Source organism: Oryctolagus cuniculus, chromosome 6 (assembly GCF_964237555.1).
Source record: "Oryctolagus cuniculus chromosome 6, mOryCun1.1, whole genome shotgun sequence".
Taxonomy (NCBI): domain Eukaryota; kingdom Metazoa; phylum Chordata; class Mammalia; order Lagomorpha; family Leporidae; genus Oryctolagus; species Oryctolagus cuniculus.
In genome coordinates this window covers 50,412,231-50,556,409 of record NC_091437.1, presented here as the reverse complement: position 1 = coordinate 50,556,409, position 144,179 = coordinate 50,412,231, and the positions used below count along the sequence as shown (strand labels likewise).

The 144,179-nt window shown below is 39.1% G+C and overlaps 1 long non-coding RNA gene and 1 pseudogene across 1 annotated transcript; both read right to left on the bottom strand.

Moving 5' to 3' along the window:
* Positions 1–25,657: 25,657 nt before the first annotated feature.
* LOC100354168 (ribosome biogenesis protein BRX1 homolog pseudogene) lies at positions 25,658–26,716 on the bottom strand (annotated as a pseudogene).
* A 13,625-nt stretch (positions 26,717–40,341) lies between these two features.
* Positions 40,342–125,669, bottom strand: LOC103347954 (uncharacterized). The gene is made up of 3 exons (XR_007918530.2): positions 125,591–125,669; positions 96,665–96,773; positions 40,342–40,418 (listed from the first exon to the last, which is right to left on the bottom strand). It is a non-coding gene; the product is annotated as an uncharacterized lncRNA (long non-coding RNA).
* Between the last annotated feature and the right edge of the window lie 18,510 nt (positions 125,670–144,179).

Below are 144,179 nucleotides of genomic sequence, written 5' to 3'. Positions count from 1 at the left end.
AATCTGCACAGATAATCACAAGATTAAATAACTCCAATGCCACGCTAAAACATTCAAAGTCATTAATGTAACCAATGCCCAAGGGGCCACAGGGATTTATGTAGTATTGAAATTAAACTGACCTCACCCTATCTTCGACATAGATCTGTTCTTTCTAGTTAACCTGTGCTTTTCTCTTTTTCCCTCATCTATGATGGTGACAATTCACAACACCCAAACAAAACAAAAAACAAAAAAAACAACCAGCTAATGGAATTTCCACAACTGTGGGCATGCACAAAATCCCAATGTAAAGATTGTCCTGGTGTTGTCTTTTGTATTTAGTGTACCACATGGGATGAGCATTTGACACACAACTCCTCCACACACCACATTGCTGAGGCATTTTTCTTGGGCATACACCTTATGGAAAAATGACATATCCCCCAATTCTTCTATTCCCTGCTTTAGAAATTGAGTAGCATCTGTACAGAACAAAACTAAGAGTCTCCTACTCTCCAAAGAACGGAGCCAAGACACAGATTTTGCCTGTTCTGACTAGAACTCTCATACCCACCAGCTAAAATCTTTCATTGTGTCAATAGTTATCAGCTGGGGAGCTTTTGCAAGGCACTTCGTCAACGAGTACACTTCCCCCAACTCCTAGCTTTTTTCCAAAGCACAGGATAGCTCTATTCCATACCCGCAGTAAATAATCTTAAGCATTTCCGCTTTGTTTTGCTTTGCTCCAAGTTTCCATGTAAATTTCAGAACGGTAAACACACAGAGATTCCTGCCCACTGGTATTTTATGATTTTAATTTGCTCAAAAGCTCTGAATTTCATTATATTTTCCCATTTGGTGCATGGGAGTTTTACAGTTAACAGATGTTCACTTAATAGAGTCTCCTAGTGAGCAAATCAGTTTTTTCCCTCTGGTATTCATGTAACTTTCTAGTCCTGCAGTAGCTGTTTCTGGTGCCTGCCAAGATATCTGGCAGTGGAAGCTCAAATCAAAAAGTGCAACAGCTCTTTGTAAATGTAGCTTCTCATTCCTTCAGTCCCAGTCGTTCCAATTTAACTCCTCCCTCATTAATGCCATTTCAGAAATCCCACTGGGGAAAACACCAACTTCAGAAACCAGACAGGTTTCACTGGCAAATGAAAAGATGCTCTGTACCCAATAAATATTGTCTTAGCTGCTGGCCACTGCAAATGCCAAAATTTTTAATACACCCAAAATACTAAAGGAAGAGAATTCTAAACTACTCTCCTAGGCCAATCTCCAATTAATGAGTTTTCTGGAGTGCTTTACTCAAGTATATATCTCAGGATATTAAAATAAGCCACAATACTGAAGCAAGGCCCATGCCCTAGGAATCCTGACATGTCTTCTTACAGTTTCTTACCTCACTAGGAAAGGTTCTGTGGATGTCTGCAGAGTCACTATCACAGGCCCTCTTTACGTTAAAACCACCATGTCACACTAATACTCCAACTTGATTCAGGACCCTAAGAATGTTTTCATTGAGAGGGCATTTGGACCCCAAATAACCCTGTAAGTAGCAGAAGAACAGGGCAAATTTCTTCATAAAGACATGCAAGATCCCAACATTTTGGAAGTCTTTATGGTTATTTTCTTGATAGGATTCCTAAGACCAGGGCTGTGAAAAATGAGGGATTAAAAAATAGTAAAAAGCAGGTGGGGGGGGAATCTTAGAAAAGTCATCAAATAGTACTCTTTCTCTCCTGATAGCAGACTCCTAACCATGTACAACAGACTTCATCTTCTGTAATTCCTGTCAAGAGCTGTATGGCCCTGTTTCTTATCTCAATGGCCTTTATCTGGAGTGCTCATGCCCTGATCAGCTGTCAAAATCTGTCTGTGACATCTATGGTTAATCATTTGTCAGGTTCAGCCAAATCTTCCCTCCTTCAAAAAGTTCCACCCAATCCCCAACATTTATCCTCAACCAAACATGCATCTTTTTGTAGGCGAGAAATATTTTTCAAATGCCTTATTTAACACATAGTTAACTTGAAGCCATTAGCACCTAAGATATACACCTAATTTGATAAATGAATAAACCCAGAGCCAGAAATCAAGCCCAAGTGTCCAGACTCCCACCTGAAGCACTTGTCATTTCAGTTACAACCTAATTTATTATGTTCTTTAAAGTTTTATGTTCTTCACTATCCCTTTATCCCTGAGCATTCTGAGGCTTCTTGAGCACCCTTACTATGCTAAGTGATTTAAAGACATTTATTAATCATAGGAATTGCTGAAAGTGGGTTCATTCCAGAAACAGAAACCACTCTGGGCATTTCAGAGAGAATTTAATGCAGGAAATGAGTTGAGAACGGAGTGGTAAGGATGCCCAGGACCAAGCAGAAACAGGAGACTGTTACCTTAGGGCTGGAGAGACAGGAGAAGTCATCCCCAGAGCCAGGGGTCAGCAGCAGTGATGAATGTAGAGACCTGCTCCAGCATGTACAGTGGGAGCTGTAGCAGTAGAGGAAATGCAGCCGGGGCCAAACAGGGTGCAAAAAGTCGGCAGAGAGAGGAACACCCTAGAATCTCCTTTCCTCCACCCCTCTGCTCTCCTGCCCATGCTTCCTATTGGCCAAACCCTAAACAAGATGGCTGAGGAGGAGGCTTGCTGGTGTCAGCTCTCACTATGATTCAGAGCCAAGGAAAGTTGAAGAAGCGCTCTGAGGCACACAGGCAAATATTCTGCACAGTGTATGCCATCAGTCCTGTTTGCCAGTTCAGGAAACTCAGGCTGAGAGTTGAGATATCTTCCCAAAGTTAGATATATAATTATTGTCTGATTCTTTTTCCCAACTTCAACACGACACAGCTAATTCCTCTGCCCATAATCTTTCACTGCCCTGCAGTCCAGTACAATCCCCATCACCTCTCACTTTTCTTAACCTTAACCATGAACACTAATTGTTAATGTGTAATTGGTGAACTGATTGAAAGCTAAACAAACGCCTGATTCTTTTCACATGTGAAGGCTTCCGTATGTGAATTTCCAGAGGCTGTTCATTTTACATTTTGCAAATGTCCTATTCCCCATTTGTTGCAAAGGGAGATCCACTGTGGACCTCCCAAATCACAGACTTCCTTGGAGCACTGTTTGAAGCCAGTCATAAAGGGCTAATGTCTTACATAATATGGGCTGCAGTTAGATTTAGGAGCAAAGCCTTTGAAATTAGACTAAGCAGGACAAAATCCTTTTTGCTTTGCTACTCACAAGCTGTGTGACCTCATGGGAAATGAATTCACCTTTCTGAACATCAGATTCCCATGAGCAAAATGAAGAAAAAGATAGAACCTATCATGTACAGTGGTGTAAGGAAAAATAAATTAAATAGGCTATAAAAAGAAAGATAAGGGCATTGTTGTGATTCAGCAGTTTAAACTGCTGCCTACAATGCCAGCATCCCATATTGGAGCACCAATTGGAGTCCTGGTTGTTCCACTTCCAATCCAGCTCCCTGCTAATGTGCCTAGGAAAGCAACAGAAGACGGCCCAAATGCTTGCACACCTGCCACCCATATGGGAGACCCAGGTGGAATTCCTGACTCCTAGCTTCTGCCTTGGCAAGCCCTGGCCTTTACAGCCAGTTAGGAAGTAAACTAGAAGGTTTTCTCTCTCTCTTGTGCTCTCTCGCTCACTCATTCACTTGCTCTCTCTCTAACCCATCACTGCATAAAATCATAATAAACAGATCATTTTGGTAGCAAACACAGTTCAAATGCTTAAACATATTAGAGAAGATGAGAATGACAATAATAAATATTCAGAAAAACATTCTCCAGGAAGGAATGCACTTTATATGAATAAATCAAAAAGTGAGGCCTCTCTCAAGCACTCATATAGTAATTCACAGTTTTGTAGCAATTAAGCAACAATGTGACAATAACAAGTCAGCAACCCCAAGCAGTAGCAAACTTCAGGGTCTTTACAAATACTCTGGGGACATTTAAATTTTTTATTCTTAATCGTCAACAAGTTAGTAGCCCAAGAATTATAAAGAATTCTATTTATCTGCATGGAGCTGATCAATATTCACTCAGCATGCTTCAGTTGCTAGCGTCTCTGAGGAATAAAATAGTCAGCAGCACAATTTTGTTGCGATGGTGGTGGTAATTTTTTTTTGCTAAATTATTCACCTTCTTGAAAAGCAATTTGATAAATGTTTATTTCTTCATAATACATTCCAACAACTGCTGATTTGTGGCCCTTGCTGTGGGCTGAATTTAAATTATGAGGAGGTAACTGCTCCAAGAAAACATCAAGACAGAGCCACAGACAAGCTCTGGGGTTGTTTTCTTCTTTTTCTCATGGATCACACTGGCACTGGCCTCCACCACACAAGGGCATTAACTGAATTTAAGAGATGTATTAACAGACTCATGCACAGGCACAACCTGCAGTGTGAATGCCAACACCACAGGGTTGGCAGGGGACTCAGTATACAACAGGAGGGGACAGCCCCACAGCCAAGCCAGCAGGAACAAGACTTGGAGTTGTGCTGATGAGCAGTCCAAGAAAGGGGCTAGAAGAGCGATGCGGGTGAAACGCATCCCAAGTGCTTTCTGCACCAGAAAGGTTTTCTGACCATGAGACCCTATCTAAAAACAAAAATAATGGGAAGTACACAAAGTTATTTTCTTCTTCCAGCCTCTTCTGAATAAAGGCCTCACCACCACCGATATGTAGAGATGGCTCCTCAGTTAGAGACGAAACAAATGCTTATTGCAAACACCTGGGTAGGAAGGTTGTCGCCTCACAGGATCCTCCCTCTCATTTTCCTATTATCTTCATTTCTGCCATGGAAGGGTTTTCCACAGTCTTTTCTCCAAACACTTAAGAGGATTTAAATTAAGAAGAAATGAAGTTCAGTGTGCCAGGAGCAGCAGGGCACAGCAGTATTTTCTTTCACACAGGAAAAGTACAGAAGTTAATGCCTCTGCTTCCCCTTGTCCTTCCCAAGGAAGCATGCGAGGGAAATTCCCTCTCAATAAAAGCCTCCCTGCACAATTAGACTTCAGTCCTGCCTGCAGAATGAGGCAAATTGTTCACATTTAGCTTGACTGAGACCATGCACTTGGAGACAATCATACGTTTCTTATTTCTGACATGGAAACTTCTAGAAAGGAGCTCATGCAAAATTTTTTAATGTGATTGATTCTGAGCAATATGACTTTTTTTTACAACAACCATATTTTATGTGTATAAATTTTAAATACTGCAGTCAAACTTACCTTTTAAATTTTATTTCAGGTACATAAATTTCACATATTTCATATATACAGATTTAGGAACCCAGTGATACTTTCTACCCTGCCTTCCCTCCTGCCCATGCTCCCACTTTTCTCCTTCCTCCCTCTCCTATTCCCACTTCTGATTTTCACAAAGATCTATTTTCAGCTTACTTTATACTTGTAAGATTAATCCTATACTAAGTAAGGGGTTCAACAAATAGTATGAAGGAAAAAACACTGTTCGTCAACAATAGAGACAAGGGCTGTAAACAGTCATTGAATCTCAAAATATCCATTTTACTCCAATACATTACATTTTAGGTACTCTGGTAGCTACCATAGATCTGGGAAATCATGGTATCTGTCTTTTTGGGACTCGCTTAATTCATTAAGTAATGGTATTCAGTTGCATCCATTTTGTTGCAAAAGATAGGATTTCATTTTTTTAATTGCTAAGTAGTACTCCAAAGTGTATATATACCATAATTTCTTTATCTAGTCATCAGTTAATGGATATCTGGGTTGATTACATATCTTAGCTATTGTGAACCAGGCTGCAATGAACATGGGGGTACAGATAACTCTTTCATATGCTGATTTCACTTCCCTTGAGTAAATTCCCAGGAGTGGGATTGCTGGGTTATATGATTTATTTTCAGCTTTCTGAATTTTCTCCATACTGTCTTCCACAGTGGCTGCACTAGTTACATTCCCACCAACAGTGGATTAGGAGACCTTTTTCACCACATCCTCTGGTCAAACTTACTCTTGATTCAGATAGGTTCCTGTGCTATTATATTCATGCTGTCTTTTGTTACAACAGCAGCCTCTGAGCATTTGATGGCTTTGCCCTTACATTAGAGATGAAAACTCAAATAACTTCAGAAGTCAAGAAAAATTAATGAGTGAAGTGAACCCCATTAGGGAATCTCAGAGGTGACAGTGGATGGGAACTTGAGAACATGAACCACCTCCACAGAACTGCTAATAAGTCTCAGAAAATTGTTTTCAGGGGAAAACCAAGTCTTAGTATTGCCAGTGCTAATTTTGCCAAAAGTTTGCCAAGTTCTCCTAATTTTGCCAATGAACTGCCAAATTCATCTTTGGTAAATACAAATTGAAAATCTGGATTTACATAAAAACAGTGAACTACAAATCAAATATAAAGAAATACAATGCGGGCTAAGACTTGGAGCTATAGTTTGTGATTTCTAACCAGTACTTATACCCTTCTAAAATTTATAATACTTTTTTAAAGGTTTATTTATTTGAAAGGTAGAGTCACAGAGGGAGAGACAGAGAAAAATCCTCCATCCACTGGCTCAATCCCCAAATGGCCTCAATGGCCGGAGCTGTGCTGGTCCAAAGCCATGAGCCAGAAGCTTCTTCTGGGTCTAACACATGGGTGCAGGGGCCCATGGACTTGGCCATCCTCTGCTATTTCCCAGGTACATTGGCAGGGAGCTGAATCAGAAGTGGAGCAACCAGATCTCTACTTGGTGTCTATATGGGATGCCAGCCCTGCCACAGCACAGCACCAGCCCCAATTTTTATTACTTGATACTAGACTGATGTATGAACTTCAGTCAAATACATAGTAACTTGACACAGCAGCAGATTGTTTCTTACTCAGTTAACACTCCGTTTTGGTTCCAAATCATTGGTATGGCTAGGGATGGAGTATATAGGGAAGAGGGAGAAGTTCTACTTCAAACAGTCATTTAGAAAAGCAGGGTAAGTGGTTCTACTATGTTCAGTATGTGACTTCCAAGGCAGTATGAGACTGCATCTCAGTCAAATATTAGCTCCTCTCTCTTGTTCCTTCAAACATGGAAACAAAGCGAGTGGAGAGGGAAGATAGAAACAAGAGATAAAAGCTACCTTTCTCCCAACATAACCTTTTCTGTTAAGGATCTGGGACTCATACCCTGGAAATCTAGAGAGAGGCATGTGTTCTGGATCAATGATGCCTTTCTCTTTTTCAAAAGTGAAATGATATATATATTATGATATTACAAATGTTTCAAGGCATACATGCACCATTCTCTACTCTCCGATTGAAAAAAAAAAACTTTCCAGTGATTATCAACAATGGGTAATATTCCAAGAACATATTAAAACATCAGATTTGGAAACATACTTCAAAATATATCCCAGCCTTCTCAATTTAAGGAGGCATGTTTCTTAATGGTCATTTAATTATTTGAGGCAGATGTACAACTAGAAAAATCTCAAATTGTTGTTTTCTCTTCCACTTTATATACTGTCCAAACTACAGTATAAATCATTTTTTCTACTTAAAATTTGAATGAATATTATTATAATATGGTCCTTTGTTTTCACAGGTTTCAAAAGTCAATAGCAGGCCAGCGCTGTGGCTCACTAGGCTAATCCTCCGCCTGTGGCGCTGGCACCCCGGGGTTCTAGTCCCAGTTGGGGCGCCAGATTGTCTCCCAGTTGCTCCTCTTCCAGTCCAGCTCTCTGTTGTGGCCCGGGAAGGCAGTGGAGGATGGCCCAGGTGCTTGGGCCCTGCACCCGCATGGGAGACCAGAAGGAAGCACCTGGCTCCTGGCTTTGGATCAGCGCAGCGCGCCCGCCATAGCGACCATTTAGGGGTGAACCAATGGAAGGAAGACCTTTTTCTCTGTCTCTTTCTCACACTGTCTAACTCTGCCTGTCCAAAAAAAAAAAAAAAAAAAAAGGTCAACAGCAAAGGGAATTTCTGGGAGAATGTAGTAGATACATCATTTTTTTAAATTAACATTTTGAGATTTGATTATTGTTTATTGTTTATAGCCCTTGTCTATATCCCTGAGGAACAGTGGCTTTTCTACTTTCCATTTTATTTAGTGAAGAGGTTAAAGTAAATTGAAAGTCTGTCATTGCAAAAATTAAATAAGAAGAACAAAGGAAGAAAGAGGGAGGGAGGGTAACATGGGAAGTATCATTATGTTCTTAAACTGAATATATTTCATGAAATTTGCTCACTTTAAATAAATTTTAAAAATAAATAAGTAAAATAAAATTTCCTTTGTAACAAGCAAAAAATACCTTTCTCTCTTCTGGAAACAGCACCCTGACTTCCCTTTAAGGAACAACTTGTACCCCATTCTGGTTTGACACCATACCCTCCCTCAGCCCCAGGAACAAGCAGGTGACCCAGACCTGGCCAATCAGAGCATTCCTACTGTGGCCACAGTTCCAAGAAGGCAAAGTTATTCAGTTCCAGCACTGTTTAATAAGATAACTTGGGAAGAAATAAAAGATTTATGCTGTTTTTGAAGACCTTTAATAAGAGTGGATAAGCCGGGGCTGGTGATATGGCACAGTGGGTTAACTTGCCCACACGCTACGCACATCCCATATTAGAGTGCTGGTTCAAGTCCTGGCTACTCTACTTGAAATCCATCTCTCTCATAATGTGTTTGGAAAGCGGTAGTTTCTGGTTCAATTACTTGAGTCCCTGTCAATCACACAGAAGACCCTGATGGAGTTCCTGGCTCTTGACTTTCATTGGGAGCAGCCCCTGCTGCTGTGATCATTTCAGGAGGGAACCATAATAGACTACTTTGTCCATCCCTCTTTCTCTCTGTGTGTCATACCATATTTCTAATTAATTAATTAATTAATCTATCTCTTAAAAACTGAAGGGATAAGCCAGGAGCTCTTAGGTCTATAGCATAGACAAAGCCTGCCAACTCATAAAAGTTGATACAGAGGCAGTGAAACATAAAGAAAAGATCCTAAAATGTGCAAGAGAGAAACGTCAGATTACTCTCAGAGGATCTCCAATCAGACTCACAGCTGACTTCTCATCAGAAACTCTAAAAGCTAGGAGGGAATGGCGAGATATAGCCCAGGTACTAAGAGAGAACAACTGCCAGCCCAGAATATTATATCCTGCAAAGCTATCATTTGTGAATGAAGGTGAAATAAAGACTTTTCATTGCAAACAGAAATTGAAAGAATTTGTTGCCACTCGTCCAGCCCTGCAAAAGATGCTTAAAGATGTGTTACACACAGAAACACAGAAACACGGTCATCAATATGAAAGAAGGTAAAGGAAGGAAACCAAGGAAGGAAACCTCACAGCAAAAGATCACAGGGAATTCAAAGCATATATTAGAACTTATCTTTGGCAAATGGCAGGGCAAAGTTACCACTTATCATTAGTCACTTTGAACGTGAATGGCCTGAACTGTCCAGTTAAAAGACACCGATTGGCTGATTGGGTTAAGGAACAAAACCCATCTATTTGCTGCTTACAAGAAACACATCTTTCCAACAAAGATCCATACAGACTGAAAGTGAAAGGCTGGAAAAAGATATACCATGCCAACAGAAATGAAAAAAGAGCAGGAGTAGCCATCTTAATATCGGACAACATAAACTTTACCACAAAAACTGTTAAGAGAGACAAAGAGGGACACTATATCATGATTAAGGGATCAATTCAACAGGAAGATATAACAATTATCAATGTATATGCACCTAACTACAGGGCACCAGTTTATCTAAAAGATTTATTAACGGACTTAAAGGGAGACTTAGACCCCAATACAGTAGTACTGGGGGACTTCAATACTCCACTCTCAGAAATAGACAGATCATCCGGTCAGAAGATCAACAAGGATACAGTAGATTTAAATGACACTATAGCCCAAATGGATCTAACAGATATATACAGAACTTTCAATCCTACAGCTAAAGATTTTACATTCTTCTCAGCAGTACATGGAAGCTTCTCTAGGATTGACCACATACTAGGCCATAAAGCGAGTCTCAGCAAATTCAAAAGAATTAGAATCATACCATGCAGCTTCTCAGACCATAAAGGAATGAAGTTGGAAATTACCAACTCAGGAATCCCTAGAGCATACGCAAACACATGGAGATTGAACAACATGCTCCTGAATCAACAATGGGTCATAGAAGAAATCAAAAGAGAAATCAAAAACTTTCTGGAAGTAAATGAGGATAACAGCACAACATACCAAAACTTATGGGACACAGCAAAAGCAGTGTTAAGAGGAAAGTTTATATCAATAGGTGCCTACATCAAGAAATTGGAAAGACACCAAATAGATGAGCTTTCAATTCACCTCAAGGATCTAGAAAACCTACAGCAAATCAGACCCAAATCTAGTAGGAGAAGAGAAATAATTAAAATCAGAGAAGAAATCAACAGGATTGAATCAAGAAAAACATTACAAAAAATCAGCCAAATGAAGAGCTGGTTTTTTGAAAAAATAAACAAAATTGACACCCCATTGGCCCAACTAACTAAAAAAAGAAGAGAAAAGACCCAAATCAATAAAATCAGAGATGAAAAAGGAAATGTAACAACAGACACCACAGAAATAAAAAGAATCATCAGAAATTACTACAAGGACTTGTATGCCAGCAAACAGGGAAACCTATCAGAAATGGATAGATTCCTGGACACATGCAACCTGCCTAAATTGAACCAGGAAGACATCGAAAACCTAAACAGACCCATAACTGAGACAGAAATTGAAACAGTAATAAAGGCCCTCCCAACAAAGAAAAGTCCAGGACCAGATGGATTCACTGCTGAATTCTACCAGACGTTTAAAGAAGAACTAACTCCAATTCTTCTCAAACTATTCAGAACAATCGAAGAAGAGGGAGTCCTCCCAAATTCTTTCTATGAAGCCAGCATCACCTTAATTCCTAAGCCGGAAAAAGATGCAGCACTGAAAGAGAATTACAGACCAATATCCCTGATGAACATAGATGCAAAAATCCTCAATAAAATTCTCGCCAATAGAATGCAACAACACATCAGAAAGATCATCCACCCAGACCAAGTGGGATTCATCCCTGGTATGCAGGGATGGTTTAATGTGCGCAAGACAATCAATGTGATACACCACATTAATAGACTGCAGAAGAAAAACCATATGATTATCTCAATAGATGCCGAGAAAGCATTTGATAAAATACAACACCCGTTCATGATGAAAACTCTAAGCAAACTGGGTTTGGAAGGAACATTCCTCAATACAATCAAAGCAATCTATGAAAAACCCACAGCCAACATCCTATTGAATGGGGAAAAGTTGGAAGCATTTCCACTGAGATCTGGAACCAGACAGGGATGCCCACTCTCACCACTGCTATTCAATATAGTTCTGGAGGTTCTAGCCAGAGCTATTAGGCAAGAAAAAGAAATTAAAGGGATACAAATTGGGAAGGAAGAGCTCAAACTATCCCTCTTTGCAGATGACATGATTCTTTATTTAGAGGACCCAAAGAACTCTACTAAGAGACTATTGGAACTCATAGAAGAGTTTGGCAAAGTAGCAGGGTATAAAATCAATGCACAAAAATCAACAGCCTTTGTATACACAGACAATGCCATGGCTGAGGAAGAACTTCTAAGATCAATCCCATTCACAATAGCTACAAAAACAATCAAATACCTTGGAATAAACTTAACCAAAGACGTTAAAGATCTCTACGATGAAAATTACAAAACCTTAAAGAAAGAAATAGAAGAGGATACCAAGAAATGGAAAAATCTTCCATGCTCATGGATTGGAAGAATCAATATCATCAAAATGTCCATTCTCCCAAAAGCAATTTACAGATTCAATGCAATACCAATCAAGATACCGAAGACCTTCTTCTCAGATCTGGAAAAAATGGTGCTGAAATTTATATGGAGGCACAAGAGACCTCGAATAGCTAAAGCAATCTTGTACAACAAAAACAAAGCCGGAGGCATCACAATACCAGATTTCAGGACATACTACAGGGCAGTTGTAATTAAAACAGCATGGTACTGGTACAGAAACAGATGGATAGACCAATGGAACAGAATTGAAACACCAGAAATCGACCCAAACATCTACAGCCAACTTATATTTGATCAAGGATCTAAAACTAATTCCTGGAGCAAGGACAGTCTATTCAATAAATGGTGCTGGGGAAATTGGATTTCCACGTGCAGAATCATGAAGCAAGACCCCTACCTTACACCTTACACAAAAATCCACTCCACATGGATTAAAGACCTAAATCTACGACCTGACACCATCAAGTTACTAGAGAACATTGGAGAAACCCTTCAAGATATTGGCACAGGCAAAGAATTTCTGGAAAAGACCCGGGAGGCACAGGCAGTCAAAGCCAAAATCAACTATTGGGATTGCATCAAATTGAGAAGTTTCTGTACTGCAAAAGAAACAGTGAGGAGAGTGAAAAGACAACCGACAGAATGGGAAAAAATATTTGCAAACTATGCAACAGACAAAGGGTTAATAACCAGAATCTACAAAGAGATCAAGAAACTCCACAAAAACAAAACCAACAACCCACTTAAGAGATGGGCCAAGGACCTCAATAGACATTTTTCAAAAGAGGAAATCCAAATGGCCAACAGGCACATGAAAAAATGTTCAAGGTCATTAGCAATCAGGGAAATGCAAATCAAAACCACAATGAGGTTTCACCTCACCCCGGTTAGAATGGCTCACATGCAGAAATCTACCAACAACAGATGCTGGCGAGGATGTGGGGAAAAAGGGACACTAACCCACTGTTGGTGGGAATGCAAACTGGTCAAGCCACTATGGAAGTCAGTCTGGAGATTCCTCAGAAACCTGAAGATAACCCTACCGTTCGACCCAGCCATCCCACTCCTTGGAATTTACCCAAAGGAATTTAAATTGGCAAACAAAAAAGAGGTCTGCACCCTAATGTTTATTGCAGCTCAATTCACAATAGCTAAGACCTGGAACCAACCTAAATGCCCATCAACGGTAGACTGGATAAAGAAATTATGGGATATGTACTCTTTAGAATACTATACCGCAGTAAGAAACAACGAAATCCAGTCATTTGCAACAAAATGGAGGAATCTGGAACACATCATGCTGAGTGAAATAAGCCAGTCCCAAAGGGACAAATACCATATGTTCTCCCTGATCGGTGACGACTGACTGAACACCAAGAGGGAAACCTGTTGGAGTGAGGTGGACACTATGGGAAATGGTGGCTTGATCAGCATAGCCCTGACTGTTAATGAACAACTAAATACATTATCCCTCTTAGTAGTTTTTTTTATCTGTTCTACTTAATATGACTGGTTTAGATCTGTAATTGATGCACAGTTATTCTTAAGTGTTGAAAATTAACTGAAATGTGATCCCTGTTGAACATGGTGGTGGGAATGGGAGAGGGAAGAGATGTATAATTTGGGACATGCTCAGGCTGACTTGCTCCAAGTGGTGGAGTTGGAAGCATACCAGGGGATTCCAATTCAATCCCATCGAGGTGGCATGTACCAATGCCATCTCACTGTTCCAGGTGATCAGTTTCAGTTCACAGTTGGTCATGGTGAAGGGACTGGGAGTCAAAGGGAGCACATAGACAAGTCTAGTACCTGCTAACGCTAACTGATGGAGTAAATAAAGGGGAGAGTGATCCAACATGGGAAGTGAGAATCTCAGCAGACTCATAGAATGGCAGATGTCCTAAACAGCACTCTGGCCTCAGAATCAGCCCTAAAGGCATTCGGAGCTGGCTGAAAAGCTCATGAGAGTATTTCAGGCATGGAAAGCCAAGACACTCTGGCAAAAGATCTCTGTGAGTGAGATCCCAGTGGAAAGAACAGGCCATCAAAGAAGGAGGTACCTTTCTCTGAAGGGAGGAGAGAACCTCCACTTTGACTATGAGCTTGTCTAAACAAGATAAGAATCGGAGAACTCAGAGGGCTTCCATAGCCTTGGAAACTCATGACTGGAGCATAGGGAGATTACTGATGCCATAGACAGGAGTGTCAATTGGTAAAGTCAACAACAGGAGTCACTGTGCACTTACTCCTCATGTAGGATCTCTATCCTTAATGTGCTGTACATTGAGATTTAATGCTATAACGAGTACTCAAACAATATATTTCACTTTGTGTTTCTATGGGGGTGCAAACTGTTGAAATCCTTACTTAATGCATACTAAACTGATCCTCTGTAAAAAAAAAAAAAAAAAAAAAAAAAAAAAAAGAAATTATCAATTCCCAACTTGACTCTCACTGGGATTAAACATGACAATAGGTCTGCTCTGATTTCATCATCATTTTAAAAAATCATCTATTATTTTTCACTTTATGTTTCTGTGTGGGAGCAAACTGTTGAAATCCATACTTAATGTATACTAAGCTGATCTTCTGTATATTAAGATAATCGAAAATGAATCTTGATGTGAATGGAAGGGGAGAGGGAGTGGGAAAGGGGAGGGTTGTGGGTGGGAGGGACGGTATGGGGGGAAAGCCATTGTAATCCATAAGTCGTACTTTGGAAATTTATATGCATTAAATAAAAGTTTAAAAAAAAAAAAAAGTTGATACAGAGGAAAAGATACCTGATCCATGAAAAGAAAGCCATCCATCCTCTTGGACCATGCAACCTGTGGATCTATCTATACGTAACAGCAATCCGTGTTTTGGTTTGTTTACTTGTCAATTTGACAAAAAGCAAAACAAAACAAAAAACCCTGCTAACAGAAAAATCATGTTAAAGAATTCAGTGTAAGGGCTGGCACTGTTGCACAGTGGGTTAAAGTCCTGTCAAGCAGTGCCAGCAATCCATATGGGCACCAGTTCGAGTCTCAGCTGCTCCATTTCCAATCCAGCTCCCTGCGAATGCGCCTGGGAAAGCAGCAGAGGATGGCCTGATCCTTGGGCCCCTGCACCCACATGGGAGACCCAGAAGAAGCTCTTGGCTCTGGGCTTTAGATCGGCTCAACTCCGGCCATTGCAGCCATTTGGGGAATGAACCAGCAGATGCAAGACCCCCCTCTCTCTCTAACTGTCTTTCAAATTAAGAAAATAAATCTTTAAAAAAGAAGAAGAAGAAGAAAATTAGTGTATTCAAGGTAAAAAGTCAAAATTGACACCTTATTTACTGTTCGTGAAAAAGTTCCAGGGCCTTTAGGAAGGAGATACAGGATATAAAAGATGAGTAAATAAGTAAGTCACAGTAGTAAGCACTCAATGAACATTACTTCTCATATTTGCTGTTCAAAACCTTTATATGTATTAACTCGTGGAAATTTCATAAACATGCAAGGTAGATATTATCATTATCCCCTTTCACAGACACAGAAATAAAGGTCTGATAAGTAATTTGCCCAAGGTCATAAAACTAGCAGACGGTAGTGCCAGGAAGCAAATCTAAGTTTTTAATACTTAAACATGTAGTTCTCAAGCCTGCTGTGGTAATATTTGGGAATTATTTCCTCACAGAGGATACTGATTCCAAAACATGGTAAGGGTTTCTGTAAGATGTTACACAAAATACTACTATGTTTTCCAAAATAATGCTCTTTCTCCTTGAGCATTTTTCCTAGGATGCAAATAAGAAAACAAAATCAGAGCCAATGTTAAGCCTATGTGTACTACTTAGTAAATGCAGCCTTGCTTCAAGGCTGATGCTCATCCACTCTCCCTCTACTGCTTTTGTGCAGTGCAACAGTTGCACAGGCATGCACAACAGCCTGGACTAAAGCCCACGTTAGTTTAATGAATTGCTCAAGATCAAACCTAGAAGGCCACAGAGCCAGAAACACAACCACCTCTAAATGTCCATGGTAATATGGTCTCTCCCTAAGTCTCTCTCCTAATTACATTTTTCTAACTTACCCTTGCTGCTACAAATATCTACACCATATTGTTACTTCAGCCAAGTACAAGGAGTAAAGACAGTAAACTACAAGGAATGGTGATACACACAAAACCTTACAGTCATGTTTTAATCTCACTTATTTCTTTGGCTTCGGGTGTGCCTTTGAGGTTACTGATTAAATTTCTAAGCATTAGCTTGTTCATCTATAAAGTGGGAATAAATATCTATTCCACAGGGTTGTTGGCATGGTGACTGACCCACAGAAAGTACCCAAGAAATGGTAGGTCTTCAAGTTCCACCTCTGCCTACCACCCAAGCTCCTTGCTCAGCTACATTTTGGGAGCAGCCAACAATGAAATTTCTACGACTGTTCATTCTGATTAATGAGGCATCTGCAAAGTACAGGGGAGCTGTGGCTGGGAGTTTTGATAATACCAAAGGCATCCCTCTCTTCCTTCATTTATATTTCAGAAAGCCCAGATCAGACACTCTATACCCAGTTTGCTCCCACAGGACAGAGTTGACCTAGAACTGTAAAACGAGAGTATCAGTGATAAGTGTACAGGAATATGATGACAATGATTAGTGAGAAAAGGGAAAAAGCACTTTTCAACTGATGTTAGAGGGCAACTGGAAGAGAAAAAAGAATAACAATGTTTTTTAAAATATTTGAATAAAGCACAGGTTGAGTATCCCTTTTCCAAAATGCTTACGATCAGAAGCATTTAGGATTTGGGACTTTTTGCAGATTTTTTAATACTTGCATATACACAATGAGACATCCTGAGGATGGTATCCAAGCATAAGCATGGAATTCATTTATGCTTTGCATACACCTATATACATAGCCTGAAGCTAATTATAAACCGTATTTTAAATGAATCTGCAGAGGCAGAACTTGCCACTTGTCATTGCTCAAAACATTCAAGATTTAGAACATTTTAGATTTCTGATTATTGGATAAGGGATGATTAATCTGTAATAAAGAAGTTGAAAATCTGGCTACATGTTATTAGATTGTTTTTAAGTTGGAAAGAAAATACCCTCCTGAAACTCAGTGCAGCAAATAGCATTTATTCTAACAACAATTTTCTAAAAAATGAAAGTAGAATACGATTGACTTCAAACAAAAAGGTATTTGCTTTTTTCTTTTTATCACTTATACAGTATTTCCCTTTTTTCTTTTAAGATTTATTTTTTAAAAATATTTATTTATTCATATGAAATGCACAGATAGAAAGAGAGAAGAGGGGGAGAGAAAGAGAGAGAATCTTCCATTGCTGGTTCACTCTCCAAATGGCCACCATGGCCAAGGCTGTGACAGGCTGAAGCCAGGAGCCAGGAGCTTCATCCAGGTCTCCCATGTGGGTCCAGGGGCCCAAGGAATTGGGCCTGCTTTTCCAGGCACAGAAACAGGGAGCTGGATTGGAAATGGAGCAGCCAGGACTGGAACCAGCACCCATTTGGGATGTCAGCACTGCATGCACAGGCTTAACTTTCTATGCCACAGTGCTGGCCCCCATTTATGCAGTACTTTCCTGTTGCCAGACAAATTCAATCCTGCTTCTTGTGAGGATTATGCGTAGAGGTAAAAGAAGACAAGATGGGAAGATTAATCAATACATGAGGAGGCCAGCGCTGTGACATAATGGATAAGGCAGCTGCCTGCAGTGCCAGCATCCCATATGGGCACCAGTTCTAGTCCCGGCTGCTCTACCTCAGATCCAGGTCTCTACTATGGTCTGGGAAAGCAGTAGAAGATGGCCCATGTCTTTGGGCCCTTGCACCCACATAGGAAGACTCTGAGGAAGCTCCTGGCTCCTGGCTTTGGATTGACACAGCTCCAGCCATTGCAGCCAATTGGGGAGTGAACCATCAGATGGAAGACCTCTCTCTCTCTCTCTCTCTCTCTGCATCTCCTTATCTCTCTGTGTAACTCTGACTTTAAAATAAATAAATAAACCTTAAAATATATATATATGACAGTTTTTTATTATTAAGCACCTGATAAATCCACAGACTGTGAAGATACAGGGTAGAGAATTCATGCAAACCTCTATTTCACTTCCCTTTGTTATAGATATCCAATCAACAACAAAATCCCACCTTCTCTCCCTCTGCCATCCTTCCTGCTCACTCTTTCCATCCCCACTGCCCCTCCCTTTGTAGCTGATCACCAACATCTCTACTCTCAACCACTTCACCTCTGTAGGCTTTAGCCTTGCATCTCTTCCTGTTGAACTTGATCATGCTTACTAAATATACATTTAATTTAGCCACTTCTGCTAAAACCACTTCAGTGATACACCACAGGATTAAAAAAACATAATCACATTAAATGATACAAGAATCCTTCATGGTCTGCCTACCTCTTCCTTTATTTCCTACCATTCCTCTTCATAGTCAAGGTCAGACTGTCAGCAAGGTCTCCAATCTCTGACTTTTGGCACATTCTCTCTTGGCCCAGAATGAACTCTTCTCACTCATTTCCTGATGTCCAAATTATTTTTGTTTATCCATTTTGTTTCAGCTTTAGATGACAACTCCTCCAGGGAGGAGCATTTAGGATTTGGGACTTTTTGCAGATTTTTTAATACTTGCATATACACAATGAGACATCCTGAGGATGGTATCCAAGCATAAGCATGGAGTTCATTTATGCTTTGCATACACCTATATACATAGCCTGAAGCTAACACTTCACAAGAAGGCAGAGAAGTAGACATCATCCACCTAGTGTAAGTTCCACCTGGAAGCTCCCCAGCAACTTGCATTTACCCTAATCACATGTCACATCGGACCCTATTTGCTTATCTGTTTCTCCACCAGACTGACACTTCACGGGAACTAGCAATACTCCAATCACAGAAAATCTCAGTTCTCTAGCAGAGATTCTGACAGATGTCAGGTATTCAGAAATGTGATTTAAATAAATGAGTAGATTGGAGATTGAAGAAAAGTTGTTAAGGAGGAGATGGATATCCTCATCAGTTTTAGAGAAATTGAAATAGATAAAATGGAATGTAGGTGGACATTCTAATAATTCTGATAATAGAGCTTAATAATATGCAAATATCCTTAATGATTAACACCAGAAGATATTGTTTATCATCAAGCATGCTCCAATTTCAAATGAGGCTTTATATAAATAAGGATACAAGAGTGGATAAGGTAAACTTCATTCTTTCTAAACTAAATCCTTCCATTTTGATGCATTCACTTATCCAATCAGAAAATTTTTTAAATTTTAGTTGAGAAAAAAACTTCAGTTGAAAAAAATTTTGCTCCCAAACTATTATTTGCTGTGTTGTTACTGTAATATGTATGCCTCTCTCAAGAACCAATATTCATTCTTCACTGTAGCGTGAGACTCCAATGTCTTAACCTGATCATTCACAAAATTCAATCTTGTTTTCTTTTTTATGTTTAAGATTTCTTTATTTATTTGAAAAGCAGAGTTAAAAAGAGAGAAAGAGATAGAGAGAGAGGTCTTCCACCCACTGGTTCACTCCCCAAAAGGCTGCAACTGCCAGAGCTGGCCTGATCCAAAGCCAGGAGCCAGGAGCTTCACCCAGGTCTCCCAGGTGGATTCGGGGACCCAAGCACTTGGGCCCACTTCCACCGGTTTCACAGGCAAAAAGCATGGAGCTGGATCTGAAGTGGATCAGCAGGAACTCCAACCAACACCCATATGGGATGCTATGGCCACAGGTGGAGGCTTAGTCTACTATGCTACAACGCCAGCCCCACTTGTTTTCTTATCTCATTTTGTTAATATTCTTAGCTGTGACTTTTCCATTGCCAGAAGATGTTACATATTCCCAGAAAAAGAAAACAAGTTTTATTTTTGTGTCTCTGGTTTTTCATAGTTTTAACTTTTCCGTTTTTCATAGTTTTAACTTTTCCAGAATATTTTCTCCTTTCTTAAACTGATAAACTCACTTGCTAATACTCACTTCAAATTTTTAGCCTATCTGTGAAGCCATCTCCATCCCCTCTCATGGTAATCTAATGCTCTCATCTCTATTTTCCTATACTATCTTTGATCAAATACTTTCAGAAGAGCATAGTTTCATGGAATATCAGTAGGTCATACAGGGATCAAGGGTTTCCATTTCTAATGCATTGTGAAATATTTGGCTGAAGATGTAGCACTTCTGAGGTCTTTTAATATGCTAATATACAAAGTGACGCTTAGAAAGGGATTATGATCCTTGCTTAGTATATACTAAGTTGATCTTCTGTATATGAAGGTAATTGAAAATGAAACTTGGCCGGCGCCGCAGCTCAATAGGCTAATCCTCCGGCCACGGCGCCGGCACATCAGGTTCTAGTCCTGGTCGGGGCACCAGATTCTGTCCTGGTTGCTCCTCTTCCTGTCCAGCTCTCTGCTGTGGCCCAGGAAAACAGTGGAGGATGGCCCAAGTGCTTGGGCCCTGCACCCACATGGGAGACCAGGAGAAGCACCTGGCTCCTGGCTTCGGATCAGCGTGGTGCGCCGGCCGCAGCAGCCATTGGGGGGTGAACCAACGGAAAAAGGAAGATCTTTCTCTCCGTCTCTCTCACTGTCCACTCTGCCTGTCAAAAAAAAATTTAAGTAAAACATTTTAAAAAGAATTCACATTTATTAAATTAAAAAAAAAGCAAACTGAAAAAAAAGGGATTATGAGTTGATGAATTTTTCAAATTTTTTAAATCCAAGAATCCCTTTCATCACAAAACAATTTGGAGGTCTAGCTTTCTGCAGAATATTTTAAGTAGTGTGGCTCACTACGCAGTTTTCTACATATCAGTCTACCTAGAGTTTGGGTACTCACTGAGAACAGAACTTATTTCTTTTCAGCCTTTGCAAACTCAGCAGTCAGAACAAAGTAGATTGTTAATAAATGTTTATAAAAATTAACTAACTGGGATGGATGTTGCAGTTAAGTCACCACTTAGAACCAATGCATCCCTTATCAGAAAGCCTGTCTCAAGTCCTGGCATCTCATTGCTTCCTTTCCAGTTTCTTGATTGTGTACCTGGAAGGCAGCAGATGACAGCCAAGTACTGTTGGATAAGCCACCCACATGGGAGACTCTGGTGGAGTCCCTGGCTTCTCACTCTAGCCTGGCCTACTCGCAAAGCTATTGCAGAAATTTGGAGAGTAAACAAGCAGATGGAAGATCTGTGTGTGTGTATGTGTGTGTACGTGCACACGTGCATATGCACATGTCTGTCATTTTGCCTTTCAAAATAACTAACTTTTTGAAAAAGGAAAAGGGTGTTGAAAAACAAGGTAGTAAAGATAGCCAGAGTTATTTATCTATCATGATAGAAGAAAATATACAAATCCCTTTACTTAGATAAGCCCATGTAATATGATTTAATTGCAAGTCCCAATTACACAACTCAACCCAGTATTCATAAACTAGAAATGTACTGGCAATGCAACTGACTACTACAGTAGGCTACAGATTTGATAGAAAGGCTGCAAAAATCGAGGACCTAAGGAAGAAGAATGGACTTCATATTTTTGAAACACAGAAACACTCTCTTCATTTATCTTTGATCACTGTAACACTGTTTTTGCTTTTATATGTCATCGCCTCTTACTAAAGCTCATTAGTCAAAACAGTGGAGAACACAGGACGTGTAGTCAAAACAAATATCCTTATCACAAAGTCTGAGCCTCTTTCTCCCTGTGTCTATATATCAATATCACAGAAGGACTCTACTTGGTCTTTAGATGGGTCATGAGCCCATGGTTGGGACTAATTTCTGTTGCCAGGCAGATAAACAATAGAACCAAGTCCTGACTGCATTTCTGGCCATTCTTATGCTTATGAAACTAGGTGCATTACCCAAGAAAGGGAGATGGCATAGCTTTATAAGCCACCCAAACAGTACTACTACCTCCACTGAAGTAGATTAAACATGGTTCTTAAGTAAAAGATTGTCCAGACATTTCATTTTTGGTGACACAGGAAAATAATGTTGTTGTTGTTATTGTGAGAGCAGTGTCTTGTTTCTGTTTTGGCTTCAATCATCTCTTTCCCACTGTGAAGGAAGAGCCCTCCAAAAAGCAAAGCAAAGCAATACAGGGAATATATATTTAGCTTATTGAAGTGGGAAGATGCTGAGTTTGTCCTTAAAATGCAAACATATGAACCTTGTAAAACCTCTGGGAACTAGGTACCAAGAAAAACCCCTGTCTTATAGGTTAGCCATGTCAAATTAGGTTTATTTCATATGGCTTTTCTGAGAAGAGGAAATATAATATAATCCCAGACTATTCGTAAAATCCAGGTAAAAATAAAGTGAAATATATGCAAAACTGTTGTAATCTACATCAACTTAATATTATTTAATACTCACCTTTTCCACTATATGGGGGGAACATGGAAGAACCATTTATATTCTGTTTCCTGTACTACTTACCTAGAGTTTTCCAGTAATCAATGGAGCAGAGTTTAATTTTTTGAGATAGAAAGAAAAATGAAGAATTAAAATTTTAATTAGAAAAATTGCCTCAATCAGAATTGCACTTCAAGATACTCGAATGGATGGGCTAAATAAGCTCAGGCATCCATTAGTTTCCAAATTGAATTAAAGTATATTGAGTGCTAATTCAAATATCTAAAGGCAACCAGCTGGAATAGAATGGGGATCATCTGGGTCTAAAAGGGTACTGCAGATAACACAAAGCAAGAAAAGATTATGGCATTTGTGCTGACCTGAAAGTATACAAAAGAAATCTTAAAATGTAATTTATTACAGCCCATTATACTAATATTGCTGTTTACTCTAAGCCTGCATAATGGGGGGTCCTTTTGATTCTGCACATCACAATAGCACAGTTCTCACCCTTCTTTCTGTTCCTTCCTACAGGAAGCCCTTTTCATCTGCCATTTACTGTGTGCAGGAGAGATGACCTGTAGTAATTGCTGAAGACATTTTCACCGGTATTTTTTTAGCAAATGTAATTTCCTTTTGATGCAGCCATGTCCTCTCCCCACCCTGCTGCGAAAGCGCACTCCAATAATCATGTGACTAACATTCAGATAGAGATCAAGTAATGCAGCCAGCTGTATCACAACTTTTGACTTTCAACTTTATACTTACTTGGATGCACATATTACCATTTGAGGAAATGAAAAACATTTTTTTCTGTAATGAAAATAGCTTCTGGCCTGCGTTGAGGCTAGTAGAATTATCCTAAATTTAAAAAAAATTCATATAATTTGGCCCTAACAAAAGTCCTTAGGAAAAAAATAATCAAATGCTTTTCTCTAACACATGTTTTCAAAGCACCTCATGATTAAAGTACTAATATTTTGAAGAAACAGTTCTTGTGTTTAAGACTGTCCCCTAAATATCCTGAATCCTTAAAATCATTTCTTGGGAGGAAGTAAAGATGAAGGGATGAAAGCATATATAACAAATCAGCTCAAAGCGTAGTGGCATAAAATATCCATTTGTTATGCTCTGTAGCTCAGAAATTCAGACAGGACGCAGCAGCTCTGCCTTGTCTCTGCTTCCTGTTGGCTGGACCCTCTGCTGGAAGACTTGAAAGCTGAAGTCATCAAGCATCTGAAGGCTCATTCATTCAGATGTCTGGCAGTCAATGCTGGCTTCAGCAGGAAAACTTAGCCAAGACAAGTGTCAGTTGGAATCTATACACATGATCTCTATCTGTTGGGCCTGGGCCTCCTCACACCATGACAGCTTGGGACCCATACAGACCAGGTGAAGCATACCATGTCTTAGTATCATTGACCTAAAACATGCAGGGAACTGATAGAGTAACATGTCATTGGTGGCCAGCCAGGAAAGAGAATGCATTATTTGAACCACCATCTTGGTCCACATGGTATCTTCTTGGGAAGTAAGAGAAAAGGCTGCCAAAGGAGAAAAACTAAACTTGTTAAGTTGCTAAACTTTGAATTTACTGAATATTTATCAAAAGAAGCCATTTCATACCTGAAGAATTTTAATTAACTTTAAACATGAAGTTTAAATATTTTCTTTTGTCCACTGAAACAGAAATCCAAAACAAGATGAAACCAGTCATAAAAATCATAAAAAAGCCACTTTATTTTTATGTCTGAGTTGAAATACATAAATCATTGGTCCTACTAAACTAGGAATCTAACTCTCAATGTTTAAAAAAAAAAAAAAACATGGTTTTCCTTAGATATAATCTACTTGAGGTGATGAACTGTTTTTTTTTTCCATTCATTTAACCCTTTTTATTGAATGTCTACCATGAATAACACATTCTGTAGAAAATAAAATACAGAAATAAATGGAACAGCTCCTACCATCAAGGGGCTCAGCATTCTTAGCACAGAAAGAAAACAAATAATTATTTTAACAAGGGAATCCCATGGGTTCATTCAAAAAGTAGGGAATCCATATATGGTTTAAAGACCTCAGGAGAGAATGTAGGTATCATCAAAGTTCTAAATCAGGGGTGGAGAATATTCAGCCCAAACCACATTAAAGGCCACAAAATCATTTGTTCTGGCCCTGCCAAGGCAACCACAGGCAAGACTAGAAATTCAATGTATCTACAGCAGGCTAATTTTTAAGCAGATAATTTTTAAGGCCAGTGAATTATGTCATAAATATCCAAATGGCCCTTGACAGAGAAAAAGGTTCCTCACATATGTTTTAAACAAACTAGGAAAAATATGCCAAATTCCCAGACATTTCATTACCATCTGCTTATCCCAGTGGTTAGCGCAGACCAGCAGTTAAGTTATGGGTAGTGGAGGGGCCAGCATTTTGGTATAAATGGGTTAAGACATCACTTGCAATATAAGCATCCCATATCGGGGTACCTGAACAAATCCCAGTTGCTCCACTTTCAATCCAGTTTCCTGCTAGAGAGCCTAGGAAGGCAGCAGAGGAACGGACAAGTACTTAGGCCCCTGCCATTCATGTGGGAGACCAGGATGGTCTCAGCTTCAGCCTGGACCAGACCTATCTGTTGCAGCCATGTGAAGAGTGAACCAACAGATCAAAGATCTCTGATTGTGTGTATGTGTTTGTGTACATGTATGCATGTGTGTCTCCCTCTGTATTGTACTGCCCTTCAAATAAACAAATTAAACTGCCTTTAAAAATCAGAGTACATTAATTTATCCCATGGGCTAATTAGCTCTATATACAAACTGTGTCCCAAATCTAAAAAATTCATTCCTACTTCCAGTCACTGTCTTGGAAATGTGCAATTAGGGATAGGACTGATACCCAAGTATGAATTACCTTAATGCTTACTGGCTTCTGACTGTGGCTCCATTATACAATGCTACCCCAAGGCTGGGGAGATGAGAGCAATGTCAATTGTGAACCATTCTGGGTCCCTGGACTTACCATATGTCACCAAATCTGAGACATCTCAAAATATAAGACGTCCTGTTATTTTCTTTACCTCTAGGAAGGACAAATGATGTCAAATAACTTATGGCACTAAGCTAACACATTCTCAATTGCATATCATAGCCCAAATTTAGAGAAGTAAAAGTATTTAAAAACTTTCATCTCACCACCAAGGAGATAGGATATCGTAGGAGAAACCCTAACAGATCTCCAGGTAAAAATGGTAGTAAGAGACATTCTGGTGGCAACCTTGGGATAAAAATTCTTTTTATTTTAATTAGCTCTAGTGCAATTTTACTTAGAAAAAAAATTGTTAAGATTTTAAATGTTTCTTAAGTATCATACTACATAGACTGCAGACAGACCTAGAAAATAAAAGTATTACACACTGAGTACAGAATAAATACACAACAACTGAAAATCTAGTTATCCACTGATTCATTCTTCATTCCTTCTGTTCACCTTCCGCTCCATTTTTCTTTGCCTCTTGTAAATCTTTACCTTGTTTGCTTTGAAATCAACTTTAGGTTCTGGTTTTACCCGTTATATTTCTATCGATTTCAGCTCCACTAGAGTAACAAAAATATCTGCAGTGGGATCATGGGGGAAGAGTAGTGTTTTGCTCTTTCTTTTTCATGTTCTACACATCCTTTACTTGCTGTTTCTCTGTGTGTTATGCAGCTGTGATGGATCATACACTACACCGATGCATGGCTGTTTGACTAGTAGTGAGGATTTTCATATAAAGTTGGTCCTCCAAAACTTCCCTGGAAAAATCTTTATGAGATTTTAGCCAAAATGAGGTCCTATTTCTAAAAGAGTAGCACATTCCACGATCTGAAAATTCTCTAACCACATCCTATCATCCAAAATGGAGAAAGTAAACACATGGTTCATAATGGTTGGCTTCGAGATGATACCATAGTGTACTAAAATCGAAATCAAGAGTTAACAAAGCATAATGTGGTAATTTACCAAAAGCAAAATCAAAGGACAAAAGTTTCAAACAGTTTCCAGTCATCTTTAGTTCAGCTAGGGTATGAACATTTTGAACAACAAATTTAGCAGATGACACATGAGGTGAATTTGGAGGCCATAAATACAGAGATCCTGTTTTTTCTTAGCTTCAAAATAGATGCCTGTATTGCAGTTTTTCATTTCACAGACCCCATTAATCACAAATAATTTATCTTTATGGTTTTATTCTCTACTTTAGCAGGAGGCATCAGCATTCTCAAGCCCTGAATTAAATGTCTTGTCCTGAAATTATCTTCAGGAAGATGGTAAGAATCAGTTCCTTGTTTTCCCACTTGCCCTTGCAAACAGGACCAGGAATATGGTTTCTCTTCTTCATCCACCTCTTCTGTCATGAAGCACCATTTTGCAAGTGGTCCAGCATCTTTTTCCTTTTTTTTTTTTTTTTTTTTCAGCTTCTTCGCCTGAAACATCAAGGCTCCATACCACTTCCTTCTGGTTGGCTAGGATAAAAATTCCTTTTTTTTAAAAGATTTATTTATTTATTTATTTGAAAGTCAGAGTTACACAGTGAGAGAAGAAGAGGCAGGGAGAGAGAGGTCTTCCATCCGCTGGTTCACTCCCCAACTGGCCACAACAGCCAGAGCTGCACCGATCCAAAGCCAGGAGCCAGGAACTTCTTCCAGGTCTTTCCACACGGGTGCAGGGGCCCAAGGACCTGGGCCATCTTCTACTGCTTTCCCAGGCCATAGCAGAGAGCTGGATCAGAAGTGGAGCAGCAAGGACTTGAACCAGAGCCCATATGGGATGCCAGCACTGCAAGAGGTGCCTTTTACCTGCTACAACAGTGCTGGCCCTTAAGATAAAAATTCTTAAATGGGAATTGTTTTCAACAGATTTAAATTGCAACCTCCTTTCATGGCCCACAGAGCCTGGTAGAGTCTGGATTGTGGCTACCACTCTGGATTCTTCTGAGCCATCATGCTTTCCATTTGTTCCATCTCCACCTACTTGGCCTTCCAGGTTGTGGAGTGAACAGAATAGATTCTTTCCTGGCTTGGTCTCATACTTTCTCTTTCCTCTATCTGAAACCATCTTTACACAGTCACAGAGCGACCCTTTACTGCATTTCTCTGCTTTGGAGTCAACTTCACTATTCTGGAGTACTCTTTATATCTACCACATCCTTTCTAGAATAATTACAGTTATTCTTTTTCTTGTTTACTTTCTATTTCTTTCACTAAAGTAAGTACTTCATTAGGATGGGGAACTAGTCTTTTCTCAATTTGAGCAAAAAGTTCATGGAAAATGAAATTAAAAGATGTTTATTTGGTGCAAAAAAAAGTTGAAATTCCTACATATGAGGAGTCTTCAAAAAGTTCATGGAAAATATATATATTGTTTTTAGACTTATTTATCCATTTGAAAATCAGAGTTAAGAGAGAAAGAGAGGAAGAGATAGAAAGAGAGAAAGAGAGTTCTTCCAGCCACTGGTTCACCCCCTGAAGTAGATACAATGGTCAGGGCTCAGCTAGGCCAAAGGCAAAAGCCAGGAGCTTCAGGGGTCTCCCACATGGCTGGTAGGGGCCCAAACACTTCAGCCGTCTTCTGCTGCTTTTCCCAGGTCATTAGCAGGGAGCTGAATTGGATGTGAAGCAGCTGGGACATGAACAAGTGTACATATGAAATGTCAGTATTAGAGGAAGCAGTTTTACCCACTATGCCACAATGCCAGCTTCAGAAAACACGTATTTTTAAAAATCTATGCAGAATTTCTAATTTTTGCATAATGATAAAACAGTTAATAAACAGATGTTAATTCTATTTTCCTGTAGAATTTTGAAGTAGCCAATATTAAAAGAACTCCTAAGAAATAAGAGACATGAAATAAATATATTTGAATAAATGATAGTCATTCAAAAGCAGGAAAAGAATGAAGGTGTTTAACCAACCCTGAATTTCTGATTCTTGTGAATGAGGAGACAATTATAAATATGGAACTGGATCATGCCAAACACGTTACCCTCCAAAAAATGCCTAATAAAACTTCCCTCGATTTTTTCAAGGTTAGGGACAAAAACACCGACTGGAAAAGCTAACCAACAGTTGCAGTATAGGGAATACCCATTGAGAGGCCTAAGTTTAAAGTACTATTTGTAGGGTCACTGTTGTGGCCCTTAGAATTACAGTACCTATCGTGATGCAGCAACCCATATCAGAGTGCCAATTCAGGTCCCAGCTATTCTGCTTCCGATCCAGCTACGCTTTTTTTTTTTTTTTTTTTTTTTTTTGGACAGGCAGAGAGTGGATAGTGAGAGAGAGAGATAGAGAGAAAGGTCTTCCTTTGCTGTTGGTTCACCCTCCAGTGGCCGCCACGGCCAGTGCGCTGCAGCTGGCCCACCACGCTGATCCGAAGGCAGGTGCCAGGTGCATCTCCTGGTCTCCCATGGGGTGCAGGGCCCAAGCACTTAGGCCATCCTCCACTGCACTCCCAGGCCATAGCAGAGAGCTGGCCTGGAAGAAGGGCAACTGGGACAGAATCCGGGGCCCCGACTGGGACTAGAACCCGGTGTGTCAGCGCCGCTAGGTGGAGGATTAGCCTATTGAGCCGTGGCACCGGCCCCCAGCTACGTATTAACATGCATGGGAAAGCAGTGGAGGATGGCCCAGGTGAGTGTACCTGCTTCTCATGTGGGAGACCCAGATGGAGTTCCAGGCTCCTGGTTTTGGCCTGGTTCAGACCTAGCTGTTGTAGTCATTTGGGGAGCAAAGTAGCAGATGAAGTTCTTTCTCTGTCTCTCTCTCTCTCTCTCTCTCTGCCACTCTGATTTCCAAATAAACAAACCTTTTTTTAAAAGTTCTCTTTGTAGGGCCGGCACTGTGGCATAGTAGGCTAAGCCTTTTTCTGTGGCACCAGAATCCTATATGGGCATCAATTCATGTCCCAGCTGCTCCTCTTCCAATCCAGCTCTCTGCTTATGGTCTGGGAAATCAGTGGAAGATGGCCCAAGTGCTTGGGCTCCTGCACCCACCTGGGAAACCCAGAAGAAGTTCCTGGATCCTGGCTTGACATCTGTCCAGCTCCAGCTGTTGTGAACACTTGGGGAGTAAATCTGCAGATGGAAGGCCTTCTTCTCTGACTTTCCTTCTCTCTGTAGAGCTTCCTCTAAACTAAATAAATAAAAAAAATTTTTTTGACAGGCAGAGTGGACAGTGAGAGAGAAAGACAGAGAAAGGTCTTCCTTTGCCGTTAGTTCACCCTCCAATGGCCGCCGCGGCCGGTGCGCTGCGGCCAGCGCACCTCGCTGATCCGATGGCAGGAGCCAGGTGCTTCTCCTGGTCTCCCATGGGGTGCAGGGCCCAAGTGCTTGGGCCATCCTCCACTGCACTCCCTGGCCACAGCAGAGAGCTGGCCTGGAAGAGGGGCAACCGGGACAGAATCCGGCGCCCCAACCGGGACTAGAACCCTGGGTGCTGGCACCTCAGGCAGAGGATTAGCCTAGTGAGCCGCGGCGCCGACCAAATAAATAAAAATCTTAAAAAAAAAAAGAAGAAGAAACAAGTTCTATTTGTGAACTGAGCATTCCTTATCCTCACTTCAAGGGACTCAATCTCATTTACTATAGGAATAATAAGGTCACCACAGATAAAGACAGGAGCGGCAACAACAAAGTGATAATCTGCAATTTCAGAGGAATGACAAGAATCATTTGAGGTTTAAAGAAAGAATATGAATAAGGCAATAAGAAGTCACTGTGAGGTGTCAGGATCATCCACCAAGATAAGAGAATCATTCCCCAAGTGCTTACAGGTGCCAAATACTGCAGGTATTACAGAATGACTTCAATGGGCAACTCCAATAAATTCGCAATTCTATTAACTTTCCTTAGGTCTTCATATGGTTCAAGTTAATTAAGAATGTTTTAAACTGTACACAAAAGGAAAGGAAAAGCCTATTTATCTGGAGTGTTTGCATAAAAAAATGAAAAAAGGTTATAATATTACCATCTTCATGCTCCTTTCATCTATTTTTCCATCATCAATTTCAAAAATTAGGCATGCCGTGCTTTGGGACAGATGTAATTTATAGTCAGCCTGATGTTATGATTTTTCTAGAAATATCTTTTTCATGCCTGGAGGAACTAAAAGACTTGAGTAGAATCTTCAAGTTTTGTCTTGATGTTGTGATATAATAACATTTCCAAAAGATCCCTTGTCTGCCTAGAGCTCAGCAAGTTCAAACGATCCCCCAACTTCTATCCACTTGAGAAGAATCAGTGTCTCATGAGTGCGTCTCCTCCAAGGATAACAGAAAAGGAGTAGGGGAAATTCTTCATCCTAAAATACAGAAGAAACTAGAGGCAAGAATTATTGCCCAAAGCATTTCATCTAATTTGTAGAGATTTAAGAAACAAGCATAATACACGAGAAATTTACTCAGGTAACTTCCAGTTAACTAGCACAAACTTGTTTTTTAATTCACTGTCATATCTTCAATGTTACCATCAAAATCTGGATCCAATGAGACAAGGAAGCCTAGGATAACCTCCTCTATTCATCACAGCGCTAGATGTCCTAACACTGGCAATTAGGCTAGAGAAAGAAACAAAAGGCATACAAATTGGATAGAAAGAAATTAAATTGCTCCTGTTTGCAGACAAGGCAATCTTATAATTAGAAAACCTTAAAGACTCCATCAAAAACTTGTCAGAGCTAAGAAACAAATTCAGAAATGTTTCAGGATATAAAAATGAACAAAGAAAAATCAGCATCACTTCAACACAGTAACAATAAACTACTTAAAAAAAGAAAACAATACTATTTATGTTTCCAAAAGATAAAATACTTAGGAATGAACTGAACCAAGGAGATGAAGACCTGTATGCTAAAATCTATAAAACACTGATGGAGTAAATGGAAGAAGATGCAAATAAATGTAAAGATATTCCTTGTTTACATATTGGAAGAATAAATATTGTTAAAATGTTCATAACTACCTAAAGTGATCAACAGACTCAATGCAATCCACATCAAAATTCCAAGGACATTTTCTGTAGAAATGAAAGAAGCGGGCTGTGATGGAACGGCCTTGGAAAATAGGGGAGTAAACCGGTTCACAAAGAAAGCAGTCAGCTACTAACCAGAGATACACAGAACATCCTGCCTTGTAGATAAGCCCCTTCCCTACGCTTGCTCAAGGTTAACAAAGAAAACTGCAAGGCACGCACGGCACGTAGCAACCTATTCGTCTCTCCTAGAGACCCCCTCCCCTAATGTATCCCTTTGACCTAGTACTTTTCCACCGACATTACCACTTTTAGACTGCCATATAAGGCCCGCTACTGAAAATTATCCAATGAACTTACGCCAGCCTATAGTATGTTAATTTTGTGGTTTTGCCCTTTAAAAGCTGTGAAAAATAATTGTTCGGGGCTCCTCTCGCTTGCTTGCTGCTTGCAGCAGTAGAGGGCCCATTTGCGCAAATGAAATAAAATTACCTCCTGTTCTTTTGCATCGTCTGGTCTGGAGTCTGTGTTTCTGGGGTCGTCACAAGAGGACACCGCTTTTGGGGTCCTACAGAAATACAAAAAATATCCTGAATCTCATAGGGAATCACAAAACACACTGAATTGTCAAAGTAAAACGAATAAAGCTGCAGGTATCACGCTACATGACTTCAAAACAGACTACAAAGATACAAACTCACAGCAGCAAGGTACTGGCCTAAAAAGAGACCCACCAACCAACGGAATAGAATACTTATACCATAAATAAATCCATGCATTTACAGTCAACTGATTTTGGATAAGGTGTGGAGAATACACAGTGAGGGAAGAAGAGTCTCCTTAATTAATGCTGTTAAGACAATTAATATCCATATGCATAAGAATGAAACTAGACCCTTATCTCACAGTTTAAACAAAAATTAAGTCTACATGGATAAGAGACATAAATGTAATAATTGAAACTATAAAACTGCTAAGGTAAAAGCTTCATAACGCTTGTCTGAGCAATGACTTTTTGAAAATAAACCCAAAGACACAGGCAAAAAAAAGAAAAAGCAAAAATAATCACATGAAATTATGCTAAATAAAAAAGCATTTACACAGCCAAGAAAACAATCAAGAGAGTGAAGAGACAACCTGCAGAATGGGAAAAAATATTTTCAAACATACATGTGATAAGCAGCTAATTCCTAACTACATAAACTTAAAGAACTGGAAAGTAAGGAAACAAACAGCTCAGCTTAAAAATGGGCAAAGTTTCTGAACAGACATTTCTCAAAAGAAGAAATACAAGTAGCCAAAATTCATAAGAAAAATACACAAAATCACTCACCATCAGGGAAATGCAAGCCAAAAAGACAATGAGATATCTTTCATATCTAATAGAATGGCTACTATTAAAAAAAGATAAAAGGAAAGTATTGGCAACGATGTGGGGGGAGGAAGAAATCCTTGTACACTGTTGGTGAGAATATAAATTAGTAATGCCATTATAGAACACAGATTAGAAGTTCCTCAAAAAATCAAAATAGAATGAATATATAACCCAGAAATTCCACTACTGCATATGTACCCAAAAGCAGTGAAATTAGTATATCAAAGAGATGCCTGGGGCCTGCACCGTGGTGAAATAGGTTAACCCTCTGCCTGTGGTACCAGCATCCCATATGGCGCTGTTTCTAGTCCCAGCTGCTCCACTTCCAATCTAGCTCTCTGCTATGGCCTGGGAAAGCAGTACAAGATGGCCCAAGGTCTTGAGCCCCTGCACTCAAGTGGGAGACTGGAGAGAAGCGCCTAGCTGCTGGCTAAGGATTGGCGCAGCTCCAGCCGTTGCAGCCATTTGGGAAGGGAACCAACGAAAGGAAGACCTCTCTCTCTGTCTCTCCCTCTCACTGTCTGTAACTCTATCTCTCAAATAAAATAAATAAAATCTTAAAAAGAGAGAGAGAGAGATGCCTGTGCTCTCATGTTCACTGAAGCATTTCTGTAGTAGCCAAGATGTGGTATCAACCTAAGTATTCATCAACACAGAAATGCATAAAGAAAATGTGGTATATATACTCAATGAAATACTATTCAGTCTTTAAAAAGAAGGAAATCCTTATTACTTGCAATAACATGGGCAAACCCAGAGGACATTATTTTAAGTGATATAAGCCAGGTCCAGAGGACATTATTTTAAGTGAAATAAGCCAGGTACAAAGAGACAAATACTGCATGATCTCTTATGTGTGGAGTTTTAAAAATCTGAATCTATAGAAGTAGAGAGTAGAGTGCTGGTTCTGAGAGACTAGGACAGAGGGGGAGATTAAGAAGACACTAGTCAAATGGTGCAAAATTTCACATAGGAGAAATAAGCTCAAGATTTCTATTGTATAAGATGGTGTGTACAGTCAACAATATATTATGTATGTGAAAACTGCTGAGAGTCAATTTTAAGTGATACCACACAAATAAAGTATGTGTGGCAATATATACATCTGATAAGCTCAATTTAGCTATTCTACAATGTAAATATGCAAGTATTTCAAAACAATATGTTGTACAGAATAATTATATACAATTATTTTCCATACAAAGTATGAATGATTTTTTTTCTGTATCACGCCATTCTGCACAACTAAGAAAACCATCAATGGAGTGCAAAGGAAATGAAGAAAATATTTGCAAACCATGCATCTGCTAAGGGGCTAATTTCCAAAATATGTAATGAATTTCTATAAGTCAATTACTAATAAATGCATACATACACACATAAAGAGTCTGATATTTTAAATGGGCAAAGGGCTTGAATAAACATTTCTCCAAAGGAGACATAATAATGGCCAACATGTACATAAAAAGCTGCTTAACATCACTAATCATCAGGGAAACCAAACGAAGACTACAATAGCCAACTCAAACCCATTAAGATACTATTATCAAGAGAAAGCAGGATGACAGGTATTGGGAGGTTTGTGGGGAAACAGGAGCCTTGTATCCTGTTGTGGGGGAAGCTAAATGGTGCAGGTGCTATAAATCTATGTGGATGTCACTCAAGAAATTAAATCCAGAACAATCACATGACTTGGCAATCCCACTCTGCAGTGCACATCCAGGGAGGCCAAAATCAGGACATAGAGATCTCTGCCATCCCACCATCAGTGCAGCCTTGTTCCAAATAGCCAAGCCATAGGAACAATCCAAAGGACCAGCCTTTGGATTGGATGGATAAAGAAATTCTGGCATATTCACATACATAATAGAATATTGTTCAGTACTAAAAAGGAAGGAGCTTCTACCATTTGTAAACACATGGGTGAACCCAGAAGACATTGTAGGAAGTGAAATAAATCACAGGACAATTACTGCATGAATCCTCTGATGTGACCCATCTAAAAAAGTCACACAAAACAGGGAACCAAAGGATACTGGCGGCTGGGACTGAGGTAGGCAGACAAGGAACACATTGTTTTTCAATGGGAGTACGGTACAGTTATGCAAGGCCAGCAGGTTCCAGGAGCTGCTGGGAAAATGGTGCATACAGGGAACAAAACACTGCATGGGTAAAGCCCTGTTAGATGTGGAGCTAAAATCGGTATTCTTTTTTTTTTTTAACTTTTATTTAATGAATATAAATTTCCAAAGTACAGCTTATGGATTACAATGGCTTCCCCCCCATAACATCCCTCCCACCCGCAACCCTCCCCTTTCCCACTCCCTCTCCCCTTCCATTCACATCAAGATTCATTTTCGATTCTCTTTATATACAGAAGATCAGTTTAGCATACATTAAGTAAAGATTTCAACAGTTTGCTCCCACACAGAAACATAAAGTGAAAAATACTGTTTGAGTACTACTTATAGCATTAAATCTCAATGTACAGCACACTAAGGACAAAGATCCTACCTGAGGAGTAAGTGCACAGTGACTCCTGTTGTTGACTTAACAAATTGACACTCTTGTTTATGGCCTCAGGAATCACCCTAGGCTCTTGTCATGAGCTGCCAAGGCTATGGAAGCCCCCTGAGTTCACCGACTCTGATCATATTTAGACAAGGCCATGGTCAAAGTGGAAGTTCTCTCCTCCCTTCAGAGAAAGGTACCTCCTTCTTTGATGACCCGTTCTTTCCACTGGGATCTCACTCGCAGAGAAGATCGGTATTCTTACCACAAAGACACTCCTGGATGTGATGGGCCACTTAAAGAAAAGAGCAGAAACTCAGTCTTTTTTTTTTTTAAATGTATTTAATGAGCATAAATTTCCAAAGTACAGCTTATGGACCACAATAGCCTCCTCCCCCCGCCCCCGTGTCTTCCCTCCCATCCACAACGCTCCCCTCTCCCACTCCCTCTCCCCTTCACATCACAATTAATTTTCAATTATCTTTATATACAGAAGATCAATTTAGCATATGTTAAGTAAAGATTACCACATTTTGCTCCCACACAGAAACATAAAGTGTAAAATACTATTTGAGTACTAGTTATAGCATTAATTAAACACCTAAGAGTAATTGTGTATTAATTACAGCGCTCAACCAATAGTTTTAAGTAGAATATAAAATGCATCTTTTGCATTGTTGTGGTCCCCCCCCCCCACCTCCCTCCCTCCCGTGGCCCTCCCCTCACCCACTTCCTCTCCCCTCTCCCCGCTTCATCACGAGAAACTCAGTCTTAACTACTACTCATGAATCACTCGGTCAGTTCCTCCATGAGTTCCGTCTGCAGGGGCACTGGGTCGAGCTAACCACCACTGGGCTCAGACCAGGAGGGGAAATTGCGCCAAGCCGGGCTCCTCGTGCAGACTCGGCCATCAGTTGTAGGGTTTACCAACCCTGGCTTCCACCTTGTCTAGAACATGGACGTTGCCTAACAGCCTGAGCCTTGCAAACCCGGAAGGAGATTCCAAGATTACGATCCAGGTAGTAGGGAACCTGTCTGTGCTAAACATGGCAACACAAACCCAGGCCCTGGAGCCAAAGAGAGGGAAGCTCCTGAAGCAATCAAAGTTTCGCTGTGAGGCATTTAGGAAACAGGAGACCCTGGTTCATACCTGGCTGCTGTGCGGAGAGGAAAGCCGTACGACCACTGGCCTCACCTGAGAGGCAGGAGTGTGGCTCCCGGCACGCTGGCGGTGCAGGAGGAAACCAAATTCTGCACACTCTCTGGCTCAGGACAGGGACTTCGAGGAAGCTCTAAAACGTGAGCTTGGGGACCTCCTGGAAAAACCCAGGCCACTGAAGGTCCCGGGAGCCTGGGCAGCAAGAGTCTGCGCCACGCAAGGTACTGAAGGGCTCGCCAGCACAGGGGGGGCCCGAGGCACCGCGACCCTGACACGTGAGAAAACGAGGAGGAACCACAAACAGAGGCTGAGAAGGAGGAGCCAGCGAGGTAGCAGCGGGAACTCAGGGTTCTGGCAGCCAAACGCCAGGCCTGTTTCCAGCGGGAGAAAACCGAGGCCTCTTGAGCATGGCGCCAGCGAGAACCAAGGTGGCCCAGGGAGGAAGCCCGTGACGCCCACCTGCACACACGCAATGCAGGCACACACGCAATGCAGGCGCTCACGCATGACGTCATGACTAATTGTCTTACATCAGGAGAAAAAATAAACTATAGAAGAAATTTGTCATAGTACTGGGCGTGGGAGCTCACATAGTCTGGCCTTAGGGTGAAGCAGTGTTTACGGGGAGTTAGAAAGTGCTTGTGGTCATGCTGACTTAACATCAGAGCTCTGTTTCTTCCAGAAGGGGAAAGGAAACCGTCGCTTTGCAGGTAGGTCTTATACTCTACTGATTACAATCACTCAACTACAAAGAGAATTTCAAGAATTAGTAGCCATAGTAATCATCATTCTTCCCTTTTTGATGATGAGGGCATGTTCCCAAGGCCACACTGGTAGTAAATAGCAATGCCTTCACTCAATGCATTTGTGTGGGACTAACCCTGAGCCAGCATTTTAAGGAGGATTAAGGGCTCGTGACATCAGATAACTTATGGAATATTGAGAATTCTACAGGAGAGACAGAAGGGACTCAGAAGGAGGGATTTCAGTGATTCAACTCAATTTTAATAAATAAAAAAATCCCAATTAAAACTAGACTCTAGAGTGTTTGCTTAAGAGTCTCCAGATGCATTTAGAGAAGAAATACTAATGAATTTCAGCAACTACCTCCAAACTAATTTTGTAATTATTAGAGTGATATTACAATAAAAATTGACATTACCAACAGAAAAAAACTAAGAGATTTATACATTAAAAATAAATGTTAGCTTCATTTTTTCAAAATAGAGAGAGAGGCTATTATTATAGGAACCTTTCCCTCTCCACACTATATATCTCTATGTTTAAATTTTTGACCTTGAGTATGCATTGTTTTTACATTTGTTGGAAAACAGGATAGTTTTTAATCATTGCAAAAAAAATCCAAAAGATCAGCAAAATTATTCAGAATGCAAAAGTCATTTTAAAAACAAAATGATTTTTAAAATTTAAAAGATAGAAGTAAAGACATTTATACCAAGGAAAAAGAATGAGTGTTTTAATTGCCACTACTCTTTCATTTAAAAAAAAAAAAGTAAGGTGCAATATGAAGGACATTTCTTACTACTTGGAGGAAGAGGATTCAAAAAGAACAAAGCAGTTCATTGACAGGTGTATCTGTAGACATGTTATTAGAAGAGGAAAAAAGAATTCAGAATCATAGCATTTGTTTTATCTGTTGTACTTCCTTCTTCATGGAGGCACAGTGAATTTGCAAGCCAGCTACTAAAGAAAAGTGGCCAGGTAAAATAGAGAGAGGGAGCAGGAGCCAGCTAGTCCCCCTAGGAACTCAGTCAATTAAATGCAGCCTGGAAGGGATCTAATCTAATATCAAAGATGCTGTCAGGGGATCAGTTCCCTAGAGTTTAGGGTTAATGATGTAGAGGATGGCAGTCTGGCCAAGAGCAGAGAAAAAGAAACCTCACCAAGATCAGGTGTAACTAGGAAAGATGAAAATAAAATAGAATAAGCATTTCCCCGAATAATGGAGAACCTTGGGCAAAACCTTCTGCAGACATGTCACATTGCACTTTCCTAACAGCAGTGAAGGCATTGTGGTCCTCTAACATGTGGCAAGTTTTACTGTAAATCAAAGTTTTGTGCCTAAAATCATCAGCAGCATTGAAGACTAGCATCCCCAGATATCATTCAAAAGTCTTGGGGTTTTAATCCAGTAGACCCAAAAGTGAGTTCATCTCCCAACCAGGGTACAACTGGACACATCACATCAAACATACGTGCAGAAGAGCACATCAGGGTCACTGTTAAAATTGTACTTGGAAACCTGGATGTGGGTTAATTATCAGACTGTTGTCCCTTCGGGTAAAATCAGTGACCAGTACAAATGGAAAGAAGGCAATGCTTTTGCTGGCTGCACACAGCAAATCCCCCCTAGGAAAAGACTGTGAATTTGTGGAAAAGAATCTCCTACTACTTCACAAATGAAGTGAGAGATAAAGTGAGAAAGAAACAAATACTATCATCCATCAAATAAAAGGGCAGACTACCAGCTCACATTTAATATATTACCCTCAAAAATTACTAAAGTTCATAAACAACTTTCCTTTTTATTTTCATAAGTCTCATTTCCAGTGTTACAGTAAATGATATATACTGAAAAATTCAGAAGGACAGTCTTCTCTTCTTCCTTCCCTCTTTCCTACTCACAGCCCAAAAATTATCCTGATAATTAGCACTTCCTTGAGCTGTGTAAACTGACAGGGGTGGAAAAAATCTCACGGTACCCTTTAAGACTGTGACAGAAGCTATGTTTCTTCATTTTACTTAATTCTTTTATTTAACTTTTATTAAACTCTTTGATGATTCAGCTTTTTCATAATCAATAAAATGGTAAATCACATAATAGAAAGGAAATACAAGAGTCAGAAAAAGGCATTTGTCAGTCTTTGCTAGAATTATTCTCGTTGATGGAAACCAACAAACAATTCAGTGCTAGAGCAGTAACAGTCCTTTTAGAGGGAGAATTAAAAATATAGTGTATTCCTCAAAGCTATCAATGAAGGCTTGCATTACTAAAAATTGCATTACTGAAAATACTAGTGAGATGGGGTTTAACCTCTTTTCCCTTTTGAAAAAGTGTTAACTCTTCTAGGACATCATTCGGAGAACCCGGTAGTTTACTCAATGGTACGTTAGTGGCATCTAAAAATTAATGGATCTTTCAGAAATTGCTACTTACTGTCTGATACTGAGGCCCAAGAATAGACATTTTGAATGGGAAAAAAGTTCTTAAAGGTAGGCAAACACAAATGCTCACATTGGCAAATTAAAATGAGTATGGGTATTGCTGTAGTCTATTACCCAATTCTGAGAGTACTAATGACGTTAGTGGATGACAGTTTGCCTCATTTTGCTTCACATGACAACATATTTAATCTTCACAATAACACTATGAGATATGTATTGCTAATATTCCCAATTTACAGAAAGAAATTGAGATTTAGAGATTAAAAGCTGGTTCAACAATTCCCCATAGTTGAACATTTATGGGCACAAGGGGAAAAACTATATAATGAGAATACGAAACATTTGTGTTTCTGGACTACTGCCCAGAGGCCAAAGAGTCACTATGCCTCTCAAAATGGAAGATTGCAATTCAAAGATGCATATTAGCACAGGATCTCAGGAACACAATGAATTCCAAAAAAAGAATTCAGAACAAACCACAAATAGCAGTGCAGAATTTAACACCAGAGGAAAACCACAGACAATATTAATAACTTCACGTGGACATTATTAAACTATATTTATGAGACTCAGGGTCACAGACTCACTGGATCATGACCCAAGAAGTTTCTGTGGTGGTAATAAAACTGGATCTGATTAATATAAAACTAAACTGTCATATTCATGACCTTTTATTTGACAATCCATCATTTGAAAGTAATACAACTATAACAAAGATTTGTTGATTTTCTTGGTGTTTGGTTTCAAACTTATCTACAAATCAATATTCATAGGATCTCTTTGCAATTTCAAATCATTACCAAGCCCCCAAATCTTCAGCACTGACAAAATACAAAAATGAGTAGAATGGTTATTAGCACTTATTTATTGGATTTTTCACTTTCACTTACAAAGGGTCTTTAAACCAGCCATGGATGTTCTTGACATTGTTGCAGCATCTAAACAAGACAGATGAAGTTACTTTTCAGTGACTAAAAGTAACACAATAAAATACATACATGTGTACATATATTCACACGTGCACACTTGCATTTGGAAATACAAGTAAAAGAAAATGGCAAAGCTCTCTGTAACAATAATTTCATGTGTTTACACAAGCAGTACACAAAATCCTAGAGGTTATCCACTTGAAATGCCATCAACATTAAACAATGGGACCGTCATCTTTTTCATATTGTGATCACTTACATTAATAGACTGCCTTGTGAGGACAGCCTGCAAAACTCTACTTTGGAAATTAGTGAAAAGATATTACCAAAACATATCGAATCAATAGCGTATACTGAGTAACAGATTCTTTTAAATTCCAAAATACTGAAGAAAAACACTTTTGAAATATAAATGGATGAAATATACAAGTAAAGGCATTACTTCACAAAGGATACAATAATCTCAGGAAAGTTATTATCTCCTCCCTTTCCAGAAAATTAAACAAGAATTTTATCAAAAAAAAATCAGTCAATAAATCTATAAGGAAAATTGGAATATGCCTGTTATTTAAGGTTATATCAGTCAGTAAAGTAAGTCCAGCTTTTCTCTCTTTTTTTCCTTCCTTCCTTCCTTCCTTCCCTTCCCTTCCCTTCCCTTCCCTTCCCTTCCCTGCCCTGCCCTGCCCTGTCCTGCCCTGCCCTACCCTACCCTACCCTACCCTTAACTTACTTGCCTTCCTTTTTTTTCTTTATTTTTCTTTCTTTCTTTCTTTCTTTCTTTCTTTCTTTCTTTCTTTCTTTCTTTCTTTCTTTCCTTCCTTCCTTCCTTCTTTCCTTCCTTCCTTCCTTCCTTCTTTCTTCTTCTTTTTTCTTTTTTGAGAGGGCAACAGAGAGAAAGTTCTCATCTGCTGGTTCACCCCCCAGATGCCCATGATGTTGAGCAATGGGCCAATGATGAAGCTGGGAATTCAAGTCAGGTCTCCCATGTATATCTCAGGAACCCAACTAGTTGAGTCATCATTGCTGCCTTTCAGGGTCTGCATTAGCAGGAAGCTGAAGTTAGGAGTCAGATCCAGGAATAAAACCTAGGTATTCCAATGTGAGATGTAGGCATCTTATCTGCCAGGCTAAATGCAAGCTGCCTCTTAGGCTTTATTAGAAATTGCATTCTAGCCTGGGAGGATTGTGTCTGACACACTGCAGCAATATCTATCCATACCTCTCCCATTCACTAGTTGTGACTGGCCCAGTAGCTTTGAGCCACATTTTCCTCATTGGTAAATAAGAATAGACCATATGTCATGAGACAGTTGTGAGTTTAAGTGAGAATGTCTAATATGGTCATCCATTATTATTTTCAGGGAATTGGTTCCAGGACCTCTCTCAAATACCAAGAGCCATGAATTCTCAAGTTCCTTGTAAAAAAAAAAATAGACTAATCATTCCATATAACCCATGTACATCCTCCCATTTACTTTAAATTATCTCAATATTACTTTTAATACCTAATGCAATATAAATTCTATGTAAATAATTGTTACACTATATTGTTTAGGAAATAGTGACAAGAAAAAAGTGTGTATATGTTCAATACAGACACAATCATCATAGGTCTAACTACCTAGTAAAGGAATGAGACCCAAGGGAAACATTGCTCAAATAACAGGTGGTATATGAAATATATCCATATCTATACTCTTCTTTAGAAGTTTCTTAATTCTGGGGCCCATGCCATGGCGCACTATGTTAATCCTCTGCCTGCAGCACTGGCATCCCATATGGACACTGATTCTAGTCCTGGCTGCTCTTCTTCCAGTCCAGCTCACTGCTGTGGCCTGGGATATGGCCTGGGATAGCAGTGCAAGATGGCCCAAGGACTTGGGCCTACACCCGCATGGGAGACCAGGGAGAAGCAGCTGGCCCCTGGCTTCAGATCAGCGTAGCTCCAGCTGTTGTGGCCAACTGGGGAGTAAACCAATGGAAGGAAGACCTTTCTTTCTCTCTCTCTCTCACTGTCTGTAACTCTACCTGTCAAATAAATAAATAAAGTCTTTAAAAAAAAGAAGTTTCTTAATTCTTTAATTTTACTAATTCTTATTCTTTTCCTGGCTAATTTTCTTAGTTTGTAAAATATTTAATAAAATCATGTAACTACAGTAAAATTTAAAAGAATGTCAAACAGTTTTAGAAACAAAGAGAATGAATTTTTTGCTTAATTTGTACAAAACTCAAATGGTGGAAATAGATATACATGAGCATAACAAAGAAAAGCCCACTCATTGAATGGTTTCAATATGCCAAAAGTAACAAATGAAAAGTTTGAAAGAGGAATGGAAAACATAATTAATCTGGTTAATCAATTAATGGAATTCATCTCTAAGAGAGAGTCTGCTATAATAAGCAACATAGTTTTTTCTACACAAATCTACCATTGATAACACTACTCTAAAAGAAAACATGACTCACTTAGCTCTATAAAAATATGTTAATTGGATAAATGAAAAAATGGATGGATGAATGAATGGACAGATGGATACAGAATAATAAGAAAAGAAGACAGACAGACAGTTGGAGATTTAACTCAGACCACTATAAAATGCATGTCCTCTAGATCAGAAAACATGAGAAAGAGAACAGTGTGGATTATTCTGAAACTGCTTTGTATGTAAAACTGAGTAATCAGTTGAGTTGATTGATGGCAGGTAGTAGGAGTAGGAGTACTCTGTTGGAGTAGGAAGTTACAAATACCAACAAGAAACTAGAAAAACCATGTGATCGTGCGATAATGAAATGGAATTGAAGACATCTCTATTGACCATGTTTAGCTTGATATAGACATAATAGATATACAAAGAAATAAAGATTATATATACACATATATATACATGGGCATTACATACACATATATTTACTGTTCTGGTTGTTGAGAAGGCCTAGAAGCAATGACACCCCAGAAGCAATGATCAAAACTGAGGCAATATCATTTTTTCTTACATTCGTCCATAAAGGGAACCAGAGTTCCTTGGAGAAATTGACGTAGGGAGGGAGGGAGCTAGCAAAGAGGATCTGAGGTTGCCAGTCCCTACAATGCAGCCCTACCTGTACTGCCCAAACTGCCACCTCTTCCATGTACCATCAAAACCCCACCTCCTTCCATGCAGCAGAAAACAGCTTCTGTGGCTTCTCCCCTTAAAACCAGCATGAGTTAGAAATATCCATATGCTGGGGCCAGCACTGTGGCACAGTAGGTTAATCCTCCTCCTGAAGCGCTGGCATCCCAGATGGGTGCTGGTTCTAGTCCCGGCTGCTCCTTTTCCAATCCAGCTCTCTGCTATGGCCTGGGAAAGCAGTACAAGATGGCCCAAGTCTTTGGGCCCCTGCACCCATGTGGGAGACTAGGAAGAAGTGCCAAGCTGCTGGCTAAGGATTGACACAGCTCCGGCTGTTGCAGCCATTTGGAAAGGGAACCAACGAAAGGAAGACCTTTCTCTCTGTCTCTCCTTCTCACTGTCTGTAACTCTACCTATCAAATAAATAAAGTCTTTAAAAAAAAAAAAAAAGAAATATCCATATGCTGCCAGCTGTATACCTAAGATGGTCTTTAACTCATTATAATGTCATTTTAATAAAATGATCATGGCCAACTCCCATTCCCATCATGTACCTGATGCCATAACCTCCCAAAAGGCCAATGCAAGGAAACCCCACCTTCAACTCTGCCTCCTTTGAATATCTCATTAAACCTTCCCTAGACACCATCCCCTATGCCTCAAGATCCTATAAAGAGAACAGTTCAAATCTTGGTTTTTTTTTTTTAAGGTTTATTTATTTATTTGAAAGTCAGAGTTACACAGAGAGAGGAGAGGCAGAGAGAGGTCTTCTATCCGCTGGTTCACTCCCCAATTGGCCGCAACAGCCAGAGCTGCGCTAATCCGAAGCCAGGATCAGCCAAGAAGCTTCTTTGGGGTCTCCCACGTGGGTTCAGGGGCCCAAGGACTTGGGCCATCTTCTACTGCTTTCCCAGGCCACAGCAGAGAGCTGGACTGGAAGTGGAGCAGCCGGGTCTTGAACCGGTGCCCATCTGGGATGCCAGCACTGCAGGCGGAGGATTAACCTACTGCACCACAGTGCTGTCCCCAGTATATGCATATTTCTAACTTGTGCTGGTTTTAAGGGGAGAAGCCCACACTTTTTGCTGAGTATGTACTTACACTTTACATGTAAATAAATCTAGCTTTGGGGATAGGAGTTGTGGCACAATGGGTTAAACCCATCACTTTCAATGCTGTTATCCTATATCAGAGCACATGTTCAAGGCCCAGCTATTGTGCTTCCAATTCAGCTTCCTGCTAATGTGCCTGGGAAGGCAGTAGAGGATAGCTCAAGCACATGGGCCTCTGCTACCCATGTGGGAGATCAGGATGGAGTTCCTGGTGTCTAGGTTCACCCTGGCCTAACCCTGTAGCCCTGGCTTTTTCAGCTGCTTGGAAAGTAAACCAGCAGACAGAAGATTCTCTCTCTCTCTCTCTCTCTCTCTCTCTTACTCTCTCTGCTATTCAAATAAAGCACCAGAAGAAAATATTTAAACACATGCATCTTGCTTCTCTGCTGACCCTTACCTACATTTCATCCTTCAATTCCTTCTTTTATCAGAGATAACATCCTGGACCCAGCCAGACCACAACAAAATGCTTGGTTCCAGGACTGGGGAGAGAATATACAAAGTAAGCCAGGATGGAGTATATAATAGTGCTATGAGCAAAGGAGTGTGAAAAACAAATGAACATAAAACAATAGGTTGGTCAGAGGAAACCAGAAGCCAGTTGAAAGAACTCTCAGTGGTCAAAATTGGAACAGTTTAAGCAGCAAAATAAAGCTGACTAAAAAGAAGAGAAGAGACAAATTTTCCAAGCTGAAGAATTACAAATAATTGACTACTCTACTCTCAAGGAAATATAGTAAAACTCCCTAATTCTTAAATATACACGTCTCACTATAGCTTCATTCTATTGAGTATAGCATGGAAAGGAGAAAAAGACAACCTTACAATGGAAAATCCCAACAAACACTATTTTAGCCAGATGACCAAAGTTAATATCAACATCATATTAATAGGAAACACCCTTGATTTGATGTGTTGAGAATGTCATTTCACCTCTTGAATCTTCCTCCCAAAAAACTCAAGCCCTTGTCCAATTATGATAAAAAAATAAGACAAATCCCAATGGAGAGGCAATATACAAAATGCATGATCATTTTTTTCAAAACTGTCTGGATCATAAAAAAAATAAAGAAAATCTGAGATACTGTGGCAATTCAAGGAGACTAAGGAAATGACAACTGAATGTAAACTGGTACCCTGAATAAGATCCTGGAACAGAAAAAAAGACATTAAGAAAAAACTAAGAAAATGTAATAAAATATGGATTTGGTGAATAACAGTATATCAATACTGGTTCATTAATTATGAAAAAGAAACATATCAATATAACAAATTAATAGTAAGGGAAACTGGCTATGGGGTAAAACTATGTGTACTGCCTTGGCAACTTTCCTGTAGATCTAAAACTATTCTAAAGTTTCCAAGTTTGTGTTTTAAAAACCCAGACGAGATGCTGTGTGTGTGTGTGTTGGGGGAGGGGGGTTGGTATACACAAATCTATGATCTCTCCATAGTCTAAAGAAAAAAAAAAGATTATTCTTCTTATTTCCCCAGGTTCATCTCAAATAACTCTCCTTTCAAACCATGTTGAACCTCTCTCCAATCTTCAAGAATAACATTTCCTAAGAATTCAGAACATACTGTTCTGCCCAAAAAACTCTCCCCTTTTGTCACCTGACACTTTTCTTTCTGTCTCAAGTAATCCATAAAACCGATTTCAAATGCTTAGTCACACATACACACAAAAGCTACCCTGAAAGCCATCCAATCTTGCTTTGACCTTGCTACGAATCAGCAGAAAAATAGCCCTGATTCATAATGCAGACAGATGGTAGAAGATTTTCTCAGTAAGAGGCAAAGAAGCTCTAGTGTTAGGAAATGTTAACTTCCTGTTCCTTCCTCAGCTTCTCTTAGGAAGACAATCAGGTATTCCCCACTGCTGAGAGTACAAAGGCTGCCCTAAGCAGCTCCTTTGCCCCAGCTTTCAACCAGAGAAGGGAAGAAAACAGCCACAAAAGCAGCAGCAGGAGCTATTTGCCTTGGAAGTTTTGAGTCTGCAGATACCAGAAAATTGATCCTACCAAGTAAGGAAAACTGCTGGTGGCACACACCACAGGTCTTCCAACCTTGTTCTTATTTCAGTATCAGGAAGAAGACTCCAATATTTTGTTTTCCACAAACCCATAGAGGAAATGTAATTCAAGCCTGTTTAAATAGATAAAAACAGGAAAAAGAAAAAATTACGGTTGTACTCAACTGCTTAGGAAATAAGAACTGATTAAAAAAACTGGAGCAGGGAGTGGGGGTGAGCATAACTTTATATGGCTTTTCCTCCTTGTAGGACCTACAACATATGGAAGTGGCCAGCTACAGATTTCCTCAGTTCCCTTTTTTTCTTTGTAGCATTTATCAAACTATGAATTATTTGTTCAAAATCTACATCCCTGATCTAATACAACAGGGATGTTGTATTAGATGTATGTTTTGTTAACTGAATCCTCACCACCTACTATAGTACTTTTATATAGAAAATCAATAACCAAACTTCCTGGGTGATAAAATATTTGTCTTTCAGTTTTTTAACTTTTTTAACACGACTAAGTGTGTGTGTGTGTATGTATGTATGAGTGTGTGTATGTATATTTTACTCTAATTCCCTGTCCCAATAAATGGCTTACAATAAACAAATCTCCTTCAGGGACTCTGCTTCTTATCAACAGAGTAAAAGAGAATAGATTTAATTATAATTTCTTAGTCTACATTATACCCAATGACAGATTTTTAAACAGAAATTTATTTATAATTAATTTTTTAGGGCCTAGAAAATGTCAGTCACCATTGAAAGACCTGGCTAAATAGCTGTTTAAACATTCCTGTTAATCCAGCCACAGGGAGTATTAAATATTTAGGAGTGTGGTGCCAACTACTTTGTCAGAACAATTCCATTTAAATTTCACTCCCCTGTTACCAATTGTAGCTGATGATTTAATTAGGTGGATGGAGTTAGTTACAATGATCATTAATAAGCTGTGTTAATGTCATCAAAATTCCTATTCTCCAGAGTTGGGAGAACAGTGTGTGCACATGTGAGCGCACACGCACACACACACACACAATCCACCTAGTGAGGAAGATGGCCTATTTCTCACAAAATTCATTCTGTCTTTTTTTCCCTCCAGTAATTAGCCTTGTTTTATTTTGTATGTTCACACTAATTACAGCAACAGCTCTATTTTCCTTTGTATAAATGATTGCTTCACTTGATTACATTCACAGAGAGTTGGCATTGTATAGCTATTACAAAGCACCCAAAAGGAAAGGTTTCTGTTCTTTTTCCAAGGTACTTAAAAGAACTGTTCTTAGAATTAAAACAAGTGTCAAATAAATAAAGAGCATCAGAAAACTAATATGTAAATAAAACTAAGTTTTTAAAGAATGTATATGGCAATGGCCTTTTTAAACACTATTTTGAAGCCCAGTTGTGGACTCCAACAGAGACTGAATAATGTCTTAGAAAAATGGATTTCTCTCAAAGCTGAGAGCTTCAAGAGAATTTTCCTGATTCTTGCTCGGCAGGCAGGCAGGGATATTGGATCAGAGATGGAGTTCCATATCCAGTAATAACAGCACCCATTGAGACCTACTGAACATGGTTATTCCATGTAGTACCTACAAATGAAAGAGGATTTCAAGTTTCATCTGTTAAGATAAAAGTTATCTCAACAATGATGAATTCTATTTCCAACTTCCCAGTTAACTAATGGACAAACTCTATCCTATTTGCTCTTAGATACTAGGGAAAAATGGAAATAGGGTTAGTTTTATGAACAAGGAGAATGGCAGCTTTAAAAATTCCCTACCCCAAAGTAAATCCCTTTAAATCTGATAGGAAACTCCCACAAAGGATTCATTATTTATGAGAGTCTCTGCATTGAAATGGATTAAGATTAACTTGCTCTTCAGAGAAAGTAACATTAGACAACTAATTCAATAGGAAGGATTAGTTTATCTCTTGAACCAATTAGAAGCACTATCAGCTAGAAAAAGTAAGGCAGCCTGAAAAATGTATCACAAGGCTAGAGACGACTTTTTTTTTTTTTTTCATTTGAGAGGCAGAGAGAAGTACATGGAGAGACGATCTGTTGATTCACTCCCCAAATGCCTTCAATGGCTGAGGCTAGGCCAGGGTGAGAGCCAGAAGCTGGGAAGACAATCCAGATTTCCTGTATGGGTAGCAGGGACTCAGTAACATGAACTATAACATGCTGCTTTGTAGGTTAGCACTGGTGAGAGGCTGGAATCAGAATACAGAGCTGGAAATCAAATCTAGGCACTTCAATGTGGAATACAGGAATCTTAACTGGTATCCTTTTTTTAAAAAAAAAGATTGATTTAGTTACTTGAAAGTCAGAGTTAGATAGACAGGAAGAGAGACAGAGCTTCCATCCACTGGGGTTCACTCCTCCGCTGGTTGCAACACCCAGCACTGAGCCAGGCTGAAGCCAAGAACAAATAGCTTCATCCAGGTCTCCCATGTGGGTGGCAGGGATACACTCAGGCCATCTTCCACTGCTTTTCTGAGGTGCACTAGCAGGGAGCTGGATCAAAAGTGGAGTAGCAGGGACATGAACCAGTACCCATATGAAATGCCAGCATTGCAGACAGTGGCTTTACCAGTTAGCCATACCAGCCTCTTAAATGTTATCTTAACTTGCATCTTAACTGTAGGCCAGTTATTGCCAGTTCATGTTATTTTGAGAAAAAGAAGGTCAACATCAGGAAAACCCCAGGCAAAGACTGAAATAGCAAGAAACACTGGCAGAGCCTGCCAAGAAGCAATCCAATAGAGAGTCATTCATTCTTTGAAAATAATTTGACTGACTACCCAATGTATACAAGGATCTATACTCATAATAAATAGGAGTAGGAAAGAAGGTAGAATTGGGGACACTCACTTACCTGTCAATACTTTACTTGTATTACCTTATATCTCTCATTGCAATTCTGTGAGTGGGTTTTTGTTTTACAGGTGAAGAAACAAACTCACAGAACAGAGAAGTTTGTTCAAGATCAACATCTACAAAATGGCGGGCGAAAGCAGCATCCAAACTTACTTCTGACTTCAAATCCCATGCTAGTTGCCGCAGAAGAATGAAAGTTCTCATGGGCCCTCCAAACTCTGATCCCTGGACTGGGGAGAAAAGTTACAAATAACACCGAAGTAAATGTTTCTGTGACAGTATTGTAAGGGTGAGGAGAACAGGGAGTATTTCAGGAGCTGACAAAGGAGGAAAAGACTTGCAAGAACCAAATTTTAACTGGGCCTGTGGTGGATTTTGACACGTGACTCACAAAGCACTGCAGAGAAAACCAAATATAAGCAAAGGAACAGAAATAAAAAATCATAATGCAGAGTTGGGATACAATGAAGCCACATATTGTGGCTTCAGAACAGGGAGCAGGTAAGCAATGCATAGCAGGTGATTTACAGCATCAGGTCTTCAGTGACACTGTCTGGATCCAAATTCAACAATAACTACTTATTAGCTTTTTGAACTTGTGACAATTCTTTAAGCTGCAGTGTCCTCACCTATATAACAAAGATAAATGTACACATTTCTAGATTTGTTGAAAAGATTAAATAATATGATATATATGTATAAACCTCCTAAAATGGTGGTAGGCTCATGAGAAATGTACAATGTGTTAAATGATATTATAATTTTGTATTTTTTTAAGGTTTTTTTTTTTAAGAGAAAGTTTATTGGGAAAAACTTGACAGACTGGAGGGAAAGGGTGAAAAAGCAAAAGAGGGAGGAGAGCGTAAGAGAAATCAAGAGAGACAGAGAGATCAGGAGATGGAGAGAAGAAGAGAAAGGGAGAGAGTGAGGGGGAGAGAGGAGAGAGGGGCAAGAGGAGAGTGAAAGAGAAGACAGAGATGAGAATGAGCGAGAGAGAGAGAACTAGTGAGAGGGCCACCAACCGGGACAAAATCTGGCACCCTGACCAGGACTAGAACCCAGGTTGCTGGTGCTGCAGGTGGAGGATTAGCCAAGTGAGCCATGGTGCTGGCCAGGAACAGGTCCTTTTAAAACTTTGCCAGAGGCCGGTGCCGTGGCTCACTAGGCTAATCCTCCGCCTTGCGGCGCCGGCACACCGTGTTCTAGTCCCGGTCGGGGCGCCAGATTCTGTCCCGGTTGCCCCTCTTCCAGGCCAGCTCTCTGCTGTGGCCAGGGAGTGCAGTGGAGGATGGCCCAAGTCCTTGGGCCCTGCACCCCATGGGAGACCAGGATAAGTACCCGGCTCCTGCCATTGGATCAGCGCGGTGCACTGGCCGCAGCGTGCTGGCCACCGCGGCCATTGGAGGGTGAACCAACGACAAAGGAAGACCTTTCTCTCTGTCTCTCTCTCTCACTGTCCACTCTGCCTGTCAAAAAATAAATAAATAAAATAAATAAATAAATAAATAAACCTTGTCTAAATATGATCAGAGTCAGTGAACTCAGGGGGCTTCCATAGCCTTGGCAGCTCATGACAAGAGCCTAGGGTGATTACTGATGCCATAAACAAGAGTGTCAATTTGTTAAGTCAACAACAGGAGTCACTGTGCACTTACTCCTCATGTAGGATCTCTGTCCTTAGTGTGCTGTACATTGAGATTTAATGCTATAAGTAGTACTCAAACAGTATTTTTCACTTTATGTTTCTGTGTGGGAGCAAACTGTTGAAATCTTTACTTAATGTATGCTAAACTGATCTTCTGTATATAAAGAGAATTGAAAATGAATCTTGATGTGAATGGAAGGGGAGAGGGAGTGGGAAAGGGGAGGGTTGCGGGTGGGAGGGACGTTATGGGGGGGAAGCCATTGTAATCCATAAGCTGTACTTTGGAAATTTATATTCATTAAATAAAAGTTAAAAAAAATTAAAAAAAAAAAAACTTTGCCAGAGGGTGGGCAGGGAAGTAGGAGTACACAAATTAGAGGGACACTGCAGACCTATGTGGAGGGTGTGGGCATGCACAAATCAGACTCCAGCAGCTGAAGGCCTCCACACCAGCTTTGGAGAGAAGTGAGAACAGACTGCAGCAGCCCAACCCACTGGCAATAATTATGCAGGAAAAGCTGGGAGGGAATCCTGCTTAGAGCCCTGTGGGGGATAGTGTACCTGCCAAACTAGAGGAGAGAAAAAAGAGAAGGGGACACATTTCTCTCTCCCTGATCATCCTGCAACAGCATCCTGTAACAAGATGATAGAGAGCAGGCACCATTTTGGACATACATAACAGCTGTGCCAGCTTTTGTTTGCACCCAGCAACCAGCCATATGGAGACTCCTGATTCTGATGGGGAGAACTGACAGGGGCTGGGTGCTTATGACTGTGGGAAGCTTGTATGCCAGTAATGTGGAAAACTGAGGCTGCATGGGAAGGCTCAGGGTATGGCTGGGACTTCGGGCAGTCACTGTGGGAGGCTCCACACATTCAGGGCTCCATTGTCTCCTGGTGATGGACATTGCTGCAGAATCTGCTTACACCAATGACTGCAAAGATCCTTTGTGTGGTCCTCGTGGAAGTGCAGATGAATATTATACCAACCGGGGCTAGCGCCCAGGCACTGGTCTCCCTTGAGAAGAGGAAATGAGCTGAGTCTACTCCAAGAGAAGAAAAAATTTTCTCTGATTAAAAAAAAAAAAAAAAGAGGAGATTTACCACGTCCAACCTGAATGTCACCTTAACACTCCCTCCACACTGGAGCACTGAACAGAGCTCCCTGCCACACCCACCACATGCCACTAGGTATTACCTGAAAGCACATACTTCACTAATTCACTCAGACAGTCCAAAAATAAAAGCTATTACAGAAAAAAAAAAAGAAGAAGAAGAAGAAACCAATGAGTACCTCCACAAATGCCGAATGATAAACGCGCCAAATCAAGAAACAAGAATATAGAACACAGCATGAGACCCCCAAATAAGCCAACAGTTCAATGCCAGACTGTGAAGATGAAGAACTGGTGAAGCAGAAAAAAGAATATCCTACTTAGAAGACAAACCACAGGAAATCATACAGTCAAACAAAAAGCAAGAAGAGGAAATTAGAAAAGTAAAACTTAATGTTGATAATCTACAATCTGCTATCAAATGACCCAACAAATGGGTTCTAGGAGTTCGTGAAGGTGTGGAAAGAGAGAAAGGATTAGAAGGCCTTTTTAGTGAAATAATAATAGAAAACTTCCCTAATTTGGAGAAAGAAAAGGACATTCAAGTGCAGGAAGCACATAGAACTCCTAATACACATGACTAGAAAAGATTTTCACCACAACACACTGTAATCAAACTCTCCACAGTAAAACATAAAGAAAAGATTCTTAAATGTAATTGAGATAAATGCCACATTACTTTCAGAGGATTTCCAATTAGACTCACAGTTGAAGTCCCATCAGAAAACCTACAGGCTAGGAGAGAAAGGCAAGATATATTCCAAGTCTTAAGAGAAAACAAACTGTCAACTCAGAATACTGTACTCTGTAAAGTTCTCATTTATGAATAAAGGTGATATAAACACCTTCTGTAAGTAACATCCATCCAGCCCTACAAAAGATGCTTAAGGATGTGCTGCACCCAACAACACAGAAACATGGTCACTACTATGAAAAAGGTAAAGAAAATTGCAAAATTATAGGACAATGGAAATCCACAGTATAAAACAGGAATATTTATTTTAAAATGGTAGAGCAAAATCCTTACTTATCAATAGTCACTTTGAATGTAAATGGCCTCAACTCACAGTTAAAAGACACACTGGATGAATGGATTAAAAAAACAAAACCCATCTATTTGCTGTCTACAAGAAACATATCTCACCAACAAAGATGCATGCATACTGAAAGTGAAAAGATGCAGAAAGGTATTCCATGCTAGCAGAAACCAAAAAAGAGCTGGTATATCCATCCTAATATCAGACAAAATAGACTTTAAAACAAAAACTGTTAAAACAAAGAAGGGTACTATGTAATGATTAAGGTATCAATGCAACAGGAAGATGTAACTATTATTAACATATATGCACCTAATTACAAGGCACCTGTCTATTTAAAAGAAATGTGAAGTGATCTAAAGGGAGACATATATTCAAATACAGTAATAATGGGGGACTGTAATACCCCATTTTCAGGAATGGACAGATCAACCAGCTAGGAAATCAGCAGGAAAACAGCACAATTAATCAACAATATAGACCAAATGGACCTAACAGATCTTTCCACCTTACAGTTTCAGAATACACATTCTTCTCAGCAGTGCATGGAACTTTCCCTGGGGTTGACCACAGGCTAGGCCATAAAGCAAGTCTCAGCAAATTCAAAAAAATCAAAATCATAACATACATCTTCTCAGACCACAATGCAATGAAGCTGGAAATGAGCAACTCAGAAATCTCTAGAAAAAAGTCAAATACATGGAGAGTGGACAACATGCTCCTGAATGAACAGTAGGTCACAGAAGAAATCAAAAGAAAAATAAAAAAATTACTGGAAACAAACAAACATGACTTACAACATATCAAAACTTATGGGATACAGCAAAAGCAGTGTTAAGAGGAAATTTTATAGCAATTAGTGCCTACATCAAGAAATGGAAAGGTACCAAACAAATGAGCCATCAATGCATCTGAAGGACCCTGAAAACAACAGCAAACCAACTCCAAAACTAGTAAGAGAAAAGAAAGAATTAAAATTAGAAAAGAAATCAACAAAATCAAAACAAAAAAATACAAAAGGTCAGCAAAATGAAGAGCAGGTGATTTGCAAAAATAAGCAAAATTGACACAACATTGGCTCAACAAACAAAAAAAGGAGAGAGAAGACCCAAATCAATAAAATTAGAAATGAAAAGGAAATATAACAACAGACACCACAGACTTAAAAAGAATCATCAGAAATTACTAGAAAGAGCTGTATGCAAACAGGGAAACCTAGAAGAAATGGATAGATTCCTAGACACATACAACATGAACATCTTCAGACAAAAAAAAAAAAAGACTTTACAGCTAATTTAAAGTTTGCACTCTGAGGTACAATTTAACAAGGAAGGCTTGAGAAAAGAATGGGAGGGGGCCATTAAATATTTTTAGTAAGATGTTGTCTTTGTCTTGCACTGCTTAATTTAGTAAATATTTTAAGAGGTAAAGATGTTTTATTAGTGTAGCTTAAAATAATACTTAATCATAAAACTTTTTAAATTCCTGTCATTTTTTTCATATTTATCAACAGTTATTTATCAACTTATATTTGTTCTAAATGTAATCTTTCTTCTTCCCAACCTCCTGCAAAAAAAGTACATTTCTGCTAATGAATTGAGCAGACATCTAATAATTTATATGCCTCTTGAGCTGTGTGACTTAATATTTGAATACTTGATTACTTATTTTATTATGTAATTGATAAAATGGTGATGTGTCTTAATATTAGTTCAATCATGTATTTATATTGTCTGGGAATTATGGTTATAGTTCTGTGGGAGAAATATTTGTCAGTGTTCACCAGCTTGTAAAAACTTAATGTAAATTCTTAAACATCAAATAGTAATGAAATGCAAAAAAAAAAAGAAATGTAATTGCATCATAAATCAGAAAGGGTGGAATGCATTATGGAATAGGTTGATTCTCATTTAAGGAAAAAAAGATGAAATATACAAAAATACTAAGATTAAAAAAGGATATAAGAGGATACATTTGAGACTTTTGTCAAAATAGACAAAAATATGTATTACAAAGAGAAAAATGAATTTTACTACAATCAAATTCCATGAAAGATTTCTGGTCACTGAAGAATTTAATAAACAAATATGAGTAACAGAGGGGAGATATTGCAATATTTTATACTTTAAAGAGATTAATTACAATAGTACTAAGAAAATCATTGTAAATCACCCAGAAAAATCTCCAGGTAAAATGGACAAGGCCACGAATGGACAATTTAGAAAAAGAAGAAAAAAAACTTTAATGGCTAATAAGCAAATCATGTTTAACATCATTACTAATCAGACAAATGGAATTTAAAAGGAGATGCTACTTTTTTTTAAAGATTTATTTATTTATTTATTTGAAAGAGTTAGAGAAGGAGAGGCAGAGAGAGAGAGAGACAGAGAGAAAGAGAGAGGTCTTCCATCCACTGGTTCACTCCTCAGATGGTCACAAGAGCTGGAGCTATGCCGTTCTAAAGCCAGGAGACAGGAGCTTCTTCTAGGTCTCCCACGTGGATTTAGGGGCCCAAGGACTTGGGCCATCTTCCACTGCTTTCCCAGGCCACAACAGAGAGCTGGATCTGAACTGGAGCAGCTAGGACTCAAACCATATGGAATGCGGGCTCTGCAGGCGGTGGCTTTACCCACTATGCCACAGTGCCGGCCCAGGACATGTTACTTTATTATATACATTAGAGTGACAAAATTTAGAAGAACAGATACTACCAAATACTAAACTATCAATTATTGAAAGTCTCTTAAACTACCTAGAAATCAAAATTGTTCTGAAGAAGACATAGGTGAAGATATTAGTTGAAGAATTATTTCTAATTTTAAAAGGTTCTATTGCTAAAGAAATGAGTAAGTACTGGCTGCAGAATCAGCCCTTAAGGCATTTGGATTTGGCTGAAGAGCCCTTGAGAGTATTTTAGGCATGGAAAGCCAAGAACTCTGGGAAAAAAAAAAAAAAAAAAAACTAAATGAAAGATCTCTGCAAGTGAGATCCCAGTAAAAAGAATGGGCCATCGAAGAAGGAGGTACCTTTCTCTGAAGGGAGGAGAGAACTTCCACTTTGACTATGACCTTGTCTAAATAAGATTGGAGTTGGCAAACTTAAAACGTTTCCATAGCCTTGGCAACTCATTACAAGAGCCTAGGGTGATTACTGACGCCATAAACAAGAGTGTTAATTGTTAAGTCAACAACAGGAGTCACTGTGCAATTACTCCCCATGTAGGATCTCTGTCCTTCATGTGTTGTACAATGTAAATTAATGCTATAACTAGTACTGAAACAGTATTTTACACTTTGTGTTTCAGTGTGGGTGCAAACTGTTGAAATCTTTACTTAATATATACTAAATTGATCTTCTGTATGTAAAGGTAATTGAAAATGAATCTTGATGTGAATGGAATGGGAGAGGGAGCAGGAGAGGGGAGGGTTGTGGGTGGGAGGGAAGTTATGGGGGGGGTGCCACTGTAATCCAAAAGCTGTACTTTGGAAATTTATATTTATGAAATACAAGTTAAAAAAAGAAATAAGTAAAATATAATAAAAATATAATGGAAACATGAAGTTTTATAAAGATAAACAAAATAATATTTACTAATATGATAAAATAATAAATATTTTAATAATGAATGGATTTTTTTTTTTGACAGAGTGGACAGTGAAAGAGAGAGAGACAGAGAAGTCTTCCTTTGCCATTGGTTCATCCTCCAATAGCCGCCGCAGCCGGCGCGCTTTGGCCGGCGCATCGCGCTGATCTGAAGCCAGGAGCCAGGTGCTTCTCCTGGTCTCCCATGGGGTGCAGGGCCCAAGCACTTGGGCCATCCTCCACTGCACTCCCGGGCCATAGCAGAGAGCTGCCCTGGAAGAGGGGCAACCGGGACAGAATCCGGTGCCCTGACCGGGACTAGAACCCGGTGTGCCGGCACCGCTAAGCGGAGGATTAGCCTGTTGAGCCACAGCGCTGGCCAATGAATGGAATATTTTAATATTGATGGGGACATACAGAGTACATTTTACAATATACTACTATTTATGTAAACTGAAATCTCATATAAAAAAAGGTGCTGACGTCCCACATCAGAGCAACTGAGTTCCAGTTTCAGCTTCCTGCTAATGCGGTCTCTGGGAGGCAACCATTTGAAGGCTTGCGTGGTTGATTCCCATCACCCATATGATCTGCAAATGAGTCCCTGGCTCCCAGCCAGGGCCACTGCAAGCATCTGGGAATCAGCAGATGGCAGCTCTCTCTGTTTCCCTTCTTCTTTCCATCTCTTTCTCTGTCTCAAACAATAATTTTTTAAAAAATGAAAAAGCATTAAAATAAAAGCTGCATGTTCTGAAAGAACACGTATCTAACTAAACATACGAACATAAGAATAGAAATACATGTTAAATTAAGTGAAGAATATGCTTATAGACAGAGTAAAATGATTGTGGGGAAAACATTATAAAAGAAGATTAAATAGATTAATGCAATGATAGGATTACAACAAATTGAGTAAGATTAATTCAATCCTTGCACCTGAAGTTTGCACTGGGATAAACAAAAAGTCTTCATTTTCAGGCACACATCCACATGCTGGGAGAGAAATGATCATTTGTGTCACATAACCACACAAGTATCAGTTTACAGTTTCCATTCAGCCCTACTGATTACTAGTTGGATGTAACATTCTAATGTGCAAATGATAAACTTGCACACTCAAACTTGCACACTTTTCTCTGCTCCCACCCCCAAACAATAAAACATTGATGTTTACATGGGAGGAAGTTGCTATTCCTTAACAGTATGAAGCTCACAAAATTATGGTTTTATTATCCCCATACTTCTGTGAACTCCCAAATCTCCAAAGAAGAGCGACTCACACATCTCACATTCAGTCAGGGGATAAGCCTAAAATAGAAGTAAAATGAGGCATCGTTTGTCTAGGGATTTTTTCCTTAGAAAACAAACTATTCTGTGCAATTATGTTGAGAACTAAAAACTGCTACAGATGGCTTACTAAAATTATTAATAACATAAGACCATTACATGCAATTTTGTCATTAATTGCAAAAATCCCATTGATTTTAATCTACAAAAGTAATAAATCCAACACACAATAACTGCTTGTATTTTTAAGCCCTAAGCGATTAAACATTTTAAATCTTCTTCTCTCCACTCTTAACTGGGGAATTTAAATATTAGAAAATAAATCTGAAGCTTCTACTTTGGGGATAAAAATATAAATTTTATCAGGGAAACATAAAAACAAATGAACTTGATTTATACAATTTACCTCACTGTAGGGTATCTAGGAAAGTTGTGATGTATTGGCACAATTTAACTTGCTTAATTCAGAGCAAGACCAATCATGGTTCTCAGTTCAAATAATACAACCTAAAAATATTTTATACTTTCTTAGCTTCAACTCTAGGTACATGTGTTTTATCATTGTGCTTCTGTCTTAAAATAATTTTATGTATAACAATTGCCAAATATAGTCACAATAATGTTTTTTCTTTCCTTTTTTTAAAAGATGTATTTATTTATTTATTTTAAAGGCAGAGGTAGAAACAGAGAGAGAGAGAGGGAGGGAGAGACAGAGAGATTTTCCATCTGCTGGTTCACCCCCTAAATGGCTACAACAGACAATAGCCAGAGTGGGGCCAATCCAAAGCCAGGAGCCAGGAGCTTCTGCTGGGTCTCCTAGGCACATGCAGGGGCCCAAGCACTTGAGCCATCGTCTGATGCCTTCCCAGGCATACTAGCAGGGAGCTGGATCAGAAGTGGAGCATCCAGGATTTGAATCAGTGCCCATATTGGATGCTAGCAATGCAGGCAGCAACATTACACTATATGCCATAGTGAATGCTGCTTTTAATTAAGTTTTGAAAATTTAACAATTTTATAAAGCTTTTACAACTTAACAGTAGTGAAATGTAGAAGTCTTCATGGTTCTAGAACAAACTACTTTATTGTTAAAGCACATACTTCAGAATGAGATTAGGGAGAAAGTATTAAAGGCTGGCTTTCTGTTCTGAACACTATTCTAATTTATCTTATTTCTCTAACATTTGCATGTATAACTCTGCAAGTAGAAACAAAAATGCAGATTATTGTTATACTTGGGAAGAAAGATTACAGGAGATATTTAATTGTTACTTTCATGCTTTAATATACTTTGCAAATCCTCTACCTTGATTATATACTTCAAGAATAAACCTTAAAAGTTAAAAAAGACTTCCATTGCCAAATCCATGGCTAATCAGATGTTTAGACTACAGATCAAGTACAGACCATGGAACATTCTACATAAAACACATACTTTCAGCTGGAAAGCTGAAGAAAAGCACATTACAAGGAAGGTGGGTTTATTCTGTTAGCTCTAGTTAGGATGACCATAACACAATATCCAGGGGCCAGCGCTGTGGCACAGTGGGTTAATGCCCTGGCCTGAAGCACTGGCATCCCATATGGGTGCTGGTTCAAGTCCCAGCTGCTCCACTTCTGATCTAGCTATCTGCTATGGCCTAGGAAAGCAGCAGAGAATGGTCCAAGTCCTTGGGCCCCTGCACCCACGTGGGAGACCCAGAGGAGGCTCCTGGCTCCTGGCTTCGGATCGGCACAGCTCTAACCGTTGTGGCTGACTGGGGAGTTGTGGTGGAATAAGAAGGCCATGTCAAGATGGCCACTGGCAATGCAGCCTGGCAACAGGTTGTGATTGGATGGCTTTGGAAACCACACGGTAATGAAGCCTGCCTGGCAACAGGCTGTGAATGGATGGCTTCAGAAACTGCCTGGCAACAGGCTGTGATTGGTTAGGACATAAACCGCCCTTTGAATGGATTGGCTGCCTTGGCTATATAAACTGCTGTGCCAACTGAAATAAACGAGTCTGCAGGCTGCTCCCCTCTGGCCCACTTTCACCCAACTCCCGGGGTCTGTGTGGTGACTCCACACCTCTTGCCCCCATCATGCTCTTCCTCTCAGAAGGAATCCACAGCAACAGGGAGTGAACCATCAGATGGAAGACCTCTATCTCTATCTCTCTTTCTCTCTCTGTCTCTACTCTCTCTGTGTAATTCTTTCAAATAAATAAATAAATAAATCTTTAAAAAAAAGAAAACAATATCCAAACTGAGACACTTTCTGAGGATAAAAGGATGTGCTAAAAATCAGCTAAATTTTTAAATATCTGTTGATCACTATGATGATTTTAACAAAATTTAGTTAAAAAGAAAACTGTTAAAATATAAAAGCATTTTTAAGAGTGGTTAAGTTTATTTTGGTACAAAACTTTTTTGAAATCTATGCATAGACTTTTTTCAAAACATGAATTTTCCACAAATTTTGTAAAGTACCTTCAGATTTATAAAACTATTTACTTTGTAAAGTTGAATGTCCTGTGATTTAGCAATTTGACCTGCGAGTAAAATATTTCAAATAATTAACAGAAATTTAGGTAATTTGGGTGTACTAATCTCCTCTCAAACTTTTCAGGCATCAGAATTCCCTAAGGGCTTCTTAAAACACAGATAAGGGATCATTGTTGTGGCACAGCAAGTTAAGCCACCACCTGAAATGCCTGAATCTCATATGGGCACCAGTTGTAAGCCCAATGGCTCCACTTTCCAGCCAGCTCTCTACTGCAGCTGGGAAAGCAGCAGAGGATGGCCCAAGTGGTTGGGCTCATACCACCCATGGGGGAGACCCAGATGAAACGCTTGGCTCCTGGCTTTGACTTGTCCCAGCCCCAACATCGCATCCATTTGGGGAGTACACCAGTGGATGGGAGCTCGCTCTCTCTCTCTCTCTCTCTCTTTAATTCTTTCAAATAAATAAATCTTTAAAAATACATATATTTATTTTAATATGATATAGTAATAACAAATATATAAATAATAGATATTTAATATAATATTTGTATTTTTAAAAAATCAATAAACAAAAAGTGAATATTAACATTAAAAAGCAATTTACAAAAAGGAAAAAAAACTTAAAAAAAGCAATTGACAGGGCCTGATGCCACGGCATAGCAGGTAAAAGCCACTGGCTGCCATGCTGGCATCCCATATGGGTACCAGCTTGAGTCCCAACCTCTTGCATTTCTCTCTCTTTCTTTCTCTCTCTCTTTCTTTCTCTCTCTCTTTCTCTCTCTCTTTCTCTCTCTCTTTCTCTCTTTCTTTCTTTCTTTCTCTCTTTCTTTCTCTCTTTCTTTTTCACAGGCAGAGTTAGACAGTGAGAGAGAGAGACAGAGAGAAAGGTCTTCCTTTTTCCTTTGGTTCACCTGCCAAGTGGCTGCCACGGCCAGCACGTTATGCCGATCCGAAGCCAGGAGCCAGGTGCTTCCTCCTGGTCTCCCATGTGGGTGCAGGGCCCAAGGACCAGGGCCATCCTCCACTGCACTCCCGGGCCACAGCAGAGAGCTGGACTGGAAGAGGAGCAACTGGGACAGAACCGGCACCCCAACCGGGACTAGAACCCGGTGTGCCGGCGCCGCAGGAGGAGGATTAGCCTAGTGAGCCGCAGCGTTGGCCCCGACCTGTTGCACTTCTGATCCAACACTCTGCTATGGCCTGGGAAAGCATTAGAAGATGGCCCAAATACTTGGGCCTCTGCACCCACATAGGAAAACCAGAAGAAGCTCCTGGCTCCTGGCTTCAGATCGGCCCAGCTCCAGCCAATACGGCCATTTGGGGAGTGAACCAGCAGATACAAGACTCTCTCTGTCTCTGCCTCTGCCTCTCTATACCTCTGCCTTCCAAATAAATAAGTAAATTTTTAAGAAAAAAAAAAAGCAATTGACAAGTGACAAGATTCAAATGCCTAAAACTCATGTCAAAATATTCAAACTCGCAGTATTCACAAAAATAATTTATTTGAGAAAGAGAGAGAGAGGATACCCATTCTTTGATTTACTTCCAAAATGCCTACAATAGCAAGGGCTGGGCCAAGACTGGAGACATGAACTGGGAATGCAATCCAGGTCTCCCATTTTGTTGGAGGAACCCAATCTGGCTGTTGTAGTTAGTTGGAGAGTGAATCAGTAGTTGGAAAATCTCTTTCTCTCATTCTCTAACTCTGCCTTTCAGATAAATAAATAAATCTTAAAAAAAAAAAAAAAAAAAAAAAAGCACAGATATATTTGTGAGCCCATCCCAGAGTTTTGGATCCTCTGGTCTGGGTTGGGGACCTACAAACCACATTTCTCACAAGATTTCAAATGCTGCTGCTGCTGCTGCTGCTCTGAGAACCTCACTTGGAAATCTACAGCCCTAGAGTGAGGTGCTGTCTCAGATTTATACCTGGGTATTAATGAATAGGCATAGAATTCTTTTGCTTAAGAATCTCCCATGATATTTCAACGAGACACATTGCCCCTAAGAACAAACAAAATGGAAGAGTGAAATAAGTTTGCTGGGAAAAAGACTGTGCATCAAAGAACTTGGCAGCCTCTTTGATTTTAGCACAGAACAGACAAATCAAGCTCTATACTCCTGGAATCTGAAAATATGACACTAATACTTTATCAACTGCAACAAACTAATCAATCATGTTCTAATTGGTAGTATTTTCTGACAACATTTATAGTTTCTCACTAATCTGTAGACTGCTTTTTATAGAATAGTGACTAAATTATGCAAGAGATCTAATTATACCTATTTTTCAGCAGGCAAGATGGGTAAACTATGAACTTAAGTAACAAGAAATGAACATTTGATTTTAATTTATTTGGCTGGTGCCGCGGCTCACTAGGCTAATCCTCCGCCTAGCGGTGCCGGCATACCGGGTTCTAGTCCCGGTCGGGGCGCCGGATCCTGTCCCGGTTGCCCCTCTTCCAACCCAGCTCTCTGCTGTGGCCAGGGAGTGCAGTGGAGGATGGCCCAAGTGCTTGGGCCCTGCACCCCATGGGAGACCAGGAAAAGCACCTGGCTCCTGCCATCGGATCAGCGGGGTGCACTGGCCACAGCGCGCTGGCCGTGGCGGCCATTGGAGGGTGAACCAACGGCAAAGGAAGACCTTTCTCACTGTCTCTCTCTCTCACTGTCCATTCTGCCTGTCAAAAAAAAAATTTACTTGCTCTGAAATTCAGGAAAATAGATGAGAATTCTGATTACAGGTTATATTCATAAAATCTAGTACAGATTGACAAACTCTAAACAATTTATTTCAAAAACAATTATTTTGTAATTCCCCAATTCCCTGGGATTTTCCATGACAGCTTTAGAATCATAAAATCATACAAAAATTGTGCAAGGCATATATGTTGGACTAGATTTTCACTTTATATTATAGCATCATCAACAAATTTCAGTGGAACTTAATATCCTCTACAATTAATAACAGAAGTTACATGGTTATTCAAAGAGGTTTGTGGATATTATGAATAATGGTTTTATTAAAAATAGGAAACCTCTTGCAAAGAGGCTTTTCATGTGTCTGAATACAATCAAAATCACTCATATGAGTTGCTAATAATTCATCAGTTAAAATTATTGCAATAATTATCATATTCAGCTAATTTCCATTAAAAAGATAATTAGAATTAGGTGAGGTTCCATGAACAAATAGTAATTGCAATAATTGTTATTAGTGTTATATATGAGAAAACACTTTCATGTAATTAAATCAATGAGGAAAGGGATAAACCTAAATAAGTACATGAGAGTTGGTAAATAGCTAATAATAGGGAGGTAAAACCTGAAGAAAAAATTCAAGAAATTATTTAGCCAAGGACATTTCTCCATAGACTAACCAAGGATGCCAGGAAATAAAACCATATTTTTAAATTCCAAAATATTCTTCAAACTGTTATACCTATAATGCCCTAGTAATGGTCATCTCATGATTTGATTTCTGGACATTTGGCAGCATTTAATTATGATAAGATGATAAGCCTCAGGTGCAAACACTGAGAGATGGAGAAGGAAAGTGACATAAGTCACTGGGTCTGCACTATGATGGGTAGTTTTCAACTATGAAGTGGAGGTAGTGACGGTTGTATCTTCCCGGCATCATTCCCTTCTGGAAGCAACAACATGCTTTTGGGGACTTGTTTCCATTTTACCAGATCAATGTCCTCAGAGACTCACTAATGTGTAAATTAAGCATTTAAACAAAAATATTTGTGTTTTATAATTCAGGAGTCCTGTTCTAATCAAGTGGTTGTGTTGTTCTTTTTTTTTTTTTTACTAAAAATACATAAATAGCTCATCTAGGCTTCTCAGCAATAAATAACATCTTTTAATACATAGAAAAATAAAAAAGAAATTTCCTGTATCAGTTCCTCAAAACTGTTGCACAGGCTAGATCTCCATCATGTAGTCTAACTAGAGTGTGTTGAGAGCTGTGAGTGTCTAAACACTAGTGTGGCTTATGTTGCTTCAGGAGTAAAATTTGAGAAGTTTGAGACTTTTATACTCATGTCTAAGTATATAGAGAGAACCTGTGATAAAGAATATATGATTGGGGCCAGCATTATGGTGCAGTGGGTTAATGCTCTGGCCTGAAGCGCCGGCATCCCATATGGGTGCTAGTTCAAGACCTGGCTGCTCCACTTCTGATCCAGCTTTCTGCTATGGCCCGGGAAAGCAGTAGAAGATGGCCCAAGTCCTTGGGCCCCTGCACCTGCGTGGAAGACCCAGAAGAAGCTCCTGGCTCCTGGCTCCTGGCTTCGGTTCGGCACAGCTCTGGCCATTGTAGCCAATTGGGGAGTCAACCAGCAGATGGAAGACCTCTCTCACTCTCTGCCTCTCCCCTCTCTGTGTAATTATTTCAAATAAATAAATAAATAAATAAATATTTAAAAAAAGAATATATGATTTCAAAGTAAAATAAATGCCATAGGTTGTTCCTGATTGAAATTTTATGTTTACTTTCCCACTTATTTTAAAGTTTCTCCATCCCCAAGATCTATCTTGAGCCTACTTTGTAATGGAGTTGTCATACTATGACAACTTATACTGAGTTTCTCTTCCCTTATAGCATATAATAGAGGAGCTACATACTCTCACATTTTTATTATTTCATATTTAATTTTATTTTCATGTAAGATTTTACCCCCACCAAATACAGTATAACATGCTAGCGTATGGCAGAAATTTGGCAAACCTTTGAAGCTATCATTTTACATCATCTATCCAACTAACAGGTAACATGGTAAACAGGGAATGTTATAGTATATTTGATTCTCCCATACAAACATTGGGTACTAAATTAATAATATTCTTCTAAAATTTTTCTTTTTAAGTTAAAAAGCCTTAGAATTAGCAGAATTTAAGACATGTTAAATATTAACCATTCAAATAAACCAATGGGTTTCTCTAGAGCCTGTAACTAATAATAAATATGCAGCACTGATAATTTGAACCATGAAAGATTTTAAATTATAATTTCTCATTTTTTAAAGATTTATTTATTTATTTGAAAATCAGAATTACACACAGAGAGGGGAGAGTCAGAGAGAGAGAGAGAGAGAGATCTTCCAACCCACTCCCCAATTGGCTGTAACGGCCAGAGCTTTGCTGATCCGAAGCCAGGAGCCAGGAGCTTCTTCCGAGTTTCCCACATGGGTGCAGGGGCCCAAGGACTTGGGCCATATGCTACTGCTATCCCAGGCCATAGCAGGGAGCTGGATCAGAAGAGGAGCAGCTGGGATTAGAACCGGCGCCCACATGGGATGCCAGTGCTTCAGGCCAGGGTGTTAACCCACTGCACCACAGCACCGGCCAATAATTTCTCATATTTGCTCAAGATCTGCCAGAGACAGATATTATTCTGCCCCATGACATAAGAATACACTTAGGTCACATGAATAAAATTTGGGCTCTTGTAAATCTCAGCTGAATACCTGCCTCTCTAGCAACAGAGCTATAGAAATGGAATTATCTTATCCTTCTAAAGATCATGTCTTCAATAAAACAGAAACACAGAACTAGTGACTCCTAATAAGTTGAAATCAAGCTTACGGGTTAGGTTGTATGATCCCTTAGATACTTCGAATTCTTAAAATCTATACTATTATTTATCATAAAAATATTATTAAAATGAATGTTGGAAATAGAAAAGTGTTTCAAGATAACAGTGATAATACATTCAGAAGTCAAGTCATAACTTTCTATAATGGTAGTCCTATTATCAATTAAACTATAAAAAAATTTAAAGTCAGAGCAGAAATATATCTACAAGAAAACTGAATCAGAGGGGATGTGTTACAATGTAAATATCTTCTAGCCTCCCCATTTGAAATGACTTCTGCTGAAAAATAAAACTAACTATTCAAAAAGCTTATATAAAGCCTTTGCATTCTCTTAAAATCCTAATCATTACTTTTCCTCCTCAGTATTTATCTTGTAACTAATCCATCTTTTTTTTCACTAGCCTTAGAACTAAGAATTATCATTCTTCTTCCCTAACAAGATATCTAAGGTAGTTTTTTCTCTCTTTTCCCCTTACTTCACCTTACAGGAGCCTACAATCATTCCTAATCTACTCACTCTTGGGCCCCATCACTTAGTCTTCTTTAGTGTAGTGGGTTAAGGCACTGCTTGGGATACCTGCATCCCATACTGGTGTGCTTGGGATAGAATTCCACCTCTACTTCACATGCAGCTTCCTGCTAATATGCACTCTGAGAGGCAGCAGATGATGGCTCAGTTACTGTGATCCCTGCCACCCATGGAAGACACCTGGATGGATTTCTTGGCTTCTGGTTTCCATCTGGCCCAACCCAACAGTTGCAAGCATTTGGGGAATGAACCAAAAGGATGGAAGATTGATTTTTCTCTCTCTCCCTCTGCTTTTCCAATGAAAATAAATAATCTTTTGTAAAAAGAAGTCTTGTTTTCTGCTTCTCTGCCTCCCTTCCTCTCTTCCCCATCTAAGACACTGAAAAATCAGCTCATCACTGCTCCTGCCTCTGGACCAGTCACTCTAAACTCACAGCAACCAATGCCAACGATCATGCCAAGCTCAAACTGTTCCTTTGAAGGTTTAGTTAGCTACCTCATCACAAAACTCTAGTGCTAGTCCTCAGTCTTCATTCTTCCTGCTCCCTTTGCTGCCATTTGCAATCTTTTTAATTTATTTTCCAAAACTCCCTTATCCCATAGGACCACTATTTTCCTTTTTGTCTGATCTATCTCAAGTGATGCTTTTTCATTAAATGTGAGTTCCTCCACAGCAGTGTCATTCTGCTCTTTTTATTTCTCTACTTTCCCTTCCTTAGTATTCTTGGGTCTTAATCCTGTCTACAGGGATTAAATATCATCACTATGTCAAAGACTCTCTGATCCATATCTCATCCTTATATTCCCAACCCAGGACTTTCTCTCAAACTGTGTTCTTTTCTTGGCTACCCAACTAAGAAATATTCAGTCTTTATATAATTTTGAAAGTCATAATGATCGATAAATAGATATGAGAATACTTTTTAAAAATTGATGGAAAAAAGAATTAAAAAATCAGTTTATTTTGCCAAAAAAAGAAAGCCATGAATAATTTTTATAGTATGTATTTTCTCTGAGCTTTTTTTAAGACCCTTGCACAATAATGTTTGTGCTTCTAAAGATATCTATAAATATAACTACAAGATATCTCACCTTTGGTATATCCTAATTTGTCAAATTGATATGTCTAAGTAGGAAGCCATCCTGCTATTGCCTAGGACTATGGCACTGTCCAATCAGCCATCTGAGATCCACAACCTTGGTTTATAATACTGCCATTCTTACAGGGCTGAACTTGCAAAACAACTCTTCTTTCTTTGCTTCCCACTTATACTTAATTTTGGGATCCACTCTTCTCCCTTATTCCCAGGAAAACTGAATCAGGTCATTGTTATTTCAGAGAGGCAGTGCTGCCCAGACATTAAGAACGCAGGCATTGCAACTGGAACGCCTAGATTCCACACCTCACAGAGGAGCAAAGCAGGGGAAAGCAGCAGTGAGAATCCACAGGAACAGAAGGAGCAATATTCATGGTCAGCTTCCTGAAGCTTTGGACAGAAAATGGGCAAGATGATAGGTACAGTCAACTCTTATCAGAACAGGTCTCTAACAGGCAATATGAAAAGTGTTTTAGTTACTGAAGTTATCATCAATGAAAAGACATTAACATGGAGAAGACGTGGAAAGGCAAGCAACTACTCCATGGTGTGAGGCTCAGAGAGAAGATCATTTTCATTATCTTTTTCATTAATACTCATAATGTTGGTTTTGCCCTCTAATTTCTCTCCTCAGAACTTAGCTGTGCATAACAGAAATTTAAACATCTGTTGAATGAATATCAAACAGCAATAATTTATTAGGCATGCCTCAACTACTAGGCAAAGAAAATGTCATGTCATATATATTAAAAATTATTTAATCCTACTTAAATGAGGAAAATGAGGGTTCAATGATTATAGTATTTTGCCCAGTGCCCCACAATGTATAAATGATTGGGTCAGAAGTAAAATTCAACTCTGAGCAACATGAAAGTCCCTACTCTTGCCACTTCATCATGCTTAATAACTCTTTGAAGATACCAAAAGATGTTCTGAGGGACCTTCCAAGGCTTCAGCCATGGACCAAGGTTTGAATGAGATTTCATGAAAAGTAAAATTGTTTGTGAAATACATAAAAGTAAAATTATTGAATGGGGACTGAGAGTTAAGCTAATTTTATTCATCTTATTGGTAGAAGGAAAGAGAAATGGAGTTTGTATAAATGAGTAAAAAGAAGGTGGGAAAACAGAGACTGAGAGCATCTAGCATTCCTAATTCAACAAATTTTACAATTTTCCCTAAGGCCACCCTTGAGTTATCATCTCCATATACACCAGAGAGAAGACCTATCTCAAAGAATCAGCAGCTTTCATTGAATATAGATAGACACAAAAGAGAAGATGTGAGAATGGAATAATCCAAACCCTATTTTCCCAAGGTAAAAACTTGGAGAAAAACAACGTAAGAGCATATTTTTTCTCTGAACTATGATACGTTTTGTGATGCATTCATTTTGGCTCCCAAGAATTTAAGATCAATATGTTGAATTTTATCACTGTAAGTGGCTAACGTAAATTATTCAGACCAATACCCTCTTCATTTCCAATACTTCATGTGAAAAATAAAACTAAACTACAGTGGCTCTATTTGGACTAAAGCCCCATGACATTCTAACTATACATTGGAATAAGAAGCTTATTCTCTCTTTATCATAGTTTTCTTCTCTGCCAAAAGTGGATAAGAATAGTATTGTTTTTATAACTACATTAATTGTTAAACACAGCACTTGAAAAGTGTCTACCACATTGGACGCACTCAAATTTGTTATCATTATTACCACCCCCTAGAAAGTTCTATGAGTACAGAGATGTTATTCTGTTTTAGTTAGTTACATTCCCTTGAGCCTAAAAAGTGCCTGTCATATAGAAGATGTCAATAAATATGTTAAAGAGTGAATATTTTTTTAAAATGAAGGAGGGAAAACATTTTCGCCTGACACTAACAATATAAGCAAAGGTTAAATTGGCTTTGTAATTAGCTAGTCAGTCAGAAGCTTCTATTCTTACTCTACCAGATTATTGACTATCGCTTTAAATTCCTCTGGGGTACCAATTCTCTGTTTTCATAATTAAACATGTTGAAGGCAGTTGTGGTCTACCTCCTCATTTACTCTCTTAGTGCATATACTTCCCATCTGTTCTTCAAGTTGATCATATCAGCTGCAGTCTCCAGGGAAAGAAAACACCTCATTCATTTGGGGTTCTGACTTTTCACGAAGAGAATGCTGCGTGTACTAGGATAATATTAATTAATGATGATGTGGTCATCATCATTACTTGCATTATGAATCCCTTTATCACTGACTGGCCAGGTGTTTGATAGACAGTCACTTCATTGCTCAAACCCCCACTGTCAGAAAACTCTTACAATGAATGCAAATGTGACTTTACCTGCCTCCTGGGTGAACACAGCAAGCAATTAACAAATGTTCCTAAAGATCTTTAAAAGAGATAATGGTATTATATAAATGTTACAGATTATTGAATCCTGAAGCTTAAAATCATAGTCAACTCTAAGATAGATTAATTGGAAAGGTAACAAAAACTTTCCCCAAAACAGCCTCCTTTCACAGGACTATCAAAAAGGCTTTATTTTCCCATGGCTGATAAATCAATATCAGACTCTTTACCCAGCACCCACACCCTTCAAGAAATAAGAATAGTAAGTAGCTACATGATTGTGACTCAAAAGAGAATGGAAAAGAATATTGATTTTTAAAAAAAATCTATAAAAATCACTTCCATTCTAGAATTAAGCCAGAGATACAATAGAACAGCAGTGTACAAAAAAGAAAAGAAATTGGTAAAAATGCCTGCCCTCGTGGAGAGAGCATATTCAAAGGGGGAGGTAGACAATCCAATATAACCAGCAATGCCACACAATGATCAGTACTAAAACCTTGATCCCATCCCTAACTCTTCTAAGAACCTACATGACCTGCCAGATACCTGGCGTAGAGCTGGGTTACAACTCTGGAGTGCCACACGTGTAATTGGTATTCGAGTCACAAGCAGTACTACACAGAAGACAGTGTGCATGTTAGTAAAGAGCACACATTCTGTAACTCACTGCTACCGAATTTATACCTCCAGACCCAGCCACTCATTCCTAGTATTCTGCTTATTATCTCCATTTGGACATCTAGTGGGCATTTCAAACTCCATATGTACAAACCAAGTCTCTGATCCTCCTCCAATCACCCACAGCTCTCCCATTATCTGCAAATAGCTGATATTTGCAGCCAAAAACCTTGATCTTATCCTTAATTCCTTTCTTTATCTTCCAGTTTTCACTCAGCAACAGTAAAAACTATTGGCTCTATTTTCAAAACATTCGGAATCAGACAACTTCCCATCGCATTGCTACTACTCTGTTTCAAATGGTCATATTATCTTGCCTGGGTTTTTGTGGAATAGTCTCCTAACTGATTTTTCTGCCTCCTCGCTTGGTGCTCTGTAGTGTATTCTTAGAAAGTCAAATCATGAGGCTGTGTTAAGCCACTGCATGCAACACCAGCATTCCGTGTGGGCACCAGTTCAATGCCCAGCTGCCCACTTCCAATCCAGCTCCTTGCTAATGAGCCTGGGAAAGCCATGGAATATGGCCTAAATACCTGGGCCCCTGTCATGTGGGAGACAAGAAGCAGCTCCTGACTCCTGGCTTTGCCCTGGCCTTGCACCAGCCACTGCAGCGATTTGGGGAGTCAATCAGAAGATGGAAGATCTCTCTCTCTCTCTTTCTCTCTGTGTGTGTGTGTGTATAACTCTGTCTTTCTAATAAATAAATCTTAAAAAGTCATGACATTCTTTGGCCAGCGCCGCAGCTCACTGGGCTAATCCTCTGCCTTGCGGCGCCAGCACACTGGGTTCTGGTCCTGGTCGGGGTGCTGGATTCTGTCCTGGTTGCCCCTCTTCCGGGCTAGCTCTCTGCTGTGGCCAGGGGGTGCAGTGGAGGATGGCCCAAGTGCTTGGACCCTGCACCCCATGGGAGACCAGGATAGGTACCTGGCTCCTGCCATCGGATCAGCACAGTGCGCCAGTCGCAGCGGCCATTGGAGGGTGAACCAACAGCAGGGGAGGACCTTTCTCTCTGTCTCTCTCTCTCACTGTCCACTCTGCCTGTCAAAAAATTAAAAAAATAAAAATACATAAAAAATTAAAAAGTCGAGCCGGCGCCGTGGCTCAATAGGCTAATCCTCCACCTTGCGGCGCCGGCACACCGGGTTCTAGTCCCGGTCGGGGCGCCGGATTCTGTCCCGGTTGCCCCTCTTCCAGGCCAGCTCTCTGCTATGGCCAGGGAGTGCAGTGGAGGATGGCCCAGGTGCTTGGGCCCTGCACCCCATGGGAGACCAGGAAAAGCACCTGGATCCTGGCTCCTGCCATCGGATCAGCGCGGTGCGCCGGCTGCAGCGGCGGCCATTGGAGGGTGAACCAACGGCAAAGGAAGACCTTTCTCTCTCTGTCTCTCTCTCTCACTGTCCACTCTGCCTGTCAAAAAAAAAAAAAAAAAATTAAAAAGTCATGACATTCTTGACTTTGGTATTATGAAATGAGTCCCCACTTGTCTCTGACTTAAATCCATTCTTTATAATGACTTGTAAGAATATGCATGACTTTCCCACCTCACCTTCTCTGAGCTCATCATTGATAACTCTTATTTACTCTCACCCAGTGACAGCCATACTGGCCTCCCTACTTCTCCTAGGCCATGCCTGGGTCAGAGCTTTTGCACTAACTGCTCCTACTTCCCCAGTTATGCACAATGACCAGGCTGCTTTTCTGCTTTCTAACATTTTAAGCCCCACTCCCCACTGGAGATCCCCTCTATCTAGTCTCTGTAATTTTATTTCCTTTTAAAAGATTGAATGATCAACTGGTTTGAAAGGCAGAGTGACAGAGAGTAAAGGAGAGACAAAGAGAGAAAGAGATCTTCCATCCACTGCTTTACTCTCCAAATGGCTGCAACAACCGGAGCTGTGCCATGTCAAAGCCAGCAGCCTAGAACTTGTCCAGGCCTCCCACATGAGTAGCAGGGACACAAGTACTTGGGCCATCTTGTACTGCTTTCCCAGGTGTTGTACAGAAAGCTTATGGAAAGCAGAGCAGCAAAAGCTCAAACCAGCACTCTGATGTCAGATGCCGGGATCGCAAGCATTGGCTTATCCTGTGGCACACAAATGCAGGACCCCAGTTCTTCTTAGTGCTTATAACCAAGTGGCATGACTTTTTTATATTTCATTGTTTACCTCCACATTTGAGCATACCATCCCCATGCAGGCAGTCAGTTTGCCACTTTCTTGTCTTTTATGATCACTTCTGTCTTTCCATACCTTAAACCAAAGTATGACATATAACACTAAATGAATATTTGTTAATTTTATTAACTTTTCACTGTTCCTTGCAATCCCAAGTGACAGAATGATTGCACTAAAAATTTGTGTGAACAGACCACATCGTACCATCAAGTAAAGGTATCAGGAAAGTAGTCAGCCTTGCTCTCTCAAACACTCAAATGCACAATTTCTGGGCATAAAGATACTAAACAGTAAACTAGGAATTTGATTTTTCCCACTGTTAGGAATATTGAATATTAGCCCTCTAATTAGAAAATTCAAAACTGTTTTTAACTTTTGAAGTAGGATGAAGGGGAAGAAATCAAACTAAGATGTGCATTTCATACCCTGAAATGGCCCTCTGAATGAGACAGTTATGTTCAATAGAAAAAACAATGTTTTAATGTGTAAATTCTAAAAGAAAATTAAAACAGGAAGCTACTTGATGTTTAGCAAAAAAGAAGAAGAAGCAGAAAAACCACCTTCTGATTAGCAATCATTAAGAGCGGCAGTAATTCCCGCTAATAAAAAAAAATGATTTTCTTGGAATTGATAAAATCAAGGTGCACCTGAGCCTCTGAATTATAAAAAATGTATGCCCAGCTCTTTTTAAAAACTGCATTTTATGTTTTTCATTCAAAGCAAATTATAATAGTAAACACTTTACCAAGAAGGTTAAGTATGCCCAAGAAACTCATGACTGGAGCATAGGGAGATTACTGATGCCATAAACAGGAGTGTCAATTTGTAAAGTCAACAACGGGAGTCACTGTGCACTTACTCCTCATGTAGGATCTCTGTCCTTAATGTGCTGTACATTGAGATTTAATGCTATAACGAGTACTCAAACAGTATTTTGCACTTCGTGTTTCTATGTGGGTACAAACTGTTGAAATCTTTACTTAATGTATACTAAACTGATCTTCTGTATACATAGAAAATTGAAAATGAATCTTGATATGAATGGAAGGGGAGAGAGAGCGGGAAAGGGGAGGGTTACGGGTGGGAGGGAAGTCATGGGGGGGGGAGCCAATGTAGTCCATAAGCTGTACTTTGGAAATCTATATTCATTAAATAAAAGTTAAAAAAAAATATATGCCCAAGGAGGAAAGACAGACATTCTAAATGATAGGGAGACAGGTGTAGGTTACAGAATTATCTTGTAAAAGACCTTCCCTGAAAATCCAATCTGAACTTCCTCCCAGCATCTCCCAGTCATCCCAGCTTAAATGTTGGCAGAAAATTCATCGCTTAATTGCTATATAATACCCATCACGTGAACCTAGAAATTCCCAAATACAGGGACCTATCTGACTTGCCAAAGTCCTCATAGTGGCCAGAATGACATAAAGTAAAGGGCAGGTGTTGAGTACAAAGCTGCAGCATGAATGCTTTAAACTTTTGAATTCCTTTTCCTATTGCACTATATCCCAGCAGGAGTTATGATTTCAACTCTTTCCAATTAATGAATTGATCTCAACAACTAAGATGATTTGAGGGAAATACACACATTTCTAAGATCTAAATTCGCCATGAAGAATGAATGCCATATAAAAGAGAGTCCTGTTAAGAGTAAGCCCATCCTGCTGCCCACCCTCCCCAACTCCCAATACAATAAACGAAATGTACATTTCTGTTGGCTTTTATTTGCTAGTGACATTTAGTTTTAATTTGACCTAGTCTTCATAAATTCTGGTGCTGTGCACAACATCTTAAATGGCTCTATTCTTTATTCAAAATCATCCCTCTCGCTCCCACAATTGCAATAAATAGATCTTCTAAAGGGGAAATAAAACTATTTCAACAACAGGCCTATTTCAGCAGTTTTTCAGAGATATTTCTTTGATTCCCTTGGCTAGAGTTTTCGTTTTATGCTTGGAAAGTTGTGTTATATATACATGTATTTTAGTCCAAATGGATGTGGAGTTTTTTTGTTATTGTTGATTTTGGTTTTTCTATTTTCCACTTCAGTATGTTTGCAAAAGCAAAGCTAAAAGCTACATTTTTCTCTTATTCCTCCATTTGTGAATCTCTGTTATTGAACCTATCTTCTCTTTTAAAGAAAGAATAGTCAGGATATTCTGATTCACATTCTCCCCAATGAAAAAAATCAAACTTATAGATCAGAATATTTATAGCACATAATATCTCAAATAGCCTTTCATTTTTCTATGTAACTTTTCAAGAGTGACTTACATACATAAAATCCTTTCCAAACTTTTTCTTCCTGTGTGCAGTAAATATCAACCAGCGAGTCTCAGAATTATAATCTAAGCAGCAAAAATTCCATGCTATGTTCAAAAGGGAAGAAAGCTTCAAGATCATGACTCTTTCTCTCCTCTAATCAACAGCTTTAATATTACTAATCACTCTGTCCATTCCTAAGCCCCAAGGTAACTTTAAAACTTCAGATAAATTCAAAGTAATTCAAATTTCTCCTAAGCAGTCAGAAATGTACATAAAATGTGTGGACCACAGGGTTTTATCACAACATTATCTTATCATAGTTGTAAATATATATATTTTATATATATATATTATATATATATAATTGTATATATTATATATAATTTTATATATTTTTATATAATTTATATATATAAAGTATATATAAACATGTACTTGTAAAATGGAGAGAAAAAAGAGAGTACAATGAAATAAAACCAGTTAATACACACACACACTCTCTCTCTCTGAATGAACTATAAATTTGTCTTGCCTTAGTCTTCTTTTTTAATGCTTATTTATTTAAAAGGCAGAAATAGGGAGACAGATACAGAGATAGATCTCCCAACTGGTGTTTCATTCCCCAAATTTTCACAGTAGCCAGAGCTGAACCAGACCAAAACTAGGAGGGAGAAACTCAATACAGGTCTCCATGTGGGTGACAGGGACCAAAAAACTTGAACCATCACCTGCTGCCTCTAAGGATTTACTAGCATGGATCTGGATCAGAAGCAGAGTAGCTGGGAATGAACCAGCATTTCCACAAGGGATGCAGGCATCCTTAGCAGTGGCCTGGCCCACTGTGCCACAATGCCTGCCCCTGTATTTTTAAAATCTAAGAGTAAGTTTTAAGGTTTTCTACAACATGCTGGAGTGACAATAGGTCATAGTGATTTACTACATATTTGGAAAAGAACTAAAAGAAAGAAGTTTGATGGTTCCCAATGTAAATAAATTATAAATGTTTAGGATTTGGAAATGCAAATTGCACTGATTTGATCTTTTTTTTCTTTAAGATTTATTTTATTTATTTGAAAGGCAGAGTTATAGAGAGCAGGGGAAGAGAGAGAGAGAAAGAGTTCTTCCATCTGCTTGTTCACTCCTCAGATGGCTGCGAAGGCCAGAGCTGCGCCAACCTGAAGCCAGGAGCCAGGAGCTTCTTCTCAGTCTCCCACGTGGGTGTAGGGGCCCAAGGACTTGGGCCATCTTCTACTGCTTTCCCGGGCCATAGCAGAGAGCTGGATGGCAAGAGGAGCAGCCAGGACTAGAACTGGCACCCATATGGGATGCTGGGGCTTCAGGCCAGGGCTTTATCCTGGTGCGCCACAGCGCTGGCCCCAACATTGATTTGATCATTACACATTACATACATGCACTGAATTATCACACTGTGCCCCATAATATATACATTTTTATATCATTTTTTAAAGGTACATATAAAAACTTACCTCTTTACCAAAAATATGGGTCAAATCCACCACTAGCCCATTAACCATTTTCATGTTTCTTCATCTTTTTAACCTTTGCCTACAGATATTTCTATCTCATGTAGTTGTAAACATGTTAAAATATTTCACATTCTGCTCTCTTAACTTTATAGATAATATTCATATTTTAAACAATAGTATGCTTTTAATTCAAAGAGAAAATGAGGCTTTAACTAGAGATGCATTTCCACCAAAGTATAAACTCTAAAAGCAAATACAGCTATTAAAATTAATTACACCAAATTGCTTGAGCAAGGTAAACAGCAAACTCAGGGCCATGTGCTAAAAACTCGAGAGAGTCCATTACCAAGCATCAAGTAAAAGCCTCCAAAAATCGATTATCCTCCAGCCTTACTTTTATGATGACATTAAAAATAACATTTACGTTTTTTTAATATAAGGAATGATCTCATGGAAAGCTGGCCTATGCTAATCTTTTAAACCTATTACCACCACTTTATGAATCATAATCCTAGCTAAACCAGAGAATGTGTATATACACATATATTTATGTATATATGGATACGGATATATTTTAGGTTCTCCCAATCACAGCACTTTCTAAAAGAGTCCCTGCCAGGCAGCAACACCATTCAGTTATTAAATATTGCCTGGGGACCTAACCATGCATGACTCACGTTAACACAGATGGGAGTTTCACAGTCATATTCAAGGTCCATGGAACAAACAGAATAACCCATTACTGGTACTTGTCCTGTCATATCTATTTTTTTTAACTTTTATTTAATGAATATAAATTTCCAAAGTACAGCTTATGGATTACAATGGCTTCCCCCACCCCATAACTTCCCTCCCACCCACAACCCTCCCCTTTCCCACTCCCTCTCCCCTTCCATTCACATCAAGATTCATTTTCAATTCTCTTTATATACAGATCAGTTTAGCATATATTAAGTAAAGATTTCAACAGTTTGCACCCACATAGAAACACAAAGTGAAAAATACTGTTTGAGTACTAGTTATAGCATTAAATCACATTGAACTGCACATTAAGGACAGAGATCCTACATGAGGAGTAAGTGCACAGTGACTCCTGTTGTTGACTTAACAAATTGACACTCCTGTTTATGGCATCAGTAATCACCCTAGGCTATTGTCATGAGTTGCCAAGGCTATGGAAGCCTTTTGAGTTCACCGAACCTGATCATATTTAGACAAGGTCGTAGTCAAAGTGGACGTTCTCTCCTGCCTTCAGAGAAAGGTACCTCCTTCTTTGATGACCTGTTCTTTTTACTAGGATCTCACTCATGGAGATCTTTCATTTAGGTCATTTTTTTTGTCCTCTCATATCTATTAAACATGGATTGTATTGGCCGGCGCCGTGGCTCACTAGGCTAATCCTCCGCCTAGCGGCGCCGGCACACCAGGTTCTAGTCCCGGTTGGGGCGCCAGATTCTGTCCCGGTTGCCCCTCTTCCAGGCCAGCTCTCTGCTGTGGCCAGGGAGTGCAGTGGAGGATGGCCCAGGTGCTTGGGCCCTGCACCCCATGGGAGACCAGGAAAAGCACCTGGCTCCTGGCTCCTGCCATCGGATCAGCGCGGTGCGCCGGCCGCAGCACGCCAGCCGCAGCGGCCATTGGAGGGTGAACCAACGGCAAAAGGAAGACCTTTCTCTCTGTCTCTCTCTCTCACTGTCCACTCTGCCTGTCAAAAAAAAAAAAAAAAAAAAAAAAAAAAAAAAAAAAAACATGGATTGTATTAAGAATTTGGTGTGGCATTTCTTACTCAATTTCCAAATACCATTACGTTCATGTTTTTAGAGTCTCTTTTTCTTTTGAAACCAGGTATCATGTATCTTCTCAAGTTTTTATGTAGTGGGAAATCTACGCCTTTAGTGATTATTTAAAGAATATTTCTTAATCAGTTTCCTGTTGTTTCTTAATGATTTTGTTGGCATAATTATAAGCAAAGCAATCTTGATACTCAGAATAGCAACATAGGTTATAAACTTGGCCCCTAATAACACAAAACATGGATATTCTCATCCAACAGAGAACAACTGTTTTACAACAGAGCAATCTGTCAATTTCCTTTCCTCATATTATTATTAGTCACCCAAATAATGATACCCAGTTGGGGTCATATAAACAGTTAAAAAGGGGCCAGCATTGTGACAAAGCAGGTAAAGCTGCTGCCTGTGATGCTAGCATCCCATATGGGTACCTAGTTCATGTCCCAGCTGCTCCAATTCAAATCCAGCTCCCCGCTAATGGCCTAGGAAAAGCATCAGAAGATGGCTCAAGGGCTTCAGCCCCTGCTACCCACATGAGAGACCTGGAAGAAGCTCCTGGCTCCTAGCTTCAGCCTTGCCCAGGCCTGGCCACTAGGGCCATTTGGAGAGTGAACCAGCTGATGGAAGATCTCTCTGCGTGTGTCTCTCCCTCTCTCTGTAACTGATTCTCAAATAAATAAATAAATCTTTTAAAAATAAATTTAAAATAGACAATTAAATAAAAGATACTTTTTTCTAAACAGTGGTTTAAAGATGATAAAACAAATTAGTCTATCCATTCAAGGAGATACATCAGAGTATTGAAGTGTTATGATTTATTGTCCACAATAAATACTCAGGACATATTTATTAGCAATTAAGAAATAAACAGGGGCCAGCATTGTGGTGTAATGTAAAGGGCCCACCACCTGCGGTGCCAGCATCCTATATGGGTGCCGGTTCAAGTCTCAGCTACTCCACTTCTGAACTAGCTCTCTGCTATGGCCTAGGAAAGTAATGGAAGATGGACCAAGTTTTGGGGCCCCTGCACGCATGTGAGAGACCAGGAAGAAGCTCCTGGCTCCGGGGTCTGGATTGGCTTAGTTCCAGCCACTACGGTCATCTGGGGAATGGAACAGAGGATGGAAGACCTCTCTCTGTCTCTGCCTCTACTTCTCTGTAATTCTGCCTTTCAAATAAATAAATAAATCTTAAAAAAAAAAAAGAAAAGAAGTAAACAACACTTCAGTATGGTCTGTGATACAATGCTGTGTGTTTACACAGAATACACTGAAATCTTATCAGTGTAGTGACATGTTACTTTTTTTTATGTCAATGTTTTCTATAATCACAAATATAAGTCTGTATGTTTAAAAGCTTGAGAAATGTTCTAAAGACAGAGAGAGAGAATGACTGGAAACAAGAGAGGCAGACAAGCCTCCTTTTCCTTGAGTCTTTTATCAGATACATAGATGCTATTTTGCATAAACAATAATTTCATTGCTTTAAGAGTCCAGAATTTAGCAATCATTTTGCAGCTTCCAGGATATAGACAGTTAAAGCTTATAAAGTTGGAATCTCTTTGCCATTCTTTGTCCTGTGCTGCAGACTAGTTCAATTTCCTTAACCACATGTCCTCCATTAATTGCCTTTTCAATGGATTACTAATAAGTTTTTGATGTTAAGCAAACATCAATGCTCCTATTAAAGTGAGACCAAACACTGTGACTATTTGTTTAATAACATAGTCTGAATGAAGGACGAAGTTCAATTAGCACTGGAGCTGATACAGCCTTCATTAGGAAGGAGAGGCAATTAAAAAGTGGAAGGCTGCAGGAGGCACTGATGTGCACATCATGCAGCAGGCAGAAAAGGACAAGCAGCCAGAGTTCTTTTGAAAAAAACTGTAACCTGAAGACTTCAGACAAAAAGAAGGATCATTAGCACAGAATTAAGCACCCTAATAGGGTGATCCTTATCCCGCTAGCTCCAAAAGAAATATGAGGCCAAATCATGTAATCTAAATAAACTGCAGGGTGTCAGGACAATTGGAAGGAATAGAAATTATCTAGCAGGTAGAGCTTCAATTAGCACAGGATTGGGTTCACAAACTGTTCACTACATGCTACTGAGCACTATTTTGGGAGTCAGAGAATACACCTGTACTGTTAGCTATTTGTGTGACCTTCAGACACCCAACCACTGCTTCCTTTCTTACAGAAAATTAGGGAAATGAATGAACGCACTCTCCCACTTAAACAATTCTTTAATTTTGTGATTCCAATTACTCATCTTCATTAGACTAGTGATTCCAAAGACAAAGAAAATAACAAACTGCTTAATAATGAACAGTCAACATAAGATTTTCTTAATGGAACATGGTAAGAATGAAGAAAATTTTTATACTTTTTTAGACATGGACAGGTGTTTTAGTTCATGACTAGAACTCTAGAATTTCTCTGATCTGTGTCATGCTCAATATGTCATAGAAATTTTAAATCACTGTGATATATCAGACTTTTTAGAAAAATTTTCTTTTCAGCACTGAGTGATTACAACTTTGTTCCAGATTTTTGGAGAGAAATAAATGTAACTGAAGTATGAGGAGTGGGTTCCTTTATTATTAAATTGCTTAATGACAACTCAGTCATACCCCCAAGGTCACCATTGAAATCACAGCTTTGTGAAGTGGCCCACAGGGATCAGCCCAGCTGTCTAGTGCCTGCTTTTCTACAGAGCTCCCAGGAGGGAAAGAAAACTAGCAATCTTCCATAGCAGAAACAGCAGACAAGAGCAAATACAGACACATTTTGAAGCAGGGTATGAGAATGGGAAAAATAAAAGAGATGAGGATATAGGAGGGAGGAGTACCCTAGGGAAGCATTTGAAAAGGATAAATAATTGCACTCAAAGGGAAAAGTAGGAAATTTGACCTCTAGAAATTTAACCTCTAGAAATATTTGTTTAAATAGGTAAAAAATATATTCACTCAATACTCCTCCAACAAATACAATGTGGTAGTATTTAAACAGATACCTAAAGGGGAAATGAGGAAGAAAGTCAGTTAAATACAAGGAGTGTGGAATACCTTGAAGGATCACAGGCAGTGAGAACAATAAATGCAAAGATCTTAAGGAGAAACTCTGCTAATTATATTTAATAAAAGGCAAATATTTTAAGGTGGGTGGTATGACGTGAATAAGAGAAAGAATGGTAGATTTCAAGGTCAGAAAAGTCATTGAATGCTAGCTCATGCAAAGTCTTAAAGCCCAGGACAAACTCTTTGAATTTCAGTAAGTTAGATGAGAGTCATTGAAGGTCATTAGACACACTAATTTTGACCTGATTGAATTTTAAAAGATTACTCTTGGCTTCAACGTTAAAGTAGAGAAACAAGCTATAAGGTGATATTAATAATTCAGATAATGAAATTCAGTTGTTTGCAACAAAAAGGAGGAATCTGGAAAACATCATGCTGAGTGAAATAAGCCAGTCCCAAAGGGACAAATATGATATGTTCTCCCTGATCGACGACAACTAACCAAGCACCAAAGGGGAAACCTGTTGAAGTGAAATGGACACTATGAGAAACAGTGACTTGATCAGCCCTTGTCCTGACTGTTGATGAACAACTAACTTAATACTTTATCCCTATTAGTATTTTTTGTTCTACATAGTACCATTGGTTGAACTCTTTAATTAACATACAATTATTCTTAGGTGTTTAAGTGAAAAGTGATTCCTGTTAAATATAAGAGTGGGAATAAGAGAGGGAGGAGATGTACAGTTTGGCACATGCTCAATCAGACTTACCCCTAGTGGTAGAGTTAGAAACGTGCCAGGGGATTCCAATTCAATCCCATCAAGGTGGCAAGTACCAATGCCATCTCACTAGTCCAAGTGATCAATGTCATTTCACAATTGATCATAATGATAGGTCTAAGAGTCAAAGGGATCACATAAACAAGACTAGTGTCTGCTAATACTAACTGACAGAATTAAAAAGGAGAGAACGATCCAACATGGGAAGCGGCATACACAGCAGACTCATAGAATGGCAGATGTCCTAAACAGCACTCTGGCCTCAGAATCAGCACTTAAGGCATTCAGATCTAGCTAAAAAGCCCATGAGAGTATTTCAGGCATGGAAAGCCAAGACACTGTGGCAAAAAAAAAAAAAAAAAAAAAAAAAAAAAAAAAATCAAATCTCTGTGAGTGAGATCACAGTAGAAAGAATGGACCATCAAAGAAGGAGGTACCTTTCTCTGAAGGGAGGAGAGAATTTCCACTTTGACTATGGTCTTGTCTAAGTAAGATTGGAGTTGGCAAACTCAAGAGGCTTCCATAGCCTTGGCAGCTCATGACAAGAGCCTCCAGTGATTACTGACGTCATAAATAAGAGTGTCAATTGTTAAATCAACAACAGGAGTCACTGTGCACTTACTCTCCATGTAGGATCTCTGTCCTTAATGTGTTGTACAATGTGAATTAATGGTATAACTAGTACTCAAACTGTACTTTCTACTTTGTGTTTCTGTGTGGGTGCAAACTCTTGAAATCTTTACTTAGTATATACTAAATTGATCTTCCATATATAAAGATAATTGAAAATGAATCTTGATGAGAATGGGATGGGAGAGGGAGTGGGAGATGGGATGGTTGTGGATGGGAGGGTGGTTATGGGGGGAAAAAGCCACTATAATCCAAAAGTTGTTCTTTGGAAATTTATATTTATTAAATAAAAGTTAAAAAAATCAGATAATAAGTGATGATGACTTGGACAGGACAGTGGTAGGCAGAGATGAAAAATAGCTAGTTCTGCATATATTTAAAAACAGAAGCAACAGCATATGTTGATAGGTTGGATATCAGTGTTAGAGAAAGAGAGGCATCTAGGACAATGTTAAGATTTTAACCCTGAGCTAGAAAACTAAAATTGTAGGCAGTAAAGGAAATCATAAAGATTATGATATTCATTTTTATATAGTGATAATGATTTCATGTTTCCCATGATTATAGTCTAAATATCAACAAAAATTGAATGGCCACAGAAATAATGGCATATTCACACTATAGAAACCATAAAGCGAGACAGAACATGTATCTTTCAAGAGCAAACATGCACAACATATAAAGTTGTCACAAGTCATAGAAGAATATGTTTACTATGACTACATCTATATTTCATATCCATCCATAGCTATCCTAATAAGGAATAGATATAAACAGCTGTTCATAATAACTATCTCTGCGGAAATTGGCAAGTAAGAGGAAAATCTTTCATTACCTACTTGCATTTTACCCTTATAAAACTATGCACTTCTTGAAACAAAACCCCATGGTAAGATGAGAAGCATCTGAAATGTCTTTCATAAGCCACAGAGTAACCATGTGGATAAGTTAATATTGTTGTTCCCATTTTCCAAATGAGAAAACTGAGGCAGTTAAGTACCTTGCCCAAAATCACCGTGTTAGAGGACTGGAGTAAGAACCTGAAACTCCCAAATCTTGCGCTCTCTATGGAGCTTCCAGGTGAAGCTATTGACTTAATACCTACTGAAGAGAAGACTAAGAACAAAGAAACATGGTACCAGGAAAAAAAAAAAAAAAAAGACATGGACTTTTTATTATAATTAAAGACCAAAAATTCAACAGGAAAAAGAAACATAGTCGAAACTGGCTTTTTTTTCCCCCCTTAACATAATTACAGATCTTCCTGGACCAAAAAGGAGACAATCTTTCAGAACAAAAGGGCACAACTATTTCAAGCTATTTTCCATAGAGAACATTGCAGAACCACTAGGGAGTTCAGAAAAGTTTTCCCTAAAAATATAACTCATTAGAATCTGGACACTTTACTTAAGGGCACATTGGAACTTCCCTTTTCTGGCATCTTTTTAAAAAGTGAAGGGTCAGGCAGAGGAAGAGTGATTTCTTTTCCTACAAGGAGAATCTCTGCACAACAGAGTCTCTGACATCAGTGGGTCGAGAATGTCACATTGGAGAGTCAGCTGTGTGGGAAGAGAAAAGGAAGCTCAGTCAACAGCCAAATCAAGGAAATATGATTCAGCTACCTTGGAAGGTTATTAACTTATGCTTTGTGGAACATGCTGCATTATTCAATAAATGTACTTCGAGTATTTATTATGTGGCTACTACTTTGTTAAGCATCTTAAGTTTATAAAAAATGGTCTGTACTCAATCATTTAAAATTTAAGAGTACTTACCTGTGAAAGTGGAATTATGCTGATTTTTATTTTCTATTTTGGATTATGCTAAGGTACTCCAAAAAGCTCATGGAGACTAGAATTAAAAGATGTTTATTTTGATTAAAAAATTGAAATCCATGCATACAACGGGTCTTCAAAAATACACGGTACAAAAAAATTAGGCATGCTCTCCAAAATTTTTTACATCAAGATAAACTTATCTTTTACTCCTTTCTGCCAAAGACATTTTGAAGTACCTTTTTATTCTCCAACTATGTCAACACAGGCAAATTAATCTCTATAAGCCTCCGTTTCCTCATTTATAAGTGAGAAATAATAAAATCTGTCTCATAGAGTTAATAGATGAAATAATGATACACAGTAAATGTTTTCAATAAATATTAGCTATTATTTTACTTTTATAGTTATTTTAAGTGCTATTTCCATTGGAACTTCACAATTTAATTGTGGACTGAGGAACAATACAATACTTATCCAATATTAAATACCTCTTATCTAGCTAATTTATCGCTACTACAAAGCAATATGTAATTAAGCGCCAAATGAATGTCAAATGGGATCATTAATGCAAGGGAGAAATCACTTTGGCTTACACTGGTCAGATACAGCATGAAATAGTTTAATGTTTCCTTGAATGCAGAGGAAGCAGGAGAGCAAAAGAAGCCAATGTCAGAAGCCAGGAAAAATATGTTCAAATCATGAAGTTGTAATAGAGCAACCAAAGAGTATGTGAAAAGAGACAAGAGCTTAGAGAATATTCCTCATCCCAAATCCAAGACCATGAAAACCTTTTCCGTTTAAGTTTTCTCATCCTGATGTCCAAAAACCCACTTCTTAGATGAAGAGAAAAGCCATCCTCCCTTCTCCTATGGCTCAGGCTCTGCTATTCTCTCTTCATTCCTTTTCTACCTTAAGCTCACCTATCTTTGCTAGGTACAGGAGTACTAAGCAACACATCTAATCCAAGCAATGTGAAGATATTTCCTGGTACCGGGTGCTATTGTGGTAAGAACATGGGCTGAGAAATCAATCCCAGCTAGTTTATATCATGTATATTTCAGAGCCTCCTCTTCTCATTTATAAAATGGGGGTGGTAACAGCACTGTTAAAGGTACTAACTGAGGGGTGGGAGTTGTGGCGCAGCAGGTTAACCCAAAGTTGGAACATCTAAAACCCTCGCTAGCATGCCAGTGCTTGCTGGCACCCATGCTGGCGTGTTAGTTACTCAGCTTCAGATGCAGATCCCTGCTAATGTGCATGAGAAGCAGGAGCTGATAGTTCCCGTACTTGATTTCTGGGAAACCCCAATGTCCCTGGCTGTTATAGGTATGTGTGTAGTGAGCAAGAAGATAGATGATAACTGTGTGTTGGTGGGGAGAGGGGGGTGGTATCTTCTCTCTCTTTCACTCTTTCACTCAAGTAAATAATCTTTTTATACAAAGAATATTAATTGATAAATATAGCTTATTATAGTTGGTATATAGTTGGAATTCAAAAGAGATGTGACAGTTGAGAACATGAAGATTAAGAAGAAAAGGAGAAAAGTGAATGAGAGTAAGACAGAACTTGATTTCTATGCTTTTTAGTTTGTAACCCTTAATTGAAGGTCAAAAACAAATGAATTAGAAGAAAATCAAAGTAGAAAAAAATGTGTTCTCAAAGTTGTATGTATCCTGTGTTGTTCTCAGTCTAAATATTTTCAGTGACAGATCTCTATATTCTGTTTTATAACTTGGAATTTTAAAAAACCACTGAATCAAATATACAGAATCTGTAACTTTCAGAAAAATTTAATAACCATTAAATCTTAGTGAAATAATCCAATTTTCCTTATACTTAATGATATGAAAAATTCTTGAACTCCTGTTAGCACCACGTTCTAACTAACTGAGCTAACTGGCCAGACAATCTTGAATGACTCTTAAATGATTAATTATAGGTCCAGATTTTTCCTCAAAAAGTAAATTTTATCTTATTTATAATATATGTTTCAACAGATCCAAAACAAAACCAACTTCATTCATTCGTTTATTTTTTGTATTCATTCAATTACTTGTTCATATAATAATTATTCAGCAACTTCTGCATCAGAACGATTTTAGTTCCCAAGCTAAAACAATCGGCCCATCTTTAGAGATCTGAGTCTTGCCTCTTCGTGGCATTATGATCTAGTGAAAGCATACATCAACCAGTGAGAGTTTCAAAAGGATCATTCACTGGGCACCTTGGGGCACACCAGACTACCTGAGGCACTTTTCCTGCATCCTCATTTAACCTCACAATAGCCAAATGAAGTTAAGACTCTTACTAGTCTCTCACTCTTACAAGTGAGGATCATAAAGCCCAAAGGTTAAATAACTTTTCTAATACACTTGTAAGGTCAACCCCGGGCAAATAAAAATAAAATGACTTTCATGTGGCTGATCCATTATACTCTGTCTTGCCCTTGTCTTGATACAAGTCTCCAGTTGAGCTTTATCTCTTCTCTGTAAATTCTATCACGTAAAGTACCATCCACACAGTCAAACTAATGTTCATCAAAATTTTACTGCAGGGAGCACTTTCCCATAAAGTTCAGTGGTTATCACAGCATATATGGGCATTAGAATGACCTAGATGGCTTAGTAAAACACAGCTTGCTGAAGGCCACCCCAACATTTGATTCAGTAGGTCTGGGGTAGGTTCAGGAATTGACATTCCTAGTAAGCTCGCCAGGGCTGCTAGGATATCACCAGCTCACGGATCACATTTGGAGAACCACAGCTCTGAATTAAAAGAACAAGCAGGCTTCTAACCTATGTAACATTCAGAGCTCAAAGTTAATAACAAGAAAAATCTACAAGACTCTCCTTGTTACTTCTAACAAGGTAACAAAGGCAACCAGAGGATAGGAGAGATGTTTGCTTGCTTCAACCATGTTGCAAGTGAAGCAAATGAGCTTTAACAATGTTATGAGGTCTTTGGTTATGACAAGACCAAGGCCTGGAGTCGAAGACTGTGTGAAGTACAGACCACAGAGTAGATCTTCCTCCTGTGCCAGAGCTTCCCAATTGGAGAACAGCCAATCAAATACACCTGCAAGATATTGCTTCCCGGGCTCAGCTTGTGGCAAAGCAGGGTAAGCCACTGCCTGCAGTGGTGGTGTATCGTGTGGGTGCCTGTTTGCTTCCTGGCTGCTCCCCTTGTACCCAGCTCCCCACTAATGTACTTGGGAAAGCAGTGAAGCATGGCCCAAGTGCTTGGGCCTCTGCACCCATGTGGGAGACCTGGAAGAAGCTCCTGGCCCCTGGCATCTGCCTGGCTCAGCTCTGGCTGTGGCAGCCTTTTGGGGAGTGAACCAGCAGATAGAAGATCTCTCTCTTTTTCTCTGTTTCTCCTTCTCTCTGTAACTCTGCCTTTAAAATACATAAATCTTTCTTTTAAAAATATATTGCTTACTTTAGAACCCAGGATGAGAGTTCGGAGATGGTGGACTTGGGATGGTCTGAACCCAATGGACAGCCTCTTCCAGACCAGATCCAGCTCTTGGGTTTCTGTTATGCCCTCCCTTCTCCTGTGGTTTGTAATATGTGAGACTGATCTGGTATGGAACTCCTTGAGCTCTGTATTTCTCCTATGTACACTGAATATTTAGAGGAACTAAAGGGTTGTTAACGTCTGGGAAAATATTAACCATATCTGAAACAGTACTCTCTGTTGTTATTCGTTAAAATGTTCTGACTAGGCAGGAAGTTCATGGGTCAACATCAAAGCCCAAAAGGGAGCAATTTGCCCTCCATCAGTCAATTTTCCAAACTGTCAATAAGCTTTGCTAATCAGACTGGTATTAGAATAATAAATCTTTTATCTCCTAGATGATGGTCCAGAAGCAAACCCATGTTGAATTAATTTCCCTTAAGATATGCATTTCACTTGTATGGTCATTCCTGATTTTCAATAAACGTAACCCACTTTCTCCAGAGTGTCAGCTCCTCAGAAATACCTCAGGAATCTGACCAAACCTTAAATACACACATGAATATGAACAGCAAGAGAGAAGAGGATATTAATCAGTATGTGTTGGAGGTTCAGAAACCATTTCCTCCCCAACTCATATGTTCATTCACCAATGCCTACCCTCTATACTGGTGCAGAACTAGATCCTGAAACTCCAGAGGAGCACAAAATCACGGCCACCATCCCTGTGGAGCTTACAATTCAGTATGCAAGAGTGTACTGATGGGCAATGCAGGGAGAAACAATTCCTGCCTTGTTTACAAATATATGGATACCCAAAACAAAAACAAGTCAGGACAAATGACAAATTAAAGCAGTGGAGTCCATATATGTAGGGTTCTCAATTTAGAAAGGAGGCACTGTGCACTTTGCCTCAGCAACATACAGAATCAAATGCTCAACATTTCCTTCCTATAGAAAATTCAGGACAACTCTGACCAAATCGTACCTTGTAATTGCCCCAAATCCTCTTCCTATAAATGCCTGTGTCTTTTCCGTACTCATCTCCTCCTTGTAGTTATATTATTTTCCCCAGTTCTTTTATAAAAACTAGCTACTCTTTGCAAGATCTATTCCTGAAAGAAGCTTTCAGGAAGGAGCACTGTGGCAAAGTAGGTTAAGCTGCAGCGTGGTATGCTTGCATCCCATATCCCGGCGCCAGTTCACTCCACGCTTCTGATCCAGCTTCTTGCTAATGAAGGCAGTGGATGATGGCCCAAGCACATGAGTTTGTGCCACCTGCATGGGAGATGGAGTTCCTGGCTCCTGGCTTTTGCCTGGCCCAGCCTAAGCTGTTGCTGGCATCTGGGGAGTGAAGCAGCAGATGAAAAAATCTCTCTCTTGACTTCTCTGTCACTCTACCATTCAAATATATACATAAATCTTTTTAAAAAGAATTTTTCAGATTTTGATGAGTGTAAGAATTTCCTGAGAATTTTTAAAGTTGCAAACACTTGGGACTTTCCCTTAAGATTCTGAAACTCTTATCTGGAAGAATATTTAGAAAACCTGTATTTACATATCAAAAGTCCTGTCATTGTTCATTAACCTGGTTGGTGGGTCCCAACACCTTCTTCTCAGGAGGTACTTTAGGGGAACTTCCCCACCCTAGACTAAGGGGTGGAGGTATATTAGGTCCATTATGAAGTTCTGGGAGGAATTTCAGGAGTTTCACACTCAAGAAGCCCTCCACTCAGCTATATTACGTAGAGGGAGGGAGCAGGAGAAAAGGAAGGCACATACTCAAATCCATAAAAACCCCGGTCTGGATGCAGGCTGCGCTCTCAACTCTTTCCTGAGATGCCTGTCTGGTCTGTTAGGTGAACTTTACTTCATTAAGCTTTGTTTCAGTATGCACATACACACCCACACACATACACACACAAAAGAAAGAAAACCTCATTTTTAGCAAGGAGTATAAGTACACCATTCTTTTGACGGCAGACGTTGCGTGCAATGTTTCATTTATTCCTGAAAATAGGCTATTTATAGACAAGGAAGAGCAAGAAAACTAAACAATTTACCTAATCTTACAAAACAAGAAAACGGCAGAATCAGGATCCTAACAGAGCTTCCCAACTTACCTAGAAAGGCAAGGACAACCCAAAGTTGGTAAGTAGTATGCGAAAGGCAATTAAAGTCCAAACTAGTAAAGTTGGAGGGGAGACAGATGGAAGCTTTAAGTTCAGAAAAGGGAGAGGTAAGCAACAAAATCCAAAGGGGCTCAGAAACAGATTTTGCCAGCATCTCAATTTTGCCTAGGGCCAGTTCCACTCATGCTAAGGCCAGCAAGGTAAAGCCCTTTCTATAAATGTGTCAGGGAAAAAAAAAAAAAAAACTTGAGGTTTTACATGCGATTAATTACAAAGACATTTCTTAATGGCAGCCTCCTCTTGCCTTTCCAAATTAATGAGTCAGAAAAGCACTGCTCTCAATAGCATCTTTAGAAGTGGGCAAGCCCCCTCCTGGGCTCCCATTAAAACAGAACACAAGGACCTTCAGCTAAATGCTGCAGTGTCCTCCATTTTAGAAAGTCAGCTGGAAGCTGTGAGAACTCAGGCACAGATTCCTTCCTCGAGTCTTTTTTGGTCCCAGAAGGAAAAGGGAGGTGGGGAAAAGGATGAACATGTTTCATTTGGGGTAGGGTTTTACAATGCTGGAGGTCATTAATTCACTTGAAAGATGATTTTTGTCTGTAAAGGAAAATGTCTGTTTTGTTTGAATAAAAAATTATGCAATAAGAGAGTAGAAGTGGAAATACACACACAAACCCTCTACTACTGCATGCAAGGATACATATCTAATAACAGCATTTTCAAGCTCTTATTGACTTTAGGGTGTGTGTGTGTGTGTGTGTATAACATGCATTGGAAAGGAATAATATTGAGCTAATTTTCTTTTTATACTGTTCAATCTATGAATAGACCAAGTCTGGTGGGCTGAAGCTGTCCCCAAATTAAACTCCAAATGAAAGGCCAGGGTGACCACTTGGAGGTTGGCATTCTATAGAGCCTTGCCTTTTAAATGAACCAACAAGGGCCCACCTGTGTTTGTTACATGTCCCTTGGATAATTAATGCAGGTAATAACACCTAACTGTTAGCACACAAAGCACCTGGAATGTAACTTGCTGAACACATTCTAATCACATCAGCTACCGAACTCTCCAAATGACCTTCTTCAAAACAATGACTGTCTTTGAAACCACAGAAGCCAACCTAGAAGGAAGCTGTTTCCTAGGATTTGGTTGTGGCTGAGCAGTTTATAAAGCTAGAGTGGCACCAAGTGGTCAGGAGTGGAATTAGGCTGTTCTATTCGATTCACACCCTCTTAGCCAAACTGTAGGCATCTCAACCAGACTGTGCTCCCAGGCGGTTAGAACAGGGGACCAACACTGGGGAGAAAAACATTGTCCATGACATCACTGATGCCTCACAGGCGATTCTGAAATTTACATAAATCCTAAGCTCTCCTGACTGTTAAGATGCCTATATTTTGATGAACACTAGAGGTGAGAGACCATAATGACCACCTATTCCACTCCATTGTTTATAGAATTTGTATAGCAGTTTCCATTGTTAAGAGTATGTCTGTGTCATTACGCCCCACAAAAGACAGTAAGAAACACTTCACACTGCAGATCAGAAAGCAGGGTAAAGCGACAAGAGTGATAGGCAGACTGCCAGAGAACCAGGTATGAATTTTATGGTCTCTTGCTTAACTGCTAAGCTGCTATGTCATGCTGTCTATTAGTTCAGCACGGCCCCAGCTGTTTTGTTTCTATCTCACGGACAGTCTCCCTCTAGATCAGTGTCACTACTACATACACTGATTTTTCACTTTTCACATTTTCCTTACTTCTTTTCTTCTTGCTTTTTTCCCTAATGGCTTAGATTCAAATATCTTGGGAGGCTTCAAAGACCAGTATCAGGAAGGGTTTCTCCCTCCTGTGGCTTCATATAATTATAGACCTAGCATTTCCCTACAATGCTGCAGCATCGTTAATCACTTCAAATACAGAGAAAGCCAGGCAAGCTTTTCTGTGAACAGAAAGCTCAGGGTCCCATTTCAATTTGTGATTATATTGATAATCTCAAAACTGTCTTAAGTGAACCAACCCATTATTTCTCAACAAACTCAAAGGAAGATGCTCCAATCATATAGGCATATGCTTACTGACACTGGGAATATGTTTGTAGGATAGAAAATTCCAAATGACATTTGTCAGCTGCTTTGTCCCACAATTCTAAGTGGCAAAAAAGCAATTTTGTTTTCGCTGGCAGGACATACATGGAGAGAACCATGAGAACCTCAATCATTAAAAACACAAATTATGTATGGATCTCTCATACACACGACAGAGGCCAGTATGAATTTAAACTGCTTATACATCAGAACAAAAACAATAACGAATTAATCCTGCTGTACTTTTCTAAAATGCAGCAGCTCCCATACCCTGAGACCAAAGGCAAATCTTATAGCAATTTCACAGATAATCGTATGGCAGATTGGAAAGATTAGAGGAAACAAAATTTCTAAAGAAATCATTTCATCGAAAAAAGGAGCTTAACATACATATTGTCATTTATATTGATTATCTCTCATGCATTCATCTTTAACCAAGTGATCTCCAAGCATAAAATAAACATGTCACAAAATCTCCAAACAGGAAAATATTTTTATTTTTCAACTGGGGATAATGAATAAAGAGTAAAAACAAACTGCTCTGATCAAACAGTAGAACTATGATATTGCAGGAAGAAATATTGAAATACAATTCTCCTTTAAAGAAATGTATTCACTTGTTTTAAAAACATGTTTATTGATCACCTGCTATGCACCAGATATAATTCTCAAGACATTTCTCTACTCTCAAGGAAGCTACATTCTAGCAGAATTATGAAAAATTTTACTGAGTGGAAAAATAAACAAATTAATGTTATGTCAAGTAAGGATAAATGCTACAAACCAAAATATACCAGTTAAGGAACCAAACTATAATGAAATGTACAGTTGTGAATGTGGTAGCTATGGAAGTTCTCTCTGAATAGCTCTTGGATAAGTAGAAATCTGAAGGAAATCAAGGAGGGAGTCCATGAAAATATCCATAGCAATTGCAGTAGGGGCAAATGGGGCTGTGAGCTCTGAGGTCCCGAAAGGAAGTAAATGTAGTCTGTTCAACAAACAAGGTCCGAACAGCTGCAGGCTTCAGCAAGAGGAGAGTGGTAACAAGCTAGGACAGCAAATGATGGGGGAATTTATTGGCTGTGGCAAAAACAGTGGGGTCTTTGCTAAATGTTATGGGAAAGCATTAAAGGATCAATAAGAAAAAAGTAAAATGATTGTATTTATGATTTTGAAGGGTTACTATGGTTTCTACAGTACTCACTGTAGGAGAGCGGGAATACAACCAGTTAAGAGATTATTATGCTGTTCCAAGAGAGAAAAAAGTGAATTTTATAGGATAATATTAGTGGAAGGGGAAAGAAGGAATCAATTTTCTTTAGCACTGGTTTTTGTATTCCAAACTCCCTCTGTAGAACTTAGCTCTTCTTTATAAAAAGAGAAAAAGTCAAGAAGTAAACTCAAAATAAGTTCCCTGAGGCTTACAGAAGCTACTCCAGTAACCAGGTCATTGCACAATCACTTGTATTCCTACCACATCACTCCAATATGGTGCCAGGACACCACATGATTTTCATCACTTACTAACCAAATTGCAATAATAAAAACAAAGGTAAGGTAAAAAGGAAAAGGAAAAAACTACCCCTTTAGTTAAGGAAGAAATTGAGTCATTCTTCACTGATATGATGGATTAGTCATACTGAGGCAAAATTCAGATCATTGCTGATTTTTATTTAATTATACCTGTAGCTGCCAAACTCAGTTATGTTGAATCATAATGTTTTTCCTGCAAAGACAGTTGTTATCCAACTGATCTACCATATTTTAACATCTTGCACTTCAATTTTCCTCTTACTAACATCACTAGGGTTGTGCTGCTTTTCCAAGGGATCCCAGCTGGCCGTATCTGTAGTCATGACCCAAATGAGAAGTCCACTTACCAAAGGTGCCCATTTATCTATTAAACCACAGCATGCAACATGTCACAAACAGTGGAATAAAAACTAAAAACCTAAGTCCTCAGGTATCTAATGCATCATCATCCAACTCTTTAAGTTATGGAGCATTTTGTCCTGTTTTGTTTTCATACTTTTTTTTTACTGTGGATACTTCAATTACTCAATTTATGAAAAAATATCTTAATGTATTCAGCAAAGGTCAATTTCCTTTCAGGAGTATTTTGGGCTTTGGAGAAAACAAAGCTCTATTTATTCATTCTGCCAAACATCCATTTGTTGAACAAATAGTTACTAAGTCTCTTATTTCCATAAGATCCTGTGCACAAGATACTAGAATATTGTGGTAATTGAGGCAAAAATATTACCCAGAGCTTAGCACAATAACAAAATTTTTGAATATTTATAGATTAAGTTAATCATTCCACAAATACACAATAAGTACCCTTTATGTACAAAATACGTAATGCTAGATTCTAGGGAAATAATAATGTGCAAATCAGACAATGTCCTTTACACCCCATTAAGTGGGTCCCAAATGAACACCTATTCAAAACAGCAACATATAATTAACACAAATATGAGGCATCCTCATGACATCGAAGATATTTCAATGATTTTGTAGAAAAAGAAATGAAAAGATAAGCTCATTTCAGTGCAAAAAATAATTTGAAATCCATAGCATAGATTTTTATAACCCACACTTTGATGAACCTCATGAAGACCCCTCAAATATATGGAAAAATCAAGTGTTATGAAAACATGAGCGGAAGAATAATGAATTTCAATTTGAATAGTGAGATTTAAGGTAGACATTAAAGGACAGGTAGGATTTCAAAGGAAAATCTAGAGAAGAGGGCATTGAGGGCAATGGAAGTCCATAATCAGATCTTCAGTTTAGGCGCTAACTCTAACAGGAACAGGCAATAGGAAGTATCAAAGAGAAAAGAGGGGAGTCACCCAAAATCTAAGCATTCTTTTGATTCCATTTGGGAGACAGGGGGATTAACTAATCACCAGGAATATCGAGTGTCTGTTTCTTAGCTTCCTGGAATCTGCTGTTACTCTCCTGCCTTCTACTTGGGAAAAGAAAAGAACAAGGATCACTATAAACAGATCACCCTTGACATTTCACATTGGTTGGAATTAACTGCCATGGGATAATAGCATCAAGACTTACACTTATAAAATATGTTACTTTCAAATCAGTTATGCAAATACTGATTTAAGGCGCTTAACATATGTAGATTTATGACTAGATCCTTAATGGCAGTAATTTTTTAAAAAGAAAAAACTCCATTAAATTCTAAGAGGAATTTATGCTATAAAATAAAAATAAGAGAAAAGCAAACAATGGACCTCTAAAGATTTTCATAAACAAAATAATGTAGCTTTTTCTGCTAGAAATAATAATATGAACCCACTGATTTCTTTTCTCACATAGCACATCTTACTGAGATTTCGCATATATCAGAAGGCAAAGGCAGGCAGCAATCTGGAGCACTGGCACATAGTAGATTTCATCTCATTTTGCATATATAGGGCCTCATGCTGTGGAATTAACAACTTTTAGATTGTTCCAGTGCAACCATTGAGCTGTTGCATTTGGATATGATGTATATTTTTTAATTTAAATAAAATGCATTTAATATTGATTTTTTTCCATCCATATTCAGTATGCCATCCAAACTATAAAATACACTGATGATAATAAAAAAGCCTTCCCAGAGCTTAAAAAACCTTCTATGATTCTATGTGATGTTTCATTTATACTTGATAAAATTTGCTACTCCAGAATTCTACAGCCCTCTCCAGTCTAATCAATAAGTATTGATAATTTATAATATAAAATGTTATTCTCCAGGTACTAACCAAGCATATTATATAATATGCTTTTTGAAATTCAATAAAGATGCAGAATTAATTTATTAGATGCAGGATTATTAAATTAGCAAAGTATTGATGTACAAACCAAAATAACAAATTCTATAAGGGGACTTAATGTACTTCATGTTAATCAACACATGAGTACAATCCAAGGTGACTATGTTTGACAGATTTTTTTTCTTGGTAATAAAACCATGGGTGGCAACTTCCTGGCAATGCATTCAAAACCCATGGCAATGGAAAGACATTTTCAAATCAATTTATGGGAGAAACATTTTAAGAACTTAGTAGCAATTGACAAAATATGAATTCTTTCTTAATTGCTATTTACAGACTTTTACGTACTCTTATCCAGATTTTGGGTGGGAAAACTAGCAGATATATGATCCACAGCAGTGTAGTCTGGAGGTCACTGGTGAGTCTTGGTTATTTATGGTGGCATTCTATGGAAGGTCTAAGAGAAGAAAAATAAACAACAATATAGTTGAGACCATCTTTATTTATGTACCAGAGACTAAAATATTTTTCAGGCCTCCAAGTCCAGGCAATAATGCACAAACTCTTATTTGAAACAATGGCTTCTTTCTGAGTTTTATGCAACCCTAAGTGAAAACTTTTATTAAAACACAGAAAAGACACATCATATAGTACAGAGAAGCAAAACCCACTTATTTTAAAATGAATCCAACAAAAAATTTATAATTTCCTGATAGATCTTCTCATGTCATCTTCAAAGACTGTCAGTGAAAGTTTTATTTTCATCATTTTTAAGCAGAAAATCCTTAATCATTATCAAAAGAATTTAAATTTGAGGTACCCATCTGTTGCATTTTTTAGAGGCTCCAAACTCCCCTCGTAGAAAGAAACCTTGGTTTTGAACTTCAGTGATTAAACAGTAGTCTCCTTTGTACAATCTGCTTATACTGCTGTTAGATAGCAAGTATTTAAATGCCAACCTTCAGTCAAGAGCCTCTTGTCCTACAAGACACTCATTATTCAAGAAAAAATATCATCTACATTTTTAAAATGAAAGGAGGGAATCTGTGCTCATGCAAGTGTTTTATGTTGTGTGTTTTTTTATCTCCAATTCAGAGACTTTGCAATCACCAGAATTGTGAATTTTTTCTCTGAAATAATAAAAAGAGACCACTTAATTATCATCTCATGGTCATTTTACTTGCTGCATGTAGACTGCAAAATCCAGTAACAACTCTAATGAAAAGCATTTCTTCATGGCCACAACCCCTTCACACCTGGACTATAGCTTACAAAAGATGATTATATGGTTGCTAAAAGAAGGTCACTGTACAAGGCCAAAGTCACAGTTCAGATGTCTGAATTCCTCCGAAGCACTTTACTAACATGATACAGAATGAATGGTTCCAAAGGATGGAGTGCCTTATAAAAGAATCCATTTTTAAATATCCATTAATGCTTTGAAAAGTAAATTTTAAATAAATGTAATAGTCCATGGAGGTTAAGGTAATGGACTAACTTTATAAAATGATAAACAACTTGTATTTTTAATTAGGAATAACGGTAAAAACAGATGAAACTAATACTTTATAGTAATTTTCACCAAAGTAAATGAAATAATGCCTACATAGGAGAACTTAGGGGGAATGTAGAATTCTATCCATCAATTTGCTATAACCGACAGCATATGTTGTGTTTTGTTTTGAATTCTCTGATAAATGAATGTTTATCCTGGGATCAATGGCTCTGGGTGAATGGCAGATTGTAGCAGCAATTGCTTTCTTACCCAGAGAATTATCTTAAATCAGATCTCCTTTGTTTGATGAAACCTAAATTGCAGGGGGAATATTTAAACATCTAAGGAGAAAATCCATAGATAAGCTAACACATGGCTTCAAGATGCATTTAGCAGAACTAATTGTCTCTATTATTCCTTTATTCCAGAAGCTACAGATAGAATATGTAAGTCAAATAACAAAATTCTCTATTACACATTCTCTGATAAAGAACAGTGCACCACCAAAATAGCATGTTTACCTCAAATAATAAAGCAGAGCTGGGGCAAAGGAGACCATTTTGTCTACGGTAAATTCAAGTAAATAACAGCATTAATGATAAAAACTTCTTCCTTGTGCTATTTTCTATTTTTGTGACACTAAGCAAATCATGGAAGCCATCTCCTGTATAGCATCTGTGGTCATAAATCTATCCAGCACATCCTAGGACCTCGAAGAATGTCTACTCTTTAAGTGTTCACATACTCATGGCCCTTATATAGGTAGTGGAAAAATTTATCGCAGTTAAGAGTCCAGCCCATCAGAGCAGACACTCCTGTGTTTGAATTCTTCATCAAGCACTCCCCCTAGATGTATATTACCAGGAAAAGAACTAAACCCCTCTAAAGTTCCTTTTCCTAATTATGGTTAGCAGAAGAGTGATTAAAAATATGCAAAGTATCACAAAGCTATCTCTGAGAAACTTCTCAGCCCTTTCTAAGATAGCTTGTTGTTGAGCTCCCCTTAATCTGAACAGTCCAGAGGCTGTCTTTACAGCCCCCATTGTTCTAACAGGATACCTTATTAGCATCCAACACCATTGGCCATCCTTTCTTCTTTTAACTTTATATTATTTGAAAAGCAGAGACAGGCAAGCAGAGATCTCCCATCCACTGATTCACTCCCCAATTGTCCACAATGGCAGCAACAGCCAGAAGTCAGAAACTCAATCTGAGTCTCCCACATTGGTGCCAGAGACCCAAGTACTTGAGCCTGCAGGAGTGAGCATTAGCTGGAAGCTGGAATCAGAAACAGAGATGGGACTAGAATCCAAGAACTCCAATACGGGGTATCAGTATTTTAACCACTGTGGCAAATGCCTGTCTCCATTCTTCCCTTCTTGAAACACCTCCTTCCCTCTAAAGAGAAAAAAGACATACATATATACAGAAGAAAAGCGACTGCTGTCCAACACACAATAGCTACCTGAGTTTCTTTCAGCACCTGGTCAGCTCTTGGAACCTGGTCCGGTGCCTTTCTGACTTTGGTTTCCCTGAAACTATCTTGAATCTCTACTGAGGATTTTCTATTTTTAAAGCACCTTATAAAATTAAAGAAACGATGCAAATGAAAGGCAGGACTACCATAAAATACATTTTAAAATTTTCTCTTAAATATTAAGCACTGTGTACCACTCCACAACCACCACCATACACCTTGATTTCTTAAATTATAACAACAAATATGCTACACATCCAATTATCAGGTACTGAGGAGCAGAAAAAAGAAACATGAAAGTACATGGCTCACTATGATCCATATGTCCCTTCACCAATTAAGTGTTGTCCCTGAGGGTTCTTCCAGGTCAGGTGTTGAAAAGGTTTCTTCGAATTTAGAGGCAGCTAACTTAGGACAGCCCCCGGCCACAGATATTTCTTTACCCCTTAAGAGACTTATTCAAAATAAATAGCCCAGGCTTTGTCTCTTGCCATAGCCTTCCCATTATGAACTGAGGTCGGGACAAATAGCTTGCATCCCTGACACACAGCTAAGGATGAAATGGCTCCTTCAAGGAATCACTAAATCACACAAACCTCTTGGCAAAGGACAAATCGAGTTTGCTACTTGCCCCTGGCTCAGACAGGTATCAACAGGACTTGGAATCAAGCCTCTTATGTTTCTGCCTTCCTGGAGGCCCTTCTAACTGCCCCTTGAAGAGATCACTCCATCTTTCTGCATTCTGGCAGCACCTAGGTGGAGAGATCAGTGTTATATTACTGCACATGCTCCATGGCTGTCAGTGCCACGTTGGAGAAGACAAAGACTGACAAATTACACTCCTTACATTAATTTTCAAGTACATTTTTGAAGCACATGCTTCTGATGAAGTATTTTGAATAGTGCTGTGGATGTCAAGGAGACATTTAAAATATCTCACTCATAATTTCTGAAAATCTTCCTCATTCAAAGTTGTCACAGCTTGACAGCTTAGCTCTGTTTTGAGTATATTCTTTTACAATGTACTACAAACTGATTGAAGAGCTGACAAATCTGACTTCACCCAAACAAGAATCTTTAAATATATCTGATTGAAAAGAGTGTTTAATAAAATGCATATACAGATATTACATCTAGCATCCAATTTTGAAAAGTCAAATTACACAATTAAGATCTTTACTGAAAATACACCTCTATCCCCAACTACAAAAATAATCACTTCACTATCTATTGAGACAAAATGTTCAAGTTATTAGAAATAACTGATTAAAGATTCATTTGTCTCTTCTTGTCTAAAGAAAAATCCAGGATTTCATTTCTTGCATGTATTTTTAAACAGAGTTTTATATAACCATTGCACAACTTATTCCATTTATTTGAATCCAATGATTGACCCCACGTTGTACAAACAACTTACAAGAAAGTGAGTAAAAGCAATGAAATGAGATTATTATAAATGTTCTCCAACCCAGACTGGAAAACAAACTTTATGATTATTAAATACAAAAAAAGAATAATAAGGAGAAAAGGGATATATAACTAGATAAAGGGAATGAAATCATGTGATTCAGGAGGCAACCATGAGTTAAGGTTCTTAGTGCAATGGGGTTTCTACTCCAACATCCCTACCATAATAAAGACAAGCTCGTAAAATTCCAATGATATCAGCAAAGCAGAAAGGTTTTCTAAAGAAAGAGCCTTAAGGTTATCTCTCAAAATATTTCTTTTGCTAAAATATGCTTGTTTCCTGCATCCTTTCTTGTATTAAGGCTATATCACTAATAAGGAATAGAAAAAAAGCAAGTCATAGCATAAGGCAAAAATTCCTTCCCAAAAAGGGGAATGAAATAGAGAATTTTTCCAAAGCTTGGGAGAAAGGAAGGAAAAAAATGAAGGAAAGAAACAAAGAGTAGACTGGGAGCATCTTGGTAGCCTACTAGCTCCAGGGGAAAAAAAGCACAGAAAATCCAGATAGAAAATATTGGAACAGAGTACCCCATTTCTTAGGGGTTTAGCTGGACAGACTGCAAGCATCTCACAGAGGTCCAAGTGTTCAGTGTGCTCCACATCCCATATGGCACAAAAGAGAAGGTCTGGAAGATACAAAAATCAAGTATTTTGTGATTTTTCCAGAACCATGTTTTTTTTCTCTCTAGGCCTGTCAGAGAAGAGATCCAATGGTATGAACAAGACTACTCCCTCAGCTTTGTTCCCCAACCACCTACTCTACATACACTCTCACTATTGCAAGTTCTTTGTCCTCCTCTTGAGTAGACCCTATTTAGAGAACATTCATGTGGCCCACATGTTGTCCATAGCAAACATTAATTACCTGTGTGGTCATTATTAGTCACGTAGTTATTTCCTAAATGCATGAAATAACCCTTTTCACCTTTTCTCAAGCTTCCTTAGCTCTCTGACATGAAGGAGTCTCCATACCACAGAAGTCCCAGCTGAAGACTCTCTTAACAGTCATAATGAAGCCCACAGCTCCTAACTGGGCCAGAGGTGAGGGGAAGACAATTCTCCACTCCACATACTTGGTGGACAGGAAATGAATTGGACTGCTAATCTACAGTGGAGATAAAGAATATGTCTGGAATAAAGAAGATGCCCTAGGGTTTGTTTTTTTTTTTTTCCAGTATTATCATGTCCTGTGATTTAAGTAAATGGAAAGCTATAATTCAATCAAGGTAAGATCACTGATAGTCCAGACTCTTCAGGAATTAAGATTTGGGTCACCTGACCATGTAAAGAACTACGAACAGCTAAGATACTTGCTGAAGGCAAGTACAGAATAGGTAATGAAGGAACGTAGTTATAATATCAGCTTTGACCCATAACCAGTTATCAAAAAAAGAACTGGGCTGTGGCATTATGCTGCAGCAGGTTAAGCCAATACCGACGGTTCAGCATCCCATATGGGAGCACTGGTTCAAGCCTGGGCTACTCTGATTTCTATTCAGCTCCCTGTTACTGCACCTAGGAAGGCAATGCTTGGACCCCTACTACCCACATGTGAAACCCAAATAGAGTTCCTGGCTCCTGGCTTTGGCTTAGCCCAGTCTTGTCTGTTGCAGCCATTTGGGGAGTGAAGGAATTGATGGAAGATCTATTTCTTTGTTTTCCCTCTTTCTGTGTGTCACTTTGACTTTCAAATGGATAAAATATATCTTTTTTTTAAAAAAAAGGGAGAATTATAACTATCATAGTGTCATAAGCATTTGTTCCTTACTTTACTATGAATGTGTTTCTATATGTATGTGTGTATGTATTTTCCCTCTCTTGCCCCTTTATCATGTAATTGATATATTGGAATTGTATCATAGAATTCAAGTGATGTTAACTTTACATCACAGTATTTAAGTCACAAACTCTCATGGACATGAGTAAACATCATGGGAAGAGTTGGTGCATTTTTGCTTATATACAGAACAATTTAACAATGAAACATGTAAGTATGACCTTTTGATTGTCTTTGTAGATTAAGGATGATTTAATAAAATTCACATGAGTGTTAAGTTGACAAAGGAGAGAATTTGTGATAGTCAATTTTACGAGTCAACTTGGTTGGGTCATGATGCCCTGATATTTTGTTGAACGTTATTCTGGATGTTTCTTCAAGGTTTTTTTTTTTTTTTAATTGGGAATTACATTCAAATTATGGACTTTGAGTAAAACACGACCCCGTATATAGTGGGTGAACCTCTTCCAACCATTTGAAAGCCTAAGAAAAGGCTGACCTCCTCCAAACCCAAGGAAATTCTCCAGCAGATTGCCTTCAGACTTCATGTGTAATATTGATTCATTCTGGTTTTCCAATATGCTGATATTAAAATTAAACTATAGCTCTTTCTTGATTCTTCAGCCTGCTTTCTTCATCAAATATTTAACTCACACCACAATCCACAAAACTACACTCATGTGAGCAATTCCTTAAAATGAATCTATTCTGTGTGTGTGTGTCTCTCAGTTGTGTTTCTTAGGGGAGATTGTTTTTATGGTTTATTTATTTATTTTTAAAATTTTATTAATATAAAGAAAACAAGTTTCATGTATTTCATAGGTGCAATTATAAGAAGGTAATTCTACTTCCCTCTCATCATCTCTCCCTCTCTCAATCCCTCCTCCTTCCTTTCTTTTTTTCTTTAATTTTGGCAAAAACATAATTTTAATCCACTCTATAATTACAGGGTTTGAGCACCACTAACCATAATACCCAACAAGTAAAAAGTAGAAAGACCACAGTTTTACAGGAGTATAGACAGGGCTAAAAACAACAACCAAATCACAAGATACACATTTCATTCCTATACATTTTTTGTGCTCTGTGTTAGCTACCACATACCAGAAAAAAAAAATGAATGAATCTTAACTAATTACAGATTTAGTAAAACCTCTTAAGAAATTCTTACCAAATCCTCTTTTCAGTATTCTGACCCCTTTCTACAACATTTATTTGAGTGAAGTGTCCCTCTCCCCTTAAATAAGCTACATTTATTGTGGTCCTTGGGTAAGAAACATCTGTTAAATCATTTTACTTTTAAAATTCTACTACAATATTCTAGCATAGGTGTTAATGAGAACAGATAACATGAGAAAAATTGTGTCAAGACAAGGAGATCTCAGAGAGTAAGAACTTCATAATTAGACAACAATGGCGTTTGCTGTGGCAGGTTCCACATGGTGTAGCAGATGTGGCTGGTGCCAGCATCCCGAGGGACCAAACCAAAAATTCATGCACTCTAAGGATAAGCCCAAGAGAAACCATCCTCAAGAGGGATCAAAATTCTGAACTGATTGCATTTATATCTACCAGAGATTATTTTCAGGTAGAGGAGTCCCAGCTAACACGATTAGAAAGATGATTTTTCAAAAAAAAAAAATTTTGTCTGCTTCTGGGGATAAAAAAATAAAAACAGTATGAAATTAGTTTTATAAAACAAATAAAGCAACCTGTTTATTTACATTTAAGTTTTAATTAGAATTTTGGCGGTTCTATTATTTCATGGAGAGAATTCTGAGTAAGTGTAGGTGAAATGATACTTCTTGGCTAGAATAAATTAACCACAATATAAGGTAAGCATGCATACCTCACTGATTCATATGGAATGTGGAACTGCATGGGATACAGAAAGGCAATAAGCACCTAACAATGCAGAAACACCATAATGAATACGAGCTACACATTGCTAAGGACTGAAACATTACCATTAGCCCCTTGTATCTGGAAATGTCTAAATCCTTGGAGAGGACAACTTGTGAGCAAATGTCAGAACTCTAAAGCCATCAAAACTAGATTTTTATGGCAGTATGTGTGTAAATATAACATGAACAAATGCACATACTTATAAAATATTCATTGTATATTCTTGAGGTAAGAGAGAGAGAGAGGTCAAAAAATTCATCTCATTCCTAGTATTAATAGTCCCAAATGTTGATGGGTACTGGAAATTGACATTTGGACACTTCCATATTTTTTTAAAGAAAGATTTATTTTATTTATTTGAAAGAGTTGCAGAGAGAGGTAGAGCCAGAGAGAGAGAGAGGTCTTCCATTCTATTGGTTCACTCCCCAAATGACCATAGTGGCCAAAGCTGAGCTGACCCAAAGCCAGGAGCTTCCTCTGGGTCTCCCATGTGGGTACAGTGGCCCAAGAATTTGGGTCATGCTTTCTCAGGCCATAGCAGAGAGCTGGACTGGAAGAGGAGCAGCCCATATGGGATGCCGGCACTGTAGGCTGGGGTTTTAACCCGCTGCGCCACAACGCCAGCCCCAAACACTTCTAACTTTTAAGCAACCAAGGCTGACAGCTTACAATGGTTGTTCAAAGTACATACTGTGGAGATTTCACATCACAATTTTCATTTATGCGTAGGTTAACAATGGAAAAAATGTGTAGCTTCTCTGTCCCATTTCCTAAGGTGCAAATAAGGATAACAGTACCTATCTGAAAAGGCTGTTAATAAGGATTGGTGAAGAGACTTAATACCTATCAGGCTGCTAGATAATGCCAGGCATATGGTGAGTGCCACATAAAGATTCATTAAATAAAACTAATAAGGTACTACATACTATCACCATGATAAAAAATTATGTAAACTGTGTATTTGTTTTACTTGGACAACATGTAGTGGTTGAGATGTGCACACAGCCGACAAAAATAGAAGTGTGCATAGTTAACAAGTTTGGTAAACTACAAATTTCATTCATTTTTGTTCTAATCCACTCATTTTTATTTTCAATTGTGATTTTTTTAAATTGTTTAACCAATCCTAGAACTACAATTAAAATTGAGGTTCTGGCTCACTTTGAAAAATTTTGGGATAATGTTAAAATAAAGGACTGTTGCAATCTTAAGCTGATATTTAAGAGGAACAGGAAACTGAGAAAAATCAGTATTTCCTAGGCAAACTAAAAACACAGTAGAGCTTCAAGATTCAAATTGCCATCACTTTAACTGAGCTTTAGTTTTTCTCATTTGCCTAAAACCTAAAGTAATTGTAGAGGTAAACTTAAAATATTATAAATACAGCATATAACCAATCAACACTTAAGCCAACCTTCTAGCTACTGTAATAAACAAAAATTGATAAATTAGAATTATTTGTCTAATGAATGTTAGCATTTTTAATTAATGGTTAATTTTTTTGAAGATTTTTTATTTATTTATTTGACACATAGAGTTACAAACAGTGAGAGAGAGACAGAGAAAGGTCTTCCTTCCGCTGGTTCACCCCCTAAATGGCCGCTACAGCCGGAGCCATGCTGATCCGAAGCCAGGACCCAAGTGCCTCTTCCTGGTCTCCCACACGGGGGCAGGTGCCCAAGCACTTGGGCCATCCTCCACTGCCTTCCCGGGCCACAGCAGAGAGCTGGACTGGAAGAGGAGCAACCGGGACTAGAACCTGGTGTCCATATGGGATTCCGGTGCCGCAGGCAGAGGATTAGCCAAGTGAGCCACAGCGCCAGCCCAATTAATGATTAATTTTATTATGTTTATTATATTGTTTTTAATGACAGGGGAAACTCAAACATTTTAATGATTTTTAGAGTTAGAAAAAAGGAACAAGATGCCAAACTCAAAGCTAACCAAAGAAAAAAACTTTTTTAAAGATTTTATTTATTTATTTGAGAGGTAGAGTTACAGACAGTGAGAAGGAGAAACAAAGAGAAATGTCTTCCATCTATTGGTTCACTCCCCAAATGGCTGCAACGGCTGGAGCTGCGCAGATCTGAAGCCAGGAGGCAGAGGCCCAAGGACTTGGGCCATCCCCCACCACTCTCCCAGGCCACAGCAGAGAACTGGATTGGAAGAGTAGCAGCTGGGACTACAACCGGCTCCCAAATGGGATGCCAGCGCCACAAGTGGAGGATTAACCTACTGTGCCACAGCGCTGGCCCTGAAAATTTTTTAATTAACTGTAATATCACATTCTTCCAACATTTCAACATTCAAGTTTACTAAGTCCTGATTTCATTTTTAATTTATTATTCACTACATCTACAGTTCTAATTTTCTAAGCTGGCAAAATTATTTGAAATGCATATAATTTGGCAACATGCTTGTTAACAAGAAAAAAATATTTTTGCAAACAGCAATACAAAAAAAAATAACCACTTAAGGACATATTCACAATAAAGATTCCCAAAGAGTCAGCAGCTTACATCCTTTGTGGGCAAAGTATCTGGTTTTCTATGCAACTTAACCCAGAATTGAGAGATAAGGAATTAAATTTAATGAAGTGGCATCCACCAAAAGTTAATATATGATAGATGAGGTTCTGTGTGAACAGATGACACTGCACACCTGCATTTAGGGAGCGGAGTTTATGTTCATTACTACTTGTAAGCTTCAGAATGTCCCCGTTATTTACACAAAGAAAGCCTCACATCATTAAATCCTCATCATTCTGCCTCTAAATGCACAAAATGCTAAAGAAGGAAATGGGGTTCCAGAGCTTCCTCTTTGGGAGACAGGTTATGATTTTCCTTCTAGAAGACATCTGGGTAGAGTCTGAGAATGCCCTGGACATTTATCTTCAGTTTCCCTCATCTACCCTTTGCCTAGAAAGACCATAGCCTGTTCCCCAGGGGAAACATCCCGCCAAGCATCTGCTTTGACGCATAAACATGTACCTTTTCTCTTGTAACCAAAACAGAGGCAACTTAGATCCATCAATACTCAGAGAATATTCTCTTATCTATCCCTACCTTCAGTCTCAAAAAGGTTTTCTTTTAACCAGCCAATAGCCATACCATTTCTCTTTCTCTGTTACATATCCTTGGGCCTCGCAAAAGGACAGCTTTGATAATAAGGCTAAGTAGTATTTTCTGATCCATCTCTCAGTTTAGCTGATACAGAGAAAATCAAAGATTAAAATGGGACAGAATAGCTTAAGTAAAAAGATTAGACTCTAAAATCAATATGTGTTTGATTTTGTATAAAATGCTTAATCTTGTTTCCTCCTCTGTCAAATTGGACAACAATAATACCTACTTCTCAGATTGTGCTCTGAATATTAAATAAGATCCATTGGGTCATTCATTTCCATACTTTTTGAGGACCTACTCTGCACAGCTACTGTTCTGGATGTTGAGGGCAGCATAGTGAGGAACACCGTCAAAATCTCCACAACACTGAGCCTGCATCTAACTGGAGAGACAAACAAATAAACAAATATGTGTGCACTTCATAGTTAGACAGTGCAGAGAAAAAAAAAAACTGGACAAAGGGCCAGAGAGTAACAAAAGGTGTTACTAAGGATAAATTGGGAGGGGTGATCAAGGAAGGACTCTAATTGAAGATTAATCTGAGTAGAGGCCTATTAAAGTAACAGAAAAAGCACATACATATCTGGAAGAGGGGAATTCTAGAAAGAGAGAAGAGAAAGTGTGAGATATGTCAACATGCTCAGCGTCTTCAAGGAACAATGAGAAGACTGTTGTGGCTGATGTGGGGAGAGGAAGGGAAGGAGATCTGAGAAGTTGGAGGAAAGGTGTGAAGGCAGAGCACAGGGTGCCTGGCACATCTCAGTGCTCATTAAGGCAGCAATCACATTTCATCCGTATATAGAAACAGGTTGGGACTAGGTGATTTCTCTCAATGACATCAACAAGTCTTCTTTAGAAAAAATGCATGCTGAATAGATCATGGCCCTATCACTGTACAACAGTGCTGTCAGTACAATATTTGGGTTCTCACTGACCCTGGGATTTCAGTAAGTGACAATTGTTTTTCCTTTACCCAAGATCCTGTTTATCCTAATGAAGATGCATCATTGGCACTTGCTTCCTATATAGCTGGGAAAGAGCATGGGAATCACAAAGCCCCATCCAGATGGAGGAGCTTAGCAGAACATCTGCCTAGGCTGTCTGTTGCCTCCCTGCCTCCTGCTGCTGTGCTAGCTGCCAGCCATCGCCACAGTTTCTGAGTCAAGGGTCCTCCTTTACCGGTGTTTGCTTGCAATTTTGACTGATTATCTATCTGCCCTGTCATTGCCCACAGCATCCTGCCATCTTTCTTAAAACTGCAGGAAGTTCCTGCCGGAAATATCAGTCCGTAAAAGGACTAAACTCTTTTGGATCTCCAAAATGGAACCTACTAAACGTAGTCATGCCTGAAAACTTCATTTCAGTTGGCATTAGGCAACTAATTCATTGAATCTGTGACATGGACGATCTAGACTGGTCCACATGACATTGAAGAAAGGAGACAGCGACAAAAAACATATTCATCCTTCTCAATCTCTTCTACCATTTCTCTGCCCAAAACACCCTTGCCTCCTGCCTGGATTATTATAATCACCTTTTAACTGATTTAGTCCAAACCACCTCATTCGAAACCATCAATTACCTTATTATCACTAAGCAGTTTTCTAACTGGCCTCTTCCCACTCTAGCTTCTTTTTCTCCAGTTGATTTTTCACTTTGGGCCTGTGTAGTGACATTTTTGAAATACAATTCTGAACATCTGACTTCAGTGTAAAATCGTCCTCTGGTTTATCAAAGCCATTAGAGATTATTTCTTAGAGCTAGACCAAGATTCCTACTGGCAATTTTAAGGTGAGGCATGGTCTAGCCTTTGTCTCCTCTTATCTAACAGCATTTTTTTTTACTGGCTCTTTATTCTCCCATTAGCCTTTTCAATGTTCCTTTCCACCTTGCAAACTTCCTGCTAGAAACTCCTCCAAACTCTATCTCATGACCCCTATTAATCCACCACCCTTCAAAATCCAATGCAAGCATCATTTCCTTACATGTACCTGCCCTGTACTCCCCAGACAACTCAATTCTCACACCTTCCAATTCATTCTATTGCTCCCTCTCATTGACCTTGTTGCTCTTATATGTCACTGGGATCATTTTAATGACCTCCTCCACCCACTCTCATTGGGCTATACTCACCAGGAGGTCAAGGATGCTCTTTGATTTTTCTCACCACCACCAAATCCCAGGGCTTTGTGTCTCCAAAGCTGGAGCTCATTCTGTTGCTTTCTGAACACTTCATCAAAGAATAACTGACCATTTAAATCTAAAAGCTTCTCAAAATAAGATTTTAAAATCTATGCCACTTGATTCATTTTGTGTAGAAAACATATCTGTATTCGTAAACATGAGTTTGAGCAAAGAACTAGGAGCTGAGACACCCATAATAAATGTTCTGAGTGACACCTAATAAAAACAAATATTTTTGAATCCTTTTCTTATCATTGAAGATATATCCAAAAATTTCAATTTTGAACATAAGCAGCAAGGTAAAAATTAAATTGGCCCGCTTTCTGCTTCTGTGAGCTTACTAATATGTCCAGTGAAAATGAACATTTACTTATTTGCATCTGATAAATCCCACCTGTGTTATTGGGTCCTAATTTCACATTTTAAATGAAGTAAAAAGGCAAAGCATGTCTATTTCAATATCATCTGTTCCTTCCAAAAGCAAACTACTTTTATGAGTGTATTTAATAACATGAGCTTAAACTCCTGAGCTTTTAAAGACAGCATATTTCATACTGTGGAAAGAGATAATATCATTTTTGTAGCTTAGTTATATAAATTCACACAAAAAAGTAAGAAGAAAGGGGAGGAAATGCAAACAGATATAGAAATATAAAGCAATACTGAGAAAGCAGTACACTTAGTCATAAATCTTATACCTAGGGCTTCTGTGCAAAAATCATGTTATCCTAATGCAGATTCAGAAAAATTTAGCAGCATTTCTGTGTTTACAAATAACTAGCCCTGCAACTACTACAGCTACATACTAAATTAACAAGGACTTAAAGGTACAAAAAAATGATAAATGGGGGCTGGTATTGTGGTCCAGCGTCCCATTTCAGATTGCTGGTCTGAGTCCCAACTATTCTGCTTCTGATCGACCTTCCCACTAATGTGCCTCAGAAGACAGCAGAAGATGGTCCAAATATTTGGGCCCCTGTCACCTCTGTCCTGCAGGAGCCAGGATGGAGTTCCTGCCTTTCAAATAAATAAATAAATATTTTAAAGGGTAAAATATTGATATTCAAACTTCATAATATCAAAATTACGTAAAATCAGTGACTTTGTTGTTTTTTTTTTCTACAGGTCATAAATAGTTATTGATCATCCATTACATGCTAGGTACTGGGACCTATCTATAGAAAAAAATACCTCAAGTCTCTACCTCCATAAAATTTAGATATTATTAGATAAAAATAATAAGTATAAGCAGTAATATAGTCAGTACACTATGTAACTTGAATGAGTATGATAAATACTATGATAAAGGAAATGTAAAGCGGAACTGGGAGTTCAAGGATGGGAGATTGTAATTTAAATAGGGTAAGATAGTAGACTCCATAAGGGAGGTGACATTTGAACAAAATCTGAAGGAGGTGAGAGTTAGCAACGCATATATTTTGGAAAAGTGCATTTCAGGTAGAGATCAAGACTATATATGTTTTACTTGAGGAACAGTAAAGATTTTGGTGTGGCTGAAATGAAATAAATGAGCCAGAAAAATGTAGCAGAAGAATTTAGAGACATATTAAGTGGCCAGATCATGTGTTCGCATTGTTGGCTAATTGTGGTGAACATTTTTCTTGTGTCATTTGTCTATAGTGTCAGTCCAAGTCTGCCAATTCTGTAACTAGTTTCCTTCTTACTGAATTTTGAGGTCTTTATATATTTTGTATACAAATTCTTTTTTGTACATTTGCCTTGCAAATATTTTTTTCAATTCATAATTGACTTTTGGGGGACAGGTTTTTAATTTTGGTAAAGCCCCATTAATCAGCATTTTCTGGGAATCCTCCTTCTGGAGTTCCACTGAAGTACCCTTTGTTTAACCTCAAGCTATAAAGATTTCTTTTAAAATTTTTATAATTTTAGGGGCCAGCACTGTGGCGCAGCAGGTTAAAGCCCTGGCCTGCAGTGCCAGCATCCAATATGGTCACTGGTTCGAGACCAGCTGCTCCACTCTTGGCTACGGCCTGGGAAAGCAGTGGAAGATGGCCCAAGTCCTTGGGCCCCGGCACCTATGTGGGAGATGCAGGAGAAGCTTCAGGCTCCTGGCTTTGTAATGGCCCAGTTCTGGCCATTGCGGCCATTAGGGGAGTGAACCAGCAGATGGAAGATCTCTCTCACTCTCTCTCTGCCTCTGTCTCTGCCTCTGTAACTCCACCTTTCAAATAAATAAATACACCTTTAAAAAAAAAAAGTGCATTCCAAAGTCAAGGAGACTCCTCATTTATAAAAGAGAAATGAGAGTGAAAGAAAAGAGTTCACAAGAGAGGGTGACTTTGTGAAGGAGTGATTTAAGCCCCTGCTTGGGACACCAGCATCCTGTATCAGAGTGTCAGTTTGAATCCTGGCTGCTCCACTTCTGACCAACTTCCTGCAAATGCACCTGGGAAGGCAGTGGATGATGGCCAGTCCTTAATATAGGAGACTCAGATGGAGTTGCAGGATCCTGGCTTCAGCCTGGCCACACCCAGCTCTTGTGGCTTTTTGGGGATTGAATAAGTAGATAAAAATTCTCTTTCTCTCTGCCTTTAGAGTAAATAAACCTAATAAACCTTTCGGGCCAGCGTTATGGCGTAGCATTTTAAGCCACCACCTGCTATGCCAACATCCCAAATAGGTGCCAGTTGGAGACCCGACTACTCCACTTCCAAGCCAGCTCCCTGCTAACAGCTTGGGAAAGCAAGAGCAAATGACCCAAGTGTACACTACATGGGAGACCCAGAAGAAGCTCTGGGCTCCCAGCTTCAGCCTGGCATAACCCTGGCTCTTGAGGCCACTTGGGGAGTGAATCAGTGGATGGAAGATTTTTCTCTCTCTCCCTCTCTAACTCTGCCTTTTAAATAAATAAAAACAAATCTTTAAAAAAAAAGAAAGAAAGAAATCTTTTTAAAAAGAGCTTACATTTGCCAGCTTTGTGGTATAGTGGGTTAAGCCACTGTCTGCAATGCCAACATCCCATGTGAACTCTGGTTTGAGTCCCAGCTGCTCCACTTCTGATCCAACTCCCTGCTAATGTGCCTGGGAAAGCAACAAAAGATGGCCCAAATATTTGGGCCCCTATCACCCACATGGGAGACCTGGAAGAAGCTCCTGGCCCCTGCTTTGGCCTGGCTCAGTCTTAGCTGTTGCAGCCACTTGGGGAATGAACCAGTGGATGAAGGTCTCTTTCTCCTTCTCTCTCAGTAACTTTGACTTTCAAATAAATAAATTTTTTACCAAATTTAAAAGCAAATGAAAATGCCAGTGCAGATTATTTAATGTTACAACAAATAATAAACCTTTACAAAGGTACAGTGCATTTGCATTTCAGTCATCATGCTGTACACTGGATCCCTAGACTTATTCTTACTGTTCAAGTACAGCTTTGTACTCTTTGGCCTACATTTCTCAATTTCCTCTTTCCCTGTCCATGGTAAGCACCATTCACTTTCTGTTCCTATATGTTAAACTTTTTAAAGATTCCTTTCAAATAAATAAACAATTTTTAAAAAGAGCTTACAGTGTACAAAACTTGAATAACAAAATAAAAAAAGCTCTGAATTGATTTTATCCCAAAATATAAAATAAATATTCAAGGACCCACAAAGGATAGAATAAATTACTGAATAAAATAAATGAGGATAAGTGACAACTCTTCAATATATAAGAAGTTCAAATAATTTATTTGCATTGTCTGCCCTCAATGAGTGTGAATATAATTCCCCCCCCCTTCTTTAAGTGTGGGCTTTGCCTTAACGACTTCCCTCCAAAGAGTAAAGCGTAGAGAGGTGGGGAAAAGGTGCCACTTCGTAGTACAGAAACCTGAGGAACACTGTGGTGAGAACTCAAAGTCAACATCAACAATGATCAGGCATTTTGTTAGTGTGTGCCCTCAAAATGATGAGTTAAAATGACATGTTGGGGCCAGCTTTGTGGTGTGGCAGGTAAAGCCACTGCCTTCAATGCCAGCATCCCATATGGTTGCCAATTTGAGTCCCAGCTGCTCCACTTCTGTTCCAGCTCCCTGCTAGTGTGACTAGGAAAACTGCAGAAGATGGCCCAAGTACTTAGGTCCCTGCCACCCATGTGGAAGACCAAGATGAAGCGCCTGACTCTTGCCTGGCTCAGCCTTGTCCATTGTGGCCACTTCAGCAGTGAACTTGCAGATGTAAGACCTGTCTATCTCTCCTTCTGTCTTTGTAAGTCTTTCAAATAAATAAATATTTTTTTAAATGACATTTTACCTCTAAGGTTCTCTTCCTAAAGGAACATAACCCAAATCTTGCCACTATAAAATCGCAGAAATCCAAACTGAGGGCATTATACTAAATATATAACCAGAACTCTTCAAAAACTGTTAAGGCCATTTAAAAAAGCAGGGAAGTTTGAGAAATTGTTTCAGTAATCAAAATGTTGAGAGATGAAAATTAAATTTAATGTGTCATGGATGGGATCCTAGAACAGAAAAGTGATATTAGGTAAAAGCTAAAGAAATCTGAAAAGTGTAGACATTAGTTAATACTAATGGGTTAGTATTGATTCACTAATTTTTGTACCATACCACTGTGAAATGCTAAAAATAAAAAGCATAAGACATAATGAAAATTTTGTATGATATTCTCAATATTATTATACAACATAATTTATTTTAAAATAAAATGATTCAAGTGCAAATAAACCAAATTGTCATAATTGTTTGTTTATTTCTAGAATTTACCCTGTTCCACTGATATCCGTATAGGTCTTTGGCAATCCTACACTATTTTGAATACTACGACTTTATGTATGTTTTAAAATGTATAGTTTTGACTTCTCTAAGTTCATTCTTAATTCTCAACATGCAACTATTTCAGTTCCTTGCCTTCCCATATAAATTTTAGACTCAGGCAATATCTAGAAATATCAATATCAGTCAATATCCAGAAAAATCTTTCTGAGATTTTTTTTACTGAAGTTGTTTTAAATCCAGAGATATATTTGAGAAAAAGTTAAATCTTCACTATGCTGGGCCTTCCTATTTATGAATACAGTTTTTTTACTTTATTTAAATCATCTTAGATTTCTTTCAGCAGCATCTGAACTTCCAGAATAAAGTTCCTTAACATACCATGTTATATCTTTCCTAGGTTATATTTTGGGAGATACTTTCCCTGGATTTTTTACTTGTCTTTTATAATTTGGTTTATCATTAAACCGTGATAATATTAGGGAATCTAACTTATTTCTAAAGTGCTGGTCCAGTACCCTGTGACTTTGGGAACTAATTTACTAGTGCTAGGAGTTTCTGTTTGGCTTATTTGGGTTATTGTTTGTAAATGTCCTGAAATTTGGAATTCTTTGTGTAGACAATTACGTTGTCTACAAATAAGGACAGTTTGGTTTCTTCTGTTGTAATACATGTCTTTTAGTCTCTGTATTGTCTTTTGTACTAACTAGGCTTTCTAGTAGAGTCTTGAATTAGAGTGGTAGGATAGAAAAGAATTTCCTTGTTTCTGAACTTCAGGGAGAAAAAGCCTTTGTGATTAAAGATATGATTTGGGCTATAGTTTTTGTTTGTGTAGCTATACAACACTAGTTTACAGAAATTCTCTTCTATTCTTAACTTTTGAGGTGTTACCATAAATGGATATTGAATTTTAGCAAATAAAATCAGATAAACTTTCTTCTTTATAGTGTCGGTGTATTAAGTTAAGTTTTAGATAATAGCCAGATTTATATACCCACTATAGGACTCAAGCCATCATATTGTATTTTTTTCTATACATAATAGATCCCATTTGGTAATAATTTATGGGCAACTTTTGCTTTTCTGTTCATGGTGGATTCAGTTTTATTGCTTTCAAATTTTCTTTCCCTATATGTTCTTTCTCTGGTTTTCACATCAGAATAAATCTACATAAATAATATGAGATGGGAAATATTCTTTGCTGGAAGAAATTGAATATAATTTGTGTTAATTCTTCTTCAAATGTTTGCAAGAATTCACCAGTGAAATCACCTGGGTTTGCAGATTTCTTTTACAGACTATTTTTAATTATGAATTTGATTTTAATACCAATAGGACATTTCCAATTACCTGATTTATCTTCAGTGAGCTTTGGTAATTGGCATTGCAAGGAATTCATATGTTTTATCTGCTGTTGAATTTGTGTGCATTAAGTGGTTTATAAGATTATTTCATTATCGGCCGGCGCCGCGCCTCAATAGGCTAATCCTCCACCTTGTGGCGCCAGCACACCGGGTTCTAGTCCCGGTCGGGGCACTGGATTCTGTCCCGGTTGCCCCTCTTCCAGTCTAGCTCTCTGCTGTGGCCCGGGAGTGCAGTGCAGGATGGCCCAAGTGCTTGGGTCCTGCACCGGCTTGGGAGACCAGGAGAAGCACCTGGCTCTGCCTGTCAAAAAAAAAAATTAAAAAAAAAAAAGATTACTTCATTATCTTTGAAATGTCAGTGAAGTCTGTAATCTTATCTACTTATTTATTCTTTTTATTTTAATTTTTATTTACATAATGTGAGAAAATTTTGTGTATTTTGTATATACAGATTTAAGAGCATAATGATACTTCTCACTCTATCCTCTCTCCCCACTCATGCTCCTACCATCCCTCCTCCTTCCTTTCTTATTCTTACTTCTAATTTTTACAATGGCATGCTTTCAGTTTATTTCACTTATTTATTATTGATATTGGTAATTGTGTCTTTTATCTTTTTTTTTTTTTTTTTGATAGGCAGAGTTAGCCAGTGAGAGACAGAGAGAAAGGTCTTCCTTCCGTTGGTTCATCCCCCAAATGGCCACTACTGCCGGCGTGCTGCACCTATCCGAAGCCAGGAGCCAGGTGCTTCCTCCTGGTCTCCCATGCAGGTGCAGGGCCCCAAGCAGTTGGGCCATCCTCCACTGCACTCCCTGGCCACAGCAGAGAGCTGGGCTGGAAGAGGAGCAACTGGGACAGAACTGGTGCCCCAACCGGGACTAGAACCCAGAGTGCCGGCACAGCAGGCAGATGATTAGCCTAGTGAGCCGCGGCGCCGGTCCTTTTATATTTTTTATTCCATTTCTGGTCAGTCTTTTTAGCAATATTTGGATATTTCAGACACTTTTCAAATTTCCAACAATGAATATTTGTCATTTAAAATTATAGAACATTGTATATATTGGAATTCCATTTTAATTTTAAATCTTGTTTCTACATTTAAGTTGTGGATAATAATGCCTAGATTGGTAGGTTGATAAAAGGATTAAAAGTGATAATGTACATAGACATGCTGGACAATCTATATTCATATGTAAGCTATTGGGACTAGAAGATAAGCAAAGGAAATCAGATGTGCAATTGAACTAGAGAAATATAATTATTCTCCAACAACGAATAAGTTACAGACTTAAAAGATGAACATAAATGTTAAAACATGTTTTCCCATAACATTTAGAATATGGATGTCCACAATTAGACATGTGATATCTAATTATTTAAAATTTTTAATCACTTATCACAACTAAAAATTCAAAATTTGCACATACAGGAATAAAAAAGAAAGGTAGATGAGCAATTTTTCATAGTTTCTGAAGTATTAAGTATAGTTATTTGAAGACTGGCCACCTAAACTAAATCCTACAGTATAGCTATTTGGGGTATGTGTGTGTGTGTGTTTGTGTGTGTGTATAAATAAGTTCCCAAGTAGATTATTGATGGATCTAGAACATGCTAGCATATTTGTTCTACATTTTAAATTAATCAAAACATAACTAATATAAACCTGTGCTAAAAAAAGAGATGTCAGATTATACAAAGAGTCTATAAAAGTTTATGGGAAACACATATTATGGAAAAATGATACATGGATTTCAAAATTTCTGTAGCAACTTTTCCCCATGAATTTCTGAGGTGTATTATTATACTTTAAACCTCAACTTTCATGTTAACATAAGAGTTTAGGAGCAGATTGGAAGGTAGGGAAAGGGAATTATATTTTCCTTTAAAGCACTTAAAGTGGGTTGCTAAAACATAAACTTCGTTACTATTTCTATCCCACAAAAAAGATTTGCTAAATTCCCTCCCTTTGAAATTTGGAAGCACTCTACCTGGCATTTGCAAGATGCCATTTTATGAAGATAGTGATCTCCTAAATACTGAGCTAACAGAGCCCCATGAATAGCAAAATAGGAATGAGGCCGGGAAAAGACAAGATGAAAAGAACTCCAATTGTAGGAGAAAGAAGAGCATTAGATGAAGCCAAAACATTCAGCCATGATTTATGCAATACCCAAGTACTAACTCTCAAGCCAACAGCATACTTCCAGGCTGTATGCAACCACCAAATTACCATAAATTAAGCTCAGGCAAAAATAAGGCCATAAAATGGACACTTTACAGTGGCTATTGACTACGATGTTCAGTTTGTACTAAATCTTCTTAAACATCGTTACTTTGTCAACTGAATTAGTAATTGGTGTCTTCTTGGGAGGGAAATATATAAGGTTTCAAACTCTGTATATATTACTCACCACAATTAAAGTCACTCGCAGTAAGAAGCTGCTATCTATATGCATCAGACTAATTATTTTGTGCTTTTTTACTAAGATAATGGGACACTGCTGCCAGTGGGCAAATTCTGATCATACATTATATCACACTTCCTAGCAATTTTGATGAAAACTACAGGTGGAGACAGATTATAATGGGAACATCTAATTGAAATTCATCTCCATTTTGCTTCAGATGGAAGACATGCTGCTTGAGCCCTGAAACAAATTCAATTTCATTCAAATTGAATGCAGATTTTTCAGGCAAAACTAAATTCAAAAAATATATATATATTTCAAAAGTCCTAAGAGAGAGACATAGGAGTATCACAAACGTTGACCACTTGGGTATATTAGAGTTGCTTTTCAAGACTGGAAGAGAGAACTAAACTCCCATCAAAGGCCATTGTGTTTCTTATAATCTATTCCACTGGGAGTGAGCAACTCCAATCCTTTACAAAGTCTATGGGGAATACTATGCAATCCATTAATAATTTCCCTACTACTCCATAGTCAGGTCTCTTCATTGATGTGTAGATAACTACTGTCTCCTTCAATGTTCTGCCTTTTGGCATCATCTCCTAGGGTAGAAGAAAGATATTTTCCACTGATAAATTGAGAAGGAAACCATGTCTTCCTGAGCCAAAACAGAATGTACGCACATATACTTTTGCATACACATACACAAACAAAAACTCAGGCATTCATTCACATATACACTCATATACATTCATACACAAATGTGCATGAACATTCATATATGATGGCACTTTTAAAAGTTCATGGAAATGGAATTAAAAGATAAGTTTACTTTGATGTAAAAAATTCAGAAATCCATGCATACATTAAGTCTTCAAAAAGTTCATGGAATATGCATGAGGAAATTATGCATACATTTCAATTCTTGCACGAAAATAACCTTTTAATTACATTTTATAAAAAATGTTTGAAGTACCCTCATGTAGTAGCAATGTATGTGTATATGTACATGTCTCTGTGTGTTTATGATGTGTACATATCCCTCCATGACTAGAAACCAGACTAATCCCTAACTGGCAATAAGATTAGTCAATGGTTAGCAAAGCACCAAATAAGTATTCAATAAAATATTACTTATAATGAAAATTATCTAAGTTATTTCTACTAAACAATAGATAATATGCTTCTTTTTAAGATTTTATTTATTTGTGAGGCAGAGTTAGAGACACGGAGAGGGAGAGACAGAGAGAAAAGTCTTCCATCTGCTGGTCTACTCCTGAAATGGTTGTGATGGCCGGAACTGAGCTGATATGAAGCTAGGAGCCAAAAGCTTCTTCTGGGTCTCCCTTGCACAAGCAGGGGACCAAGCATTTGGGCCACCTTCCACTGCTTTCCCAGGCCATGAGCAGAGAGCTGAATTGGAAGAGGAGCAGCTGGGACATGAACAGAGCGCATACGGGATGCCAGCACTACAGGCGGAAGCTTAGCCTACTACACCATAGCACCAGCCCCAATAATATACTTCTTGGAAACAGTTGATTCTCTCACTAATTCAGTCATTCATTCCTCCAATATTTCACGAACACTGTATACTACATGCTAAGACCGATGCCAGAGACACAGCAACAAACCCAACACTCTCAGCCTTCAAATAAGCTTTCATTCTTGTAGGTAATAGACAACAAGGTAATTACATCAGATGGTGATATGTGCTACCAAAAAAAAAAAAAAAGCTATAGTGAAAAGTTATGGTAGACCTCTCTTACAGGGTCATATTTTAGCAAAGACAGAATAAAATGAGAGAATAAGCTAGGGCTATAACTGGGAAAGGGCATTCTAGGCAGAAAGAATGGGAGTTGCAAAGGCTGGAAGGGAGAAACATGTTGTAGCTGAAATGATTGGTATTTACTGTACCAGGCTGAGTCCCAATCTCTTATTCTTCACCATATTTGAACTTTACCATGTTTTCACAAGCTGGCTACTTTACATTTTATGGCTCGGTCCCCTGGCATATAGAGGGTAACTTTGTCTTTTTTTATTGATAAAGTATTGAGAATATTCAATGCTTTCCTAAACAGGAAAAAAAATAGCAAGTCCAAGTTTTCTTTGAAGATATGTTCCATTGAGTGAAATTGACACTAAGTAAGTAAAGAAATTAATAAGACAATTTTAGAAAATGTCAAGTTCTATCACAAATTAACCATGGTAACATGGTAAAGTCATGTGAGGGAAACTTGACATAGAATGGTTGAGAATATCCTGTGCACAGAGGGATATTTGAACACAGCAAGAACTCACAGATGAGATAAAACCAGCCAGGACATTATGGGAAAAAAGAGATTTCTGTTAAGAAGAAACAGCAAGCTCAAATGCCCAGAGGCAAGAGAAAAGATTGGCCTTATTTGAGGAATACAAAGAAATTCCTGGGGCCTGTGACTACCTAACTAGGAAACTGAGAAGCTAAAAGCAGAATCCTGAGAGCTGGCTCCAAAGTCTGGCTTCTCAACCACCATACAGTTTTTTTTCCTAATTTTCTTGACTTGCATACATTTATTATACGCTGCATAAAGCCAAGGTTGGTCATCTCACACACCACGCCCATCCCACTGAAGCAATCAGTGTGGATTTATTTCCTTATCTTTCTTTAGTTCATATAGACCCACCAAGCTCCCTATTCTCTATGGAAGAAGTTAAAATTTGCTGTTTGATACACATTTTTTCGTGTGTGTGTATGTGTGTGTCTTGCTGTGTGTGTGTGTCTTGACATGTACTCAAATTTTCCTACTGCTGTTTCCCATAGAATGGCAGAGAACCCCAGCCTCATGGTAATCACAGGACAAGCAGAATTTAAACATCAAATAGAATACTTTTTTAAGGATTTCTTTTATTTGAAAGATAGTTCCATATGGAATATGTGTTATAGCTGTCCCAAGCAGCAGCTTAACCTGCTATACCACATCTACCCCACTGATTAGCCCTAAACCAGTTCTAGAAGTGTCAAAGTCCTGAGGAACTTAGACATACTGAAAAGGAAAAAAAAAAAATTTGAGGACAGATTTTGTGTATAAATTTTTTGAAGACATAAGAAACACAAAGTAAAGAGAAAAGGGTAAAATTTATAAAAAATTCAGAGTAGGTAAAGCTAGCATGCCTTGACCTCTTGGCTATCTGCCAGATTTCTAAGCTCCCTAGACACATTAACTCCCAAATATAATCCTCCCATCACAGCTATGAAGAAGGCTCCACTTTTATCTCCCTTGCAGATGAGGAAACCGAAGCACACAAAGATAAAAGTGCATTGGCCCAAATCACAATACAATTCAGTGGTAAAGATTCCAAACTAAGAAGACTGAATAAAGAGCTGACTCCAGTCCCAGCTTTGCTCTAATGCAAAACAGAAACTATGAAACAGTGAGAAAAGAGCCCCAGGAATAAATGCCAACTTCACAATTCCACTGAGGATCTTTCCTGACCCACAAAGCAGTTTCTGTCTGTAAGGGCATGGTGACCTTATTTAAAGGGGAAAGAAAACCTGGAAGAAAATTTTACTGTAATTACTTTTCATTTTCTGATTTGCCAAGATAAATTACCTGAATCAATGTCTTTAGCTCTTGAACTCTCCAAGAACAATGAGTACCAATAACTCAACCTCACTGACAAAATGCAGGACACAAAATGCTTTGGCTTGCATTCTCATTTACTCTTCACAAAGTATTTATGAGATAGGAACTACAATTCTTGCATTTTTTTGCATAAGTAGAAACTGAGAAACCAAGAAGGTAACTGGATGCCTAAAGTCATATCGTTAGCAGATAGCAGTTGAGTACTTCGAATACTGGTAATGTCTCTCCAGGATTTCTGCTCCTAACTAGTACTGCACACTGTATCGTGTAATACTCAGGACTCAGTTGTCTACCAAGTGCAGATGAGCAGGTGTCTTGATGAACAGCTGATATGGAAGACTTTGTCTTTTAGCTGTCTGTTTCTGATCTGAAGGGGAACTATAACTACCAGTAACTTCTTCGCTGGAGCATTAATATAGAAGCTACAGATAGGGCCGGCGCTGCGGCTCAATAGGCTAATCCTCCACCTAGCAGCACCGGCACACCGGGTTCTAGTCCCGGTCAGGGCACCGGATTCTGTCCCGGTTGCCCCTCTTCCAGGCCAGCTCTCTGCTGTGGCCAGGGAGTGCAGTGGAGGATGGCCCAAGTGCTTGAGCCCTGCACCCCATGGGAGACCAGGAGAAGTACCTGGCTCCTGCCTTTGGATCAGCGCGGTGCACAGGCCGCAGCTCGCCGGCCACGGCAGCCATTGGAGAGTGAACCAACGGCAAAAGGAAGACCTTTCTCTCTCTCTCTCACTATCCATTCTTCCTGTCAAAAGAATAAATAAATAAAAAAGAAGCTACAGATAAATGCCCAGGGACTCCAAGGATAATTTCTGGAAAGGTTCTTTCACTTGCTCTCTCTCTCTCTCTCTCTCTCTATATATATATATATATATAAAATTTATTTGACAGGTAGAGTTTACAGAAAGTGAAAGAGAGACAGAGAGAAAGGTCTTCCTTCGTTGGTTCATTCCCCAAATGGCCGCCGCGGCCAGCGCTGCGAGAATCCGAAGCCAGGAGCCAGGTGCTTCTTCCTGGTCTCCCATGTGGGTGCAGGGGCCCAAGCACTTGGGCCATCCTCCACTGCCTTCCCAGGCACAGCAGGGAGCTAGCTAGACTGGAAGAGGAACAACCGGGACTAGAAACTGGTGCCCATATGGGATGCCGGTGCCGCAGGCGGAGGATCAACCTAGTGAGCCACGGCGCCGGCCCTCACTTGCTATGTTTTAAGACTTGCTCATATCTTCACACACAACATCCTAAAATCAAAGTAATCCTATCCTTCTGATGTGGAGCTTTAATTACGAATGACCATTAAAAGTATGCTTTCAATACAGTGAAAGAAATGTATAAAATAAAACCAAAACAGAGTATTACAACCAAATGGAATATTTTAGATGGAAGCTATGTGATTTCTTTAAAAAAATTGTTAAGAATAGCCAGCATGAAGACCATATTGGTTACAAATATAAAGAGGTTCCTGGAAAGTATAAATAATTTCATAGATACAGAATGATGGATCTATAATTACTTAGCAAGAAAGAATAGACTAACCTACCAATACGTCGCTAAATTTAAAGTTGACAGCTAAGCAGAATATTATGATCTTACAAAATATTCTGCTTCCAGCCCTTGCCAAGCCCAGAAATATGAACTAGCTGGTCCATGAGCACAACACAAAAAGGTAATTCTGGGGCCGGTGCTGTGGCGTAGCGGGTAAAGCTGCTGCCTGCAGTGACGGCATCCCATATGGGCACCGGTTCAAGTTCCTGCTCCACTTCTGATCCAGCTCTCTGCTGTGGCCTGGGAAAGCAGTAGAAGTTGGCCCAGGTTGGGCCTCTTCACCAACATGGGAGATCTGGAAGAAGCTCCTGGCTCCTGGCTTCGGATGGGTGCAGCTCTGGCTGTTTCGGCCAATTGGGGAGTGAAGCAGTGGATGGAAGACCTCTCTCTCTCTCTCTCTCTCTCTCTCTCTCTCTCTCTCTCCTTCTCTCTCTGCCTCTCTTCTCTCTGTGTAACTCTTTCAACTCTTTCAAATAAATAAATAAATCTTTAAAAAACAAAGATAATTCTAAGAGACGTCACCCTTGCCCTTGAAGAGGTCACAGTCTACATGATGAAACTATAGAGGCCATTTTACACTGAGAAAAGAAGCATGTCTGTAGAATGAAACATACCAGCATAGCAGCTGTCCAAAAGTTGGCACAAAAATGCTTAACTAGAAAAGGTTTCATTTGGTCTCCAGGTACGTTCACCAGACTTCTCTACCCTGTTTGCATTTCAAGAGCCTGACCTTTATGGATCACATCAATTGGGCTCCCTGGTCTTTGGATTTGGCCAATGAAAACACTGGCAAGAGGTTTAAAGTCACAGGAGAGATGTGTTGGGTCATTTATTCTCCTATTTTCCTCACTGCTGGATGATAGATTGGCAGTCGTTTTCCACAGTCTTCTTACACCTCAAGTTTCACCCGGTTCTAATAACCACTCCTTCCACCGATAATTGTTTGCCACTGTTGCTAGCCCTGGGTACTTCATCATTTTGAATAGCTTCCCTTAAACTTGTTTATACCTTTGAGAACAAGCCATTATTAAAATATCTTTAGTAACTCTTAGTTTACCATCAGTTTCCTGTTTCCCAACTGACACATAATGATGTCCAGCCTTGCTTTGTAATCACTGTGGAACATTTAAAAAATATGCATTCTCAGATCCCAAGACTTAATCTAAATCTCTATGCTTGGAGTTAAGCAATATGTAACGTTAACTGAGAACCCAGGTGATTCTGCTGTAGCCAACCTGGCAGCTATGCCCAAAACAGCATTTGGAAACCACTGCTCTTGCAGACCCTACCATGCCAAACTGAAGCATTTGAAAACGGACATAATGCTTCCAGGATACAAACCCAGCTATGCCTCAGTGTAACACCAGAGCAACCAGCACTCAGAAAAAGAAGTGGATTCTCCTGGGGACGTTCAAAGCTGAGGAAAACAAGCATACGGTGTGTGGTGATAGGCTATGCTCCTGAGCACATTAACTAAATGCTCAACTACCCCTTTCACATTTGATTAAACCCTCAATTGAAAATCACTTTTCAACCATTTTACAGGAAAAAAAAATCCATTCCCATCTCCATCTGGTGCCAAAATTAGCAAAGTGGAAAATGCCGACCGGCTTAGGCCTGCCCAACTTCAGCTTAGAATGGGCACTAGAACACCCAGTACCTTTCAGCCTCAGGGACATGAGGCCTGTTTATTCCCTAAGACCACGGGCCTCCGGTTGGACCAGAAGATAAACAGAATCAAGTGCCCAACTCGCTCCAGTCTCCGCGGATCCACTCCCCATTCGGAAGCCGAAGGCATCAGGAGATGGGCTAAGCTGACCATCTGTTCCTCTCTCCAATAATATGTAATTAAGTAATTTATTTATTCAGCACTTGAACCCCCTCCCCTCTCCTCCCATTAGTCAGGGATGATTATGCCAGACCCAGCTGTAGTTAACATATTGCACACTCAGGCGAGCACGGTGCTACAAAGCACTCTGCTAGCCTCCTGGCTATCACCACCTCTCACACCCAACCACAGGAGTGACTGCGTGAAGCTTGCGGCTCTGCTGCTTTGCTTTCTTCCCCAATGATTAGGCGGCACTCTCCTGCTGTGCACTAAACCATTTACTGTGCATATTTAATTCATTTGTTCAAAGATGAATTTACCCACATCGTCTGATCACTTCCACCAGGCCAACTCTCCGGCTCCGCAGCGCCAATGGATTTTTCCCATCTGGCAAATTTTATCTACAATATAAACAAACGTAAGTGTACACAGAGCCTGACATGTGTCTATAGAACAACAGGATTGATTTCATAAGCCTCAGGCAAAATATAAGAGTTGAAACTATGATTACATATAGCATATGTGAAGTTTTGCATATCACATGTAATGTTTTACATATCACATCTGTTCCTGTGGCCTGAGCAGTAAGTAGTCTCCTGTCTTCTGGCAATGGCTTTTTAACTTTTAAAGGAGAACCAACACTCTATACTCTGTATCCCTGCAGTTTGGATGGATCTGGCATGATCCACGGTTGAGTTTATGACCCTGAACAGCCCATTGAATGTAAATTCTAGATATCACTGAAAACAACAACAACAACAACAACAAAAAACCAGTGAAGCTCATTTCACCAAGGTTCTGAGAAGACAGCATGGTAGCCAGAACTGCCAGTGATCTAGTTGGCATTTTACCATTAGCTTACTGTACAAAATCAACGTCCAGAGATAGAGAGATCAAATTTTGAGTAAACAAGTCACTACTTGAATGCCTGGATCCAGTTACCTTTTTTCTGGACTTCTCTGTTAATGTGAATTAACAAATTCCTTGGACTGTTTAAGTTATTCAGTTATTTTTTGACACTTGCAAATATAAAAATTGTTGATAATATTGTTCCCTTATTTTAAGTATGATAAAGCAATGTAAAACCTCAAAAGCCAGTCAAACTCAGATTTGGGCAAATGCATTAGGATTTAGCACATTGTTTTATTTTTAGGTAAGTAGTAGGTAGGTAGATAGATTGATCAAATGGAATGTAATCAAATATAAACCAGACTTCAAAAAGAAAATTAAAAGTAATAATTTAAAATCACAGATTCATTAGAATAAAAGCATAAACAGGCTATTATGGGATTCCTTATGGTCAATGATAGTAGCTTCCAAACACTGACGTTTCTAAAGGGAAGGCTGTGCAAATTACCCAAGTTGTGGTAGAAGTTTTCTTAGAGCAAAGAACTACTTTGAAATCCACAAAGGTCACAGTAGTAAACTGAACAACAGTACCTAAAACATATTCATACCTAAAAAATATAATCCTTGATCCTTGGAACTCGTGAACATTACCTCACATGACACACACACACACAAACACACACGCACACAATAATGATATTAAGTTACAGAGCTTGAGATTGCACTCCAGTACTTGAGTCCCTGCCTCCCACACAGGAGTCCTGGACTGAGGCCCCAGCTCCTGCCTTTGGCCTGGCCCAGCCCTGATATCTGCATGCGTTTGGGCAGTGACTCAGTGTATGGAAGACTTCTCTCCAATCTGCTCTCCTCTCCCCTCCTCTCCCCGTTCCTCTCTGCTCCTTTCTTCTCCCTTCCCCTACCCTTCCCCTTCTCTTCTCTCTCTGCATTTCAATGTTAAAAAAGAAAAGAAAATACAATTTAGATTATGAAGATGGAAGGACACACAGTGAGACGGTGCTGTAATGCTCAGGTTTGATGAGTAATGAAGAGATTGATCTAATCTCAGCTTCTATTTTAATAGCTACACAAAGAAAGACAGATCATGGGCCTGTTTACATCAGAGATTTGGAGATGAGACACCCTTAATTCAGTACACTCAGAGGGCTGCAGTCTCAGTGAAATGATATTTTATATGCTTACAGTACAGGGAGGTAACAGGAATGCTGCTCTAGCTTCATATTCCAGGGGATACAGTAGTGGAAAGCCTGTCCTGAAAAATTCTTAACCAGAAGCCTTTCTTCTGAAGACTTTGGGTTCTATTATACACTGTGCTTATAGGGTCCTATTTTCTTAAGGCAAGAAATTAACATAACAAGTGGTCCTGGAGCACCTAGTAGGAGAAAATGAGAAACTTATTGAAATGGGAAAAGACTGAGCCCAAACCACATAGGAATTCCATGGATAAAATCCCACTGAGGATGCACATGCAAAGTAAAATAGCAGAACTCAAAAGGAAAACCTAGCATTCATGATAAATTAGCAAGTAAAATAAGCAAGATAGGCTGGCACCATGGCTCGATAGGCTAATCCTCCGCCTGCGGCGCTGGCACCCTGGGTTCTAGTCCCGGTCAGGGCACCTGATTCTGTCCCAGTTGCTCCTCTTCCAGTCCAACTCTCTGCTGTGGCCCGGGAAGGCAATGGAGTACGGCCCAAGTCCTTGGACCCTGCACCCGCATGGGAGACCAGGGGAAGCACCTGGCTCCTAGCTTCAGATCAGCACGGTGTGCAGGCCACAGCACGCCGGCCACAGCACACTGGCCACAGCGGCCTTTGGCGTGTGAACCCATGGAAAAGGAAGACCTTTCTCTCTGTCTCTCTCTCACTGTCCACTCTGCCTGTCAAAAAATAAATAAATAAATAAATAAATAAATAAATAAATAAACAAACAAGATAGATATACACCCCACCATGAACTTCAGGTAACAAATCACAGATTTTTTTTTAAGTACTCTCATGGGAAAAGGACAATTGACCAGCAGACAATAAAAAGTTTAATTCTAAAGTAGAAATAAGAAAATGCAAGAAGCACCCAACTTAACCCAAAGTCAACCCCCACAGTCAACAAAGCCCATTTGCCCAAAGTATTTGAGACCCTCTTGGTAAACACAGCGGATGACTTCAGGATAGACTGATACTGGAGAAACAGGATAGGAGCATCAGATTGTACCTGAATTCCATTTGTGCAGTCTTGAGGCAAGTGATTTAACTTCTTTAGGTTTTGACTTTCTCATTTGTAAAATTGGGGAAATGATAGCACTAACTTCCATGAGTTAATATGAGGAATTAATCAGTCAATGTGTGTAAGGAACAGAGAAAAGTGAGAAACATAGTAAACAAATGATTGCTCTCATAGTTGCCATTGTTGAATGAACAAACAACTTAGCAATACGTATATTCATCTCTCTTCTATTATATATATTTGATAAATAAATAATAAGGTAAATTTGGAAAATTAAGAAACATGAAAATTAAACAGCAGAGTTCTAAATATACAATGGGTCAAAAAAAAATCACAAAGAAAATGAGATGTGGCCAACACTGTGACGCAGAGGGTTAAAGCCCTGGCCTGTAGTGCTGGCACCCGATATGGGTGCCAGTTCAAGTCCCAACTGCTCCACTTCTGATCTAGCTCTCTGCTAAGGCCTTGGAAAGCAGTAGAAGATGGCCCAAGTCCTTGGGCCCTTGCACCTGTGTGGGAGACCTAGAAGAAGGTTCTGGCTCCTGGCTTTGGATCAGCTCAGCTTTGGCCATTGCAGTTATTTGGGAAATGAACCATCCAATGGAATACTTCTCTCTCTCTCTGGCTTGACCTCTGTAACTCTGTCATTCAAATAAATAAAATAAATATTTAAAAAAAAATAAAATGAGAAACACAAATTACAACAAATATACAACATTTTAAAAGTAATGAGATGTAGCTAAATCAGTGTTTAGCAAGAAATTTATAATTATAAATTTATAATTATAAAATTATTAAAAATTATAATTATAAATTTATAATTATATTAGAAGAGAAGAAAGCTCTTGAGCAACCTAATTCTACACATTAAGAAATTAGGGGGGCCAGCGCTGTGGTGCAGTGGGTTAACGCCCTGTTAACCGCCCTGAACCGCCGGCATCCCAGATGGGCGCTGGTTCAAGAACCGGCTGCTCCACTTCCAATCCAGCTCTCTGCTATGGCCTGGGAAAGCAGCAGAAGATGGCCCAAATACTTGGGCCCCTTCACTCACGTGGGAGATCTGGAAGAAGCTCCTGGCTCCCGGCTTCGGGTAGGTGCAGCTCTGGGTGTTGCGGCCAATTGGGGAGTGAACCATCAAATGGAAGACCTACCTCTCTCTCTCTCTCTGCCTCTCCTTCTCTCTCTGTGTAACTCTGACTTTCAAAAATAAATAAATAATTCTTTAAAAACATAATTATTAAGGAACTTCTGCATCAAAACAATTTTAGTTCCCAAGCTAAAACAAACAGCCCATCTGGGCCATCTAGGAAGTAAACCAGTGGATGGAAGACCTCTCTCTCTCTCTCTCTCTCTTTCTCTCTCTCTCTCTGGCTCTATTCTCTCTCTGACTTTCAAATAAATAAATCTAAAAAAAAAAAAAAGAAAGAAATTAGGGGAGAAAAAGAGTAAATTAAACCCAAAGAAAGGGCCAGCTCCATGGTGCAGTAGGTTAATCCTCTACCTGTGGTGCCGGCATCCCATATGGGTGCTGGTTCTAGTCCCGGCTGCCCCTCTTCCAATCCAGCTCTCTGCCATGGCCTGGGAAAACAGTATAAGATGGCCCACGTCCTTCGGCCCCTGCACCCATGTGGGAGACCAGGAAGAAGTACCTGGCTGCTGGCTTCGGATCGGCACAGCTCTGGCCGTTGCGGCCGTCTGGGGAGTGAACCAATAGCAGGAAGACCTTTCTCTCTGTTTCTACCTCTCACTATAACTCTACCTCTCAAATAAATAAAATCTTAAAAAAAAAAAAAACCCAAAGCAAGTATAAAAAAGAAAAATAATGAAAATTAGAGTAAGAATAAAAGAAATAATTAATTTTAAAAATAAAGAAAACCAATTATCTCAAAGTTCGGTGTTTGAAAATATTACAAAGTGAAAAGTATCTGAAAAGCAGTTGAGATGCTGCTTGGGATGCCCATAAACCCTTATTGAAGTGCATGAATTTGAGTTTCAGCTTCATTCCTAATAACAGCTTCCTGATAATTAATGTTCTAGAAGGCAGCAGGTGAAATAATTACAGAAACTCCCCCAGCTTGGAGAAAGAAAGGGATGTCCAAGTACAGGAAGCACATAAAATTCTTAAGAGATATGACCAGCTGGTGCCGTGGCTCACTAGGCTAATCCTCTTTCTTGCGGCGCCGGCACACCGGGTTCTAGTCCCGGTCGGGGCGCTGGATTCTGTCCCGGTTGCTCCTCTTCCAGGCCAGCTCTCTGCTGTGGCCCAGGAAGGCAGTGGAGGATGGCCCAAGTGCTTGGGCCCTGCACCCCATGGGAGACCAGGAGAAGCACCTGGCTCCTGCCTTTGGATCAGTGTGGTGCACTGGCCACAGCGTGCCGGCCACGGCGGCCATTGGAGGGTGAACCAACGGCAAAGGAAGACCTTTCTCTCTGTCTCTCTCTCTCTCACTGTCCACTCTGCCTGTCAAAAAAAAAAAAAAAAAAAAAAAGATATGACCATAAAAGGTCTTCACCATGACACATTGTAGCCAAACTTTCCACAGTAAAACATAAAGAGGCTGCTTTTTCAAGATGGCAGAATAGGGAGGGAACTTACTACTCCAGTCTAGGGCAAGATAGTTTCAAAAAAAAAAAAAAAAGAAGAAGTGGAGAGAATGCAACCTCAAGGAAGAGTTAGGGGGAAAACAGCAGGGGAAACTCCATGCAAATTAAAGGGACACTGTGGACCTACATTGAGGATTTGGACATGCACAACTCAGGACCCCAGCAGCGGAGTGCCTTAGCAGCAGCTTTGGAGTGAGGTGAGACAAGGCTGCAGCAGACCAGACCATTGGTGATAAAGCTTCGGGAAGAGCCTGGTGTGGGTCTGGCTTGGAACCCTGTGGAGGACAGTGTACCTGTCAACCTAGAGAGGAAATAAAGCGGGAGGGCATGTTTTCTCTCTCCGACCACCTGGCACTGGTGTCCTGTAACTAACCAAGAGAGGGCGGGCGCTATTTTAGACGTAGGTAAGAGCTGTGCCAGCTCATGAATGTGCACCCAGCAACCAGCTGAGAAGAGATGCCTGTGAATGGCTGGGAGAATTGACAGGGGTTTGGGAGCTCGTGACAGCAGGAGCCTTGTGTGCCAGAATTGTAAAAACACTGGGGCTGCATGGGAGGGCACAGAGCATGGCTGGAACATTGGGCAGGCAATGTTGGCGACTCCATATGCTCAAGCTTCCTGATTCCCTAGTGAAGGTCACTGCTGCAGGATCTGTGTTCACACCAAGTATTGCACAGACTGCACAGATCTTTTGTCTGGTTCTTGTGGCAGCGCATATGAAAATTGTACCCACTGGGGACAGCGCCCAGGCACTGGTCTCCTCTAAAGAGGAGATGAGCATGAGAATATGCCAACAGAGCAGAACAATCCTCTCCTCTGAGAAAAAAAGAAATGAGAAGAGAAGAGAAGAGAAGAGAAGAGAAGAGAAGAGAAGAGAAGAGAAGAGAAGAGAAGAGGGTTTATGATACCCAATTTGGGTGTCACCTTGGACACTACCCTCACACTGGAGCACTGGATGGAGCTCCCTGACCACACCTAGCACATGCCTCTGGGTATTCAGTGAAAGAGTGGACATTCCACCAAGCAACAGAGGCATAATTCAAAGATAAAAGTCATCACAGTGGAAAAAAAAAATTAAACCTACAAGTATCACCACAACTGCCTAAAAATAAATGCAGCAATTCAAGAAACAAGAAAGGAAGATGACATAATGCCCCTCAAAAGAACACAACACTTCAATACTAGAAATTGAAGATTAAGAGGTTGACAAAATGCCAGAAACAGAATTCAGAAAAATTTATCAAGATTACTTAGAAGTATTCAGAAGAAAATTCCTGAACTGAAGGAATCTGTACACGAAGAGAATGAAAAATTTCCCACAAAATTGAGATTTTAAAGAGAAATCAAAATGAAATATTGGAAATGAAGAACACAATAGGACAAATTAAAAGTATGGTGGAAAGCCTTGAGAACACATTCAGTGGGGCAAAATAAAGAATATCCAGGTTAGAAAACAAAAGCTCTAGAAACCTCATAGACCAAAAAAAAAAAAATTAGAAAACTAAAAAACAGTGTCAGAGATTTATGGGATACTACCAAACGACCCAACATTCAGGACTTGGGAGTTCCTGAAGGTGTGGAAATAATGAAGGATTAAAAGGCCATTTCAGTGAAATAATTACAGAAAACTTCCCTAATTTAGATAAATAAAGGGACGTCCAAGTACAAGAAGAACATAGGTTTCCTAATACACATGAAAAGATCTTCACCAAGAAACACTGTAGTCACACTCTCCACAATAGAACATAAAGATTCTAAAATGTGGATGAGAGAAATGCCAAATTACTTTCAGAGGATCTCTAATGAGACTCATAGATGCTGTCAGAGAAATGGCCAGGAGAGAATGATGAGATAGATTCCAAATCTTAAGAGAAAAAAAACTCAACTGAGAATACTATACCCCGCAAAGCTCTCATTTATGAATGAAGGGAAAGTAAAGATCTTCCATAACAAACAGAAATTGAAAGAATTTGTCACCGCTCATCCAGCTTTACAAAAGATGCTTAAAGGTGTGTCACACACAGAAACATAGTCAACATTATGAAAGGATGCAAAGGCAGAAAATCTCCCAATGAAAGTACAAATGAAATCAAAAGTAATCAAAAAGAATATTTATGGAAAATTGGCTTGGCCATGTCATTACTTATCTATAGTAAACTTGAATGTAAGTGGCCTCATCTCTCTAATTAAAAGATACCAGCTGAATGGATTAAAAGACAAGACCCATGTATTTGCTGCCTACAAGAAACATATTTCACCAGGAAAGATGCACGCAGGCTCAAAGTAAAAGGCTGGAGAAAGATAGTCCATGCTAACAGAAACTTAAAAAGAGCCAGTATAACCTTTCTAATATCAGACAAAATAGACTTTAAAACAAAAACTGTTAAAACAGACAAAGGAGGTCACTATGTAATGATTAAGGGATCAATACAACAGGAAGATGTAAATATTATAAAAATATATGCACCTCAATTCAGGACATGCTCAAGCTCACTTGCCCCAAATGGTAGAGTTAGAAACATATCAGGGGATTCCAATTCAATCCCATCAAGGTGGCATGTACCAATGCCATCTCACTAGTCCCTATGATTAATTTCTGTTCACAATTGATCATAATGATAGGACTAAGAGCCAAAGGGAGCACATAAACAAGAATAGTGTCTGCAAATATTAACTGATAGAATAAAAAAGGGAGAGAACGATCCAACGTGGGAAGCGAGATACGCAGCAGACCCATAGAATGGCAGATGTCCTAAACATCCTCAGAATCAGCCCTTAAGGCATGTGGATCTGGCTGAAAAGCCCATGAGAGTATTTCAGGCATGGAAAGCCAAGACACTCTGGCAAAAAAAAAAAAAAAAAAAAAAAAAAACAACACCTAAATGAAAGATCTCCACGAGTGAGATCCCAGTGGAAAGAACAGGTCATCAAAGAAGCAGGTACCTTTCTCCGAAGGGAGGAGAGAACTTCCATTCTGACTATGACCTTGCCTAAATATGATCAGAGTCGGTGAACTCAAAAGGCTTCCATAGCCTGGCAACTCATGACAAGAGCCTAGGGAGATTACTGATGCCATAAACAAGAGTGTCAATTTGTTAAGTCAACAACAGGCGTCACTGTGCACTTACTCCTCATGTAGGATCTCTGTCCTTAATATGTTGTACAGTGTGATTTAATGCTATAACTAGTACTCAAACAGTACTTTACACTTTATGTTTCTATGTGGGTGCAAGCTGTTGAAATCTTTACTTAATATATGCTAAACTGATCTTCTGTATATAAAGAGAATTGAAAATGAATCTTGATGTGAATGGAAGGGGAGAGGGAGTGGGAAAGGGGAGGGTTGTGGGTGGGAGAGAAGGTATGGGGGGGGAAGCCATTGTACTCCATAAGCTGTACTTTGGAAATTTATATTCTTTTTTTTTAAACTTTTATTTAGTAAATATAAATTTCCAAAGTACAGTTTATAGATTACAATGCCCCCCCATAACTTCCCTCCCACCCGCAACCCTCCCATCTCCCACTCCCTCTCCCACTCCATTCACATCAAGATTCATTTTCAATTATCTTTACATACAGAAGATCAATTTAGTATATATTAAGTAAAGATTTCGTCAGCTTGCACCCACACAGAACATAAAGTGTAAAATACTGTTTCAGTACTAGTTATAGCATTAATTCACATTAAACAACACATTAAGGGCAGAGATCCTACATGAGGAATAAGTACACAGTGACTCCTGTTGTTGACTTAACAATTTGACACTCTTATTTATGGCGTCAGTAATCTCCCTAGGCTCTAGTCATGAGTTGCCAAAGCTATAGAAGCCTTCTGAGTTTGCTGACTTCAATCTTATTTAGACAAGGTCATAGTCAAAATGAAAGTTCTCTCCTCCCTTCAGAGAAAGGTACCTCCTTCTTTGATGGCCTATCTTTCTACTGGGATCTCATTTGCAGAGATCTTTCATTTAGGTTTTTTTTTTTTTCCAGAGTGTCTTGGTTTTCCATGCCTGAAATACTCTCATGGGCTCTTCAGCCAGATCCGAATGCCTTAAGGGCTGATTCTGAGGCCAGAGTGCTGTTTAGGACATCTGCCATTCTATGAGTCTGCTGTGTATCCTGCTTCCCATGTTGGATCGTACTCTCCCCTTTTTATTTATTTTTTATTTTGGTTTCTTTTTTTTTATGAATATAAATTTCCAAAGTACAGCTTATGGATTACAATGGCTTCCCCCCCATAACGTCCCTCCCACCCACAACCCTCCCCTTTCCCACTCCCTCTCCCCTTCCATTCACATCAAGATTCATTTTCAATTATCTTTATATACAGAAGATCAGTTTAGCATACATTAAGTAAAGATTTCAACAGTTTGCTCCCACACAGAAACATAAAGTGAAAAATACTGTTTGAGTACTACTTATAGCATTAAATCTCAATGTACAGCACACTAAGGACAAAGATCCTACATGAGGAGTAAGTGCACAGTGACTCCTGTTGTTGACTTAACAATTTGACACTCTTGTTTATGGCATCAGTAATCACCCTAGGCTCTTGTCATAAGCTGCCAAGGCTATGGAAGCCCCCTGAGTTCACTGACTCTGATAATTTTTAGACAAGGCCATGGTCAAAGTGGAAGTTCTCTCCTTCCTTCAGAGAAAGGTACCTCCTTCTTTGATGACCCGTTCTTTCCACTGGGATCTCACTCACGGAGATCTTTCATTTAGGTTTTTTTTTTCCAGAGTGTCTTGGCTTTCCACGCCTGAAATACTCTCATGGGCTTTTCAGCCGGATCCGCATGCCTTAAGGGCTGATTCTGAGGATGTTTAGGACATCTGCCATTCTATGGGTCTGCTGTGTATCTCACTTCCCATGTTGGATCATTCTCTCCCTTTTTTATTCTATCAGCTAGTATTTGCAGACACTATTCTTGTTTATGTGATCCCTTTGGTTCTTAGTCCTATCATTATGATCAATTGTGAACAGAAATTGATCACTGGGACTAGTGAGATGGCATTGGTACATTAAATAAAAGTTAAAAATATATATGTATGCACCTAATTATAGAGCACCTGGCTATTTAAAAGAAATATTAAGGGATCTAAAGGGAGATATAGACTCAAATATAATAGTAATGGGGGACTTCAATACCGCCACTTTCAGGAATGGACAGATCAACCAAACAGGAAATCAGCAAAGAAACAACAGAGTTAATCAACAATATAGACCAAATGGACCTAACAGATATCTACAGAACTTTCTATCCTACCATTGCAGATGCACATTCTTCTCAACAATGCATGGAACTTTCTCTAGGCTAGGCCACAGGCTAGAGCATAAAGTAAAACTCAGCAAATTCAAAAAAATCAAAATCATACCATGCATCTTCTCTGACCACAATCTAATGAAGCTGGAAATAAACAGCTTGAGAATCTCTAGAACATTTGTAAACACATAGAAACTGAAAAACACGCTCCAGAATGAGCAGTGGGTCATTGAAGAAATCAAAAAAGACATCAAAAAATTTCTGGAAATAAATGAAGATGACAATAAAACCTATCAAAACTTATGGGATACAGCAAAAGCAGTGTTAAGAGGAAAGTAGACAGCAGTTGGTACCTACATCAAAAAATTGGAAAACATCAAGTACATGAGTTATCACTGCATCTCAAGGACTTAGAAAAACAACAGCAAATCAAACTCGAAACTAATAGAAGAAAAGAAATAATTAAAATTAGAGAAGATGTAAACTAAATTGAAACCAAAAAATAATGTAAAAGATCAGAGAAACGAACAGTTTTGTTTTTTGAAAAAATAAACAAAATTGATGCACCATTGGGCCAATTAACCAATAAAAAGAGAAAGAAGACCAAAATAAATAAAATCAGAGATGACAAAGGAAGTGCAAAAACATACCACAGTAACAAAATGAATCATCAGAAATTACAACAAAGAACTATATGTCAACAAATCAGAAAACCTAGAAGAAATAGATTTCTGGACACATATAACCTACCAAAATCGATCCATGAAGACATACAAAATCTAACCAGACCAATAACCAAGACAGAAACTGAATCAGTAATAAAGACTCTCCCAAAAAATAAAATCCCAGGACCAATGGCTTCATGCTACCAAGCTGTTAAGGATTTATTTTATTTACTTGAAAGGCATAGTTACAGAGAGAAGTAGAGGCATTGACAGAGAGGTCTTCCATCCACTCTTCAAGAAATTTTGCTGGACAAACTGAATCTCTGAATGCAGAAATATGAAATAAGACCCCTACCTTACAGTTTACAAAAAATCACTCAAATGCATCAAGATCCTAAATCCACATCCTGATACCATCATATTACTGGAGGAGAACATTGGGGAAATTCTACAATACATTGGCATAGGCAAAGACTTCTTGGGAAAGACCCCAGAAGCACAGGCAATCAAAGCCAAAGTTGATAAACAGGATTCTATCAAGCTGGAAAGCTTCTGCACTGCAAAACAAAAATAAAGAAAAAAACAAAATGCTCAGCAAAGTGAAGAGGCAACCAACAGAATGGGAGAAAATATTTGCAAACTATGCAACTGATAAATAATTAATATCCTTAATCTATAAAGAGCTCAAGAAGCTCTACAATAAAAAACATGAATGATTTATCTGTACCCCCATGTTAAATGTAGTTCAATTCACAATAGCTAAGATATGAAATCAACCCACATACCCATCAACTGTAGACTGGATAAAGAAATTATGGTATATGTACGCCATGGAATAGTACATAGAGGTAAAAAAAATGAAATCCTGTTGTTTGCAACAGTCCCAAAAAGACAAATATCATATGCTCTCCTTGATCTGTGGTAACTAATACAGCACCTAACAGGTAATCAATAGAAGTGAAACTGACCCTTTGAGATGCAATGACTTCGAACAACCCTTGTGTTTACTATTGAAGAACAGATTTTTTTTATTTCTTCATACTATTTGTTGTAATCCTTTCTTAGTGTAGGCTTAATCATATTAATATAAAATAAAATGAAAATATATATCTGTATAAAAGAAGGATGGGAATAAGAGAGGGAGGATGAAGAAGGGTGAGAGGTAGGAGGGAGGATAGGGTAGGAAGAATTTCTATGTTTCTAAATTTATATACATGAAACGCATGAAATTTGTATAGTAAATAAAATGTTTCTAAGTTAAAAAAAGAAGTTAATATAATCATAATGAAAGTTAGACCACTGAAGAACGGATAGTTGAAACTTAGTGACATTTTAGAAGACATTCTTTTCTCTACCTAGACATCTTGGAATCTCATCAAAGACATCTTACCAATGGCACACCAAACAAGAATATCTACAGACATTCCAGTTTTGACATTGAGGAGGCATCACCGTACTACATGGCTTCCTACAATAGTTTCAGAGAACAGAAATCGCCAAAGAAGTGATGACTTCAGTTGAATTCTGTGCACATGCAATTATCAAGAAATGTGGCAGAGAGATAGTCTGTCATGTTTACCCTATCCACCTTTATAACAAGAACACTGGGACACTCTGGGACAGTGAAGAGGACAGTACAGACTGGTGACTTGAGTCAGGATAACAGTAACAGAAAGCACCCAGTCCAAGAGCAAGAGACTGCCTTGCCTTCTTGAACAAACAGCATCATCAAAATACTCAGAATGGGCTTCTGGTAACACCAAAATGATATATGTGGTTACATATATTTCATTCATAATTTGCTGTGTGAGAGTGCATACACTTTTATGAAAAAAGTATATTGTTCCATGCATAGCATCAGTTTACTGCTCAGTAATTATTGGTGTTTCTGAAGTTACAGGCTAGAACATCACATCAGGCAGGTAAGAAAAAGAGCTAGCCCCTGCACTTAATACCTGCATTCCAAATTGAGTAGCTGGTCAACGCCCTTTATGGAAACTTTCTCTAGAGGCCTGCATTGTGGCATAGAGGGTTAAAGCCACCACCTGTGATGCTGGCACTCCATATGGATACCATTTCATGCCCTAGCTGCTCCACTTCTGATTCAGCTCCCTGCTCATGGCCTGGGAAAAGCAGCAGAAAATGGCCCAACTGTTTGGTCCCCTACCAGCCATGTGGGACACCTGGATGAAGCTGCTGGCTCCTGGCCTTGACCTGGCCCAGGCCTGACCATTGTGGCCATGTGGGTAGTGAACCAGCATATGAAAGATTCTCTCTCTCTCTCTCCTTCCCCCATCCCTCCCTCGTTTGCTCCCTATCTCTCTGTCTCCTCCTCTCTCTCTGTAACTCTTTCAAATAAATAAATAAAACTTTAAAAAAAAAAACATTCTCCATAAACATTTTATATACCCACTAAAGGTCAATTATTCATTAAAGTTAGTTTTCTAGGTTCTTCTTGACAGGAAGGACTCTATATCCATTAGAATTATAATACCTACTTGAAGATAAAAAGTTGCAGTTCTTTAAACAAATTTTTTAAAGATGTTTAATTTGAAAGGCAGAGTCATAGAGAAAGACAGACAGAGATCTTCCATTTGCTGTTTCACTCCTAAGTGGCCACAACAGCCAGAGCTGAGCCAGCCTGCATTCCTGACTCTGGAATCCCATCCAGGAATCCTACATGGGTGGCAGGGACCCAAGCACTTGGGCCATCTTCCACTGCTTTCTCAGGAGTGTTAGCAGGAAGCTGGATTGGAAGCAGAGTATCTGGGACTTGAACCAGTGCTCATGTAGGATGCCAGGGTTGCAGGCAGTAGCTTAACCTACTGTGTCACAACACTAGCATCCAAACTTTTATTTTTTTATTGTTTATTTACTTGAGGCACAGAAACAAGACAGAAAGAGTTCCCATCTACTTGTTCACTCCCCCCAAATGCCTGTAACAGCCAGGGCTGGGACAGAACAAAACCAGGAGTCAAGATTTTAATCTGTGTCTCCCATGTGATTGACAGGAACCAAACTACTTGACCCATCATCGACTGCTTCTCAGGATCTGCACTGCAAGGAAGTTGGAGTCTGGAGCTGGAACCAGGAATCAAATCCAGGCACTCCGACATGGGATGTGGGCATCCAGATTACTACCTGAGAGTTACAGACTTTCAAATTATGGCACAGCTTTTATAGACATAATTATAAAAGTAGTTGCTAAATAAAACAGTTCTAAGATTTTCTAACTCCCTCCTAAAACCTTAAGACCTACCAACTGTCTCTTTTTAAATGTTGTAACACTTGTCAGGAACTAAGCTACAGGCACCCAGTTTGGCCAAGGTCTATAGGCAGGGGCTCTCTGATACCTCAGCCCTCCTAGGACTGTCAACCTGGCCCCCAAGGCATCAGAGTCTGGGACCTAATGCAGATGGAGACCAGTCTAATGAAATCAGCCTCAGGCCAGACAGGCTTGGTTTGTCAAATACCAATGTCAGATAATTTATTCTGTAAAGCCTCATTGTCTCATTTTCTCTATGTTTTGACAAACAGCAATAAATGTATGTTCTCATAAAATGATTATGGGGATTAACAGGGAAGATGCAGATGTGTGAAATGCTTGGTATAAACATTCAACAAGCAATCTTTGTCCCTTCCCCTGTGTGAACTTTTGCCTAATTCAAACACATTCAGCATCTTCAGGCATTCACACACTTCTGAGAGACCTTCACATGCATACAAGGGGTGGTTGGGCATACCTGTGGGGAGCAACTCGGACTAGACTAAGTTACTGGAATTAAGACTTATTCTATGCATCTGCTCTCCCACAATATGGCGCTGAGAAGGGAGAAACAGCTTCTACACAGCTGCCTCCAGTTCAATCAATAAACTGTAGGATTTGCTCCTGATTGGAGGAGAGCAGCGTACTCGGCGTGTGGGCAGCTGAGTTGGGATTGGCGGAAGAGGACTATAAAGGAGGAGAGAGACAACATGCACCAGGAACATTTATCTGAAGGAACACCTGTGCAGCCCCCGAGAGAGCCGGCCGGCGGTGTGCCGCTCCCCCGCGGAAGTGGGGAAAGTGGCAGGGGGAACTGCCCTTCCACGGAGGTGGAAGGGTCGGTAGCCAACCCGGGAAGAACCAGCAGCAAACCCGGGGAGGGCCGAGCAGACAAAAGAACAGCGCAGGGTCCTGTGTCGTTCCTCCACAAAGAGGGGGAGCGACAATACCAAAATTGGATGTAACCCTTGCCTTTAGGGAGCGTGGAAGTTAGCAAGGGTGAGCAAAACAAGACAGGATATGATGTATGCCATGGCAGTAAGGAAATAAAATGACAGAATACACTGGGATCAGAGATGATGAGGCAAGGACCACTTGGCTGTGATTTGTGTAAAACTGCATAGTACATTTCACATGTTCTCACCTTCACCCTCACTTCCATCTATCCCAACACATACATAGAGGGCAGAGGAGCAGGGAACCAAAGTGAGAGCTTTGCTGAAGGAACTGAAAAACCAGCAGCCTTCATAACCCACTTGCCATGTTTTTTTTTTTTTTAGCCATGTTTTTTTTTTTAGATTTATTTATTTATTTATTTGAAAGTCAGAGTTTCACAGAGAGAGAAGGAGAGGCAGAGAGACAGAGAGAGAGAGAGAGAGAGAGAGTGAGAGAGAAGTCTTCTATCCATTGGTTTACTCTCCAATTGGCTGCAATGGCTGGAGCTGCACCGATCTGAAGCCAGGAGCCAGGAGCTTCTTCTAGGTCTCCCATGCAGGTGCAGGAGCCTAAGTACTTGGGCCATCTTCCACTGCTTTCCCAGGCCATAGCAGAGAGCTGCATTGGAAGTGGAGCAACCAGGAAGCGAACCAGTGCCCTTATGGGATGCCAGCGATTCAGGCCAGGGCATTAACCTACTGCGCCACAGCACCAGCCCCACTAGCCATGTTTTCTACAAAGAGAAACAGCAGCCACTGCTGCAGTTTTAAGATAGGATGTCAGACGCAGCTATGAAATAACATTTAGAAGACTCTGCTTCAGATCTGAGTATACATAGAGGGAGGGAGATGGAGGCCAATTTTTAAGAACAATCTTACTTCTCTGGTGGGACTCACGCTTCATCTCAAATACAAATGTGCTATTAAATGAATCTAAAATAACTGATACAAATCTCTCCGCTGAGCCAGTGGGAAATTCCAACCTTTATAAGATGGGAAGTGCTAAACCAGCAACCTTTCAGAAACGAGTATCTATCTTTTTGAACTGTTTCTGGGGAATTGTGTATAAAGCATTCTGAAAACAAAAATACTTGCCTATTTTTCCAGGATCTATTTTGCCAGCTAGACATAAACTGCCCAGGACACATATTGTCAGGGTTCAAAGTGTTTTCAGAATTATACTCCTAGTTACTATGTTTTCTAATACAGTTATTTGAACACCAAAATAAAAACAATCCTTGAGGAAATTGAAAGAAAAAAAGAAAAGAAGCATTTCCCAATATTTTAGTCCTCATGAAATTTCTAAAGAAACTTATTTTCTCTACCAACATTCCTATCATTTAATAATTTGACAGTTCTTCTGAAAAATGTCTTTAGGATATTTACATTTAGAAGAACTACACACAGCATTTTGATTGACCACAGTAAGCTACAAAGTGACAGATTTTGATTGATTTTAGATAAGGAAGAAAAACCATAATGTTAAATGCTTCTGTCTTCTTATGGATGGGGAGAGTAACTATCAGTTGGATCCCCGGAGTTTCAGGACTAGTAAAGCACTCAACTCTCATTCTCCAGTTAAATCTTTGAGTCATTCTTCTGATGATGAATTCAGCTTTGCAAAAAAACTACTTTTGTGGCTACTCAATTGGAATAAGAAGTCAATGACAAACTCTACACTTCATTCATTTGCACTTGTATTTTCACACATATTTGCCAGATAACTGGATTTCAACAAAAATAAAAACTTACACAGGAGAAAATCAAAAGGATCACCGAAGAAGAGTTAAGATGTTTGGGGTATATTTCTAATCTTTGGGGCTGTGGTAGACTGAATGTTTATGTGCCCTATATTCAGATAGTTAAGCCCTAGCCTTCCACTGTGATGTTATTCAGAGATATGAATTATGAAAAATAAGTAGGATTAGATGAGGTCATGAGGGTGGGATTTCACAATGGTGTTGGTGCCCTTATAAAAAAAGACATCAGGGTTTCCTCTCTCTCTCTCTCTCTTTCTCCCTCTCTCCCTCCCTCCCTGCCTCCCCCGTTCTCCATACATGCTCTGAGGAAAGGTCATGTGATCACAGTCTAATTTAGCCACCCAGAAGCTAGGAAGGCAGCCTGTACCAGAGTCTGATGGCAGCCCAACCTAAGACAGTCAACATCCAGAACTGTGAAAAAAAATAAATTTTTGTTGTTTAAGACCTCTAGATTATGGTACTTTGTTATGGCAGCTCCAGCTACTCACACAGGGGCCATATCCATGGAGAGAGTTTAATATCCAACAAATATCCTCTAGCAGATATATTCTGATGTTCCTGTCTGGCTCATATCCCTGTGCTGGGATCTGACTCTTCTACCCACAGGTTATTCAATGTCTCCCCCAGTGACAACTGACTGGCCTCTAAGGACACCTGGCTAACCATGCTGTTAGAACCTGGAGCAAAACGAAAAGTCAATGATAACAGTCTTGCTTTATTTAAACTTGTGTGTCTTGCTCATCATGGAATTTTTAATTGATTTTCATTTTTAAAAACACAAAAGTGGCCGGCGCCGCGGCTCACTAGGCTAATCCTCCGCCTAGCGGCGCCGGCACACCCGGTTCTAGTCCCAGTCGGGGCGCCGGATTCTGTCCCGGTTGCCCCTCTTCCAGGCCAGCCCTCTGCTGTGGCCAGGGAGTGCAGTGGAGGATGGCCCAGGTGCTTGGGCCCTGCACCCCATGGGAGACCAGGAAAAGCACCTGGCTCCTGGCTCCTGGCTCCTGGCTCCTGCCATCGGATCAGCGCGGTGCGCCGGCCGCAGCGCGCCGGCCGCGGCGGCCATTGGAGGGTGAACCAACGGCAAAGGAAGACCTTTCTCTCTGTCTCTCTCTCTCACTGTCCACTCTGCCTGTCAAAAAAAAAAAAAAAAAAAAAACACAAAAGTATTACTTATCAGAATTATTGACATTTTTAGTTATCCTTTACAATTTTGTACCTGAGACAAGGGTTTCACTTGCTTTATCCTAGTCCCCATCCTGTTAATGAAGCTAGGTGTACATTGAATTTGGAAAATGGTTTTAAAAAAACTTGTCAAGGGATCTTAAAATAGCA